This window comes from Lycorma delicatula, chromosome 7 (assembly GCF_047948215.1).
Source record: "Lycorma delicatula isolate Av1 chromosome 7, ASM4794821v1, whole genome shotgun sequence".
Lineage (NCBI taxonomy): Eukaryota > Metazoa > Arthropoda > Insecta > Hemiptera > Fulgoridae > Lycorma > Lycorma delicatula.
The window spans coordinates 67,352,841-67,497,019 of NC_134461.1; the positions used below are offsets into that span (position 1 = coordinate 67,352,841).

Below are 144,179 nucleotides of genomic sequence, written 5' to 3' on the forward strand. Positions count from 1 at the left end.
CCAGTAGAATCGAATAACGGGTAAATGAATGAATTTTTATGATTTGAACAGTAATGCATGATAAAACAAAGTTATGAAACGGTAATTTGAATAATAGTAGATTGCATGCATTGCATAAATAGAAATTCCCAGTTATCCAGTTCCATTGTTTTAATTCAATATAACAAAATTATGTAATTAATTACGGGAATATTTTATAATTATTTCCCTTAGTGTGGTAACACTGTTTTTGAGAGTGAAAGTGAGTGAGTAACTTAACGTTTACAGGCATGGCATATCAACTGTTAGTTTGTGAAAGTGAATGCATCTTTTTCGTTCTCTTCATCCATATTATTACTATATAAATGCATCCCCTTCCACTTTTTACTTACAATTATTTTAAATACTAATGTTCATGCATTTGAAGTGCATGGACTTTCCAAACCGGAAGGAAGTGACGGTTTAGGATTATTAATAATGTTGCTATTTTCACTGTACGTATAGCAGAATCAATGTATTTACATGTTTTCTTGGTCATGGTTAATGTAGAAAGTGGGTTGTTGACTTCGCACGAACATACATATGCAAAGATAGATTTGTACATATTTTATAAACAGATTAACAATAAATAATCTTTGTGTTTTTTTCGTTATAATAAAAAAAGAGTTCATTATTATTATTATTACCTGTATTATTTATTAACTTGACCACCGGCATAACAGCAACATTACTGACTTCTATTTAAACTGGGCGTACGAAGTTCGATTCTCGGATAAAATAATATTTTATCTTCTCAATAGTCATTTTCTGAAAAAGTTATTATCGATAAAGAAAATAATAATCTGCTAAGACCAGAAATTTTTATAATCAACCGTAAATGTTTTGTTTACTACGGAAGAAACCGTCCTAATCATCAATTAAGTCCTAAAAAAAGTCAAGAACAACGAGCAGGCAGATATGGTGATGCACGTTTGATTTTACTGAAAAAAAAATTGTTGGAAAATAGTTAATCGAAACAGTTGGAAATCTTGAAAATTCGACATTCAGAACTTGGAAAACACAATCTTCAATACAACAATTTTCTACAACATGCTTTTCCTATTGGCAGAATAAATTCATTCAGTATTTAAATGTCTTCGGCAGTAACGGACACTTGTCTTTTTAAATGCAACAAGGAGACCCGTACAAAAATTTCACAATTTAAATTTTATAAAAACAAATTACGTTAACTGCAGCAATAATTTATTTCTAAATAGAGTACAATTAAATATAATGATTGTATTGTTACAGTAATAAACTATACAGAACATTAGAAAATATGAAAATACATTTGCTATAAACCATTATTACGTTCTGTGGTAGGTTCATAGGTACATTCATGAACATTAGATAACATGGAAGTTCAACGATTGAAGTATACATATGTACAACGACTAAAATGTTACAGTAACAAACTGTACAGAATATTAGAAAAAATAAGAAATATTTGGACGCATCAATAGGCGAGTGAAAGAAGTTTAAATTTCAACTAACTTTTTTAAGCTTTCAACACTTTTACACTTCCCTTTTCATCATAAATCTGTTTGATACACACCGTTTGTTTGTTTAACCTCCCGGTCCGCATCAAGCAATTCTTTCCGTAGAGGATGCGATGAGTGTTTTGTAGCGTGTGTGAAAAATGTCATGCTTGACCGGGATTCGAACCCAGGACCTCAGGGTGAAAGGCCGAGACGCTACCACTCGCGCCACGGAAGCCGGACGTTTGATACACACCTGGAGGGTAATTCCCTATCCAACAGTACCTCATTTACAGGTGTTGAAGGTGTCTTATAAATAGTACAAAGCCGTCATCTTTCCTTAGCACATTATATATAGAGAGAGATTGTAGAAATAGTTAATACATTAAATAGTAATACATTACCTGATATTATACACAAGTTACCCCTTAAATTGCTGTTGGAATGTTCAAAACAACTAAGAATCTTGAATTAAGTACATTAGTTTCCTCAGAAAACCGAATAATAAATTTAAGCCCATCGATAAGCAGTTGAAATTCACTCCTTAAAATGACAATTTCAGATGTATTCTCCATGAACCGGCCGTATTACAAACCATTACAAACGTAGAAAATAACTTTGGCAACTTTAGGAATTTAAATGCTTTATTTGTTTCACATGTGTAAAGAAGTACAGAGGCAGATGGAATCAAACAAAATTGAAGTGTACTTCTTTCACTTTAAAATAAAATGTCTTGTGTATTCTGCCTGGAATATATAGATTAAATAGTTTTTATATATGACTGATTACAGAGTATTCACTAGAGTATTCTAAGGTTTTCTGCAGTGGCTTAGAATAATTTACACGTAAGCAAAGTTTTCCACCATTAAATCACTGAACTTTAGCACAGGCAAACCTTTTAAGAAAAAACGATCAGTATTAAGAAGAAAATTTATGTCAGCCTTCCAAGAAATGGGGCTTCAATCGTTAAACCATGAAATTTAGTTGTATTTCATGTTTGTATGATAATTGAATCAACGTAAAAATTAAATAGTTAATCCTTCCAACCTCAATGTTAATAAAATTAGATTTACTTTTATTAGTTCTGAAAACGTTTGTGGAGAATTAATTACCTGTAATTTTTAAAGCGTTTGAACTTATTGCAAGCTATAAAATTTTAATTATTTCAACTATCAAGTTATTTCAACTTAGTTATTTCAACTTACTTAGTTATTTCAACTTACTTTTAGTTATTTCAACTATCATCTTGAGGACTGAAAATAATAATTTAAAATCATCTTCAAAGAGGACACTGTTTTCCTGTCTTTGACACTACAAGGACAATCATTAAAAAGATAAGTAAAATCAGAGAGGACATAAAAGAGGCTTTGTGTGGGGTAATACATAACACTCTTCTTATTTCTGATTGAATTGGCCAATTTTTTGATATACAAAGTGTATCATGAAGTTCTCTCGGGACTTTCTTAACCTATTCTACTCGTGAAAATAATGGAAGAAGTTTAAATAACATATGTCCTAAAATGCTTCTTTTGCGAGTTCGGCTAATGAAATATTTCATTCGGATTTCAGATACCCCAATGAAATGAGGTCGTACTAAAATTTTAAGGATTCATTAAGGGGCGGAAATAGAACCTGAAAAATCCAATAAGATGGGTCCCGTATATTGCGGTAAAAAAGCCTGTTTTTTTGTCTGAAGTAAACTTTTAAACCGAATTTAGAGAATTTAATTCTGAACAAAGTAGTGAAAGATAAGTTGAATAAAATCCGGTTTGAGGAGCTTGCATGGGTGTATACCTTGGTGGCATAAAACTTCTCACCGCATTGTTTTATTGATAAGAAGTGATTGCTACAAGTTGTAATTTGTTGTTTATAATGTAGTAATATTTTAATATTGTTTTTTGTTCTGGATTGTATGTGTTACGTTCTTTGGCAAAGGTGCCATCTTTCTTTGTGTGTATAGCGGTCAGATGGCATCTCCTGCCAGGATGGTGTTCCGGCTGTAGCGGAAATGCTGATATATAGATACTAGGAGGAAAAAAAGGGTGAAAAAGATAAGAGCATCCGGGTGCGAAACGTGGAACCGAGTACAGTCAGGGAGCAGCCTCATTACTGAGAGCGCCAGGGCCCAACCCACAAGTAAGGGTGACTTGGATCGGGACGTGCTGATGACGCAATGAGGTCCCCAAGTATGCAGAGCAGGCGCGCTGGACGGGGAGTATGTGTGGGGAGCATACCCCGGACCCTAAGTTGGTATAGGCACGGGAAAGGCTGTCCTCTAAGGGGAGGGACACCCTGGCGTTCCAGAAGCGGAAGGTCAGGGAATTCTGATGAGCCAGGAGTGACCCCGACGGTGGGGGGGGGGGGCAGTAAGGCTGCTATACTAGGGTAGGCTTATTAGCCACCACGGCTCACGGATGCGACTAAGGTGACGTCTATTAGGCGAATGCCGGTCTCCCGTTGTGAGTTTAATAATGGTATAAAAAAATTGAACAAAACAAAGAAAAGTTAGAAAAATTGGATTTTATTTAGAAACAGTACTCTAGACCGAAATACAATATTTGTAATAAATGCTCAAAAATAAGCCCCTCGTTTTCAATACATCTCTTGGCACGGGTCTGTACTGCTTTTGTTGCTCTTTTTAATTCTACAAGGCTGTTTTGATGTTACTTAGCCAAATCCATAATGTAGACCAGTAATTTTTCACGAAAATGTTTTTTTTATCCATCCCAGAAGTAAAAATATAAAAGTGTTAGATGACCTACAGAAAATATTGGTGGCCAGGAATGTGGACCCCCATGTCTGATCTATTTCTCAGGAAAATGATGATTTTGGCAAGTTAAAACAACCCAAGAGATTTGGCGAGATGCGCCATCGTGCTGTAAGTACACTTTGCGTCTCAGCACTAGAAGAACATCTTCAAGCAGTTTCGGCAATTCTTGAAGAATGCGCAAGCAGACCTCGGCATTTAAGATGCCAGGTAATATCAACGGTCCAAACGGCTGATAGTGAAAAAGGCGGCACCATACACTGACGCAAAATTGGAGTTGAAAATTGTCTTCCATTGTTTAAAAAGGATTTTCTTCTGCCCATGTATGCTCATTGCGTAAGTTGACGTCATCTCGCGTGAAATTTGTCTCGTCGGCAAAACAAAGAAATTCTTGTAGAGTTGTCGATTTGTATTCCATCAGTTGTAGAACTCCAAGCGAAACGGACCGTCTCCTGGGTGTAGATGAGTAACTGGCTGTTTATGATAAGTGTGAAACTCTGATGTGCGAAAAATTTACGCGTCAGACGTATACTGACGCCTGGACTGAGCTGAACTGCATCGATAATAATTATTTCATCAGTAACAGCATTGTGTTGGACAGATCGTTTGTAGCTGCTACGAAGGTGGTAGTGAAACTATTTCCCGAAGATTGCGAAAAGTCGCGCTAATTGTTTTAGAATTTAGAATTCTCCAAATTTGTAAAGGTATTTCAAACTGTACTGCAGCACCTTTAGTATTACCATTATACACACCCAAAGTGAATATAATATAAGCGTATCCTTCTGTTGTACATAAATAAATACTTCATTAATTCAATGAACTGATCACTTTCAAAGTAAAATTCACAGAAAACCTTTTCAGCACAGTTTACAGTACCCGATATAGAATGATTTAATTACTAAAACAGTAGTGCGCATTGTTGATCAGCTATGGTTATTTTATTGCCAACTTTGAAAAAATAATTTCCCAAATAATTTGTTACATTTTTGTTATTAAAGTAATTTGTATTTATTTATTTATTTTTTTTAATTTTATAATTTTGTTTTACTTTTCTGACAAATATAGTAAATAACTGTTTCTAAATAAAACTCGAATTTTCTATGTTTTCTTTATTTTATTCAACTTATCTTATAGCGTTTTTTTTAGAATTAAATTCTCCACAAGTTTAATTTAAAAATTTTATGTGTCTACCTACTTAACAAAGTTATTGTATGTCAAACATAAAAAAACAGTGTTTTTTACTGCAATTTATTGGTTTTCACCCTATATTCCACAAAAACTACTGCTGATAAGGTTATAGAACCTCTCTTGTACGATTTTCCAGGTCAAACTACGTCAGAAATCACTAACTTGCTCTTTAATTAACGTCCTAAAAAATTCAGTTCGACCTCATTTCACCGGGACAGCTGAAATCCGAGAGAAATATTTCATTACCGGTAACTCGCAAACGATTTACGGTATGTTTATATGAACTTTTTCCATTATTTTCCCGAGCAGAATAAGTTATGAAAGTCCCAGGAGAACTTTGTTGTACACTGTATAAGGCTGAAACCCGAACTGAGTAGAGAAAAAGCTTTACATTTATTCCCATGTTCCCGTAGGAAGTTACATGGTAATTTCCTTACCTTAGCAAACTCCTTAGAAAATCAACACACATTAACATTTTTGTAGTTTTCATAACAAGCAAAAGATAGGATTTTCACAAATTCTATATACTTTTATATTAACGTGTAATGAATAAATTATGAAGTTGTTTTTATTAATTTACTGAAAGAACCTACATTTAGAATTTGTACATAAAACCTATTTTCCATTATCTCTTGCAGACAGCTCTCGTCTCTACAGAAATGTGCACACGCTCTCAAATATACATATTAAAATTATCTACAGATTAATTTTAAACCAAATATGATTTGACAAGAAATTAAAATTTATTCATTACTGATGCTGGTATTATTTTCCTACAAAATTTCTTCAACATTAAATACTTTTCAGGATTTCTATCGATGATTTTTATTTTCCTACAATTTTTTATTTCTTTCACTAAACTATGAATAATGTATAATTTTGGCTCTTTTTCTGAAATCTCAAAAATATTTCTCATAATGAATTCGATGCATAACATTGGGATCAATGGAAATAAATTTATATTGAGAAAAAAATTAAACTGAAAAAAAATTAAAACTGAAAAAACTGTTAAACTGAAAAAAAATAGTTCCTAAATTTCTTGAAAATTTTTTTAATTATTAGTACCTAATTCTATGTTTATAAAATCTTTTACCAAAAGTTCTTGTTTGTAAATAATTCTCTAAAGATACGCCTCGCATAACCTCAGTAACTTAACAAATCCTCAAATATCCACGTTAAAGTACCTTTGATATAAAAAAGGGGGAGAAATATTTGTCTGCTTATAACTCAAAAACAAAGGGTTTTTCAACTCATACCTATATAATCCTTTTTTTATTACTTTAATCAGAAAAATACACCCGTAAATTGTAGCAGGAATCTTCTAGAACATTCAGTTATTTTCTTTTAAGAATAAAGTAAATACTCGTAGATAAGGAAAAATATTGAATTTACATTTTGCTTTATTTAATGGTATTTTTCTGCAGTAAAATTTTATTATAGTCATTCCTGTTTGTATATGCTTTAGAATATAATGCTACATCATACTTAATACTACATAAAATATAATATGGAATTACTCTTATTTACATAATTACAATAATAATACAAACTTGTAAATAGTATATAAATGCTGATCTATCACAAAAATAATTTCTTAAAATAATTAAGAAACACTAATAAAATTTTTTCCTCCCAATGACTTACTAAAACATTGTCTGTCTCAATATCATTTATAAAGCATTTGTAGAACAGGTAATTTTTAAAAAAATAATATATGAATTCATTGCTAGGAAACAAATGCATTTTGAAAATATTTTTTAAGAATGACAAGAAGAATATTATTGAATTGTTAATAAGATTAAAGAGAAATAATTTACCAGCAGTTTTATAAATTTTGTATTAGGTAATACATATCTGATACATTTATTATATATTTTGTATATAATAAATATCTAAATTAATATGAAGAAAGTTTATTTAAATATTCTAATTTGAATACGAGTATAAGGCTATAAAAATATGGTGTTAATTAAAATTTACGTCGATTAACTACTAATTAAGACGTTGAAGTTTTGAATGGAATTACAAAAGAAAGGTAAATTATAGGTAATTATATCGTTCAACACGCGGACTGGCACGCGCGTACACACAATCACAAACACACAAATGTTGTGGATATTAGAAGTTAGTTAATTTTGTAGAAGTAAATGCAGATGTTAAAATCAGTATTGGGAAGCAAATAGGATAGATAAAGTATACGTTCCTATATTTTCTATATATTACCCTTCTGTAACATACCTCTCTATAGCAGTTATGTAAATAGATAAATGTATGTAAAAGGTTAGATAAATAGCTAAGAGATTTTGCTAAAAGTTCCTAAATTTCTTGAAAATTAAAAAAATTATTAGTACGCAATTGTATGTTTTTAAAACCTTTTACAAAAATATCTTGTTTGTAAATAATATTACAAGCTAAATCTAAAGAAATTTTCTAAAGATACGCCTCACATAACCTCAATAACTTAAAAAATCCTCAAATATCCATGTTGTAACTTTAAAGTAAAATTTAAAATGCTTTGGAGGGAAAATATTGTTAGAAAACTTTACCAAATGTATTTAAAATAAATTTTTATTTTTCTTGGGAGTAATACAATTAAATCAATCATAAGAAACTGGATAATTAAAGAGAAATAGTTTCTTCATGCTGTAAATCTGATGGTAGTTTGTTAATAACGTAATTTGTTATTAACTGAAACTGAATGAAGTGGGGATTCTTCACACATATACACGTCTACCTGTATAAATAATACCAAAATGATTTATAAATAAACCGGTCCTCTACTCTAGAAAAAAAAATAACAGTATGGTAATACTTTATACCTTACTACCGTATTACGTAACACGTAGTAAACTTTAAGAAATATGTAAAAAATAAAATTAATATTCAAGTTGATACTATAATTTTAAAATTAATAATTCTAGCTACTATTTTCGATAGCTTATATTCATCAATATTAATCTTATTCGTATAATTCCTCCTAACTCTGTAAAAGAAAATAGTATTTTATAAAATAAAAGCAGCTTACAACTTAGACGAAAAAAGTGTTTTCTTCACTAGAAAAATCTATAAAATAGAAATGATGTTGTTATCATTATTGAATTCTAATTTGATTTATTTCTTATAATTTCAATAACCTGGGATTTGCAACTACCGATTTTCTTAGAGCTGAGTGACAACGTCTTAGCCTATCATGTTAAAGATCGAGATTTTGATCACGGTCAGGCATCCCATTTTTCATACTCTAAAAAAATTTCAATTTCCTATTCCTACGCCAGACGTTTCAAGCATATGTGGTGTATTAGTCATTAAACAGAGAATCGGGTGTTAAGTAGATTGCGTAATGTCCAACAAGGTGTATATAAATGAATGATCCAGATTAGCTTCAGATAGTAAAAGTTGTTCTGTGAATGTAGAAAAATTCTAATTACTTCTATGTATTAGTAGCAGTGTATATTTAATTTTAATTGAAGAATATATTTTTTCAATTTTAATAATTGCTTACCTTTTATTCTTATTTAATCATAATATGAATTTTTATACGGAAATATATCGTATTTAAAAATCGCAAAAATGAAAGCCACGGTAATAAAAAATTATACAGAGTGGTGCACGAAATGATTCAACATTTGGGTTTATTAAAAAAATATTTATTTCAATCGCAATATAGAAAAGTAAAATACAACGTGTTTACTATATACCTGGAAATTATGTTCTGCTTATCACGTGTTCAATATGACCAACATCACGTCTAGCAACTTCTTCAATACGAACTGCTACGTTGTTAATAACTCGATGACACACATCTTCCGTTATCTCTTACACGCCGCAATGATCAGCTGTCGCAGTTGCACCACTGTAGGCGGATAAGGAAAATCTTTTCCTTAAGAAAATAATCACACGGATTCAAATCAGGACTGTTCGGGCCAGTTCTGTCCTCGTTCAAAACGATTAGGAAATCGGTTTGAAATGACATTTGTGTTAAAAGTTTCATCTAAAACGACATTAGCTGTATGCGGTCTGGCTCCATCCTGAGTGGACCACTAGTTTTCTAATCTAAACCGTTTTGCAAGAAGCTGAGGAATAGAATTATTACCCAGCATGTTTCGATAATGTTCACTGTTCACTGTCCAAAGAAGAATGGCCCTATTAACCCGTGACTTGATGTAGCAGTCTGTAGCGCAATTCTTGGAGCGTATACACCTTTTCATGAAGCACGTGTATATTTTCGGAAGCCCAAAAACGCATATTTTGTTTATTAACAACCTCGTGTAGGTGAAAATGTGCCTCATCTGAAAACCAAACATTGTTCAACAGTACATCTTCGTTCAGCGAATATCACTCATGATATTCGCGATATTCATCCGTTAATTTTTTACGGCCCAAGTCGTACTGCTACTTTTCTTGTTCATTTGTCCGGGCTTCTCAGTAACGCTGTTCTGACAGCTTCGACATTCTGTGGAGAATGTACATCGGCACGCCGTTAGCGCTTACTGTCAAATACTAAACCATCAATATTAAATTTTTCGTAAAGTCTACGTATTGTTTTAAGTGAAGAAGATCACCAAGTTGGAAAAAAGGAACGGAACCGTCTTTGTGTAAGCATTACACTTTTCGTTTCATTTAAAAACACAGTCTTTACGCGCTGTTCAACAGTCAGTCTTCTTTTATCAGCCATCTTGTGCGATATACAAACACCGCAATAGGAAAGAGAATAACTAATATTCATGAACTATTGTCACTTCTGCTAACATAAAACACATAATTAATATAAACAATTATTGCCAAAACAAATGTTTGATCAGTTTGTGCACCACTCTGTAATTTAATAACCAATATCAATATTGAAAGATTTTCTTTTCCTTTTGCTGATGCTCTAAGAATTTTCAGTTTTATACATACCATTTTTAAAATTATTTTAAAATACTTTATCACATTTTTAACATCAGTATTAACTACTGTAAAATTAATTCTTAAATTTTGTTTTCTTTTTGTATAGAAATATTGTTTCTATTACATAAACAAACGTTTATGTAATTTAATCTGTACTACTAATAACAAGAGAATTTGATATTGTTTTAAAAACTTAATGTTGTAATTCATTGTTAACTAATAATGCATTTTATGCAATGCAATAACGTAATTGTTTAGAAAAAATGAAACAGTTTGATAACAAACACTGTTATTTACATGAAATTTTCGTAAACTGTTCACATCTATTTGTATATATGAATTTAATTGTTTTCGAATATTACCACGTTTATATTTGTTACGTGTACATCGGTAAAGATAATTCTTTTCTTAACGTGCGGTTAGTAAGTACGTGGTTCCAGACCTTGCCGAATCGGTTATAGTTTAACATGATGAACATTTCCTTGACCCTGCCCCACGGCTTCTATTGTGATGTTAGTTTCTAATTAATAACACATTCAGGTCTAGATATCCAGTGATATTACAAACTTTAATTACAACTTCGACATGAAAAAGGGTTGCAGCTGCCTACGGGTTCCTAACGAACAAAGTTACATTAAACTTTAGGATTTTATATAAATTTATATAAATTTCCTCAAAAACTCATTGATCTAAATTGTTCGTGGCATCAACGCGGCATTAACGTGGCATCATCGCGGATCAACATTTTATTTTTAATGATTAAGAGTGAATTGCGAGTAATTCACATTTGGTATATTCTTTCCAGCATATCCATAAGCCAAAAATTAATTAGGTATCAAAATTTGTAAGTTCAATGGAAATAGCAAAAAATCTATTTATTTACTCTGTAAATGCCGCTGAAAAAAACAATCGCTGGATGTTTTCGAGGCTGCCTCAATATTTTCTTTGAGAAAATTATCATCTAACTTTCAGCTTTCCCCGTCCACCAACAAACACAAAACAAAATTAAAAAATCTGATGACATAACTTTCTTGTACGCTTATTAAATTATATATACAAATTTTTGTTGCACTTAATTTAAACTTATTTCATTTGATAGTCAGATACGGTACTCCAATTCTTTAATAAAAGTGGACACTACACAATTACTAAAATATTAGGTTTTATTAATATAAAATATTTATACAATTATTAATTCAACAATCTTACCTGAAACATTAGGATAGAGTAAAAGTCCCTTTATTACTCTTTAAATAAATGTGTCTTATATGTACCTAATACTATTTTTTTAAATTATTATGATGTAACCATCAACAAAATGAAAACAGAAGGTTACTAAATTTTATAGCGATATTTATTATCAAGTAGACTGAAACAATGCATAAATAAAAATAATGCGATTCTAAATTATAATTTTCAATTAATATTAAATAATCAGATGTTTCACCAAATCTGATGTAGACACCACATGACTTCCTTGTACGGCTATTGAATTACATATACATATATTTAAAAGAACATAAAATTTTATTTCACTAATAACTTCTGATTTTTTTCATCTTTTTTTTATTGCTGTTATTAAATTATGTATTGTAATTTTTTTTACAATCATAGGCTAATAATTATTAATAAATCAATATATTTAAATTAAAAAAAAGAAAGTCGGAAATGAAGTCGGATTCAAACCGATGTGTCTTCCCCTTGTAAGATCCATATATTTCACTAATTAAAATTTTATTTGGCTATAACTCTGGAACCAATGAAAATAAGTACCACTTCTAATATATCGTTATAAGCTCTCAAAAAGGGCTTATTACTGAAATTAAGAAAAAAACAAAAAGCCAATTTTCTTTTTTGATTTTGAGCTATTTGGGATACAGATGTCACGCCGAAACTAGTCAAAATGGACTCAGGGATGTCAAAATGGATATTTCCGTTGAAATCTGAAAACCCAAATTTTTCCGATCACAAAACTTCCTTTACATCGTAAAAGGAAGTAAAAACGTTAACTTATTGATTTAGTTTGATAATTGCTAAATAAGTTTATTTTTCATTTATGAATCTCTTTCTTCTGGCGTAATAATTTTAAACTTCTTTTACTTATGATGTTCCATAGCAATATAATAACCCTATTACAATTATTTTTGAAGTATGGAGTCTTTGTGCAAAAAACCTATAATTGCTGTTAAAACTTTAATAATACAACAGAATTTAGAGTAATGGAAAATAACGCAGAGTTAAGTATTAAGATAAACGATGACAATATATAAAAAGTTGCCGGCCTCCGTGGCACGAGTGGTAGCGTCTCGGCCTGAAGAAAGTAGTCCCGGGTTCGAATCCTGGTTAGGAATGACATTTTCACACGTTACATGTCATTCGTCTCATCCTCTGACGGTATACCTAACGGTGGTTCCAGAGGTTAAAAAAAACAAAAGTGTAAAAAGTTGCGAGGTGTAATGTGGGTAGTACAACTGTTAATAAAGCAGATATCAGAACCAGACTGACACAAAAAAGAAGAGGTTTCATGCAAGAGGGATGTGTTTTAGTATCAAATATGGATGTAAGAATTAGATAGAAATTCTTAAAAGATGTTTGTGGAGAGAGAAATCCTTTGATTGTAAAACGTGGGAAAATGATAGGAAAAGTAGAAAAGAATTCAGATTTTGGAAAAGTGACGTAAGAAAATGTTAAAAGTTAGGAGGGTAATAATAAACTTAGTAAAGTTGTTAAATACATATAGAAAAAAAAAGAAAGAGAGAATCTCATATAGAGTCGAAATAAGTTGTTGGACCATTTATCAAAACATCTAACTTTAGTTAATTTGTTTACAGAAGGTTGTAAAGGTTAAAATATTGGAATATAAAATACAGATAATTGAAATAAAATAGTTAAATGCACATGAAAACAGATATGTAAAAGCAATAAAAATATTCAATCAAAATCAATTATGAAAGGAAAAAAATTATTATTTTAATAATATATCAGAACATAATTATTTTTTCTCAATCAATATGAAATTTCTTAGTTCGTAAAAAACAATAGTTGTAGAAATGAAAACGTACTTCATTTATCTTTAGAAAAAAATATAATAAAATGTTTCAATACTATACTGTACTACTTTTATAGAGGATAATATACATTATATCGTGGCGCACTCTAACAGAATTGCATAAAAGTCTAATGAACTTTCGCTAATATTTATTTTACGATGTTTATTCCTCTTTTTAACATATACAGATTATATACATTAAACAGGTGTACAGCTGTACTTATTTTTGCAATTATTATCCTTTTGGGATGGTCACTGATTTTTTCCGCAAATTAAGTTTTATATAAGAAATTCTGTTTTACAGAAATGCACATTAAATAAGGAATGAAAGTTTATTAATGTACTTCAATTTAATTCTAAATTTATCATTAATCAATAATAAAATAAAAATAAAATATTTATTACAAAAATTAACTTTCAATGTGATGAATGACTGGGTTCAGTTTGATTTTATTCGATTGAATTGATTTGTAGCTTCATTTATATCCAATAATCTCAAGTTAATTTATTACTGTTAGAAAATTCCTTTAAAATAATTACGTATAATTTTTTTATTCTTAGGGTAACCATTATCATTAAACAAACGCATAAACCACAACTTTTATCTAATGTTAATAAATCTGTTCTTACAGGAAATAAGATATTTATTACAAAATAAATTGGAAGTAGTGAATTAATTACATGATATTATGGTGAAAATAGCTATGGAGGTTTCATTAATACTAAATATTATTTTAAAATATTTATGATACTTTGGTATGCGTAAAGGAAGTCCTGTTTTAATTCAACATTTTTTGATTTTGTCTATTTTTCACACAGTTATGATCAAATGCGTTTTCCAATTTTTAACAATATTTTTATCATATCATTATTCTGGAAGTCTCTAGATATCCCTATACTTTTTTTTGGATGCCCGGGCCCATAGGCAACCGCATCCCTTGTTCGTGACATGCGAGTAAGTGTAGTCTTGTACAGACTCAGACCGATCATACCTGAGACGTGTGATTAACTATAAAATAAAATTTTACGTTTCAAAATTACAGTTGATATTTTCTTAGACAAAAAGATATCATAGAAAGGAGCCTTTAATTGTGGAATGTATCTTACTATTTCCAGTTCTATCACCATCTACTGCTGATGTCATTTTCTTCTGCAGGTTTATCGTTAAGCGGTTATGAATTGGGTACTTCAATGCTTTATTCCCTTTTTTAAATTTAACATTACTGTGTAATATCATCATTGTACATTTATCACATTTCTCAGTGCAAATTAAATATAACTATAAAAATAACTTCATTGGAAATCTTATGTTGATTTCCAATGAAGTTATTTTTATTGTTTTCTCATATTATGAATACAGTTTTTTTTTCTGAATTTTTATTTATTTTTTCATATTATATTCTGTTTTTGGATGGCTTATTTATAGAATATTATATAAGAATAGTTATCGGTGTTTACTGTCTCTAGAAACAATACTTACAATATTTCTAGAAAGTAAGATTATCTTTGGTTCAGGCTAAAGTGTTCAGTCAATTTCGACTGATAATTTCGTATTTATTTCGACTTTAATTCAACAAAGCTTAGTTTGCAAATTTTATTATAAATTGAGTCAGGCTTGCTGTTCACAGAACTACACCAGCTTTTCGACGGTTTGCCAGATGATATATTTGGATCGTTATATTAGTTAATTCGTTTGTGGCTTATTTTATTAGCCCATAATTATCACATTTATTTAATAAATTACTTTGTTTAGTTAATTATTAAATTTATTTATACTTCTGTGGAGATGGTTTTCCCCGAAGTTTATATCCATTTTTAGTCCAGAGAATCTCGACTTCAACTAAGTTATATGCTGTTTCACAATAATATTTTATTCAAATAATGTTCCTTAAACGACGTTTATCTGTTTTTTCCTTTTTTATTTTAAATTTCTAAAATATTTTTAAAGAATTTTTCAGTTATTTAGTCTTAATTTACCTTATACTTCGTTATTCTTACTTCCTAGACAGTTTCAAGTAAATAATTTCATAATTTTCTTTACGCGTACTCTACGTTTCAATCATACAATAAATTCCTAGTCACTTACGATATAGTGTTCATATTTTCACTTCATCTTAATATATATTTTTAACAATTTTTTATTCCGAATCGGAACCGAGAAGTGTAAAAAAGAACACCGCGAAATGCACTCTCGTCTTTGCTCTTAAACGTGTAATTAAATTTTGTTCACGGATCAAATTAACTATCCTCTCATATACGTTAACATCCTTCGAGATCACATGTAGTAGTTTAGGACTAATTATCTTTATACTGTAGTCACATTTACCAATGTTTCAAGCAACTTACAGAGTCTCATAACATCGGTAATGCCGTATAGAACTATCAGCGTAGGCCTAATGGCGTTCTTTCGAGAAGCTTCAACAACGTTATCATCCTCCATCGTCATAATTCAGTAGTGGCAGTAGCAGGAGTTCGCGACTGTTTAGGGATACACAAGATTGGTACAGTCTTCCGTGGTATAGGAGTTGTTTGTGAATCTACGATGTCAGTCTCGCTTCCAAAAGAGTCATCCAGATCGACTACAATGTTATCTCTAATTAGTTTACGACTAAAGTGGTTCCTGGAATCCCTGTTTGACGGGGCCAAGGGTCTATGTTTTCTAGAAAATAGTAAACAACCACTATTGCTTTCATTTTTAACATTTCCTGATCTATAATTCGATTAAAAACTGGAATAAACAGAAACTAAATATATAAGAAGGAGTTTTGTATTACAATATTAACAGCAAAATAAATAAAAACCAAACAAATATTTTTACTTATATAGCAAATTAGAATTTTTAAATAGAAATTTATATTTTTTTTTTGTTGATTTAATTAGAAACACTAACCTCTACATATTTTTATTTATTATAAGAATAATTACAGTTTTATTGTTTGCTTTGAGAAGTATATTAGATTATAAAAAATAAGATTTCCATTTGCTTTTACTAAAATAAAAATAGCACAGTAAAACATCATATCAGAATTGTGGTTAACCAATTCTGTACATCCTAGGTAATAAAATAATTTTAAAAGGAATACCTATAAGGTACCACTTTAAATAATTTTTTTTAACACTCATTTCAACTATCTGATTATTTATTTACGATTTAATTACAATACTATTCAGTGTTTGTGAGTTTAAGGGTTAAAATTTAAAAGGAAGTGGATGAAGTGATACATAAAACTAATAACTCGCTCCGTGGCGCGAGTGGTAGCGTCTCAGCCTTTCATCCGAAGGTCCGGTCAGGGATGGCATTTTCACACGCTGCAAATCATTCGTCTCATCCTCTGAAGCAATACATAACGGTAGTCCCGCAGATTAAAAAAAATTGTTTTAAAAATATTTTTAAAGCACAAATATTTTTAATAATGATTTGGAATATTACGAATTTTTTATTTGTCTGGCATCATAGTCATAGAACTATGCTGCAATTCCGAAAGTATGGTAATCTGTCAAAAAATGGGGTACGGTATTTTTGCTTTTCTCGACGTTTTATGATCCAGGGACCTCAAAAAACAAAACAATATCGGGTTCGCTACTCGAAAAAAGATATCGTTTTGTTTATTTATCGTGCAAGTGGCGCAAAGAAATACTTCGAAATACTTCAGGACCAATATTGGGAGTGAGGGAGTGAGTACTATTTTCATGAATCATTATATTTTCGCTATATAAGAATAAATAACCAATGCTAAGAAAATATAACAACTTTGTTGTCAGCTTTTTTTAATGATACGTAATTGTTACACTTATATAATTATTAGATATATATTACAAAGAAGTGCAAAACAAGTAACAAAGAATGGGTTTGTGCATATGAATGAACGACAGAGTGTGTAAAATGCACATCGTCTGACCTTACCGCATGAATCGTCTGACCTGATTCACAAATTTCTTACTTAAGACCTATTTATTAATGTACAGATGTTATATTTTCCTTATAGCTGTGAACTTTAGTAACTCATATCAAATTTTTCTGTTAACTTATCCAATCTCATTACGTCAATAAGATTTATCTTCTAAAAACAAAAATTAATAATTTATTGTTACCCACTGATGGGCTGGTCTTCAGAATAAAGCATTTTTTCCTTTAAGCAACAGTCTTACTTAAAAAGTGCTCTATTTCAGAGTGATGATTCTTTTCTGTGCGGGAGTGAACTGTTCGGTAACAGATAGGATAAATCATATTTTCATAGAAGCCGTTCATCGATACGGATGAAAAAAAAAAAATATATATATATATATATATATTTATTGAGTTTTAATAACCTGTATGGTTCACTTACTATGTGGACATGAATGAAGGTCACATCAAGGTCAAAGAATGGTCTAATCTAAATCAAAAGTTGTAGAAGAAACCCAACAACAATACAATTCGATTAATTAATTAGTCATTGCCACAAAAACCAGTTCAAATTGTTGTTTTGGTCAGAAGAATGTGGTTATAAATTAAGGAAAAATGAATAACAAAAATACACATAACCTTTAAAAAATGTATTATACATATTCTTTTTTACAATAAATCAGTAAATTTATACACTCAAAATTATCTTAAACTAAGTATTTATTTACAAAATATTTTTTTAATCGTAAAATTTACGATTGATTTGATTGTATATAAAATTTATTGTTTTCTATTTTAATTTTCTATCAATTTATATGTGATTATAAAAAAAACAAACATTTAAATAATTATTTATAATCAGGATCCATCAGTCTTTCTTTAGGTACCAGTAATAAATCATTTTTATTTTGTTAATTTACTTTTAATAAAAAAAAAAAATTGATAATATTTTTATATCAGCATAGTTACTTCATAATTAACTTCATTGTATTAGAAATTAAAGTTATTACTTATAATAAAATTACTTATAATGTTTAATGAACTGAATGAACTGATACCGATAATTTCAATAAATTTTACTACCTGATAGAGCACTCTAGAATGTCTGGGCTCTGGTACATGGCTTTCTTGCTTTTCTATAAACGCTACTTTTAATAACGAAGTACTATTTATAAGACAAGGATAACGCATTTGACTAGTAAACAAATTAAGTTGGTGTAGAATTTATGAAACACTGTTATTTTTGAAAATTGTGATTTCTACCGTTTCATTCAACTATATTAATTCTATCAAAAAACAATCTGTGTTGTTAACGGATAGGGTTTATTATACCATATTATTTTATGCTCTATATACTAATACCTGAATTAAAGAAATTTCATATAAAAATTTAATTAAATGTAACAATTAATAATAATTACATGATCAATTAATTGCTCATAGAATATGATAAAAAAATAACAGCAGAAACTTTTTTAACTTTCATTTCTTTTTTCAAATTAACTTACTAAAAGTAAAAAGTAGCCTGTTCACGCGATTTTTTACTACTGATTACAACATTATCTCAAAAATTACATATTTTTAGAAAAATTCATAAATAACATTTAAAAAAAACAAAAGAAAAATGTTAATTTTCATTTGAACGCCCTCCAAATTTCTGTTGCTCAGTTTACAGTAAAGAAGTAGTGCTAATTTTAATTACTACCGATTATTTTGACTTAAAATATGAATCTAACGCATATTCGATGATTGAAAATCATCGAATACGGCTAAACGTTTTTCTTTATCTCAATGAAAATATATCAATGTATATATATATATATATATATATATATATATATAAAATTATATTAAATTGTATTAAAATTATATATCATTATTACTTTCTTGATTATATAAAAATAATATAGCTTATATATATATCATTAAAAAATAGTGTTAACAAATAATTAAAATTATTAAATAAATAATAATTTAATAATTTAAATATTAAGTAAATATTTTTACATATAACAATTAAAAAAATATCCATAAATCTTATAACTATAGTAAAGCGGGTATTAAATGTATGCTGTACACAGAAATTAATTTTCCTAATAATGTACAACATAATAATCATTAATTTAATTAGTACATATTCTTATTTAATATTAATACCCATAATAAAATAGGGCTAGTACAATAAAACTTCAGTAATTCGAATTATCTGAGAATATAAGTAATTTGAATAGTTGTAAAATCTAAAAAAAGCATAAAAATGCTAAAAATCTTTTCTAAAAATCTTTTAGAAAACATATAGATATAATCATTATAATTTAAGCTAAAGTATATTCATAAATGTACACTATGTTTTAATATTTCTGATTCCTATTTTAAATAATAATTTAATAATTTAAATATTAAGTAAATATTTTTACATATAACAATTAAAAAAATATCCATAAATCTTATAACTATAGTAAAGCGGGTATTAAATGTATGCTGTACACAGAAATTAATTTTCCTAATAATGTACAACATAATAATCATTAATTTAATTAGTACATATTCTTATTTAATATTAATACCCATAATAAAATAGGGCTAGTACAATAAAACTTCAGTAATTCGAATTATCTGAGAATATAAGTAATTTGAATAGTTGTAAAATCTAAAAAAAGCATAAAAATGCTAAAAATCTTTTCTAAAAATCTTTTAGAAAACATATAGATATAATCATTATAATTTAAGCTAAAGTATATTCATAAATGTACACTATGTTTTAATATTTCTGATTCCTTATTCTTACAATTTCAAAATTTACGGAAAAAATTCTTTATAAACATATAAATAATAAACTCTAAATTATAGTAAAAAAATAAAAGTATAGAGGTAGATAAATCGGGAATAAATGGAGTTAGAATAGGGCGGTTTTATTTGCTTTAATTCTAATTCTATTATCTTATTGAAATGCTGAGAAAACTTATTTTTGAGCCACATAGATATTATTTTCTTAGATAATTAGAATTATCCCATTTAACTAATTCAGCAAGTCTTTGTAATCAATTTTTTTAAATGATTAGAAATGTTTTTTTTTCTGAAAACTGAGAAACTAATTGGAAAATTGAAATGTGATACGGGGTTAATTCAATAAATTAAAGACACAAATAACCCTATGATGACTTTTGATAAGCTGCTTGAGCAAAACTGTTTTGTTTATAAGCTGAAGATATCATTTTACGATGGCGAGTCCTCTTGGAGTTTGTGAATTAGTTGAACAGCGTCCAGTGATCTTTATTTTGCTTTTCGAAGGTGAAAAATAGTACAAACAATACGGACAAAGTTTTATGAACGCAGACATTTTTACAAGTGTGTAGAAAAAGTTAAAGACAGTCGAATTTCAGTGAGTGACAAGCATCGTTCTGGACGTTCAATTTAAGTTCAACTAATGAGCTTGAAGTTCGCTTAGACTCTGTCATCCAAGAAGACACGAAAGACTGAAACTATGGCTGAAAATTATAAGTAATTGTTATTACAGTTCATAACATTATCCTTCAATTACCGTAAAACAAATGCAAGATGGGTTTCAAAATAGTTGACAGATCTCATAAATAGACAAGACATTTCATTTACACAGAACTGAAAAATGAAATCAGTAGGAAGGTAATGTTTTTTGCACAGTAGTATAACATATGATGAGATATGGATTTACCATTACGAACCAGAATAAAAAGACAGTGCGTGTTTTGGAGTCACAGGAATTAACCAGTCAATTTCTAAAACCCAATCATCAGCGGGATTTTTGTAGATTTTCTAGAACATCATAAAACAAACAGTACATATTAATGTGACATGCTTATTAATCAAGTGTTGCCAGCAGAGTTGAAAAAATTCACTGTATCTCAGCACAAAGGCATCATTCTGGTTCACGGCAACGGCCGGCCTCAACTTTCCATAAATGGTTATGATTTGGCCCATCAGATTTCCACTTGTTTGGTATACTCAAGGAGGCGCTAGATGTTAAGAAGTTTAATAGCAATGACGACGTCAAAGAAAATATAATAAATTGGCTCAATCATCAGACAAAGATTTTTTTTTAAAGCAGACAGACATAAATAAACTGATTGAAATGAGAAAAGTGTACTAATGTTGGAGTTTATGTGGAAAAGTGGTAAAAAAAGTCACGATAATTAAATAAATCGTCTTTAATTATTGAATGACCTTCGTTTAATGAATCATGAAATTACTCGTACTTATCCGGACAGGTAGAATAGTTAAATTTATAAGTCGAGAAAACCAGTTTTCTGTAATTTTTAATTATTTCTTATTTTTTTCCTTAATGTGATTCTATTTCTAATTAAATAATTATAAACATATTAGTAGTATGATTATTAAAAATTACTGACTACTGAACATTATTAATTATTAAATTATGATAAAGTAATCTTTAAAGCTAAGTCATTATGTAAAACAACCATAGAGTAAATAGGTGTCCTTCAATTTTTTAATTATTGGATTTAAGTTTACGTGTAATTAGGATAAATAGTACATTATTTTTATTTTTTATTATGTGTTAATAATTATTATTTTTCTTTTGTAAAAAAAATTACCGGAGCTGCATGTCTGTTGAGAAATAAGTTGTTTAATTTGAAAAAAGGAAACAATACATTAAATACTGTTTTAATCATTCTGTAAAAATGTTATGCTCTTTTATGAATCAAAAATAATTTATTAAACCAAGCTGGGATTATATATATATATATATATATATATATATATATATATATATTTATATATTACAAGCAGTTTTAAAACTCTTCAGTTAACACATCTTTTAGAAATAGAAAAAGATGTAAACTTGATCTCGTCGCAAAATATCATGCGCAGATCATAAAAATTAATTCAATAGTTTTTATATGTAACAAGAATAACTTAGTTCCAGAAAAAAAATTTAGGAGAGACTTGAAAGGAATCTGTGGTAATTTCCACCACTAAAATTACTTCGAAAATTTTATTTAATCTGTTACAAATTTTATTATTAACATTTATGTAAAAGTTAATAATAATTATTTATTTACTTTATAACAATCCTGATATCATTCTTTTTTAAAAGATAAAAGAATATACATATAACTTAAATTATATTTTAAAAAATAGGAAATAAATAATATTTTATTTCCTAAATAATATTTTGGTAACTTATATTTGGTAACAAAAATAAAAACACATATCTTAAATTTTATATATATGTATATATAATTTGAATTTTTTATTTTTAAAATCTCATCCAGTTGAGATTTTTTCAATTTATACCTTTCTTAATTTTCTAAATCTGTATTGAATTCATAGATTATTTTAAACGTAAAATTACAAGATAATATGCTGTAACCTATTCTGCCTTAAATAAGTAAAAAATTTAGCAAATAAAAATATTTGGTTTATAGTTATTTTAAACTTTCATTTTATGATGAAAGCTTAATTATACTTCAATAGTTTGCCTTGGTCCATTTAAGGTCAGTAACCATATGACTGTCATTAATTCAATCCCAAAGATTAACGACATCAGTAACGTAGGAGTAGGGTTTAAATCTAGTTAAATTGAGCTAACTTTAACTGTACTTGAACCAAGTTTTTACAGCATCATTGGATAGCTGTGGTATGCAGGAAATATTCACTTACATATTATCTACAGGCACATTCTAAATAATATAAATTACTAATATCGTATGATCACATTTTTAAACATTTATTACTCAATATCACAAACCCATATTTATTTACATCTAAATTCATTTTAGCAAAGTATCACCCTTTTTTAATTTTGTGAATTTTTATACTTTCTTTTTCATTAAAACTAACACAAGTAAAAGAATTAACTCACAAAATTTAACATACCACGGTAACTTTTTTTAGATGAAAATATTATACACATTAATTACATGCCAACATTTTTCATTCACACATTTCACATAACATTTTCATTCACCATCTGACTTTTTTAAGTATACTTAAAACTTGAAGTCCTGGAAATGGGCAAGATGGATAAAAATTATGGCAACCATTACTGTCAACACCAGCTATAAGTTGTCCCATATGTGCTGCAAAATGATACCTTGATGTTACTTCAGCTGTTGTACTGATTGTTGTATCACTGAAATCAAAATAAAATAAAAAATTAAAAACTATCAATATTATTCACAAATTTTTATACACACACACACACACACACACACACACACACACACACACACACACACACACACACACACACACACACACACACACACACACACACACACACACACACACACACACACACACACACACACACACACACACACACACACACACACACACACACACACACACACACACACAAATGTTTCAAATGTTTACGTTAATCTAGACCAAAAAACCGTATGTATGTACGTATGTCTGTCGCTCTGCTTTTGACCTTATATGTCAGGACTGATCTAACCGATTTTCTTCAAATTTTTTTCTATAAAATTTTTTTGATACAGGTGGGTAAGTTTCAATTATTTTTTAATTTGTCACCCAACAAGTGATCATTTGACGTGAAAATCCGTTTGAAGTGACCCAAGTCATTTCAAATGGATTGACATATATATATATAAAGATACGAAAAACGTTTGATGTAATAACATCTGTAAAGGTGTTAAGGTAATAAATACAATTCTATAAATATTCTGTGATGATTACAAATGCTGATTTGTGTGTACGCTTGGAATAATTGTTTAAACCATAATAATTGTTCTCCAAAAGTAATTGTTGTGCTTGGAGGATTGATACTGCATTACTTCATACAGTTACCTGCATTCATAGTTATACGAAAAATATTCATAGTTATTTATGAATCCCCAAAACAGATGCCACCTTAAAATATTTTGCATTATTTTACAAATCATTCCCATATTTTGAATTTAGAAGGTGCAACTAAATCTCTGGGAGGGTTAATTTTGATTATTTTCTGTTCTTTCTAATTATACTTATAAAAAAGTATACCTTTTTACTGCAGAAATAATCAAAATCAACGAATACAGCAGAGATTTAGTTGCACTTCTAAATTCAAAATATGGGTGTGATTTGTAAAACGTGTCAAAAATTATCTTGATGTGCTGCAGTATTTTCGTACGTTATCAAAACTAAAGAAACATATGCCTTATTATGCCTTATTGTCAACGTAATCACAATGCACCGATTCTAGATTTCGAACTGTTGCCCATCTCTGGCCTGCGGAGGAGACTTTACAGACTCGCGATAGAAGCATGGTAGCAAGAATGGCACGCCACAACTAAGGGTAGGTCTCTATAAATTTATACAGGACGGGGGGAATGGTACTTCTCTAGTTCGTTTTAAGGGCAACGGGAGGCCAAGTGCTTTCCAACCACGTGAATTTGAACCAATATTTGTTTCGGTTCTACCTGGCAGCTGATGAGCTGTGTGTCTGCGGGGAGGTCCAATCGAACGAATACATAATGTTCGACTGCCTAGCTCTTGGAGGGGCCAGAACTCAGGCCACCCTAGAACTTAGATGTCAAGGGTTGTATACATACAAAATCGGGTTGTATGAATTGGCCACTCATAAACGGCGATTCAATGTGGCGTGAGCCGCATTGTCGGACCGTGTGGAAGTTCCTTGATGCCGTTGTTTTGTACAACCGGCATCAGTAGTTTAAGGGATATAAGACTCCTTACCGCTTGCTGCAGGAAGCTACCCTCGAGAAATGGCTGGCCATCGGTCAAATACAGCTCCAAGCGCTATAATATGGTGGACAGGTACTTGCTGGCATTCAGCGAACTAGGCGTGGCAGCAAATTGCTGTCCTTGACGGAATAAATTTTAATTTATTGACAAAACATTTATTTTAGTATGTTGATGGGGTGCGCCTACCCATTTTAGTAATATATGACAAGTGAGCGGTGGCTTATTCCGCTCACGCAGTTAGGTAAGCTGTAGGAGCTAATTAGGATATTGGTCGCTAAACGGTTTTGAGGCACAGTAGCCGTTTGTGGCACGGATATTCGGTCTTATGCTTTAGAGCGACCTAGAGCGACCGAATGGGATGATGGTGGGAGAAATGCCAGACAAACCAAATCATATAAACGAGAATTTCATGAAAAATTGAGTATAAATTTTTAAATTGAGTATAAAAATTTCATCAAATTGAGTATTTTTTTGAAAAAAAAGTTGGAAAAAACTTGATTTTGTGGCCTGTTTTAATTTCAAATTGAGTAATGTATATTATTTGTAATTTTCGACTACTATCTAAAAGCTCAAGAACTGTTCAGAGGTTATTAAATAAGGCAAGATGATAAATTATCACACTATTTATGATCGGGAATAGTAATTAGTAATAAGATATATAAAAACAAAAAGTAAATAAACCGCAGCAATAAAAAGATCTTGAATTTAAATATATATACCGGTTGTCCGAGATTTATCTGAACAACTTTGATATTGTGTAAATAATTTATTTATTAACATACAAAATCGGGTTGTATGAATTTAGAAACATTAAAATTGACATTTTTTTTGGCTGTAATCAAAGACATTAATTAATTTGCCAACCCGTAATCAATTTCATGTCATGTTCGGTGTAACATATCCACATCTATGAGTTCGAATACGTAAACAATCCTCTCCTTGAAGTCATCAAAGTGGTCCTGAAGTTATTTTGGAACTCAGATGGGTCCAACCTTGTAATGTTTGGTCAATTGGTTGTATTTTCTTTGAGGTTTATTTTGATATTACTCTGTTCCAAAGCCACGTTAACAGGGAACACCTTACTATGATGGAACGAATCCTTAGCATTATTCCATGAGATGAGAAGAGTTCAACTGGACGATATGTCAGAGAGAACTTCAAACCCCTCTACAGGTATCAAACAGTTGATGATGAGGATCACCGTCAGTTATTTGATTTAATATTAAGAATGTTGGAATATGAACCACCACAAAGGATCACATTGGGAGAGGTCCAATGTTTTTTCGACAAGATTACAAAGATGAAATTATTTGTTATCAAGCTCATTTACTGGATTACGGATCACATTGGGAGAGGTCCAATGTTTTTTCGACAAGATTACAAAGATGAAATTATTTGTTATCAAGCTCATTTACTGGATTACGGATCACATTGGGAGAGGTCCAATGTTTTTTCGACAAGATTACAAAGATGAAATTATTTGTTATCAACCTCATTTACTGGATTACGGTATTATTTTCATAATATTTTCAGTCCAGCTGCCACATTAGAAACCATTAGAGCTCTGTTGGGTATCGCTATTCAGTATGATTGGAGTATTAAACAATTTGATGCGAAAACAGCTTTCTTGAATGGTACTTTAGAAGAAAATACAATACATATACTGCAACCATAGGGATATTATGACAATGCAAGTAGAGGCACTATGTTTTTTTGTTTCCAGCTTTTTAAATTTGGATTATTTTCACTTTGAGTGTTTATACAATCCATTTTTTTGTATTCATTATCCTTGATTAAACCCAATAGGTAAAGATCACATGGAGCTATATCCGGTGATCGAGATGGCCAAGCAATCGGTCCACCTCGTCTTATCCAACGATTTGGTAATGTGTTGTTGAGGGATTCACGCACTAAGAAACTCCAATGTGGCGGCACTCCACCTCGTTGGAGTGCCGCCAGGGTAAAAAACTCTTCTAACAAATCCAAATTCGCACTAAATGCCGTTTCCGCAAATAAAAAAGGTCCATTCACACGATCGTGAAGCAGTCCGCAAAAAAACATTAGTTTTTGAGCTATCTCTAATACGGTTAAGTGTAACTTGTTGGTTCTCTGATTCCAAAGGAAATCAGTATCTACAGTCTAGCATTCAAATTCATATAAAAGCAACTGCCTTTACAAGTACTCGAACTTTAAAACTCTTTGAAAATCAGCTGATTTTGCAACGACGAGTGTAACCACTAGAATAACTCTGTAATTTAAGCTTTAAAACAAAAAAAAAGAAAGCTAAAATAATGAAATGTCAGAATATGAGTAGTTCAAGATGAAAAAAGTATTCTATACTATATATACTATACTATTACTATACTATTATAGTATATAATATATAATGATATTTACTATTTTAATTCCGTTCAGTGAAACATAATTTTTGTATTTAATCTACAGCATAGTTTATTTAGTTTGTATTTCTATAAAAATTATATTAGTTTAAAATTAAATATTTTTTTCTGTAATTATAAGTAATGAACAAAATTTTTTCCAAACCTACAGCATTTAAACTCTTGTATATTTTACTCGAATTTCTGTGGAAGCGGCAAATTACTGGTTGAAATAAATCTTTAAACATTAGAGGATTTTTTTTTTTGTCTTCAGTCATTTGACTGGCTTGATGCAGCTCTCCAAATTCCCTATCTAGTGCTAGTCGTTTCATTTCAGTATACCCTCTACATCCTACATCCCTAACAATTTGTTTTACATATTCCAAACGTGGCCTACCTACACAATTTTTCCCTTCCAATATTTTTGTCCTTCCAATATTAAAGCGACTATTCCAGGATGCCTTAGTATGTGGCCTATAAGTCTGTCTCTTCTTTTAACTATATTTTTCCAAATGCTTCTTTCTTCATCTATTTGCCGCAATACTTCTTCATTTGTCACTTTATCCACCCATCTGATTTTTAACATTCTTCTATAGCACCACATTTCAAAAGTTTTTAATCTTTTCTTCTCAGATACTCCGATTGTCCAAGTTTCACTTCCATATAAAGCGACACTCCAAACATACACTTTCAAAAATCTTTTCCTGACATTTAAATTAATTTTTGATGTAAACAAATTATATTTCTTACTGAAGGCTCGTTTCGCTTGTGGTATTCGGCATTTTATATCGCTCCTGCTTCGTCCATCTTTAGTAATTCTATTAGAGGATTATAAAACAGATAACATAAAACTCAATCGGTTACATGCCAATGCATAAAAGTTGTCATTAGAAAGCCTTTTAGTCATAATTTCATTGCGTAGCTGATAAGTCCCTTGAAATAAATTTAAATAACCATGACAACAGTAATTTTTTAATAGTAAACGCATGGTAGAATGTGTTAAATGCTATGACAATTTACGTGTAAAAATTGAATAACTTTGTATTTAACCAATTGGAAGAGTTCATAAAATTAGTAAAAATACAAGTCAAGAGGGGCTCTCTCCGGTCCCATTATTATTTTTTTAGTTGGTTGTATATACACATTATTGGTCTCATTTAAAGATTTTATTCTTAATAAAAAGATGGGGATATCTTCCCTTCCATTACTATTCATTTTTCCTTTGATCGGATATTATTTCATAGTTGGATTAAGTAAAGTTTAAGATCGTTTTGTTTCCTGCTTACTAATCAATCAAGTGTCTATAAAAATTTACTTACAGGTACAAATGAAAAAATAAAGTAAGAATATATTAAATATTATAGAGTTTTATTTGCACCACAAAATATAAGTAAGTGTATTTTATGGTTGATAATTTATTAAGTAACTTTTAACAGTTCCTGTTAAAATGTTATTAATTGTAAAAAAGGTAAAATTATACTACTGACCTAATCAGGGATAACAATGCTTTTTCTGATTCTGATAGTTGTTCTTTGTGCGGTGCTGCATTTAATTCGCATATGAGCTTAGGCAAACATGAATTCTTCATTGTAGCAACTAGCTGATTCTTGCTTTTTCGACCTTTAACAAAAAAAATAAAAACAATATAAATCATACGAAAAATAATGTATTGAACGATTTTTTTAATTTTATGAAATATATAACAGAAAATCTCTTATGTTAAAAAAAAATTGACTGGGGAAGTCAGAATTCGAGTATAAGGAACCTAGTTAGTATAAATGATAGTATTTTTTAATTATTATTATTACCGCTTTACTAAAAATTTATGCAAGAATTTTATTATATTAGTAGGAAAGAATTTAATTCCATACATATTTTTAATACTGAAATTACAGTTTATTTTGTTTACATACTAGGTTATTTCACGTTTCATTCTTGTATGTTAATATTGTTACAACTATTATATTATTATTGTTTACATTTCGTTATTTGGTTTTACTAATTTGTGTTGGTAATAGATAAGAAAAACAATGGAAAAAATCATAAGCAATGTAAATTATTCTTGACTTAGTAAGTCGGCATATTTGTTACATAAGGTAAATAAAAAACATGTTTTGGTAATAAAATATGTTGTTAAACTTTCCTTATATAATGATTTCCTTAGTACGCGTAACTAGTATTAAAGCTAAGCTCATTTTTTTTAGCGATAAGACAAAACGTTTAAAATAAAAATTATTTTGAAAATCCACGTTATATAAAGAAAAAAATTACGTAAACTGTTGGAGACAACATTGTATGTAATTTTATTTTATGAAGAAAAGAAAGTTATTTCATAGAAAACAGTGTTTTCATCCATTTTTGTTTATTGAAATTAGAAGTAGATTTTCTAACGAAAAATTAGAAGTAGATTTTATAGAATGTCACACAACACATTACAGTAAAAATTTTAAAAGATTTTCATAACTCTCAATATATGGGCAATTTGAGATAGATTATTATATTATTTTCATCGTAACTTGACGAGTAATTCTATTAACGAGCATATCGATTAATTTCATAATGAAAAACTTGATGAAAAACTCTTTTTTCACAGCTATTTCGAAACTGCATCGCACATCATGTGCGTGGATGTCACAGTGGGAGTTTTGTCACAATAAAATAATGACATGGCCATCTCCACTAATATACCAGTAATTTTAAAAATAAAGAATTCTTACTAATTAATTATATTTATTTAAAATTGTAATAATACGACATGAGTCTTTAAATAAAAACAAAAATATATATATATTTCCAATCTATCTTTATTATTACGTATTACCAATAAGCGGATTAATAGTTTACGATTTAAAAGGAAATTTTTATTTTCTTTCTTTTAGGGAAACAATAAAATATTTTTTTTTTTTTGTTTCTTCATACGAAATACAGAATTAAATTCATAAAAGTTATAGGGAACAAAAGTTCCGCATATTTAATAAAAATTAATTAAAAATATTATATTAAATTCAGAAGTATCAACTATTTTAATTATATACCTATAAAAATCCTTTTCTTGGCATCATTGTTCTAGAACTATGCTGAGAGTAGCATAGTAAGCAGTCAAAATATGGGTTATGGGTTTTTTTTTCATTTCTTGACATTTACCTATACTTGTATGCATCTATCCCCCTATATATATATATATATATATATATATATATATATATACCACCTTTGCCAAGGCACGTGAGTGTTTAAAGCTTAATAACCTTTCACCAGATGAACCGATTTGATGAAAATTTGTACAGAGGATCGTGTATATGGGTAATTTTTTGGTTAAAATTTGGGAGTTAATATCTCCAGGGTTTTGTTTCGGGGGATCAATTTAATTAAAATTTTGCAAAAATAACCCCGCTATACATTAGGCTCAGTACATGCTTGTCCCTAAAATTATTGTCCCCGAAATTATCTCTTTCACCAAAAACAACTTTTTATTTATTGCATAATTTCTTACCAAATTTTTTTTTAATAACTTCCCAGGTATAGTAAAGCAAGTGATCAAAAAAAAAATCTATATTTTTAAACTTTGATCGGCTCCCACATCCCCAAATATTGCCTCCAAAGTATTTTAATTTTTTTTTTTTTTTTTGATCACTTGCTTTACTGCTTTACTATACCTGGGAAGTTATTACAAAACAAATTCGGCAAGAAATTATGCAATAAATAAAACATACTTTGAGGCAATATTGGGGATGTGGGAGCCGATCAAAGTAAAAAATATAGATTTTTTGAATTTAAATTTTTTTGGGTTTATCAAAAAAAAATTCTTGTACGGTGATTTTAGGGGTGGGGACCAGATTTTTTAATTCTTTTTTTAAACATAATGCTAATTTTACAAAAAAAATTAATCATAAATTATGGTGAAAAAAAGAAATATTCCTCACACCTAAAAAGAAACTTAGGTAACCTTTTGTGTAAGAATAAATATAACCAATGTGAGGAAAGTATTAAAATTTAATAGTCAGATTTTTTAAGTTTAACATTAATGCGTTTTTTATTTTAAAAAACGAATACCGATTCAAAAACTTAGGAAAACTTTAAAAATTTGATTAATAGGTAAACTTTTCATCGATAAAGATTCTGCCATCAAAATAATAATTAAAATTAAAAATAACATAATGCTATGTATATATATATTTTTAATTTAATTTCTTCTATTCTAAGATATTCACCAAAAATTGAGAACTGTCAATAAGAGCAACCCCTATTTTTTGGGTAATATCTTTAAAAATTATTTTTTAACGAGTGTATAGACATAAGTTAAACCCCTCTGAAAAATTTCAAATATTTTCAACCGTACTTTCAGGAGGACAATGTTTCTGCCACTACGTGTGAATGAAACGTTTATTAAAATGTATTATTAAATCGTGTATTTTTCTAACGGATAATAGCTTCATAATATTAAATTTTTATCTAAAAATTAATTTTTGGAAAGCAAACACGGTATTACTTACAGAAGCTAAATTCTACAGATAATTAAGCCATTACACGTTGTAGGATTACATTAATTTTATGGCTTGAATCGCTGCTTTAAAAATCCGTTCCGTTTATTTTAACAGCCACTGTTAATTATTAATCTGTTTAAACTCTGTATAGTTTCTTAATGGTCGTTTACTATCACTGAACATGATCACGTTATTAATTGCTAGACCAAACAGAATTTACTGATATTCACTGAAGATAAAATAAATGAATGTTACCCTAGAACAACGGAAGCCTTGATGTAATTATCACAGCTTGAAGCCAATTTGTCGTTCTTGTTTGACCAGTCACTGATATATGTTCATAGATAATAAATATCTGGTAGTAATAGTAATGTTTATTACTTTTTTATTTTGATACGGAAAACTAGTTTTAAGTTTTATGTATTGATAGATACTGAAAATAATACCTCTAAAGGAATGTTTTTTTACTAATAACTTAACTGAGCTAATTAAAAGCTAAATAAAAAGATACCACTTTTCTTGAAACTAATTTTTTGGTTTTTTAAAAATATATCATTTTTTAAAAACATTTCATTATACATTATGATGGAAAAAAAGAAATCTTCCCCACTCCTAAAAAGATAGTTACGTAACTTAGCCTAATTATAAGCCTATTTATAATTAAAAAATTTATAAACTTATACGTATAAAATTTATATACGTATTTAATTTATAAAAAAAATTAAATACGTATTTATGCCAATGATACATCACGTTATTAGGAAGATTACATTTTTTAACACTGCGCTATTTTTCAAATTTTCTATAAAAAATTCCCTTCTTCAAATCCCATGCGTTTTATTTTATAGTAAATATCTATACTTCTGAATCTTTAGTTCTAGCTGTTGTAGAATATAACGTAGGGAAAATAAAATAGATTAAAAAAATAAGGCCCTCCCGAAGATCCAAATTTGTGTTTCTTTAATGTTTTTAGGATTCTTGATTTCAAACATACAAAAATTTTGTATTTTTCGTTTTTATAAGTTGGCGCCTGTTTGTTTTTATACCTTTGGAAACAATTTCATTCAACATTGTTAAATTTTATTTGATAAGCTTCTTATAACGAAATAATATTATTTATTATTTAATAAAAAAATATCTAATGATAGGAAAATAAAATACTGAGGGAATGCTTATCATGAAATAGGTTAGAGATTAGTGTCAGATAGTAGATTAGTGTTTTTTAGTTTATCAATACATTAAAGTAGAAATTAGGAAATGTTTGATATATTTAACAAAAAAAATTTAACAACACTTTAAACAGGTTGTACTGTTATTGTACTTGAAATTTAAATTACTGTACAATTTATAAGACTCTTTTTATTACCCACTTATCATTTGTAATAAGTATTATACATAACTTATTATTTTTAAATTAATTATACATATATACATAAGCGTAGTCATTTAATAAAGTTATTGTAAAAAATGAGGCTTAGAAGGTAGCTAGAAACATAGAAACGATAGTGATCTTAGCAAAAAACGTAATAGTAATTACTTTTTTTTATTTTTTCTCTTTTATGTTGAATATTATGAAAATTATTGAAGATATTATTCTGAGACTTGTTTTATTAGATTTTTTAGGTCAAAAAACATAAGAAATACTAAGTTTATCCCTTATATAACGCCTTGAAAATTTCAGTATTAGCTCATTTCACCTGGGGAACTGAAATTCGGGCAAAATTTTTCTCTAGCTAAAACTCGATTACAAAGCGTTTTCGGACATATATTTGTATAATCGATTTTCGTTTTTAAAGCGCAAGAATCAGTTCCCAAATTATTTCCCTTACTCCTGAATCGTTCTATATAACTTAATATTCGTCACACATATATTTTTTCCCGTATGAGTACGTTGCAATCTGTTCAACCGGTGAACAAATAGGCTACTCTCCCCAACAACCAAAGAGGTATTTTACAGACCCAGGCCGACCATTCCTGAGACGTGTGGTTATTGAAACCAAACCACCAAAGTATTGGGCCAAGTATCTGGGCCACTTACGGTGGCGAGTATAGTGGGCCGTATGTTGGTGAATGAGATACAATTCCGTGCTATATCTGATTTTATTACACGGGTCCTTCAACAGAAGGATAGGACTGCTAGGGCAATGACGGGATGAGGGACAGCTCTCTGCTGAGCTGGTATTCATTTGTGCATGTACAGATGTGTAGCAGTGATGAGGCACGGGGACTCTCTCGTCCTCTTGTAGAAAAGACCTAGTCCCGGTGAAAATGCTCCTTTGGGTGTTCTCGTTTCAGGCAAAAAAGCATAAAGACCGAGTCCCGGCTCCTAGGGTGGGGGAACAGGAACCCTTTTCCTGGGAGTTAGAAGCAAGCATTAGTAGATAAGTTCCAGCCGGCTTTTAAAAGGACACTTCCCCGGATTGTGTTATGCTTCACTGTGGAATCCGATACGGGGAAGAGGGGGGAAGAAAAAAAAATCACCAAAGTACACCGATATCCACTGTCTAGTATTCAAATCCGAATAAAAGCAACTAGCTTTTATTAGGATTCAAATCTCGAACCTTTAACTTCGAAAATCAGCTGTTAAACAAGTGATTTTCGTTGATGAGTAAACCACTTTACCGGCCCGGTAGGCTACAAATAAGTTATCGTAAGATTTCTATTTTTACAATTTCCACTTTTTATTTAATATACGTATAACGGGAACACATTAATTTGTATTGTTTATTATTTAATATTAAAAAAAATTGTTCCCTAATTATGTTATTCCGTAACCTTTATTTGACTTCTTTTTTTTTATTCATAAAAGATACCGACTTTCTACATTTATTACATGGTTTCAGACCTGTAACAGTTAGTAAGTTATAAAATTATAATTATCTAATCATAATTTTAAATACGATAAAATGAAACAAAGTTTCTAAAGAATTATTTTTACTCTAATAGCACTTATCAATTAATACTTTAAGAAAATTCATTATTTTACTAAAAATATAGCATTGCATAACATCAAAGAAGGGAAACCTTGACTTATCTACATAATTATGCATGCAGTTTTAAATCTACAAATGACCTGCAGAACAATAAAATTATTACTATGAGTTCTACAGCCATATAATTAAGTATGTTTACATATTTAATATATTAATTGCATATAATTATATGTACTATATATTTCACTGACTTTAGTATATTTATTTTATTTTGATAACAAATGCAATAAACAAAATCAGGTTATGATTTTACACACACACACACACACCTATATTTTCAAATATAGGTGGCGCGTGTATAATTTTTTCTCTCTTTTCCTCATAGTTTTTGAGAAGGTCCAAATAATTTTGAATCTATTCGCAAAATAAAAAAGTAATTCACTCCAGCATTTGCCAGAACGGATCATAGGAAACAATGGTAAACGCTTAGTCAGAGCTGTCTTAGTACGAAACGATTATAATAAAAGCTGGCAACGAAGTTATAATAATTTCCTGCCATTGATTATTTATTCGTAGTTTTAGTAGAAAAATAAAGATACATGAAAATAAATGAAAAAAGTTTTAAAAGACTTAAAAATCGATATTTTTAAACTTTGATTGGTTGTTCCACCCCCAATATTTCCTCAAAGTTTTTTTGGTCACACTACTACTATGCCTAGGAAGACATAAATTCTGTTAAAAAATATTAAATAAATAAAAAGTTTTTTTTTTTTGATTTTTGAGAAAGGAGGAATTTTGACGTAAATTCTTTTAAAAAAGGATAAGATAAGCTGAAATGGTGAGATAATGTGCTTAATATAAATGTTTACAAAATTTTGAAAAAATTAACCCCAAAAACTATCCATCATATTCCTTTTAGATAATGACCCTAAAATTTTACCAAAAAATTGTCCTATAAACAAGATTTCTGTATAAAATTTCATAAAAATTTGTTTATCCAATTAAAAGTTTAATAGTTTCAAATTAAAGTTTAATAATTAATAGTTTCAACACGCCAACACACATACATACATATTTACGAACATTACCCCCCCCACTTTTTTCTTTTTTTTTAGAGATCCTAGGTCATGAAAAGTCGAGAAATGAAAAACCATAACAATAACCATTTTTTGGCTTATTACCATTCTTTGCTTCTGAGATATGCTGCAAGGAGGATATACTGTAACATTCCCTACAGATTTTAATTATTTTTGACTACCTGAACTTTTATTAACAATATTTTTTTAAAAACTGTCAGGATATGTCACCGTTTAGATTAGATTTACATGCCTTTAGATTAGAAACGATGTATTTCTCATTTACTCGATTGAAGGTATACGTTCAATGAGATATATCTTTAAAAATAGGTGTCGACATAATATCAGCTTTGGTGAGTAGCTGGGCTAGGGTACTAGAGTAATTACTATATGTGTTTACCGCTGGTTCAAATAATAAATAAATATAGACATTTATTACTTCGTAATTAGAAATGATCCTTTAGTAGTTGAATGAATAATACAATATTATGTATAAGTGTATATAAATACTTTTAATGAATATATATTATATTTTGTAAGTTTGTACGTTGATTCCATGAAGTATGATAAGAAGGCGGGTGAAAGAAGACTGCCTGAATGTAGTAAGGAGCCGCTGAATCGTCAGGAGCTAGTATGAAGTGATACAAATACTTTTTAAGTTTTTCTTAAATAAATTTTTAATAACATGCACTGAATCTGAATAACAGGAAACGGTCTAAAGAAAATAAAAAAAAACTACTCGCTATAAGAAAAATATCTTCATTTTTTTTTGTCCTACGTAGTGGTTAATTCAATGACGCAAATCAGTTTCTTAACAGCTGACTTTCTAAATCGAAGGGTCCGAGGTTCTAATGCTAGTAAACGTTACTTGCTTTTATACGGATTTGAATAATAGACGATGGATACCAGTGCACTTGTGGAAGTTGAAATTCAAAAACTTTTTTAAATGTAATTTTTAAAATATAGTATTTCTTTTTAGCGAGGATATAACGACAGAATGATAGAATTAGTAGCAGATAGATTATCACAAAAAGGGATATATTACACAGTTACTTTACATTATACATTATTTTATATTATAATTATACTTTTCCCTACGGTTATGATTCATGTGTGTTTTCTCTGTGTAAAATGATGTCACTGTGTAATCAACCCCGGTTTTAGAGTACAGGAGTAAACTTGTTAGGCTGAACATCACCAGCAACTCAGTGCAGTTGACATGTTAATATCCAACGTGTACTTATTTGGCTGAGTCAAGAAGGCAACATGAAACTACCACTAATTAGTTTCCTTAATAAGCATGACTGGAATATTATTCTTGAAATAACATGGCTAAATCATTTTCGGTTTTCACTTGTGATGATTCATGTCAAGATTGCTTAAAATCATTACGATTATATAACGTATGAGGTTACACCATTAATTTTGTCTCCCAATAGATTTTTTTCTTAGCCACAAGAAAAATTAATTGTTTATTTTCAAATTATCCCTTTATAATTATTAATAAGTAATACAATTTGATATTTGAAAATTCTGTCAAAGTTCAGATGGTTGTGCGAGTAAATAAATTATTTCAATATTACTTTAATAACTGATATCTCTTTATATATTAATTTATAAAATGACTTTTCTTAGATTTGTACTCATTTATCATACTTAGTTAACGTATTCTTTTTTTTTCAAATCTGATTACGTATAAATTATTTATGTAAATATTCTTTTAACATATATACATAGTAAGATAGGTTGTATAAGTTAGTCATACCTTGTTAACAAATGCTCTTTAATGTGAATAAAAATTAATTTTGAAAATAGTAATTATTATTATTAATAGTGATTAATGATTTAAAATCAACCATTCATGTCAGTTTAATTTCATTTACTGTTCTACCATTAATCGTTACTATTACGGTTGTCTACAATTTCCTTTTCATTTTGTTGTCGTTATAATACCTGGGATTTTATTTTATCTCTGTAACGAATTGTGTGAAGGAAAAGGGTTATTCTTTTTTGTATTAATTATCCCGTTCGGTTATTCATTATTAAAGGATTTATAATCTTATTTCAATTATTTTAATAAACTTTTATGAATAGTAATATGGAAAAGAATTATTTAATTTTTTCTTTAAATTTAAATTTTTTTTACGTGGACAACAATTTTCGAGTAAAATGTGGTTACTTCTTTAATTTAAAATCACATCTAAAATTCGTAATTTAAAAGATGAATCTAAAACTTATAGTTTAAAATTTATTTATTTAACATTTTTCTTTACACTCTATCATCACAAAAAAACGCATCTGTACGGGAAGAAGTCGTTAAAAAAACCCCGTAACAAACCTGTTTCTTGATACAAATTAATGTAGGGAAAATTTCTTGATAAAAAAGTAATGTAGGGAAATGATACAGAGTGGAGTTAAGGTTCTTTGAAATTCTGAAATATAAATTTCTACCTACGTTTTCAAATTATTTTCTAGAACTCTTGCGCGATTATTCTTTAAATATTAAAATGATATCAGACATATAATATTCTACTATCCCAACCCCAAAATAAAACGTTTATACCGAAGAAAAATTCTCAAATCTTCTTTATAAACAATGCTGTTTATTTTTTTTTAATTGTTTAAAATATCTCACAGTTATTTAACGGGAAAAAAACGTTCGACATGACAACCTCAGGAAATTCTGCAAGTATGCAAAATTTAAAAATACGCGAGAAATCTCAAACAAATACGATGAGAAATTTCAAAAAAAGGAAAAATCATCAGATCACGACTAATATTACAACTAGAGCTTACATAAAAAAAAAAATTTGGAACCTATTCATCCAATTTTGTTTTCTTTTTCCAAGTCGCATAAAAAAATACTAATATTCTTTTGTTAATTATTCAATCGTTGTACTGGTAAAGAAATAATTCTTTAAAAAAGAAATTTAAGTCTTGCAAGTTTAAGAGATCTCTTGTATGTTACGCAAAAAAAATAATATAATTATTAAAAATTACATGTTATTAATATTCAAAACCGCATAAAAGTTTGAATTGTAATTTTATTATGTTACATAAGAAATTTTTATATCAATATGTAATTTAATATTCAAATTGAAACTTTGCTGTACTAAAAAATATCTTTCAACAATCTTAAAGTCGTGGTTGATTTTTTATTTCTATTTAAAAAAAAAACAGTCATGATTATTAAATAATAAATATTATTAAACTCTTAAAAGGATGTCAAAACGTGTTATAACCAAAAGTGGTTTACTCTTAACATTAGTGACCTTTTAAAGAGAAATTCTACAACACTTCTCCTCGAACTGGATACTTGTTTGTATTGACCAATAATATTATACAATGAATCGTCGTTGAATATTGCGTTTATGCCAAACCTTTTTTTAATTTTTCTTTATGTCGACCATGAGCGTGTAATGAATAAATAATAATAATATAAAAAATATTTATTTTTATTCTATATTTATTTATAATACGTTTATCTTCAATTTAATCAAATTTAAATATGTTTTTTTTATATATCTAAAATTTATTTTTACTTAAATCGACTTACGCTCTTAATTTTTAATATAATTTTACTAACTGTAAACTGATTAATGAAGTAGAATAATGATACGAAAATTCATGTAATTAAAAGTGATTAATTGTATATTTAATTGATATAAAAAAGAGTGCTCCAGAACCCTAATATTCAAATTGGTCTTCCCAATCAAGGTCCGTTAAACATTAGTCGCTGTAGTCTTTCCTCTGATTACAACCAAAAAAATTAACATTTTTTTTTTAATGATAAGGAACGGGTTTTGTTACACTCCCATTTGTGCACCTACATATCTGTAGTTAATTTTTTAAAATAAAAACTGCTACTTATCTCTATCTAATAAAATACAGGTCTCCTGTTGAATAGCTGATTTAATTAGATATTTCCCGCCATTCTTATGTGGTTGTTGATGTTGTTTTGGTTAGTTCTTTATATTGTTTCGTCAGAGTTTGGTAAAATAACTGTATTTGTGTAGCTATTATGTCGCCCCACCCACAGCCTGTCCCAAGAGAGTAAGAATAACATTGAATGAAATTCATCTGGGTTAATTTTTTAGTTCAATCTAATCTTCCGTTTATGAGTTATCAAATGGAAATGTAATTAAGCGAGCTCTCAGTTGTTATAATGAAAAATTTTTCAAAAAGGAAAAGAATCACAACTTGAAGTTTATATGGTATGGGTTTTCGTGCTATAACGTTTTATTTATTTTAAGTTATTTATTTTATTCCTAAACTAACCATAATTTGTGCAATAAAAAATACTTAAGTCTAATACGTGTTTCAAAAAGTATTTTACAGTTTTAAATTACTAAATACTTAATTCCAAAGTAAAATTTAATCCAAGATGGATAAGACTAGCGTCTAAAAAAATATTTGTTCGTTTAGTCATAATTAACTCATTCCGTTTAATATTTCATATTATGTAACAAGAGTAATTTGTTTTACATTACGGAAAAGTGGTATATTGTAATGAAAAGTTTTGTTAATAGTTGTAAGTGATACTCTACTTTAAATGATAGTAGTTCAATAAAAAAATCAGAGATTGTCAAGACATTAAAAAAGAACACACTCACATACACCCGCACACACACACACACACACACACACACACACACACACACACACACACACACACACATATATTATATATATATATATATATATATATATATATATATTGCAATACATGTAAAATATACGTAATAATACAATACAATCTAATAACATAATATATACATATATGTGTGTGTGCGCGCGCGCGCGCGCGTACATACAACCAGCACTAATTAACTACGTATTCTTAATCAATTAGTAAAAAAAAACTTTCTCTTACTTTATGACGTAACCTGTACTTTTTGGTGAATTGTCTTAACATAAATTGTTATTAATTATTAAAATCTAGATTATGATACTCTTTTATACACTAATATACTAATATATATATATATATATATATATATTATCAAAAAACAATTTTAACTATTCAACAAGTATAAAAAATAGGATACGATGTTACTGAAGTTGTATGATTTTATTTTAGCCCTCCTGATTAATTGAAATTAATAGAAATTATATTTATATAAATATATTTCGGAATAATTAAATATCATTTCATCATAAAATATTAGTTGTATAAAATCAAGTTTATTATAAAGAAATCTTATCGTAAAATCTTTCTATTTATTTAGATATACACTTGAAAATGTTTTACTACGGTAACAATGTTTAGAATTTAATTAAGCATTAACAGATTAAAGACAAAACTTCAAAGGTTATAACAAACTATGTTATTATAATATTAACATGCTAATTATTATTAATGAATTGCAAAATCAAATCATTAAGCATTAGCACGCTTTTAAATGTAAATTATAAGAAAAATTAAGAAGATATAAGTGAAAACATAAATTATTTATTAAGGTAATCTTTCTTTTTAAAAAAGTCCATATTTTAATACCATTTAATTTTTCTTTTAATGTTGTGCCGGAGTAAGAGTGTAAATTAATTCTATAACTATCGACTTCTGAGGAGGCATAAAGATAAGGAATAAATATTAAGTTATCAGATCATCTGATCATATGTAAATATACTTTTGTTAAACAATATTAATTTAAATTCGATATCAGTTCCTTATAAGCTCATAAATACAGACTAACTGTGGCATGTAAATATTACATATCTGTAATTTTTCGGTATTTTTCTTCTATTCGGTATTTTTGTTTTATACAAGAAAGAATGTACTTTTCGATGAACTAAAAATTTATGGAATGATGATAATTTGTATATCCAGATCCATTTACGAAAATATTCAAAGAAAAGATTTAATAAAATCAATCTTTGAAATTTAAATTTGTAATTAATTTTGGTATAAATTTTCGTACCAAACTCATATCACGATTTTTTTTTTTACAGAATTTAAATTAAATGCCCTATTAAAACAAAATTTGAAATAGAAGTATATTTCTATTAAAATAGATTATTTTAAAAAAAAATTATCTTGGTTTTGGAATTCACCGTTAAATTTTCACGGTGGGTCTTTTACTTTTGATTCTCTATTGCAATTAAAAAAAAACATTAGAGTTTTCTCTTATGGTATGATTTAGTATGAAGCTTTTAAAAAAGGTAGTACTGGAAAAACGAGGTTTATTCTGGCAGTACCAGAAGTCTGTTTTATAAAATATAAGTGGTAATTCCAAGGAATGTTAGTATTATCAGGAAGCGGCAAAATACTCATTTTATAAATAAGGAATTTTTAACTGAATTTTTAAAATAAGCTTAGAGTTAATTTCAACCATTCTTTTTCAATTTAATGAAACAAATTATTTGCTGTATTATTATTATTATAAAAAAAGATAATGTTGTAAAAGTTTATTAAGTTCGAGAAATTTTTTTTTGCGGTGTTGTGTTCAACTACATCTAATTTTTGGATGAACAATAGCCCAATAGATATATATATATATATTAAAAGAGTACATAAGAGTTTTTTAAACAAATTCACTATTTATTTATTAATAATTCACTATTTAGTAGGAATTTCATCTATTTAATAAACATATTGTTTATTTAATTTTGTGTTTTTATTTAATGTAAAAACCCGAATAAATAGACAGTTGTAGGTAAATCAAATTTTGGTCCTTTATCCATATATGCGATAAACTTTAGTTCGTTAATAGATGTCATAAGTCTCAAATTATAAGATTCCGGGTTTGTTACCTACTTTCCTTAGTAAAAATGTTTGTCGAGTTCATTTTAGAACTACGTATAACATTTCCCTTTTTTTACTAGATGGATTACATAAATATATTTATGATTTAACTATAAATAATTTATGTTAATGATCAAATATTCTCTTTCATGTATAATAAAAACCTATCTTATTTCAGAAATGTATCTTTAATTGATTAATACTTATTGAGTTTCAAATAGTATAACTTGGTATTGTATTACTTCTCAAGTGTTGGTCACTGCATGACATAACAGTTATTCTATATACCATGTACATATATCTAAGTATGTATTTGTCTGTGTATTGTATGGAGGTATAATATTAATGTAGTGTGAACTTTTTTTTACATAGAATTTGTGCTCCACTTATTCATGGCCACTTCAACAGACACGCGCGCGCGCGCGCGCACAAATATATATATTTTTTTTACTGTGTGTGTGTATATATACAGACTTTTTTTGTCTAGTATTAGAAAGGGTTACAAAAAAAAAACAACAGTATTACGAAGTTAGGTGTTTAATTTCAAGGAAATTACACACCATTTTACTACTGTTACAAAATATAATGCAATATGTAATCTCGATATTTGTTAGACGATAAGGTAAATACACTATGCAGAGCTATGTGTCCTACATAAGAGGTTCCGAGACATAATTTCTTAAAAATGTTTAACGATGAAAACAAAATATACTCGGAATAAAATTCTCTAAAAGTGTTTTTTGAGTTTTATTAACGAATTAACAAAGGTATTTTACGCCAAATGTGTGTTTTCCACTCCAATTCTTTTGTATTTACCTCAGATTTCTTGATAACTACCAAAAATATAGTTCTGGCACCTATTTTTTATTATCATTTTCCAGTTCAGATTTCATATAAAATCTTTAGATTTTCTCCTAATTTGAGTTCCAAGAATTACACTCTTGCTTCAATTTTAAATTTTCTATGTAACGTAGTTTTACCAATATGGCGCAGAGATCAAGGCGAAATCTTTCGCTAGCCGCTAATCACTAAAGACGAGTTACCGAACTTTTGTCTATTGATTTTTCTTCTTTAGTTTCACCATTAGAACACGTCATTTACTTTTAAGGAATAACTTTTTCCCATCAGTAACAAGGATACGAAAAAACAATCACAATGAAAATAGATTAGTATTAATCTAATCTATATTTTTTTATAAATATGTAATTTTAAACAATATTTTCTACGAACTACAAATGAGGAAAACGTTCAAACACTAAACTATATATTTTTGTTCCCATTTTTTTTCTTGTTGTTTAACCTACGAGACCACCGTTGGGTATGAGATTTGTATCGTGTGCGAAAATGCCATACCTGACCGGGATTCAAAACCGGAACCCCTCCAGATGAAAAGTTGAGATGCTACCACTCGCGTCACGGCGGTCGAATTTAGTTTCTATTTGCCATGTGTATATTCTTGGGAATACAACACTTTCGGGAAGAGTGAGGAAAAATTTTAAGAGATTATTAAACAACGAGTAGGAAGTGGGAATTCATAGGAAGTTTGTTTGTTTATCAATTTTATTATATTGAAGTACAAGTTTATTTAAAGTATTAACTTAATACTTTCGGTAAAATTTATACGTGGATGTTATTTATATACATAGACGTAACCGTTGATCTAATATTTTATGATCTATTATTTTTATTATGTATGGTTATTTTGTATAAAAATTAAAATAGTTCATCGTAATGTAGCACTGCAAAAACGTTATATTTTTAAATATAATTTTTACAAATCTAATTTTATTTTTTAACAGATGTGTAAAGGTCTGGACAGCTGAATATAAATACTTTATTACTGGAAAATTGTCGGCATAAATATTTAAGTTGGTAATCTTTTTCCGTTTTTTTAAATTTATTTTATTTTAAATAAAATATTTTAAAAATTATTAATACGTGAACAGAAGTATAGTAATAAATTAAATAATTTAAAAATAGTTAGTTAGAGAGTATTAAATTAAATACACTCGCATTAAATTTGAAAGTTTCTAAGAAATAATGCTACACATTTTTTGTTAAAAATGTTTTGCATAAAAGAACATTTCTTCTAGTACGATAGGAATTTTTTATCGGTAAACAGCAATTAATATGACTGTTAATAATTAACAATTATGTCAGGATCCGAGGTGAAACGCTAGTTCGGTTAAACTCGGCTCTCCCGAGTTTAGCCGAGCGAGAGAAGCGGTCAGCTAGGTGTTAAAGGTATGATTGCTAAGGGTTTGTTGTGATGTCCTCATTCGGGCAAATTGCCCGAATAACTACATCTAGCCGAGTTAGACCGTGCGAGAAAGAAGCAGTCTGTTAATGCATAGCTTATATTCTTGGTTGTGTTTTCGTTCTACATTAAATACATTTATAAATGTTGTTCGGTGTATGTGTATTCTGTGTGTGTGTATGTGTATTGAAAAATACTGTTGAGTAATTCAGTCATTATTGTGTTCCAAATATTATATGTGCCTAAAATATTTCTGCTGAACGCACGCATTGTTTGTGTAAGTCTGTTTATGTATTTCTTATAAATATTTACTACTATAGATATTATTAGCGAATAGGTTAGTTTTGTATAATTAAGTTTAATGATATATAGTCTATACATTTTAAAGTAACTTGAAGGAACTTTCAATAATTAATATATCAGCATCGATTTTTATTTTACTTTTAAAATGTAATAAAAAAAAAAAAAAAATAACTTTCTAACAGAATATATTATTTTAGTATAAAACACTAAGAAAGACTTAATAGTTGTAGCTCTGAAAACAAATTACCATTTTTATAGTTGAGGACATAGAATTGTATACAACTAAATTAACGAGTTTAATTTAGCATTAACAAGCATTTAACATTAATTTAGCATTTAAATTAGCATTATTATTTTTTTAAGGTTAAACTCTCGTTTTATTTGTAGTAATTAAAAAATTTAATCATTTTTTTTGAAACGAGTATATAAAAATACGTTATATATATATATATAGTATTTATTTTTGTATTTTAAATTGTTATTTGGATAATTTCCATTTTATTCATGTGAAGTTACATAGTTTCTAAATATTAATATTTTTAATTTATAATAAACTTTCATTTATTCGCTTTCTATTTCTTCACTCAATATTTTATTTTTAATTGGTAATGTGGGAAAATTTATACAAACATTATTATAATGCTAGTCAAAACATGCAGTTACATTCGATATTCCTGGCTGTTACAATGTTTTTATTGCTAATATACATAATATTTTGTCAAATAATTACGAAACTAATTTTTTTTGTAACTAATAATTTTTCAGTATGTAAATAAATCACTTTTACCTTATTTATCTACATTACAATTAACCTTATCTTCTAATCGTTACAAATTACCCATACTTACCCCATATTTTTTTCTTCAAGAAGAGTAATAACGTTTAATTTATTCTATATTAGCTAATCTCTGTTTTAACTATTAACTTTTTATACAATCAATATTTCACTTCCATAGGTACTAAGAACAAAGGAATAGAAATGGTGTCGCTTAAAAAATTATCTATCTCCTCTTTTTTTGTGAATTTCGTTATGTTGATGTTCTTTTAGGTAGAAACTATTTCTATATTAGGAGCAAACTTTACTATCTGATGTGTTAATTTGGTTGTTACATTTTTGTGTTTTCTCTTTAATTCAATGAAAAAAAAAAATTTGACGAGAATTTCGTAAGGTATTAAAAATATATATTTCCACAGGGGTTGCATTCCATTATAATTTTGTTTTTTCATTTTGGGGTAACAAAAATAGTATCTTCAAAATATTTATGAAAATAATGCCGTAAAATTTTTTTGCCTCTCATTTCAAAAGTTTTTTCTAATTTTTTCTAACTTTACAATAATAACGATACACTTTAAATTATTAATTTAAAAAAAATTATTGAAATGAATCACAAGTTAGGGGTAATAAAATTTATACTCCTAAATACAGGAGTTCTATGAAATTTTCTTAATTTTTTCTTAATGTTTTAACCAAAACTACTTTTATAATTTAGATTTCATCAGGATGGATATAGTTTTAAAAATATATCAAAAAGTTGGAATGAATTTTTAAATAAACATATTTTTTTATAAATATTAAATTTGAAGATTGGCCTATTTTTAACTGGCAATATATATTTATTTATTAAAAAGTGAAAAATATTAATACAAGATCATAAATGTAAATTAACAATTCAACAATAAAAGAAATTAGTAAAATTCATATTATTAAAAAAAAGTTGGTTTTTAATCTTACTTTCTCGGAGAATATAGCCAGACTAACTGCATTAAAAGGGAAAATATAGTAATCATGTCAAAAATGGGAATGTTGAGTTTTATTGCATTCTTTTAAGTTTTAAGGCCCAACTAGTTCATCTTGACAAAAAAATAACATATAATGTAACACGTAACATATAATGTAAAATAATATATAATGTTTATATATAATAATATATATAACATTATATCTCATGACTGACAAATCTGATTTTAATCAAATTCGGCTCATTATTTCTCTATGTATGAAGCAATGATCAAAATATTTTTTTCGAAATTCGTTAAGGGGGTGGCGGATATTGAGAAAAAAATTCTATTTTTTTTTCATAGGTGTAAAAAAATGTTTATTAAAGCAAATTTATTACCTCCAGTGCATATATAGGTAATTTAAAAACATTTAATGGATAAAATCAAGCCTCTCCTCTTAAAATTGAAATAGCTTATTTTTTTTATTACTTCGCTCTATCTCACTTTAGTTTAAATATGTTACAGAAATTGTTTGAAAGTTTATATAATACCCTACGAATGAATATCTAACTTCTAGCTATATACGAATTCCAGGAAAGCTACTTTCTGTCGTATTTTTTTTTTGTAGTGGTAATAAACTAATAAAAACTAAATACGGAAATCTGTATAAATAAAAATGTAAATGTTCGTTTGCTCAAAATCTTAAATCACCTAATGTTTTTCACCGATTGCTTTAATACAACGTTGCATTCGAATACGCGCACGTTTCTACTATTATACCTACTATTTATATACCTAGTATGTCACACCTGTGACAGGTAAAAACAGTACTATATGTTGGACGTATAAGCAATACACGCTGTACTAAATATTTTACGATTCCATTTCAATGTTTCCCGTATGTGTTCACTGTAGACTAAAAAACTATTGGAAAGTTTTACGCGCGGGGAAAAAGGGAGAGAGGGATAAATCGGAAAAGGGAAAAGGAAAGAAGGGGAAAATGGAAAAAGAGGAAAACAGGGAAAAGGAAAAACAGGAAAAGGAAATGGAAAGGGGTAAAGGGGAAAAGATAAGGGAAAAGGGGGAGAGAGGAAGAAGAAAGGGACATAACGGAAAGAGTGATGGGAAAATGAGAGAAAAAAGGGGGGAAATTAGGGAAAGAGAAAGGAGGACTGAGGAAAAAGGAGAGGGATTATGTAAAAATGAAAATGGGAATAGGAAAAAATATAAATGGGCAAAGGAGAATGTAGAAAAGGAGGAATGGAAAGGGGGAAATGGATAAATGGAAAAAGGGAAAGGTTAAATTTAGTGAAGTTCCGGTAATGTTTATAAATTTTAAATTGTTTTCATTTAATCTATATATATACTAGCGGACAGACATTTTTGTCCTGACGCGGCATTATTCTGTAATAAATGCACACACATAAATATAAGTAACTTAATTTAAGTTAAAATTAGCAGGAATATGTTCTAAATTTCATTAAAATGACTATTTTAATGAATAGTATTTTAATACAACAATCAGTTTGTGATTGTTGTATTATTATTATGGGTTTATTGATTAATTATGTGTAGTATGGTTAATATTTATTTTTACTAAATATTGAGATGTCCGATGAAATTGAATTAAAAAATCGAAACGTCGTAAAATTAATAATTAGTGTAATTAATAAATTTTCATCCACATAACTACTAATTTTCACTTAACATCATTCTAAAAAAGTACCTCCTACTTTTTTTTTTTATTTAATATTTTGATGTTAATAATTTTTATTTTCAAAGAGCCGTTCAATACTTCATATGTTTCATAGAATCAAATGAGAACTGACAATTTAAATTTGTAGGTTAGGTTGATTGTTATTGAATGCACGTGTATACATCATTAAAATTCATGAAAAATCATGTAAAATACTCACTTCAATACTGCACCTTACAAATTTGCACAATGTACATTTTTTAATTAAACTTTAAAACGTTATTTCAATAATAATAATATAATATAATATTCTCAATAAGCGCGCAATTCTAACAGACTCGGCAATGCTTCGCTATTGCTAGATCTGAGTATACATACAGATTAAATTACAACAATTGACAGTTTCATAAAACCTTAAAAAACTGAACATTAGCAATTTAACAAAATTTAACCTTTTAGTTTATAAAAGTCAGAATGTAAATAAATCCAAATGGCAAAACAACAAGGACTACCTATCGGATTTAATTCACACCACACTCTAATCACAGTATTCGGTGGAAAAGTAATTTTTTAACGAAAAGTGTTGTGGCTGCAAAATCATTACAATTAATACTGAACATTAAGAAACTTACAAAACATCACGGAACCTTATAAAATTTCACCTTTTAACTTTATAAAATTCAGAATGTAAATAAATCCAATTGTCAGAACAACACTACCTATCGGATTTAATTCAAACTATTCTCTAAACACAGTAGTTAGTTAAAAATACGAATATTAATATAAGAACAACACTAAGCTACGAAGCAAGTAACTGATATGCGAAAAAGCAACAAAATAAAAAAATTCCTAGAATTCCGATCGCAGCATCAACTACCGGGTTTCACTGATAAACCAAAAATTAAAAAAAAACTTCTAAAACGCGATCGCAGCTCTGCCTACCGGACCCACACACTGCCTACCGGACCCAATTGTGAACCTTAACCATCCCAAGATCAAAAACACATAAATAAATTAAATAAAACATTTTCACTTCAATACTGTACCTTACAAATTTGCACAATGTATATTTTTTAATTACAATTTAAAACGTTATTTCAATAAATAATAATATAATATTTCTCAATACACGCACAATTCTAAACGCGATCGCAGTGCTGCCTACTTGTTAATTAATCAATTGTGATTTTGTTTACATTGGCAACGGCCATACGGGCTCTTTGTGATTGGTCGTTGTTTGACAGCGGCCATCTTGCATTGATCTGATTGGTTTTCCTTTGTTTACATTTCCATATGATTAGCCTCTTATTTATTAAAAAACTGTTTTCTCGCGATTTTTTGTAACACAACAATAACACAAAATTACAAAATATTTCTCAATTTGATCGCAGCACCAACTGTCGGGACAAACTAAAATTGAAATAGAATATTATTGAATATTTGATACTGCGATGGTAGTGCAGTCTGCCGGATCCAATGTAAAATATCAACAACTACTTATAAATAAAAAATTAATTAAAAAAACATTTTCCAGTGGACCAAATTGTGAATCTTAATCATTTTCGTATCCCCTTGAACACACACAAAAAATTTCATCAAAATCAGTCCAGCCGTTTAGGAGGAGTTCACTTTCATACACACGCACACAAGAAATATATATATATGTGTGTACATATATATACTCAAATCTAGCAATAGCGTAGCATCATTGCCGGGTCTGCTAGTAAGGTAATAAATTTGGTAATATTACTTTTGTTAGTACAATTAAGAGAATAATTACTTGAACTCTTTTTATTATAGTATTTAAAAAGTCTAATTATTTCTTAAAAAATAGTCATAAAAGCACATTAATTAAGTCTCGTTTCACTGACATTACTTTTTTGGGTGTACAGACTACTCATAAAAATTATTACTTTTTCTTAATAAGAAATATGCAAAATTAACTCGTAAATAAACTTTTATAGAGGAAGTTATAAGTTAAACTGAAGTAAATACATTATTAATTTTGAAAGTATTGTTAAATCTTTTAGGTAAAATCTATTTTTACGTAATGAACTAATAATTTTATTTTATAATTATAAGCAGATAGGTGTAAGTCAACTAAAATACAGATTTAAAGCACGAAATGGATTATAATGAACTCTCAACTTAACTGTTATGATACAAAACTCAATTTGAGTAAATACACCTAGCAGTATTATCTTTAGTATGAAACTAACTACTCCCATATAAACAACAACAAATGATGAACTTAATTACGGGTTAATTTACATGGATATTACATGGGTGGTGTTTTCATGTTTATGTATTTGCTTAACTCATCATAAGGTTATGTGTTAATATCCAATGTAATATACGTAAGCTTTTAACATAAATATTAAAATATAATAAATATTCTTTTTATTGCTTTATAATGAAGGTTATTTTTAATAGTTTTTTCTTTTACTGAGAATACAGTTTTCTTTTTCTGACTTTTTTTATATTATTATGCTTTGGCTAAAGTAATTTAGTTTTTTTTTCTGTTTGTTTGAACACCTCGTTCTTATTGTTGTTATTCTCTCCCACTATAAACAAATAATTAGTTACGCTTTGTCAAACACTTCACAAATGTAATGAGATTCCTGTATTGTATGCTCAATATCTAATTATTAATAAGAGAAGAAACGGTTTTTAGACTGTAGCACGTGTATAAAATTAATTTTTATTTTCACATTAAAAAGCAAAGGATCGTTTTTTGGGCTTAATATCGCCACATAAGCTTGTAGCTTGTCCGTGGGATTTGGAAATGGAATTTTGTAGCGTATGAAAAATGCCTCTCTGATGGGGATTCGAAAAAGGTCTGAAAGGCTTGGACTCTACCACTCCGCTACTGAGATCGATGGAGTTACTGGTTAGGATATTTTTATGAAACGAGATTGAATTAGATCTTTGATTTGGACACGAATATTAATAGAAAAAAAGTAAAAAAATAAAAATAATTTAAATACAGTGCATTTGAAAAATTAAACACGATTATATATTAGGAGATTGTGTTCCGTGCTCTATGAGTAATATTTTCTGCAAACGGTTGGCAATGCTGCGTTGTATGCAGTTTGCTTCCGCGAACCAATCAGGCTGTTGACGAAAGAAAAGGTGTGTCTGTTTCTTTGCTGTTCATTGTGTGTTCGTCGCCTTTTTCCATGTGCGTTTAGAATGGTGTTAAATTTAGAACAGCGAATATTTCTCGTTATAGTCTTGCCTTGATTATGATGAATACACACCGATTGTGAAAAACCAGTTTTCCGTTAATTTCCAGATACACCACTAATCGACATTGTATAAGAGCACAAATTAAAAAGTTTAGGGAATCTGGATCGGTGAAGGACTATGAGCGAAGTGGTGGACCATCAGTACCCGAGAAAGAAAAATTGCTACGTATGCAACTACTCCCAACAATTCCACGCGAATGTTGGCTCGACAAAAACATCGGTGTTACAACTGCACAAAAACAGTTTGTATGTAACTCAATCTCGTCCCCACATTAAGTGAAAGCGGTTCATAAGTTATTGGTCACAAACTGTGGAAATACTTTGGTTTCAACAGTTCTAATGGACAATTCTGACGATGTGTTGAATTATGTTTTCTTTACCGATGAGGTATGGTTCCATTTATTAAGGTATGTGCCCGTACAGATTTCACGTTTATGGTCGCCCAATATATCACATACCGTATATAAAATTCCTTTACATAACCAGAAGATTGGGGTCTGGATTGCAAATTGTCCATGAACATGTAATGACTTTTTAAGAATATTTTATTTTACAATTTCGTAGAATTTGTTACGGTTTTATTTTTTTACAACTTTGTTTTAGTTTTTAGATTTTTAATATTTTTTTTTATTACAATTTTTTATTTAACAATTTTTTCCTTTGTAATAAAAGAGTATAAAATGTCAATACAAAATGTATTCTTATTTACTAAGTATTTAATATTAAAAAAATGTTTTTACAAATCATATGAAAGCGATGAAAAATATCTGCAAAATATTACATGACTTGATCGGTGTAACCGGGAAAGCAATTTTAATTTTAATATCGAATGTATTATTTATTACATTATTGGCATTATAACTCTACAGCTATGTTGCAAGAAGAAAAGTTTGATGATCAGTCAATAAATTGAGGTATGTTTTTTTTTATAATTTCTCAGTGTTTCATAACCCAGGGATTCAAAAAAAAAAGTGAGGGTAATGTTCGAACGTAAATACGTAAGTACTTATGTACGTATGTTTGAAGCTTAATAACCTTTTACTGGATAAACATATTTTGATAAAATTTAACGTTTTTTTACAGTGACTCGTGCATATGGGGTAATTTATTGGTAAATGTTTGAGATTAATATCTACAAGTGGTGGGGGTAGAAAGTTTTTTCGGGTCAATTTTCTCAAGATTTTACCAATATAACCCCACTTTATTAATATAAAGCATATAAGGTTATACTACATGCGTACATGTATTTAAATTTTATCTTAAATATTTTTAAAAAAGCTTTCCCCCAAAGTTCTCCCCCTTCTCACAGAATTGTAAAAAGCTCTACTTTTATTGAATATTTTTAACCGAATTTTTTTTTGTCTTCAAGGCGCAGTAGTAGTGCAGATGATCCCAATAAAAAATACTTTGGGGGAAATATTAGGGGTAGGGGAGACGATCAAAGTTTAAACATATCGATTTTTTGAATTTTCTAAAAAGTTGTTTGGTTTAAACTTTTAATAATATTACAATAAAATTTCACCTCCAACACAAAAAAATCTTAGGTAACTTTTTATTGGTTGTAAATTTTCCATTGGATTTTTAAAAAAATCTCTACCATTTATCATAATAAAATAAAAAAATAATAAAAAGAAACAGATTTTTTAATTTTTGAAACTTTTTCATGAACATATTTTTTCCTATACAGAAGAATAAATAATTGACAGTATAACAACTTCTAAGATTTTTTTGTATTTCTAAAGTGATTTTCAAATTTTATGAAAATTGTTTTAAATATTAAGCGTTGCAAATGATTGCATTTATTGTAAAGTACAGATATTTAGTCAATGTATCTATTAATAGCTTTATTTTTATTGAAAATAGTTTTTTAAACATTGAAAACTTTTTATGTAATGTCTTTTATGTAAAGTCTTTTATGTAATGGTAACTTCTAAATTCAGATAAAACAAAATGATATTAATAGCCCTTAATAGGAGATCTGTAACAATTTTCTGCTTGGGTGTTGCATGGATATAATCCCCAGCGAAGTGATTATTTTAAAAACATATAATAGGAAAGTGATTGGAGATTAAAGAAAGATCACTTAAGTTTCTTTGTGTGTTAGTATGAAGCAAGTAATTAAAACTACTAAATACATTGGCAAAGACATACTGCGATTAGTATGGTGATTTTACAATACTCCACTTCCTTATGGAAAAAATAATAAATCGTTTAATTTTTTAAATAATGGTTATTATTTTAAACTAAACGATTTTTATTTGTGAACATAAAAGAAACGCGTTGGTATTTCTAAATGAGTTTTTAATTACTTATTTTATCATATCGTTTGTTAAATTCATTTTATATTAAATTTTTAAAATTTTCCTGTTATTTTCATTACCAAATTTTAAAGGCGATATTTTTATATCATTTTTTTTTCGTTTGTATTCAATTGATAGAAAAAACGTAATCAACCGAAACATGATGATCCAACCATAATAAATCAAAAATATATGAACAAAATGAAGAAAAAGAATTGGCTACACTTTCTTCCAATTTGATCAGCAGTAGTACTTTCCCTTAGTTCAAAACACATTCAATCATTTAGTCGGTGAAATATGTACTTTCCTTTTCTTTTCACTATTCAACAGATAAATATATGTAAGTAAAAATAAAAACGTAAAAACATTTTAAATTGTGTTCACTGATTTAGCAGTTTTGATTAAAAAATAAAAATATTCTTATTTTGATGAAGATAGTGTGAATCTACCTTTATAAAGTATAATCTTCGTAAACTACTTATAATATAAATATTGATATATTTAACAAGTTATATTTTTATTTTATAAAATTTTGCTTACCATTTTAAAAAACGTAGAAAGTATTACAACACTTATAAATGTCACCCTTTTTATTTTTATTAACTTAATGTATTTCTTCTGTATAAAATAATTATTATGAATTTATAAACCCTTGTTTTACCAGAGAAAGTTATATTGTAATGAAAGTAACGTCAAGTTAGTTTATTTAATCGCAAAGACAATTTATTAAATAGTAATTGGTCTAATCTAAAAAAAATTAATTTATGTAAAATCAGCAAATAGGTTTTTAATTATATTTTTTCTTTCTAACAGAGGTTGGAAAAAACTTTTGAGAAACCGACTATAAAAATTAGCTACCTATCACTCCCTAGCGAAAAATAAACATTACTACTTGTAATATATTACTAAGGTTAAGTTCCTAGAATCATTAGGTTAATCTGGAATGTGTTTATTATCAAATAGAAAAAAAGGAGGTTATATGAATGTATAGATTTAGTTATGTCCCTCATTCTTTCCATTTTAAAATAATATAAAATATTTTTGAAGCCAGAACTTAACATTAAATTACTTAACCTATGTATGTGAAAGTTAAATACAAAAAATGTATAATTTAGGTTGGACAATCGAGTTTATTTAATTTAAGCTCAATTTCTTCTTCTTTTTAGTGTGTGCGAGCGCGCGGGTATGTGTAGAATGATTCACGAAGAATTATCAAACTTTCAGGACGTATTCTACTGGTGAAATTAAGATTCATATAAATAACGTCGGAGATGCTTCGTTAGCAAGTATTTATGGTTTTTACTCATACCATTTTACTCTAGTTAAATTCTCTATAAGTTTTATAAAACTATTTGCTTATTATCCATTTAACAAGCTATTTTACGCCAAACATAAAATATTTTTTTCGACCCCAATCTTAATACAATTATGGGTTCTACTTTTTTTCAATTTTCCATGGAAAATTTCATATAAAATCAATAAATTTACCTTTTACTTTTTGTCCCAGAATCTGGCTTAATTTTAACGATGGCGCAGAAATTAGGGCGAAATCTTTGGCTAGCTGAAAGAATTCGTATTCTTCGTGAATCATTCTGTATATATACATGTATTTAAAAAGATTTGGAAGCCCATCTTTATGGGGAGGGCTTCCCATAAAGGAAAGAAAACAACGATTCAACGAATTTCCAGAAAGAAAATTTGAACAAGGTTGGGGTTTACTACAGACAATGAATAAGAGACACAGAGTTCCGAGCGAGACATACTGAGAAAGTCACTAACTAAAAAAAATTAGCAGGGATGCTGTATCTCTAAAATCTTCGTGATCGTAGCAGGATCCATTCATCCTAATGGAGGTGTTGTAAATCCTTTGAAAATTTAGGCTGAATGTATCCCTGCCACGAAACACCTCCAAGAAGGAAAAGAAGACGTAAAAAGGAATAAAATAAGGAGTAGAAACTGTATCTATCCACAGAAATTTTACGAAAGTTGAAAAAATATTCGCTAAAAGGAATGCTTAAGAGCCCGTTTAGGTTATAAGCATATAGCTGGAACAAAATTCCTGGTAAGATCAATATATTCCTGTATCCAGATAGGAGCAGTACATACTAATCAAAGATTTTAAGCTGATCAAATCTTCGCCAACAAACAACAAACAACAGAACTGCGATGTGTATGCGTATGGTGTGGATGGTATGGCCTGATAGTAACAAAGTGATAAAAATAGTAACAAAACTATATACAACAAAAGTTTATACAAAATGGAATTAATCTTTTCGTATTTGCAATTAATTTCTCACTAAGTGAAAATTAATAAAGCAAAATATTTTTATTACATTTAATTTCGCCAGTAAAATTTATATAGCCTAAAATTATCGATAGTATAATTTTTATTATTAACATTTATAAAGAATTTAAAACAAACTTTTTTTTGCTTCCCGTTCTTAAGATTTATTCATTTTATGCTATCAACAATCTGTCTGTGGTATTTGGGGAAAATAAAACAGCCATTTGGTATCCGCGTTATAATCTGATTACAAAATACCGGTAACTATCCTTATGAAATAACAACGTGTTTAATAATAACACGCCTAGAGAGTTCTAGGTTTTATTATGTGACCATACCACTTCTCGCATAGTACTGTTTCATCGTTAACAGTGACCTACATACGAGTGAACCTAGTGCCGAGTCGATATACTCGGTAAAAATATAATACTTGAATCTTGATAATACTTTCCCTTTCTTTTTTATACGAACACGATGTCACACGCGCGCGTACTCACGAACACGTACCGACAAACACCAACATTCAGCGCACGTACGCATATGGTTTTTTAATCTATGTATTTTTATTAGTTATTCAACTGCTTTTTAGATTTTTTATGTAGATTATTGTTTGCCACTGTTTGTTTATGCTATAATAATATCAAGTATTGGATAAGAGTTATTTTCTGTTTAGGTCATGTATTTTCACAGAACATAAATTTTTACAGTAGAAATGTTTAAAAAGTAACCAGAAGCCTTTATATTTACCAGTGGTGCGCGTGCGCACATACGAATTCTTTTCATTCAATGGGCATATCCAGTATGTATGTACTTTTTTTAATTATTAATGGCTTTTCACAAATTTTTAATTGTAAACCAAAAAAAAAAAAAATTTATATAACTTATAAATAACCTACACATTGATTACGACTATACCTCTACATTTTGAATAAATTTTGTACAAATTGAACATGATTTTCAATTTATTTATATACAATGTGTTCAATGTTTTTTTGTGAACATGATACTTTCAGTATATAATTACGATAATTTATGTACTGCAGAAAAGTGAACGGAATTCGAAGCTGGGATCTCCCGAGATGAAAGGCCGAGAATCTTACAGTCCTCTACGGAGATTTTTAGATACTTTAACAGATATTAGATTTTTTAATACATGAAATCCGGGAATTTTGTCTAGTAGTGGTTTAAAAGACGCAGTATTGATTAAATTTCCAAATTTTTTTGCTTAAACAACAGGAGAACCCTAAGATCTCTTTCTAAGAACAAAATGAATAGAAAGAGATCTATTAGGAAGAGATCTCTTCTGTTAGAAAGAGATCAAGAAACTTTAGTTATTTTCTTTTTAAGTAAAGGTTTTCAAAATAATAGACAAAATTTTATTTCTTTGAATGATACATAGATAAACAAACACCTTAATTAAATTTTAATAAAAATAGTAATCAACAAAAATGGAATATTTCAGAAACAATACAAATCTGCGCATATAAATTCAGGATTATAATGAAAGGTATGGAATGTGTTATTACCAGGTATTACGTAATAAATAACTACAGAGTTAGGCCTCCAACTTTAATAAACAGGCTAATACAATATAACTCCATTAAAAAAAAAATATAGAAAAATTCTTATATAATGTTTTTAACTTGGCAGTAAATCATTCTTCCTTAAATTATACAATCTATTTTTAACAAACAGAATAAATGTTAAGTAAGTATAATAGATTTGTGCTTAGTAATGAAATAAGAAAATAATAAACAAACTGAAATGATAAATAAGTTTGTTTTTTGTCAACAATGCATGAATAAATCATAGTTAAAAGAAGAAAAATAATTAACTGAACAAAAATTATTACAAAATCACAAGTCACCTTGATAATATCATGTGCTATTTATTAAACATAATTATGAAATTTAGATCACAGAAAGATGGTAGGATGTACTCTTAAATCATTGAATTGTAATTATGAATAGTTAATGTTTGTAACAACGCTGAAATGTATTTTTAAAAACACTATCTGAATTTTTTTGAGTGTTCATTGTTTTACATGATAAATTTTTTTTAGATACTTTAATTAATTCCGTAAATTCAAAGGAAGAAGTATTTAAATATGAAATGGTTATTTAAATGCAATAAAACGCTCAAAACTGTTTACAAATATGTTTTAAATATAACACTAGGCTATTTCCACTGTTGTACAATCATTATCAAACAGTTTCATTATTATTATTAAAAAGTTAGTCAATTAAAAGAAAATATAAAAAAAAAATTCTACAATTTGGATCACCGACCTCAGTGGCTCAGCCTTTCATCCGGGATCGAAACTCGGTCAGGCGTGACATTTTTCGCATGCTACAAAATTAATTATCATCCATCAGTAACTATAAATGAGCGCAAGCCTATTATTGCTGCTGTATAAATAAATAAAAAAAATTGCTTTTAATAATTAAATAAAAGTAGTTATGAAATACTACAAAACGAAACATGAAACATGTTTTCTTATTAATTAGTGTTACAAAATTATAGATTCTTTTACTTTTAAAAGAATCTAAATCTTTATTAAACACTTATTTACCAAGTAGCATAATATAAAGTTATAAGAAAAATTCAGATTTTTATAAAATAAAGCTATTTAGAAAAGAAAATACATATTGACATATATGTAGAAAAGAGTGATTTTTTAAATAAAAAAAAGAAAAACTGTCTTGTATTAAAACTGTCTTCATTTTAAATTTTAAACTCATATTTATCAACAAAATTGTTAAAAAAAAACAAGTTAAATGACTTACGTATCCGTTATTAAAAAATAAAAAGTAATAAAAAATTAATTTGTTTTTAAAATAATGTTATATATAATCTGATGATTTTTGTGAATTGATGAACATAGAAGAAATTACACTACAATTTGTGTAAATTTCTTTAGGAAATTATTTTGAAATTTAGGTAATCTTTATACGAGGGTTATTTTTTTTCAAGGTCCGATCGGACACGAAATTAAAACCACAGTGAAAATATAAACATTTTTATTTTTAACAAGTACTTACATAGTTACGCAATTTCCGTACATACTCGCCACTTCGATTTAGACATTTGTCGTAGCGCGCGGTACGAACTTTCCAATACCCTCGTCATAGAACGCAGCCGCCTGTTTTTTCAGCCATGTTTCTATGCTGATCTGCAGCTCGATGTCTGTGCCAAAATGTTGTCCTAGCATCGTTTCATGTGAGCAAAGAGGTGAAAATCGGATCTGATTCCGATCTGTATGGTGGATAAGAATAAGCCGGTAGAAATGTTGTCATCGGGCCTTTTCTATGACAATCGTCGGCCGCACACTGCAGCTGTAACAAAGAAGCTCCTTCAGCGTTTTCGTTGGGAACTGCTTGACCCACCATACAGCCCGGACTTGGCTCCATCCGATTTTCACCTCTTTGATCACATGAAACGCTATTTCCATTTTAATATTTTTTGTAATTTAGACACCGTAAATTTGAAAGAAAGTCATTACTGATTTGTATTGGTACGATTTATCGTTAATACCCCGGTTTAACACTAAACTATAAGATCACTTTATCTTCATTCTCTTATTACGATCTTCATTGTACGTATATGGTGTTTATGATGGACTAGTCGCTTTAACATGACTAACAATTATTTTAATGGCTAAGGTGAGTGGCTATTATTTTAGTGGCTCTTTTATGAGTACGGTGTAAATAATATAAGGTATGTACAATCTTATGAAAAGGTTTCTCTTTTATAGTGATCCAATTTTTTTTTCGAAAAATTTAATTAAAAGATTTTTTCAATATTAAAACAGAATTTTAAGTATACAATCATTTGCCAGAAAACCAGAAATAAATCTGAAAATGTTGAACTGTAGTTGTTTAACACAATAGTATTAGAAATTTTGCGGAATAATTACGAAAAATATACATGTAATTTTGTTTATGACAACCGTTGAAATTTAAAAAAAAAGATAAATCTCAAAATCAAGCCGTACTGATAAGTGTTGTAAAAATTACATAACTAACTAGTTCAGTTCGTTTACTTGACACTTTCTCTCAATAAAATAAGAATTTTAATAAACAAATAAAAGATATTTTTTCCTTAAAAAAAAAAAAATTCTAATATATCGGATTAATTTTTAATACTCAAGTTTAATAATTAATTATTAGAGGATTAAATTATAATTCTGTAATATAATAAAGGATAAATTATAATTTTAATTTACGGGTAATTAAATTCTTTGTAGTTATATGCTATATTTTTAGAATACAATAGCCTATAACTGTCGTTATAATTATCTCTAATTTTTATGGTAATTTTTTAAGTCATTTTTAATTAATGTTTACATTATGTACACGATAGGCTACATAAACAACATAGCACATTAAGATATGCAGCCAATAATGTTCTTAATAATAAAATTTTATTAATTTTATTTAAAATTTTAATTAGTAAATAAGATTTGTCAATAGAAATTAGAACGTTAATACTACAATTGGCCCTGGAAAAGTAACATAATTGATAATGCTTGGTACGGTATTATAGAAAACTAAGCATGCGTCGAACAGTTTACTAATGATTGGAACAACGTTCTAACAATAAGAGCAAGAGTTTTGCCAGTTTACTTGTGTGATATTTTATGATACAATCTTACATAATAAGTTTATCTGCCCCGAGACAGATTTAATTGTACACTGTCCATTACCATTGTCTTCAATGTGTATTCTTGTATCAGTAAGTACAAGAATACACATATTCTTTTTACGATAAGGAATACCTGATTAAAAGAGAGATTGAAAGGCCATTGTATTTAAACTTCCCTTGGAACAACTACATTAAAAATAATAAATTATAATTTTTTAAATAAAAATATTATACGAACATTTAGGTTATTAGATTTCAAATTTCCATAGATTTGTATATATTCATGGAATCCAGAATAAGGTTGTTTAAGTATTTACTCCGCGCTTGATTTTTTTTTTACCGTTATGAAACGAATTTCAAACTTAAATTCATCGAAAAAGATAAAATTTTTGTTTTTATAAATTGTTCATATAAATGCAACAACGGGTCTCTCGTTCATCTGGTGATTGTTATACAGTATTTGCTTCGGTAATTTTTTATTTTTTGTACTTTAATTTTCTCTCATATGGCACTGAATATAATCACAAATAATAGTGAAAAAATTCTGTAGAATCAAAAATACTATATTCTTATCCTCTTTTTCCCAGAATTTTAAAAATTAAAAACAAATTTTGATGTATTTGTTTTGATAAATGGACAAGAAATTTTTCCATTAAATATATATAACATAAAATATTCCTTACAGAAATAAATATTTACTTAAAATACTGTCAACAACTGAACAACTTGTTTGTAAAAGCTGACCAAATTTGGCGAGATCAACGGGAAAAGTTTGATTTTCAACCAATAAATGTGGTATATGTTTATATTGAAAAAAGTCAAAACCTTTTCCTGTTTTTATTTTTGAGTTCTTTGTTTTCGAAGAAAAATTTCAGTGAACTGTAATTTCGTGTGTAAACAAAAAGTAATTTCAGGGATAAAATTCGATCACAGTAGACTTTTTGAAACTCATCGGGAAACATTTATGTGCAGCTTTTTCTGATTCATATTATAGAAATTATAGAAATTATAATTTTATTAATGGAATACACGTTTTTTTACATGTTTTTTTTCAAGCCTTGACCTTCTTAATAGCCTATATAGACTATAATATTAATAAATATATATGTATTTATAAATTATATCTAGGTTAAATCAATTACTTAAGTAGTTAAGCCGACTCTTACAACTTATAAGCAATACGTACACAGTTGAAAGCATGTATGGTATTCACCTTGCAATATTATAATTAAACCCCCAACAACTTAGCTTGTTGGAACGAGTGTAAACAAATTTCTTTAACTACATTTGTAATCTGTCGCTTATTTTTATTCTCCTACAACCGGACATTCATGGAAAAAAATACAAAGTTTTACTGAATAAGATAACGGATGCCGATCTACATGGTGAAGCGGTAGCGTCTCGGATTTTCTTCCGGAGATCCCGGGTTCGAATCCCGTGTCAGGCGTGGCGTTTTTCGTACGATAAAAAATTCCATTTATATTAGGTAAACTGAAAAGTAGATTCGTTTCAGTTGTGTATCAATAAATAAATAATTAATTGACCTAGAATAGTAAGAGAAGGTTGCTGATTTTCCCCAATACGTTGAATATAGTAATAAAAATGCGTAGAATTAGAAACAAAAGTAAATTGTATAAGATTCGAAGATGACAGGGCTTTTTTTTAAGAAACGAACAAAATATTCAAAAAATAATTTCATTATATTCAAATGACACATTGTGGAAAATAAAAATAATAACAGAAACGTTTACATACAGAAATGAAGAATAAACAGCTAAACCAGTACATTTATTTTTTAGTTACGATGTAACAGCAGATTGCGATTTAAATGAAGACCAATAAAGCAATGGATAAGGAAGCGTTTAATAGAAATAAACGGTTATTACATAATAAGGTTGAGTTGTACTTAAAGAGGAAATGTCTTAGGAAGTTTTATCATTTGCAATAAGTATACTTTTTGATGGAATTGAAAAATAATCACCACGAATAAAAAAATAAGAGAAATAAAGGAAATAAAAGAAAATTAAATGAACATGTAAAGTAAAAAATGTAAAAAAAACCTAACTGGAGAGTGGGAAGAATAGAATATAAAGGGAAGAATGGAGGCAAATACGATGCAAAGGACATATCTAAGGGCATATAATCATAATTATAAACATGTTTTTCAATAATAATTAACTACAAAAATACTATTACTCTAATTTTTAAAACTTTCTAACGAATTATTACAGTTATTAGAACGTACAAGAATATTAATTCATTATGCAAAGATTTTTGTTAATTTTTTTACTACTATTAGTATTACATAAATGCATAATCAAAATTATAATATTGCCTGTATGTATTACAAATAAAAGCCTATTAATTTATAATTTAACGTACATATTTTTTGTGACGTCTAGATTTCTTATTGTAGTTAATTGTGCTGGAAAGATCAGCGGAAGGTGAAATAGTTTTTAAAAAAGAAAATGGGAGTTATAAAATTCAAAACATTGGCTAATAAAGGCAAGAATGCTGGCAAATACGATGCAAAGGACTTACCTAAGGGCATAAAATCATAATTATAATTATAAACATCCTTTTTAATAATAATTAAGGACTACAAAAATACTGTAACTCTAATTTTTTAAACTTGCTAACCAATTATTTCAGTTATTAGAACGTAAAAGAATATTAATACATTACGCAAAAGATTTTTGTAATTTTTTTTTGTTACTATTATTAGTATTGCATAAATGCATAATCAAAATTATAATATTGCGTATATGCATTACAGATAAAAGCCTATTTATAATTTAGCGTACATATTTTTTGTAACGGTCTAGATTTCTTATTGTAGTTAATTTTATTTCAAGGTAATCCAGTTTTATTTAAAATTATAATAATTGTTATTTAATAATAATAATTTATAATTATAACGTTTCATTTAGTTCATGGCCTTATAATAAACATATAGTTCTTATTTTAAATCATCAAATTTTTAATAATAATTATAGCTTTGAATGGATGAATAAAATGAAACATCAATTTGTTCCTAATCACAAAATGAAGTTGATTAAAGTCTAATATTAATATAATAACATACATGATCTCTCTACCCTTATAAATGTTAAAGATTTTGTTTGAAATCACGAATACACATATAATATAAGATAAGTATCTTATAAAAACATAATAAAACGTTTTATCATTTTCTATTATTAATAATATTATTATTATTATTGTGTGCTAATTATTTAAAAAATTAAAATTATTTAAAAGCAATTTATTGGTTAGAATATCTAGTTATATTTTATTTTAATTCTTAGCTCATTTTCTTAGAGCTGAAATTCTGAAATATTACGTGACTTCATTAATCAGCAATCAAGTTATATTAATAAATATTAAATAATAGAGGAACTTAAATAAAGAAGTGAAAAAAGATTAAAACAGAAAAAAATTTTTAAATCTATTAAAAAAAACACAAATGTATAAACAGGTTTACCAAAAAATACAAAGTGTGAGAAATCGTTAATTTCCAGTACCATGTTGGATCTGGATGCACCATGACGAATCGAACGTTTTACGCGTCAAAATTTGGAAAGCTCATTTGGGAAGCAGAGTGGGAAGCATCTTGCTTTACCTATGACGTTTTGTCACTGTATAAGACTATCCCTTCCACTGTACTTATTAGCAGTACCAATACTACTTCAGAACCGTCAGGTAAAAATACTGCGCGTCTAAGTTTTATTTTTTATAAACTTTGTAAAATTTACTACAAATTTTATGAACCACTAATTCGATTTGGAATACCAGTTATGTCAATCAATTTCCTCAGTTTCTAATTAAAATAAATAATAAAATAATTATTACATATTTTTAATTCACATCAGACGATATATCTGAAATGTTGTCTTTTTGGATTTGAAGTAAATATCATATTTACGTAGGGGTCATTCGTTTGTTCTTAGGAGTCATACCCACTTGAAGAAACGTTTGAATGACGTAGTTTCTAACTGGAAGAGTGCATTAAGCTCTTTTTTCACACTGGGCTGTAATACGCAAAGAAATTTGTTTTCCGAGCAGAAATTCATTAAATTATTGTTTATTATGTTTTCTTCTAATTTATCAATGATAAATTATAAATGAAAAATTATCAATGATTATTTATTTATCTATTGATTGAAAGTCATTTCTTAAGTATAAATCATCAGAGTTCACATAAGTGTTTCAGAGTAAAAAACTATGAATACGTAATAATTGGTTTTTAAATGAAGATACGAATTATTTGAAAACTTGAATATAAAGAGATGTAGTAAACACTTATTAACAATAAAAATAAATACTTTCAAAAAACTCATTAAAAGTTTAACTACCTACACCTTTAACATATGGCTTATTAAACAACTTTATGGCGTTAACTAAGCCAAATTATAAAAATAATTGTAGAAAAATGTTAGTTATGTAATTATGTTGTTAATTGTTTATTTATTTCAGTATAATTAGATTAATTTAATTATTTTCTGTGATAATAATGAAGCAAATTAATTTTATTACGATATAAAACTTGTGTTTTGATGAGCTAAAATCTATATAAATAATAATGTAAATATTAGTTCAAAATCTTAAATCTCTGAAAATTCTACAACGTTGCATTCGAATACGCGAGTGTGTTTATATACCTAAGATGTCACACAACTTAAGATGTGACAGGTAAAAACATGTTTTTTTAAAAAAAAACAGCGCTATCTGTTGGACGTAAAAGCAACACACATTATACTAAATATTTTACGATTCCATTTAAATGTTTTTGATATGTCTGTCCGCTATAGACTAAAAAAATACTGAACCGATTTATGTGTGGAGAAAAAGGGAGAAAGGGAAAATCGAAAAGGAATGTACAAAGGGAAAATGGAAAAAAGAAAAAAGGGAAAAAGAGAAAAAATAAAATTGGAAGGGGGAAAAGAGAAAGTGGGAAGAGGAAACAAGAAAGAGAAATTGGGGAAGGAAGGGGAAGAGGCGAGGAAAGTGAAAGGATACACTGGGGAAAGGGAAAAGGAATATGGTAAAAATTAAAACGGGAAAAAGGAAAGGGGCGAAAGGGTAAAAGGGAAAAAGGGAAAGGTTAAATTTTGTGAAGTTCCGTAATGTTCATTTTGTTAATGTTTTATCAGACTTTCAATTCTCTTCATTATATATATGTAAATATATATAATGAAGCATAATATATAATAATATATTATAAAGCATAATATATAATAAAGCATATATATATATATATATATATATATATATAAATAATATATATAAATGTTTTATTCTCATCGTTGTATAAAAATACAATGATCACCTTTTTGTAAGAAAAATTTACTATAATAAAAATTAATTATAGGACCAAAGAGATGTATTAAAAAATTATAGACCAGGTATCCCAGATCATTGTAATTTTAGTTGGTAGGAAGGTCTGCTAACTGAAAGTTATTAGTTTGGCACATTAAACCCTAAAATTATCGGCATATTATGACATTGAATGTTTAGGAATTGTTAAAGAAGGTTCTCATAGTTTATATAAAAACTTGAAAGGAGATCTGCCTAAGTTACTATCAACATCAATTTTAAGCTTGGGCATTGAATTCTACAGCATTAGAAATTAATTTCTTTTGCGAATGTACGGTAACTTTCAGTTTTATTAATGGTTCAACATGTTTGATAGCTCAGAAATTGCTTCTGAGTTTCAGCAAATGTTCTATAAAATATGTGAAATTTAGTGACTCATTGGAAATAAATATTTTCTGCTTCGGTTTTATCTTGTAACTAGCTTTTCTAATTTGTTATATTACAAGTACACACAGTTATTTTTCTTAGAATTAGAATTTTCATTTAGAGTGGTGAATCAGTTGAAAGTTGACTCTTGTATGTAGTGTCTACTCCTTAATCGAAAATACGAGATGTAGTGCGTTGTACTCTGAAAATCAGAGTAATACTATATAAAGAAAGAGCTATTCTAAACCCAAATAATTTAGAAAAAATCTAAAACCAGAAAATTATTTCGACTTATTATAAACAATAATAATCAGTATATAGAAAGTAGGATTTATTAATTAAAAATATGAATAAGCAAAATAGATACTTCTGTCACACGGTGGGATCGGAGGAGAAATTAAATTATCTTTACGTTTTGAAGTGTGAGGAGTGTACATTGTCATTTACATAAAATGTAAATCTTTTATCTTAAACCTTTTATCTGTACCTATAAAGCAACTCGTCCTGACTGGCTGATTCATCAACGCCCAGCAAAAACTACTGAAGATAAATTAATGAGAATTTCTATACTTCTTCTTTCGGTGTAGGTACACACTAACAAAGGATTTTTAAAAATTCTGAATTAAAATGATGTAACAATGAAATTTAGTAATTTTTTTAATTTATTTGTAAGAAATGAGTTATCAACTTGCTTCTGGGTGTGTTTAAACTTCATGTGAAATTTCGAGTTAAAGGGTTAAAATAGATTTTGAATCTTTTTTGAAACCCGGATTTTTTTAAAATTCTCGGTAACATATGAAAACTTGATTTTTGGTGTGTGTAATCATCTTGTGAATATCTTAAACCTCATTTCTCGATTTTTCGTAATTCTAGTTGAAAGGGGGTGAAGAAAGTTAAAAATCTTTGATCAGTGATGGCAAATTATCTCCATTTCCGACTGTACTAAACGATATATTCAGTAGAGATTTGGGCTTACAAAGCCTTTTTTTTTACAACACACAGTTCCTGCCAGTGTTAAAGTATGTGCAACGCGACTGGCTATTATTGGAAATTCCTCTGGTTACTAGATTAATAAATAAATAATAATTGATAACGACGGGAAAAGAAGTAAACATATAGAGCGGGGGAAGCCGCGACAGGAAAGCTAGTATACAACACATAAATTTATATGTACGAGTATATGTATGTATATTTTTCCCCTGTGTATATAAATTTTTAACTCAAAATCTCCAAAACCATTTAATCAATTTCATTGAGTCGTTCGTCGGTTACGCTCAATTTAATTTCTACAATTTTTGTAATGGTGAATTTTTCATACGCTTCATATGTAGTAAGTCACAGTGGTGAATGAGTTGAAAGTTGACTCTTGTAGTCTACTCTAATGTGTACCAGACATTAAAGTTTTGTGTATTTTAGTGTAAATTAAAAATTACGTTCAACAACGGTGGAAAATGAATTACATTTTTCATAACTGTTTGGTCCTCATTCTCTGCTTTTTTCTATTCCATAGTAAAATGTTAATTTCAACAGATTTGTTACTATGTTTTGTTGGTTCTCAATTATCATCTCAATTTTTTTCCTACTATTACTTGACTAATTAACGTATTTACTTAATGAATTAACCTATTTGGCTTAATCGTAATGACTTATTAACCTAGTTCTTCTTACAAACATTTCTGATATGTAAATTAATTTACATTCATCTCTTCAACTCATTTAAAAACCTCCTCAATTAGTTTTCATCAACTCAAATAACGTTAATTTCTACTGTACTACGTCTTTACTGTTGACCATGCTTTTTAACAAGAAATGTAGTTTTCAACAAAAAAAATGTTAAAGAATTTTGCAGATCTAAAAACTGTTTTTCCTACAGAATTTTTTTTTTTTAAATATAAACGTAGCTGAAATTTAATAATAGTTTTTCTTTCATTGGCAGAAATTTTTAATTCTCAAAATATAAAATAATCATCATATCTCTCCTTTCTGGAATATTTCATCATAATAATTTTTCATTATAAAAAGACAAAAAGAATATTTTACTTGTTTTTTTTTTTGGTCTTCAGTCATTTGACTGGTTTGATGCAACTCCCCAAGAACCTCTATCTAGTGCCAGTCGTTTCATTTCGGTATACTCCCTACATCCTACATTCCCTAACAATTTGTTTTACGTATTCCAAACGTTACCTGCCTGCACAATTTTTCCCTTTTACCTGTCCTTACAATATTAAAGCGACTATTCCAGGATGCCTTAATATGTGGCCTAAAATTCTGTCTCTTTTAACTATATTTTCTCAAAAGCTTTTTTTTCATCAATTTGCCTCAACACCTCTTTATTTACCATTTTATCCACGCACTTGATCTTTAACATTCTCCTACACCACCATATTTCAAAAGCTTCTAATTTTTCTTTTCAGGTACTCCGATCGTCCAAGTATCACTTCCATATAATGCTGCGCTCCAAACATATCCTTTCAAAAATCTTTTCCTGACGTTTAAGTTAATTTTTGATGTAAACAAATTATATTTCTGACTGAAGGCTTGTTTCGCCTGTGCTATTCGGCATTTTATATCGCTCCTGCTTCGTCCATCTTTAGTAATTCTACTTCCCAAATAACATAATTCTTCTACCATCATAATCTTTTCTCTTCCTATTCGGTGGTAAATCTTCGTTATTTCTACTACATTTCCTAACTTTGGTTTTGTTCTTGTTTATTTTCATACAGTAGTTCTTGCGTAGGACTTCATCCATGCCGTTCATTTTTTTGTTATTTTACTTGTAGCTTTTCAAAAACCATTTTTTCATCCCTCTATGAAAAAAATAAACTATAAAACAGCCATTTATATTCTCAAACGAATCTTTGAGTTGATTTCTTTATAGTTGATTTCACTCAACATGAATTGAAAAATTCATTTATTTATTGTTTTTTCATTTATTTATTTTATTATTTTTTTATTTATATTTTACTTATAAATTTATTTATTTTTATTAAACATTTAGCATGGACAATATAAAATAATATTCTACAGAGTTGAGTTGTTTCATTGACGTCATTGTTTTCTTAAAGTAGGAAATAACCAGATCTTTATACAGTGAAGATAATTAATCATATTTATATTTAATTCTTTCCCATATAATTTACAGAATAATTGGCTACAGTTTTAGATTGTTTCAGTTGATAATTTATACTAACAAAGACTATGTATAACAAACTCTAAAAAAATATATTTTAAAAATTTAATTTAACGTATAAAATATTGTGAATTTATCATTATTATGTATGAAAATTGTTGAAATTAAAAAATAAAACACATAATTATAGTTAATACATAAAGAAACACTTCGTCGATGTATATGATGGAGTGGTCGATATCAGCCTTTCATTCAGAAATTATAGGGTTTAAATTCCATAGTTTTTTTTTTTTTTACAATATTTTTACATAATTTTCCTATGATTAATAATAAAATAAATTGAAAAAAGTGGTTAAATTATTTTCCCACAAAATTTAGCTCACAATTTATCTCAGACGTAAATACATTTACGTCATACGAAAATTATTCAACCTTCAGTTTTAGGAAAAAAGATTCCATTGATTTATATTTTATGTAAATTAGTTAAAAACTGGGATAATCATTTCGATTATCCCATATTTTAAGGGATTCTGTTTGCCGCTAGTCGAATTAATACCTGTTTAAACAGAATATAATTTTCACTCAAAATTTTCGTGATAATTCATATTAATAATATGAATTATTTTAGATTTGCATTTGTTTTCGTTAACGAAGATACTAAGAAACGGATTACAAAAAACGGAACAGAATATAATAAAAATATATTTTATCAAGGTCAGCTGGTCGTATAAAAAAAAATGTTATTACCTTGAATTAAATCAAGGTATAACGTTCAGACATCTATAGAATTTTATCGAATTCCCCTTTTTAAAATGTATTACCTGGCTGATATAATTTAAAATTTAGATATTTGAAAAAGAAATATTGACATATAGTCAGACTAGATTGTGGCATAAAAGTAATGAAAATTATATTTTAAGTTCCTTTTATTTTTACAAAAAAAAAGTTATACTTTAAAGATAAATTTATGAGAAAAAATGTTACTTTAATAAAACTTATTACATAATTTATAATTTATGTTTTATAATTTATATATATATTTTTTTGTTTAATATCCCTCTTTATTTTTTTAATAGATTTATTTTACACAATCATTAGTTTCATAAAAAGAAAGAAAAAGTATAAACTATAGGTTCTACAGAATAACATTTTTTTTATCAATTTAGGAAAAATTAAAAGTAAAACTGCCTTTTTTAAAACATAAAACACAATTTTTAAATAATTAGTAATAAAAATGAATATATAAAAATACTAACGGACCCGACAGACGTTGTTCTGTTCAAACGTGATAAATCCAAAAATTAAAAAAAATTCAAACAAACTATAAATTGTTTGGAACGTTTTAATGAAAAAATACGTAAAAAAATGTTTTTTTTTTTTTTTTTAAAATACCTGACGCCACCATGCATACAGTTATCACAACTTGACTTATGAGATCTTTCAGCGTTCTATCGAGAGCTTCAAGTGAATGCTTGTGAGCCATAGTGCATTAGTCCCAGATAATAATTTTACATTTTCTCAAAACTTCAGCCTTGCCTGAATGCTTATTTATATTACACATTACGTCTGGATTTGTGTGAATGTTCAGTGGCAACTTGAGTGCTGAACGTGCAGTCCACCCACCATCAAGCAAGGTCGCTGCAATGCCTGATGAAGCAATTGCCAACGCAAAAAGTTTCCAAAGTTGCCACTATTTCTCGCTCCTCCATCTGCTCCATATGGTTGTATTGGCAGCATGTGTTAATTTGTTGCTCCTCATTGTCCATGAAGTAGATTTGCAAAGATTTTGGATCGGCATCAGGCATTGAGAACAAAGAACCAATTTGATGATACACTTGGCCCTGAATTTTAAATGTTGATTCAAAATTACGACCATCCTCATTCTGAACAATTTCTGTCATTTGGAAACGAGAATTGAATTTACAAATTTTACGTAAAAACAATTTCCATTGAGATGTGGTTCCAGCCAATAGTGTTTTCAATGGTTCTGGCGGCGAATTTAATGGTGTAAGTGAAACTTTTCCTGATGCGCAGCAAAGACCGGCCGATTCACCTTTGTATTTAAGTGCATGAAAGTGTTGGCATTCATTGTCCATATTGCCGATGACAATTAGTGCATGTGACGAATAGTCTATTTTCGGCTCATATTCGAACGCAAGGCGGTGAAGTGATGCACGTGTCAGTGCGCGACGTTCTTGCACGCGCTGTCGTGCATGTGCTCTGTGTGCGTCGGTGACTCGTTGACGTGCCTCTCTTTATCTTAATGCAGTAGCTCGAAGACGTTCATTGTGATGCTCTCGAATTTCATTTGCACGTGAATTTGCAATCTGGTCTCTTAAATTTACGTTGTCCGTCAATTGATCTTCTGCCGTTCTATTTAACCGATGGTTATGGACTACTTGTGCATGCCGTGTACGTCGTAAAATTAATAATTAGCGTATTTTATAAATGTTATAATTTATTTTACAAACTTTGCCGTTCAATACTTCATAAGTTGTATAGAATCAAATGAGAACTGACAATTTAAATTTGTAGGTTAAGTTGATTGTTATTGAATGCACGTGAATACATCATTAAAATTCATGTAAAATACTTACGTCAATACTGCACTTTACAAATTTGCACAAGTATATTTTTTAATTACACTTTAAAAAGTTATTTCAATAAATAATAATATAATATAATATTCTCAATAAGTGCGCAATTATAAACGCGATCGCAGTGCTGCCTACTGGATCAAATTGTGAACCTTAACCATACCATGATCAACAACACATACATAAATAAATTAAAAAAACATTTTCTATCGGATCAAATTGTGAATGTAATCCATTCTGGAATCAACTTAATCACACACACAAAATTTCATCAAATATCAGTCCAGCCGTTTAGGAGGAGTTCAGTCACATACACACAGACAGAAGAAATATATATATACATATATCAAGCCAATATTTTAGGCTTAAAAATAGTAGTAAATGCTAAAAAAGAGTTATTCAATCTGAGAACGAACAATTTTCCACATCAAATCTTACAGCAGATGTTACATTTTCAAGTATTTATTTACTAGTAGTTAAGTAGTATTTATTAGTAGTATATTTTTAACGTATAGAAAACCTACAGTTTAGATGGAATAATTTAAGCGAGAATCAGGTTGTGGATGTAATTATTTTTATACAAACGTACGTGTCTAGGCAGCTGGTGAGACGACGCCAAGAGTTTCCGTAGAAACGATTTACTCTCCTACATATTCGCTGTTTGTGATTTATCCAACTGAGATATTTAGATACTTATACTTTATCTTTACGGTGGAATAATCGATTCCATCGATTCTGAGGGAATAATTGAAGCAACAATAAGGTTATGGATGTAGTTTTGAAAAAAACGTCCATAACTACCCAATAGGCGAGATATCTACTTATTCGCTATTGATGATTTAACCAATTGAGTGAATCACTATAAATAAACTTCTATACATAAAGGTATAATGAAAAATATCTATTGTATAATCTTTTGTGTTTGGTATTGTAAAATAATTAATTATGAAAATTAGCACAATATATATATATATATATATATATATATATATATATATATAGAATTTCAATTAATTCCTAAAAATAAACTGTACATTTATAATAAAATATCTATTATACACAACTAAAATTAGAATTAATATCCTTGTTATACTGATAACTTATAAAACGTACACAGTATTTTTTTTTCTTTAATCCATTATAATGTGAGGTGAAATGTATTTTAATGCATTATTATAGTTAATTGTCTATGATACAGAAGTTAATTATATTTCTTTTTAATTTATTTAGAACAATAGGTAATAATATTACAAGTTTATGGTTGCGGAAATGTGGAACTGATATCTAAACTTTGATTATTTCTTAAACGAACAATAGTCCTGATTTTTAATATTGTATAGTATGTGTATAATTCATGGTTTAATTCTAAAAAAATAATTTTAATTTAAATTCAACTAAAAGAAATATTAATGATTGTTTAGATTACTATACAAATTTCTTTATTTATTTTAAAAAAGTTTTTAAACAAACGTCATTAACATATAAAATCTGCGCTTGTTGTTTTATTTGTAAATTATATTAAATAAAACAAAAGGTTTTTTTAGTACAGTCAAAAAAGAATTTCGATTTATGAAAGAATAATTTTGATACTTACTGATAGTCTAGTAATTTTATATTTGTACTACATGAAGTTATTTATTGGCAGCCAAACATGAACTATTACACCACGCAAATGTTCACAGGCCATGACAATTTTGGCAGTTATGTTCATCATATTGGGAGGCGTGATACCCCAAATTGTATGTACTGCACGGAATGTGACACCGTCGAACACATCCTTTTTCAGTGTCCTGAATGGGAGGAACAAAGGGCTTACTGGCCTTACGGGCTTACAAAGGGAGATTACTGACTTGCCACCTGCGTTCTTACTACCTTACATCATCGCTTCTGCAGCTTGCTGGGATGCGTTCAGCCTCTTTTCTCGTACGGTGCTTCAAGATAAAAATTATGAGGAACGGTGGAGGGTTTCTAGCGGAGGTGTTGGACAGACCCAGCTGCGAGGGCCGGTATGCCCTGTTGTGCTGGCTCCGAATCTTATACATTTAAGTACGAGGTTAGTAGGACATGATTAAGGCATCTGAAATAAGCTCATTTATTATTAGTAGGAGGTTTTTAATATAAAATCTGCTTAGAATATTAGTAAGAGTAAAAAATAATGAAAAGAATAAGAAGATAAGAGTTAAAATTTATTCTACTCCAGAAATATCTTAGCTAATTAGTATGAAACTTACTAAAACTGCATACTGCTAACCTTAAAAAAAGAACAATTAAAATTTCAATTTCAATTAAACTGTTCAAATTAAAAAAATAATCTTCCAAACAATGAATAAAGACTAGATCAAAATAGCCTAAACATAACCAATTGGTTATAATAATTTAAAATTACTAAATCAGGCATAAACTACTAGGAAAATGGCGAATAATTAAAGAAATATTCGTTAATAAAACGTTCGTATTTGGCGAAGTTGTTAAGAAAATAGAAGTAAGGTAAATAGGCATTTAAAATCACATTTAAAAAAATTTAAATTCGTATTTACTTAAAAATTTCCAGAAGAGGATTTTTTTAAAGCAAATTATAGGTACTTAATTGGTCAGTAAAAATAAAGATGACATAAAATTCATAATTTCAAGTTATATGTTTACAAAAAAGTGGGCAGAAACCGAAGAATTACATCATAAAATTAAAAGGAATCTTGAAAAGGAAACATGTACGCTTTATTACGTTCAGTAGATTATTACATCGAAATATGTTTGTAAAATATTTACTATATTTACTAATTAAAAAAAAATTAATTACTTAAAACTCTTTTGTTGAGTACTACACAATTTAAAAAAAAAATTGTTTTTTTTTTGGCTGATAATTTTTCTACTTGATCGCCTCGAAAATATTTATTATTAGGATTTGTTTTATGAAATAATATTATTTATAATAAAAAAAAAATATTTTCAACAAGTTTGACCTTAATGACAAGTATAATTTAAAAAAAATAATTACTAATAATTATGTAACATGTTAAATATGATAACCGAGTTGTATTTTTGAACTAAATTTTAACTAATTAATGCAACTAATATTTCCATTTTTCCTTGTATGTTCATTCAGAAAAAAACAATTCAAATAGGAATAATATTATTATTAGCTGTCAAAAGATTGACCTTTTCACAATTTTTTTTCGAAAAAATGTATTGTTACGTCATTTTTATCTCATCTTATTACCGGAAATAGTACGATTTTGCTTCTTTGAATCGTAACATGGAGAGCCATGGGTACATCTGAATTTTATAATTGAGCTTATCTAAAAGCGCATAATTTATTTACCACAGGACGATCTTTCACACAGTTATGCAGTTCCAACCTTTTCTTCCTGTTTTGCCCATGCGTGCGCGAAAATACACATTCAGTAACACAGTAATTTTTCTCTTCCATGGCTCTGAATAACTGCAATGTATAAATATTGTAGTTACTTATGAAAAAGTGAAATTTTACTGTAAAGACCTGTACATAAAATTAATGTGCGTGAGGTGAAATAAAATCTCAATTCCGTTACATTTTGAAGGAAGTTTATTTGAGAATACGAGTAATATAAATAACTTCATAGTAAAATATTATTAAAAATAAAAATAATAATTTTTGTTATTTATAACACAATAATTTTCTGTATTTTTATTTAAATACTTATATAATAAAATTTATTACGTAAAGTTTTATATTTCATTCAAACCACGCTAATATACTTTTGCATATAGGATAATAAGTAGTAAATATATTTTCTCCAGTTTCCGAAAAAAGATTTTATTTCAAATAAGTAACATGCAATACATTTTATTACCTATCATTTTTGTGTAAAATTGTTCTTAAAATGAGACAGCAATTTTGATCGTAGTAATGTAAAAAAAGCTGATAATAACACAGCTATAACTTTTCCGTACGTGGCTGAAGCCGCGTTCCGGGAAAGTCCTGCAACTGTGGATTGCTTCTGATGCACGGCTAACACACATATACACACACACACACACACACACACACACACACACACACACACACACACAACTAAATATAATTATCATTCTATTTTACAATATTTTTTCGTTTATTCAACGATTCTAACTAATGCGCGCGGGTGCGCATACCGTACTTAATTCCAGCGGGTGTGGTGGTACTAGCAGCGACGGTCGGCACTAATTCAAATAATGTAATTTCACAACTTACATAAAACAAATTCTGCTTGCACGGTCGGGAGACTGATATAGCCGCGAGGCTTAACCCACCGAGTCAACCGGGAGAGCGAATTCGAGATGATGAAGATGCCGATCAACTTACGGTCTTCGTGATTGTGGCAGACGATGGTGACGAGGACTTACTGAAGCATGTCGTTCAGGTTTAACAAGGGTTCGACAGGCAGATGGAGGCAGGCTATTGCTTTCAACGCCGAATGATAGTACCGAGGTCCTCTTCAGCAAGGTCATTGAGTTTTGAGCACTGAGGGACGTGCTATGCCGTTACATCTGGTTTATGTGGGGGAGAACAAAGATGCTACCCCGGGGATCTGCCTCTAAAGGTCGTTACAATCAGTGTCGTCAAAATCCAGTGAAAACTTCATATGCCCAAATTGGACTGATTACTATTCTTTTTCTTTTAGAGCTATACCTCTGCTATAGCGCTATGTAGACGGGAAAGTAAAAGTATATAAGTGTATGGTTTTTAATTTATTACAATAACTCAGAAAAATAATTTTTGAAGATTTCAAGTTAGATATGAAAAGAAGCATTTATATATATTTTTAGTAGATCTCGATTAATTTTCTTTCTCTGCTTATCCATTTGTTTATTAAAAATAATAATTATAAATAATTATTATTTTTTAAAAACAATTAATTATTAATATTAAAATTCCGATTTCCGTTGCAGAGTGATAGCAAAGGTTTTATTCGCTTTTATTCGGAGGTCCCGGGTTCGAATTCCGATCAAGCATGGAATTTGCATACGCTACAAAATTCCATTTCTATACCTTGGTACCCAGCTTCTCTTTAAACTTTTGTGGTGAATTAATTCATCAAACAAAAATGTGCAGGCTTCAAACAATTAAATCTTTTTACGACCAGGCTCTTAAATTTCACCTCCCTTTGAAATTTCAACTTCAGTTACAGAAACTGATATTTCATTTCAAGACTGACAAATAGGATAACTTATCTGGAGGCCAAAACGTTACAGTTTACTTTTCTTAAATTCTTTAACAGTGTTGAATCTTCTCAAGGCTTAATTTTGGTACATATTAATTTTTGGTTATTTTTGGTAAATAATGTAACAAGTGTTTTAAAAATACGCCTGAATAGATTTCATTTTGCGAAATATTATAATCGTCTCGTTACTGTACCCAAGTCCAGTTCACTTACTTCATATTTCACTTCCAAACTGAAAAATATACCATCAAAAGAAGACTTATTTCTTTTTCTTCCCTTTTGCAGAAAAATTTTGCAATTATTTTTTTCATTTATAGACAATATGCAAATGTTCTTTATGTATTACTAATTATATTAAATATTAATGCTCAAACTAATTTCGTCTCTCACTTAAAGAGTATAAAAATATTAGATTAGGAGATAACCGCTTTATTACATACGTATTTCAGCAAATACGCTTACAATAAGGGCATATGGTAGAAAGGGAGTCTTCGGTTCAGTCCATAGTAAGCATAACACTAAAGTAAGCATAAGATTAAACTGGCAGGACAATTACCCAACATAAAACCGACATAAAGATTCAGGTTTGTTTAGACCTACAACCGCAGGATTGATAACGGAAAATAAGAGAAATTAAGAACAAAGTTCTCTGGGTTGTGTTGTTCATCTCTGAGGAAAGGTTCATTCTTTCCTCAGAGATGAACAACACAACCCAGAGAAAAGCATAAGATTAAGATAGGATTTAGATAGATTTTTAATAATATTTAAAAATATAATTACATTATACCGAGTGAGCAACATAAAAAATGAAACCGCTATTCAACTCTATTTATGAAAGACTCTCACACAACTAGCGCGACTAGTGGATGTATATGTTACTACTCATTGTTTCTGCCGTTTGTCAGGTGGTTACGCGTCAGTACAGTACACGTTTTGTTGCAGGGCAGTATTGTGTGAGTGCAGTTGTGTTTGTGTAAAATGCATCATTCAATCCAGGAGAGATAGCTATAGTTGAGGCCTATATTCGTTCTGTATCGTTTGAAGAATCACGTTAAGTATTCATAGAAAAATTTCCAGATGCGTGTATCCCTGCAAAGAGAAGCATACACGATTTAATTTAAAAAAATGGCGTACAACAGGTTGTTTTACAAATGCACAACAAAATAGGCAACCTTTCGTTAGGATTCCACAAGCCACTGCTGATATTGAAAGGAGAATTAGTGCCAGTCCAAAAAAAAATCAAGTTATCCCAACAGTCTGGTGTTAAGTACACAATCCCAACAGTCTGGTGTTAAGTACACATCTTGTCGTAAAATTCTTTGTGAATTAAAATTGAAACCATACCGCCTTACAACTGTGCAGCAACTAAAGGAAACGGACAAACCGAAACGACTTCATTACTGCAACTGGCTTCTCGAAAACATTGTTGGTGGACAGATAGACCCGATGGTCGTATTTCATGTCAGACGAGGCATGGTTTCATTTATTCGGCCATGTTAATTCGCAGAACACCAGGTATTGGATTGCGAGGAATCCTCAGAAGATATTCAAGAGTCCAGTTCACGATAAGAAAATTAGTGTTTGGTGTGCCATTTCCGGTAATCGTATAGTAGTGGGTTCAATATTTTTTGACCGGCTGTCAATACACCAGTCTACCTCACAATTGTTGAAGAATTCTATGGGAAATTAACTGATGACAGGAATACAGCTTCTTCCAACAAGACGGAGCACATCAAACGTTTCAAAATGCAGCTTTTACAAATGAACAAGCTGTCAGGAGAGGAGGGTGGCCTTCACGTTCCCCAGAATTGTTACTTGCGATTTTTTCCTTTGGGGCTATTTAAAGGAGAGAGTTTATGCACCTAATCTCTACAATATTTGATGAACTGAAGGTGAACCATCAACGAGAAATCAACGCAACTGACAACACCGATTTGCATCAGACGACAGTCAATATGATCAGTCGATCACAAAATTGCACCGATGCCCAGAATGCCCATTTTGAACATCTTTTGTAACAATAAGATAATAAATGAAGCATTTAAATTACGTTTTATGTTTTCTTTTTATTTAATTTATCCGTCATTCATAAAATTTCATTCCAACATAACCTACTGATTCTGCAGCGGTTACGTGTTTTGGGTTCGGTTTTATGTTACTCATTGTAATTCAAATAACAGAAAAAGTTGTTTTTAACTGGAAATTTAATCTGATTTTAATGAATGAAGATTATAATACTACTTAATACTACTTTCTATATAAAATTATTATCTATTGATAATAATTTAAATATACTGTCTTTTTACTTTAATTTATGTCAGCCAAACCATATATTAATGATAACATGTCACCTTTTAATCCCGTAGTGGGAGCCTATCTATTATATCTTTGTGAAACAATTATCAAATTAAATTATAATTCAAAATTATATTGAAATTCCGTGTATATAACAGTACTTTTTTTAACTTTCGTTATTCGAGAAAAGATAGTAGTGATATTTTAACTTGTAGATATTACATACGATCCTGGAAATTCTAATTAAAAAATTGATGGTGTTAGGTTTATAACCTATAAGTAATAATTCCGAATAATTATGTTAAAATTATTGTTTTACTAATTAGCCTTTTAAAAATTTATTCTATTTACAGTCTTGTGGTTTGAAAAAAATCATACTATTACTGACATCTTAAAAAAATTGTAATTCGATCATATTTGACTCCACTAAACATTTTTCTATTAACTTTTTCCTTTTGTTTTCCATTAATATACAATATGATCCATTTAATGAAACGAAAAAACGCAAACTCTTATCACAGCTCTTATCTGTGGTTATCTACAATGTTAGTTTTTCAATTTCCTTTAAATTTTTCTTATTGTGTCGGCCAACAATTATTTTTGTCGTGTAAATAAAATAATTTCAAATATTTTTAAGTTGATGAACGTAGGTGAGGAACGTTGATGATGTATGAAAATTAAATAAAAATGGATGATTGAATATTATATATATCGAAATGTATAATTTATAAATCGAAATAAGTTAATACTTGTAAAAAAGATTTTAATGTACAGCTGTTCAATTGTTTATACAATGAACCATTGCTGTTACCAACCTGAATGACAAAAATTATTGTTGATTGACCTTGAGATAGTTGTCACATGTAATCTACATATCGGATCATAAAAAAAATCCGTTGGTCCAACACTGACAATTTAAAAAAAATTATTGTGTTTTGTATTCATTCAGTAACGTTTTTTCACTGAAAAACCGAGCAGTTTTAATCAAATAATTCATATCCTCTATAATATAAACTTCATAAATATTCATTACTATTGTTTTTATTACCTAATAATTTTTTTTTTTATTTTCATAAAACTACTTTTATTCTTAATAATTTTAAATTTCTCAACAGCCAATATATTAGTTTTTTAAAAGTAAAATCGTTAGAGATGAACAAAATGAAATCTCATGCAACTAAAATAAAGATTAATAGAAATTCCATTCACTGTTATTCTAAAATAATTAACTTTTACTAGCTTAAAAAAATTAAATAACAAATATACAGCAGATGAAAAATGTACTATTTGTAATTAACTAACCAGAAAGGTATAATAATAAAAGTAATCATGGAAAAAGAAGGTTAGATTTAATAGAAGGGTATAGATTTGAGATTCAAAAATAACCTTCACAAATTTTTTTATATTTTTTATTTTTATAAAAAGGCTACAAGTAAAAAAATTGGTGTGGGATTTGACAAAGTTGGTCTATAGCATATAGCAATTTACCTTTTTGATATCTTTCCAAGAATTATAAACAAAAAGTTTTAATTATGATTCCAAAAAAAATTCCTTCCTGCTGTATACTCTACGTGTTCATAATTTTACTAGTAACATTGCTCATTTAATCATTTTTTCTTTTTTACGGAAAAATGCTAATTTATATTCTTGTTCAAATGATAATTATACTTTTTATTTATTATTTTAGAAGTTGGTTGAGAAATTCCTTAATATACTCAAAAAATAGTTCTTCTCTTACCGTATTTACAGAAAAACAATATTCTGTGTGACTGTAAACACGTATTTTTTCAAAAATTCTACTCTAAAATTATGAAAATTGAGGTTGAATTTAAGAGAATCCAAACTTTGTTAGAGGAGAAACTATTTTGTAGTTGAAATGTGATATTTGTTATTATTTATTTGTTACTACTCTAAAATTATGAAAATTGAGGTTGAATTTAAGAGAATCCAAACTTTGTTAGAGGAGAAACTATTTTGTAGTTGAAATGTGATATTTGTTATTATTTATTTGTTACAAATTTTGAAGTATTAAATTATCCATTGAGACATTAGATGTTGTACTAATTTTAGGATAATACCATAAAAAAATATTTTTAATATTTGCAATAATCAGTCTCGGATTTATAGCTGAGTAAAGTAGTTTAGTTCTAAGAAATATATAAAACAGTTCTAACTTGAAATTTAACAAGCAACTAAAAATTTAATTTTGATATAAACAGGAATTGAGTGTTTAATAATTATTAATTAGAGAATAACTTATTACCCGAATATTTAACAAAATTGAATGTCCCACACAATTATTTTTGTTTAAACATCTAATTATTTTTAAAAAAGCGAAATAGTTATATTAACAAATTTTAAAGTAGTTAAACACAAGTGCAAATAATGAACTAATATTTAAAGTTATAAAAAGTCATATATATTTAAAACAATCATGATATTTGTACAAAAGAAATTATTAGAAAATTGATATAAGAAAAAAAAAACAGGAAACATCGAGGTTGTTTTTAAACAAAATCTTGGTTGAAATAATATTGCAAAAAAAAAAACTACAGCTTAGATGGTAATCATACAAGCAGCTTTCAAATAAATAATCAGATTATGCTTAACCACATCATCATCTTAGATTCTATGATTAATTCTATATGATAATTTGAATTTACATCACCATGTCGTATAATGAAAGAAAATAAAAGAACCGTTATCATAGCAGTTATCTCTGTATATGAAAGCAAATATATTAAAGCATACAAGAACTAGGTTACGTAATAAATCCATGCATTTGTACTTTTTCGTTTAAAAACATCTATAATAATTTAACTTATTTAGTTTAGATATATGTTTTAAAAATATAAATGTAGTGTCTTTTTGAAATATATTTTTTTTTAAATTCCGTGAAGGCAAAAAAAAATAAAAAATTATAATAAAATAACCAAGCTTCATTTTAATGAATTACAAAATAAAATGCGGAATCCATGCTTTAATATAATTATAAATAAACTTACCAATACTTGGTGTTTGTTCATTGTGTTTGATATCTGATGTTTCCGTTGCTAATGCTTCTCTAGCTTGTCGTAAAATATCACTATATTCAGTTGCTAAAAGAACAAGTAGAGCAACTAAGATAAGAACACGAACTAATCCAGAACCCATGATTATTGATTATATTCTTTGCCGAATATTATAATTGTACTACCACTAACCGGTGTTAAATTATTTATCGTAATTCAAATAAAAAGGAAGCGAAAAACAATTATAAATAAATAATAAAAACCGGTCGACAAAATTTGATTAATCTAACGATAGGTGTTTACAATTAAAATATTTCATTAATCCATACGCGAGACGGATAGGTACACAACAGTAAACGTGTAATAGTCAACTGAAGTGAAAGTGAATCTTACGAACTAAAGAGAGGAGAGGAGAACCTTGCTTACTACTTCTACTCTTGATTCCCTTTAGTCTCCACTTTTTGTTGTCGGCTGTAGTTTGTAGACGTTGCGGCAGTGGTGGTACTGAGAAGTAGTAGTAATAGTAGGAGGTAATTGAATGGAATACCACGCTGAAACAAAATATAAATTTATTTTATTAATAAATAACGCTAAAACTATATAAATCTGATAACTAAATTAATTAATTATAAGTAAAATAATTACATTTTTAATTGCAACAATTCAGAACTTCTTTTTTCATTTGGTGAACATTTGAATTTATTAATAAACTATGAAATATTCTTACATTTTAACCAGGTTTTATCTTTATTATGTCATAAAGCTGATACTGTTATTACCTAATTATTTATTATTATTATATAATTAATTACATGTGAAAAAGAATTTATTTTCTTGCAACAAACATAATTATTTAAAAAAAATGATGTTTAGAACAAAATAACAAATTTTCTAAGCTTGTAGAATTTATTGTTAGATTTTTCAAGTAAGTTTTTTTAAGAAAAACACTGGATTGGTTGTTTTTTTTTTTAAAGTCGTCATATAGTTTCCGATAAGCACAAGTTCTTCATGTTTTGTTCCACTATTGATTTTCTGTCATAAATATATAATTTCATTTTTAAATAAGCTTTGTATTTAAAAAAAAAACAATTTATGAAAAAATACTTATGAAATCATATAAAAAAATAACAGAACAAATTGAGTTAATTTGAAATATGTGAGCCAGTGCGAGCGATGTTAAGGAATTCTGGAAAGAAATAATTTGCTGATATTTCGGGGGATCACCGTTATGAATTCCTTAAGAGGATGAGATGAATGATTTGGAGCGTGTGTGAAAATGCCATGCAATTATATGACCGTTATAGTATTTTTTCCTCTCCTCAAAATCCGATGTAGGAGTTGTTTTAAAATAATTATGTATTAATTATTACCCGGGTAATAATAATCACGTTTGTACATATTTTCATATAAATAAGCACTCGAGAACACTGCGTTCATAGCTTTCAGGCAGATATCGATGCTTTTTCAAAATGAATGAATAATTCAGATTATAATCAAAAACGTAAAATATTAAAACATTTTGCATTGATTTTTTAATTTTTTGAGTGAAATTTTAATATCTATCCTTAGATTCTGACAAAGACACTCTCTACGCTTAACGTATAGGAAGATAAAAACAATAATAAACAGTATTAAAAGAAAAAAAAAATTAACAAAGAATTTTTTTTTACAAAATGAAGGCTGGTGTGTTTTTAACTTTTCTTTTTCTGTTTAGCCTCCGGAACTGCCGTAAGGTATTACTTTACAGTCTCAGATCGAAATGTGTGGCTAAAAGAAACCCAACCACCAAAAAACACCGGAACCTATGAAGTAGTATTCAAATCCGTATAAAAATAACTGGCTTTTGGCAAACTTTCTATTATTTTTCAACCTAACTCGAATTTATAATAGATCGGTGTTCTTTGGTGGTTGGGTTTCAATTAACCACACATCTCAGAAATGCTCGACCTGAGAATGTACAAGACCATACTTCACTAGTGAAGGATACTTAACATTTTAACGTTAAAAACACACCAGCCTTCATTTTGTAAAAAAATAAAGTAATACCTTACGGCAGTTCCGGAGGCTAAACAGAAAAAGAAAAGTTTATAAAGAAAGTTATATTGACGAAAATTTCAGTAATCCAATTGATATTATATAGAATCACAAAAAAATGTTTGAAATGAAATATAATTTTTTTAGATTTTCTTACCGTTATTATGAAGCATCAAACGCCAATGGTAAACCATTAATATTATTATTTATGTACTCATTATGTTTATTTGTTTACTAACGGCCTTTGACATGAATTTAGACATGTATTTTAACGAGGAAGATGAAAAGATTGTACGAATATCAAAGATGTACGAATCAAAATAATTAAGTATAAAGTTTTGAAAAATATTTTTGAAGGACTGTAGTTTCTTGATATAACAGTGGGAGATTCAGATGGAAATAACAAGATCGTGTACCGAGTTATTTAGCTTCCCAAAGGTAAATCCTGTGGAAAAATGTTCTTCTGCTGATTTAAAGAGAAATAAATAAAAATAGTTTCGAACCTTTTTTTTCAGAAAGTGACCTTTTCTCGATGAATGTCAATACTTATAAAATTGCTATACCCTAATAATGATTTCAGCTCTAAGTGGTTTGTAGAGAAAGACGGCATTAATTCATTTTTTCTTTACCTGCTTTTCGCCTCTTATAGTTTTATAATTATATGCTGATTTTGCTAAATCTTACTCTTATTAACGTTATCAGTAAATTTTATAAATCGAGACTAGACAATTATAAATTAATCATAATGTGATAATTTAAATTATTTTTTAGAAAATAATATTTGTAATTGATTTTTTAATGAACAATTGGAAATGCAGTAATAGCCCACAAAAGGTGTAAACTGATTGAATTCTGTATTCAATGGTGTAATGAAATACTACTTATATTTTTATTTTTCTATAACTACGAATCTAGATTACCATAACTCCATATTTACGAAAAAATCAGATAACACTAATCAAGTTATGTTTGGCAATTAATTAAATCCTTTAGCGTTTCTTAAATATTAAATAAACCGTCTTGACCAGAGTCGCATTATTAAACCTTCATTAAAAATAAAATAGCCCAAAATCCCAATAAAAAAATTAATAACTAATGAATTTTCACTTACACCTTTTACTTTATTCTTTTTTTTTTGATTAAGTCTATATTTATCTATTTACAGTTGGATATTATGTTTTTAGGTATAGTATTCATGTCTCCTTCCCAGTAATTCTAAGAAGTCAAAACGATTAAAATACAATTTTCTACAAACAGTAGAAATAAACTTTCTATTTTTTTTTAATAGGTACGACCATGTTGTTATCCGCAATTACGCTCCATTGGTCTTGAAACTGAATAATTGATAATTGATTTAATAGAAAGTTTTTTCATTTCTTTTTTAATTGTGGTTCAACAATGGTTTTCTTGTAAATAAAGGAAATTATGATTAAAATTTTCTTTTCTATTTCATTGTTTATATATATATATTTAAAAAAAGTTCTTTTGTATTTATCCTGTTTGCGAATATATTATTTTAAGTGGGGTGTGTCGTAATAATGAAGTCTGGTAATATCTTATAGAAGGTTCTAAAACGAAAAATGGTTGTATGAATAGTTTATGTTCTTTAAGTAATATTTAGCAAATCCACTCCTGAGCGTCATATAAAGTAGTCAAATGAAGAAAAAAGATTGCTGGACAAACACTCGCGCGCGAACGCAAGTGTTTTGTTTCGTAAAATAGAGAGTATAGCCTGCTATAATTTTAGAACTTACTTAGAGAGATTTAATAAAAAAATTAAATTTACAACTACTGCTATATATCTTTAAAAAAAATATTTTTATGTAGGGATGCAGCAAATTATTCGTTTAGAAAAGATGTGAAAATGAATTGTAGAGAAGAGATATTTTCAGCAGGATCCTGTAAAAACTGAACTTGGTTGGAATGGCTTCTATGAATTAAAAAATCCAGATTTAGTTAATTTTGTAATGGAGAATATGTAAAAGGTAAAATCATTGATAAAAACTGTAAAAATAAAGATTGGTCTTCACTTAAAGAAGTCAACTGACTGATATCTTAAAAAAAAGTCTTACTCGTATACTTTTATACAAACTTCATGAAGCCAAAAAAATACCTTTCAGTTTTAAAGAGTTCCTGATATCATTATCAACTACCATTTAGAAATAAGATCGGAGATTCTTATTATCTACCCATTGCTAGGGTTTACAGTAGTTCATTAAAACAAAAGTCAAAACCAGTTCTATATAAGAGGATACATACACAAGAAATCTCAATAGGATTCCCAAGAAGGATTCCAGGTCTACTTTGAACCATTTTTTTAAAAAAATATTATATTTAAAAACAGTTCCAACTGTGGTGACACAAGAATTCATTTATCATAAAGACAGTGCTCGTATCCAAAATTTATTCTAATAGTTTTATTAGCGCTTGTTCTTGAATTCTCTACACCGATGAACGTATATTTGAATTTGGTCGTGAAAATAGTTTATCTGTGATTCTTAAAACATAGGAACTAAATATTTTACCAAAATATTTAATAAGGACATCTAAATTTCTGTAAAGGTTACTGTCTAGTTTTTTTTTTTATAATAAAGAAAGAAATGTAGTAGGCAGTTGATATGTCAGAGCATCATTTAACCCAATGAGCTTACATATACATACATAGCTTACGCATAGAATAATTATCTATTTTTTTATCTATAACTTTCAAACCGTATAATGTAAGCTGAGTTCTCGAAATTTATAATTTTTTATTTATGATGTTCACATAAGTAGTTCATCGTATTAATTTTGCTAATATGAATTTGCTAACTTGGGTAGAGGTACAACATCAAATCTCCCGATAAATTAAATACAGAATGAAACCACTGCTTAGTGGGTTATTTTGAATGAGTTTATTTGTCTTGTTCTTTGGTCCTTTCTCGGGTTAATTGTCGCTTGATTACATTTCACATTTTTTTCTCGTCACTTAACTCCTCAACCGTGGGTTCTATCGGTTTACATCAGATCCGTATTTTTTTTTTGTATAGTATTCTGTGTGGCATTTAGTATCTTAATTATTGAACGATATGACGAGGGATTGTATTTTTCATCCTGTGGCAGAACAAAACCTGGAACTTGCGTCTTAAGAACTAACGCTGCCTCCAGATCTTCCTAAAATATATAAAATAAATTTTTGGTCTTGCAATAATTGGGACTTGCCCAATTTCATTATGAGTTTTATCTTCTCATAAATCATGTATTTTTTAAATTGTTAAAAATTCTTAAAGTATTTGTTTTGATGTCCTATTTGTTGGATATTTCAAAGTTATTACAGTATAAATACACTGTCTGTTCAACTGTTATATCTAATATCTAAGTTGTCACTGCTTATTTAAATTGCACCATAAATTTTATTTTTGTTATTCTTTTAACGAGTTAGAATATGTCGTTACAAACTATTATACCAGATTTTGTCAATATAAAATTATTTTTTTTGGATGAAAATAGGTTCTGTTTTATAATAATTTGCGTGATCCTTTCATCAGGATCTTATTTTGATAATTTTTAGATTTAATGCAGCTCAACTTAGATTTCCTGTAATTCTAATGTACAAGATAGTAGTTTGAAACAATATATTTTATTGCATAACTAACGATTAAGCGTAAACTGTTTAAAGTTAAAAATAAATTACTTTGTTTTTATTTAGTAGGATTTTTATTACTAGATTAAAATTTACGATATAAAATTTTAAATGGACGTAAGTAAATTGTTAGGATTCCGTTTAGATGGGCAATAATATTTAGATAGATAAGGTTTCGTAATACGAACGTAACAATATTTATTAGATGTCGAATACAGTTTATATTTTATAAGCTGGATATTACATTATTAAACAAAAGAACGAAAAAATAAACTAAAAATAAAACTATAGTAATTTTAAAACTAGGATAAATAAATAGATTTGTTCATTTAATGCAGATAGTATAATTTAAATATAATTACTTTGTTTTTGTTCACAAGTAAAGTAAAAAGAGTTAAGTTTTACTGTATAATTTGATGAAATAGGTTGCTTGCTTTTGTTATTTTAATGGTGTAAATGTTCCCATTAATAGACCTATGAAAAAATGTATTAACCTTTAATTTATTGATTTACTTTTAATGACCGTTTAATGTTTCCATTATCTCAGACTAGAATTAACATTATTATAAGATAACTTATCGGAAGTACAACAAAACTATGGAAATAACAACTTGTTTGAAAAATACATTCTCTTAGTAACTGCGTTAAAAAAACTTTGATGTGGATACCACATGATTTCCTTGTACGCCTATTAAATTACATATACACAGTTTTGTTGAACTTCATTTAAACATTTCATTTGAAAGTGAGATACGATCCTCCAATTCTTTAATAAATTGTACAGTTACACAATTGTTAAAATATGAGTTTTATTAACATCAAATATTTATACAATTATTAATTCAACAATCCTACGTGTAATATTAGGATTGAGCAAAAGTCCCCATATTACTCGTATTACTAGATCATATTATTCGTATCTTCGTGAGTTGCTGATTAACAAAAGTTTCAGATTTCTGGTGTCGTATAAATAATAGTTAATTAAAATATTTCGATTAGTGAACTCCTGTATATACAAATGTTAATTTCAACCTTACAGTGTAAAATAACATAAAGACCAAGGAAAGAATTAAAGAGCGATTAAATGATTGCCAACAAAAAACAAATAAACTAAATGAGAACAACTCCATATTAGAGAGAATATTGTCCGACAATATCAGAAGAGTAATGAACTAAAAAAGATAAGAATTTTTTGGAATTTATTATAGATCGGGCATGTATGCCTCAGGGTATATGTTCCTGTGAGTGTCTATTCTTTAGTCACTCTGTAGTTAACTTCAATGTAGATAAAATTCTCAATGAGGACTTATTATTGCAGTTTAGAAAAAATCCAAAATCCAATTTTTTGGGGATTTTGGAATTTTTTTGGACACTTTTGTTTCAGTCGATTGCAATAAAAAAAGGAGGTGCATAACTAGCTTTCAACATCCTATGGCTAATCGTTTGTAAGTTATGCGAGATACGTACATACGTACGTATGTACAGACGTCACGCTGAAACTAGTCAAAATGGATTCAGGGATGGTCAAAATGAATATTTCCGTTGAAATCTGAAAATCAAAATTTTGTGCGATCACAATATTTTCTTTACTTCGTACAAGGAAGTAAAAACAGTAAGTTCTCATTTGCGTTCTGTGTATTTAAAAAAAAAGTATATTCAGATTAGATAGTCACACTTCAATAATTTGTTTTTATATGATGTTTATCAGGTTTACTCTCTATTCCCTTGTAAACTTTTCAAATTATTCTGTTATTATCGTCGCCTAAGTGGATCACATAATCGTATTTTCTATGCTATTATCAGATTATAAAAGGTAAAGTTCTAATTGTTTTACCTTTATATAGATCTAGAAAAAAAATTAAATTGAGACAGATAATTTTTTTAAATTTTCTTTCTCAAATTCACTTAAACGATACCAAGAGTATATCTTTACATCATACTTATTTCTCAATGAATACTGAGAAAAATCTAATGTAATAATTTCAGGAAAAAACGTAAAGAAATATTTTACTACAATCTAATTTTGTCCTGCACTGTTTAAAGATTTATCAGGGTTTTCATTTTTTTAAATTAGTCTTCTACTTCCTTTTGACTAATGATCCCTCAATTTTTTTCTGATTTAAAATTACAATACTTTATTAAAAATGCTAACTGTATCCTAAATACCAAAGGAAAGCGTATCTATGGAAACAAACATTTTTTAATTGTTTGTAACTGAGTTGTAAACTTTCGAGTACCTTTTACGCATTTTTCAAGGATAGTTTGTGATAAATCAACATGGATGTTTTATATAAGTCATTGTCTTACTTTTGGTAAATAAAAGTGCTCATTACTGTTATAGAAATTTGCAATTATTTCAAATAATTGCACCATGAAGAATTACAAAATTGATGAAGTGTATTATTAGATGATCTAATGTGCTTAAATAGATACACCAGCCCATACTCAGTACTACAGGTGAGTAGCCGAGTGCAGAACAGTTACACTTTTCGTCGGACAGCTTGGTGTTGATAATATTATTAGTAAAATACTCAGAACGAGATTATAACACGATCTTAGCTTATGTTACTAAAGTCATCAGGAATAAGGATGAGGAGACCAGAAGGCTGAATCTTCCGTAGAAAATCCTGATTATCATGAAGAATTTGTGAAGGATTGTGAAGATCTGGGTAATGAAAAACGGTGTCCTGGGACCGATGGACCCGGGGTGAGGTCAGCCTGACAGCGAACCGTAATCTGTCTGCACAAGTGTGGATGGACAGCGGTAATGACGCTCCTGTGACAACAGACCCTCGTGCGAGTCAAGAGTTGCATCATACACTTACTAATCTATTAGCTCTAGGTGAACACAGACGCCTGAAGTCGAGATCCGTTTGGGAGAACACGCATGCCCTTCTTAGGACATGATGACTGGATTGAGAGGTTTTTGGTGAGTTCAATCCCCACACGTCGGCAGTTTCACAGTGCTTTGCCGGCTTATTTAAAGTTTTCCTCCACTTTGTCCAGAAAAAAGTGCTTAAATTCGGTCCAGGTGGCGTTTCTTATTCCGATACTTTTCGCGTTTTATCTACAAACTTGATTCCAAATTATATTCATCAACAAAATATCAAAAATCGATAACTTCTACCGCAAGTAAATTCTTTAGTACTGAAGTGATGGTACTGTCGCCTGGTATTATTTTGGTAAAGTGTTTTCTTGCTAATATTTAAGAAAATTTGTTGAAAAAAGTACAGATTCCTACATTCCCGATAGACTTTCCTCACAATTGGCAGGATTTGTTGTTTTCTACAATTTTAAAATAAATGCTTTTGAATCTGCTTTTGAGCTTTCTTCAGAAAGCTCTTTTTTCCTGTTTAGCCTCCGGTAATTACCGTTCAGATAATACTTCAGAGAGGATGATATGTATGAGTGTAAATGAAGTGTAGTCTGATACAGTCTCAGTTCGACCATTCCTGAGATCTCTGGTTAATTGAAACCTAACCACCAAAGAACACCGGTATCCAAGATGTAGTATTAAAATCCGTATAAAATTACTGTCTTTACTAGGAATTGAGCACTGGAACTCTCGACTTTCAAATCAGCTGATTTGGGAAGACGCGCGTTCACCACTAGACCAACCCGGTGGGTTATTTATGCACTATCTAATCGCCTCTCATACTCTTGTTTTACCGTCTACCGTTTTTTCATGTTTATCACGAAACACAAAGGTAAAATGCCAGAATGTTATGCTACTGGGAAGTTTTTATGCCACCTTTGGTGTCATTTTAATTTAATATTTCTTATTTACGTTTACTAATTCATCAGTAATCGCCAATTTATAATTTTAATTTAATAAAAAAAGTATCATTTGGATCAAAATTAAATTTTTGCAAATGATTTAAAATGGATAATTTGCGATTAAAATCATTATATATACTTTGCAAACCTAAAGCGTCATTTAATTTTTTTTGAATGGCCCATTAACTAAAAAATGAAGGTAAATCCGGTCAAATCTTTCCAAATGAAATTTAGCATTTAACGAAAATTTTTCCTTGAGTAGTATACACATTAACAATTAATTTCCTGTTACAAAATCTTCCGCTGCTAAGTACTTACTGAGGAATAATGCTCAACAAACGACTCTTATTTAATATATTTCACGCCAAAATATAAAAAAAAATAATGGAATTATGGGATGATATTCTTCTGTTACATTTTCGCAAATATTTACAATTATTATCTATTCTCCTTATTGGGTTGCCAAATTTACAGCTCCATTAGTAAAAGTAACATTTTTTTTACTAGCATCTGTATTCAAACTTCTTCACATAATTTTTTTCGTCGAGATATGAACGATATGAAACTGCTCACTTAGAATCCAAAGTTACTAACGTACTAAATACTATTTAGTAATTCCATATAAAACTACCTAAACGTTAAACAACCAACAATCTACTAAAGAACCTATAGTAAAAATCGATTAAATAACTTTTAGACATACTGTAAGTAAATGAAAAATGTAAATGAGGCTCCATTTGTGGACAGTCTGCTTCAACAAATGAATCGTGCTCATTAACCAATCGATTTTATAAATATGTGTAATATAATTTCTATTAAAAAAGCAAAAAAGGGAGACAGAATTATTAAATAAGCGTTTTGAAATATTACGTATATACAGACGTTTTTTAATTATTCATCAAACAATTTTAAATACCTTTTTAATACACAATGCTTCAGAAAAATGTATGTTTCGATACTAAGAGAATACATAATGATTTTTTAAAAAATTTATTTAATATTTCTTAAACAAACATTTAGTTCAAATAAAGAATATGAATGTACGTTACTTTCCTTGAATATTGTTATCTTTATTAATTTTTAAACCGGAAATTTAAACAACTTTAAGGAAAAGATAAAATACAGATAAGTTATATTTTAAAAGAAATATTACTTCTTTTATTCAAACAGAAATATTGTTACTTTTTGTATTACTTTTGAACTTAAACTGGTTAACGATTTCTAGTATTTGGAACTATGTAAATTCAACTCGCTCATTGAAGTTACACAGTTTTCCTTCACATTATGTTAAACGTAAAACTTATAAATTTGTGGACTTTGAATAATTAGATATGTCAATCGCATGTTAAATCAACAACTTTTGGTTTTAATAAAAACCAAAAAATATAAAATATTTACAAGGTTGTAAACATAAAAAAATTCTGCTAACAAAAACAAGACTAGTTTGGTTTGTTATGTAATTAGTTTTTATTTTTTCTACTTGTATTTCAGCGGTAAACAATTATAAATACAAGCTTTATAAGGCGTGTACCATTAACAAAACAGTGCGACATACAGTAAGGCAATTATATTACTTTTCTGTGAAATATCCATAAAAAGAAAACAGAGTATTCTTTCTAATAACGGCAAAGATATGCATAATGAAACAATATCAATAATTAGAAACCTAGCCAGAACGAAAAATAAAAATGTAGGTAAGTGTAAAAATCCATCAAATGGAAAATTCAAATTAGAAAAAGTAATTAAGAAAGAAGGGATATAAAGAAAAATTTCAATTAAAAACAGTGAGGTCAAAAATGATTGGCTATTATATAAGCAGAAAATTCCATGTAAATGATTATTAAGTGGTGTTTGTTACAACAATATCAGTTCATTGTCGTTTTGGTGTATAAGTATTAACGTAACTTTTTTATTTGCTACGTTACCTAATGTTAACATTATTTTTTTTGATTATGTATATTACGTAGCAGTGCAACAATATTTAGAATCATGCATCGTCAAATATTACGAATAATATAATGGCCGAAATAGAAAATACGATTGTTTTTCTAAATAATATACAGTTCATCACGATTCGACAAAAACATTATTTGTACACGAAATCAAGTTTACTGCTCGCTCACCAACAATCGGGCAAGTTTTTTCGGAAAACGATCTTTGTTGTCGAATTTCCAGTGGCACAACAGCTGATAATTCTTTCAAACTGCAAAAACAAATTCCTCGAAGGGGATCTTTCAGCTTTGAAAGATATCGAAGTCCGTCTGAATCAAATCAGGACCAATAGCATAGGGTTTCCCAAGCATAATCAACGATATCAACGACAGAACTCGCAATGTCTGAGTGCGCAATATCAATAGCAATTATTCGATTCAAGAACTGCTCGTCTTCCATTTTATAAGGTGTAAGCCGTTCTTAAGCATTTTAGAGACTCATTGATTTTCTGCTCATTTAATCTGTATGGTACCTATCGCGCTGCGAAATTTTTTTTGTAAATATTCCGTTAAAATGGAATATTCCGGTTTCATTCTCGATTTCTCTTAGTGTCATGCGTCGATCTTTGTTGATCGTGGTAGCAACAACAGCGTTGCTTGTAAGTCCTATAGAAGTAGTGTCGGTCGTCAAAACTACGTTTTGGCGCCAAAACATGGCAAGAGTACTGCAGTACTCTTGCCATGTTTTGGTGTGTTGCCACTGAGATCGTGGCAACACACTGTCGGTCGCCGTGCGTGTCTTCGTTTTTTTCCGCATGAGCACAGTCATTATTATTGTAATAACTCTCGTACTTTTAAAAATGAAATTAATTTCTAATTTAATTTCTTTTAGGTTAAACATCTTTTTTTATTTTAATTTTATTTTCTCTAAGGTTTAATTACAATAAGATTGATTAACGTGGAATGAAAAAATAAAATGGTAATAGGAAAGAACGTTATTTCGTAAGAATGTTAAAAACGAAAAATGTATCATTGAACTTGAGAAAAGGATTTAAAAAAAATATATTTGTTCAGACTGTGATTTATACACGACGTAGATCAACAGAAAATAAAGGAAATATCGCTAAAGCATTTTAAAATTTAGTGGTGTAGAAAAACGGAATAATAGAGTTAGGGTTGCACTGTTGTTCCTTCTTTTGTTATATTAAAATATACAAAAATGTATATTATAAGCAATATACAAAAATGAAGGATTATCACATGTAAAGCAAAAAAATAGTGTTTTAAAATAAGTTATGAATAGAACGTGTAGCAGAAACATGTGGAAAGTCTTTCTTAACAAAATTTCACACAAGTTTTTTTTTTACAGATGATTACTTATTTACTTTTAGACGTAAAGTAGAAAATAGCTGGTTTGAAGATTTTATCCAATTTTACATACCTGTGCATATATTTTGTAATCATATAATTATATATTCGTGATCATACAATTTACAGATAACCGTTAATATTGCTGGATGAAGTTAGATATCTAAACGTTCTTATTTTTTATTCTGTTGGTTACTATTTGTAAGAAGTTAAGCTATTCATATTATTCCTTTTTACAGAAACATTTTGTATTGAAAATTCTTGTTTGGCTTATTATCTATATCCAACATAGATTGATTTATCAAATTGATCTTTGGTGTACCTGAGTCTTTGAAGTTATGGTTAAATAGACACAGACTCTGTGTCAAACTGAAGATGGCTTGTTACAAAGGTCGTGTGATGGATTATAGCTAATGTAGTTAGTCCGATTATTTATGATTAAAACATTTCTGCATATACAGAGTGTTTGAGGAATTTTCTTCACATTTTATAAGTGTATTTCTCTCATCAAAATAATGAAAAATATTCATGTAAACATAAGCTTGAAAATGTTGAGTTTTCGAGTATGACTTAGGAAAGATTTCTCTCAAATTTCTGCTCTAAATCCAAAAAGTGTTACATTAATTCTTAGATATAAATTGTTGTTCAAAGTTAATGTAATTTTACATAAAAAAGTTAAAAAACAAGGTTTACAGAATACTGTTGTTTAGTTTCCAATTAAAAATGGTTTTTTAAAAATTTATTCCGTGATAATTGACTTAAATTATATCACTATTCTCGAATTAGGTTCTGTATAAAATTAATAAACATGTTAAAAGTAATATTTTTTCTATTGAAATTAAAAAAAGAATACCTTACATCGAGTATATATATATATTCAAACATTAAACAGATGTTCGAAACAACTGATATTACGCCATATAATACTAGGAGGACGTTTGTCTTGACGTCATTATACAAGGAATTTCAGTAAGTTTTTTATCCTTACTAAGAAAATAATTTTTACTGTAATTATTACATTTTAATTTAACCGAATTGTTACGTGTTTATATTTGATTTTTTCCTTACGTAGTAGCGTTGTAAATTACAGCTCTGATATTCAAGAAATCAGTTATTAAGTTTATCACGTTTTTTTTAAGAAATATTCTTTTAGTGAGGTTATGAACTTGAATTGCAAGGTTTTTATTTATTTAATCGTATTTTTACATTACGTAGACGTGAAGAAAGGTTAAATAATAAATTACTTCTGCACGTGTGTTTAGATTAGCAAGCCTAACAAAAAAATATTTCCAATTGAATATCAAATTGCTTCAAACAATGAAAAAGCTATTAAAGTTCATTAAAAAACTCAAAATATAGTAAAAAATTAAATTAATAAATAAATTTGGGAATATACCGGGTGATTCAAAAAGGACTTCACAGCTATAAAGGCAAATACAAATTTTTTGAGATAACTTGCAGATTCAGTTGAGGTCTCATTTCATACTATCAAGTTTGTCAACCAACATTCAATTTGGTTCAATATAGCTTCCATTTGTAATACCTACCTAAAGTGGATTATATTCCAAATTGTAGTCAAGTCGGGCGTTACCTACTGCGGCGTTAATTCAAAGTCTTAGCTCAACAAGATCAGCAGGCAATCGTGGTTCATAAACTCGATCTTTAATGATATCTTTCAAGAAAAAATCTAGCGTGATCAAATCTGGAAGCGAGGGGGCCTTGAAATTGGATTATTACGACCAATCCACCGATCTGGGATTCTAGGGTAGTGAGGTGGTGCTCCGTCTTCCTAATAGAAATGGCGTCCGTCTTGCTCATCATCATCAACAGAGGAATTAGCAAATTTTGAAGCATGTCCAGATAAACAATACCAATTATATACAAAAAAACAATACGGCTATCGGCTATCATGAGTGTGTTCCAAAGCTTCATCAGGGTTTTCGGTACCCCATATTTGTGCAATTATGGGCGTACACGTTATCACTAAAAACTACATTGTCTAAACTGTATCTGTTTATCTCCAATTCATTTCCGCACAAAACTGAGCAACTTTATAGTCATCTATAATGTGTTGAACCACGGTTAGTTTGTATGAATTCAAGTGCAATCGTTTATGTAATACGTGCCAAGTAATCGTTTATGGAATACCAGTCTCACGTAACGCACATAGAGTTGATTTCTTTGGACTATGTGCAAAACTTTCTCTGAGTTATTCCACAGCAGCTTAAGGAACGCGTGAGTGTTCCTTAACACTCACGTTACAGAACAACGTATCTCAACGAAAGTTTGGTGTCAAGAGTAAATTGTATACGTAGTAGGAGGCTCCTTACCGTACTTTCTAAGAGAATTACATTGAACTGAAGTTGCTGACTGCAAATCGTCAAACCAAAACACACAGCGAGTACGTTCTGCACCAGTAAATATATCCAGTTTTAATAACACTAGCGACAGTGCTGTAGGTCAAATTCGGTATTAATTAATTAACTACGCGAGTCAAAACTCCATGTGTTTTGCTATGAAATGAGGCCTCAACCGAACCTAAAGTTATTTAAATAGATTTTATATGCTTTTAAAATTGTAAAGTCCTTTTTGAATCACCCGGTATTTTAAACAGGGAAGTGGATTGCATAAAAAAATAAATATACATAGATGGATTGAAGATATGTAGGAAGGAGAAAGTTTATAAAACACGATTTTTCGTCAGCTTGTGTTTTAAAAATTAAAACTATTACTATAAAAATTTTAATATAACCTATTATTGCTCAAAATATTTTTGAGATAAGTGGAATACACTTATTTTGAATACACTGTGGAAGATAAATTAGTTAATAAAGAAAAAAATACACGTTCCTATAATTAGTCTGTATTATATAACAATATAAATAATATTAAATTTTAAACAATTTACAATAGAAAAATCTGATTTTGCTTAAACACGCGGTGTATAAAAGTTACACATTAGAAACTTAATGAACAAATATCTTGAAAGCTTTTTAAAAAAAAGAAAAAGATTATTCTGCTATCTTGACAACACCATGCAATATAAGAAAAGTTGTTTACCTCGAAGACTGACGAGTGTAGACTCCAGGATAAACAAATAACCTTTTGTTACTTCAAGGTACGTAATAAAATATTCATAGTTGGGCCGTATTATATTATAAAGATTATTTTCATTTGGTTAATTATTGTTTTGTACAAATAAATTATTATTTTGCTAAAATATTAAAACAAAAAAAAAAGAAAACAAAAAGAAAAAAAATATAATACCTAATGCATTTATGTAATATAACAATATTAATTTCGTGATTAATGCTGGAATGCATTAGTAAGCATTAATATTTATAATATGCGGAATAGCTGAATAAATAATTACATCACGATTAAATAAATAATACATTTTTTAATAAGAGAATTCAGAGTATCCAACATTTTTAATATTGCTATTTTTATTATATTAATTATCTGTAAATTCATTTAGCTTATTCAAATTATAACGGTTTAATTTGTAGCAAATTATTCAACTAAACTTGAGAGAATAAAAGCAATTTTTTTTTTTTAATTTAAAGGTCGTTTGTTTTATAAAGAACCATTAGACTTATTGTTAAAATAGTAAATTACCAGTAGGAGAATGAATTACTTAAATATCCACAAAATTTTCTTTCTTTTTTATAAAGAATAGAAAAAGTACAGTAACATCCCCGCTGTAACACGTTTCAAAATAACGCTGGTTTTAACATGGGCACAAGTATTTTTCCCCCCAAAGAAACTCTTATAAGATATAATTTAGTAGATTTATTTAAAATTATTTTTAGTACGCATTTTAACTGCATATACGTATTTAGCAATAAATTGAACAGAATAAATAAATACGCTAATATTCATTTTTTGTAGCCGGGACCATTCAGAGGATGAGATGAATGATTTTTAGTGTGCTTGAAATGCCATGCCTGGCCAGGATTCAAACCCGGAACCTCCGGATGAAAGGCCGAAGCGAGTGGTAGCATCTCGGCCTTTCATCCGGAGGTCCCAGGGTCGTATCCCGATCAGGTATGGCATTTTCACACGCTACAAATGATTCATTTCTGATTCAAGCTAATTCATTTGGCTCTGTGAAACTACACGTACGTGTAAAAAAAAAAATGATCTTCAAGCAAAGCAAACAGAAATAATTTCCTATATTTCAGTAGATTATATTCATTTATACTTCTTCTTTCTTGTATACATTCAGATTTTTTGTATTAAAGTCAGTGTTTTTGTTGCGGAGCTGTATACTATTAATAAGGCCTTAAATATAATTAGCCCAAATTTCTACATGTACTTTACTATTCAGACTCCATGAGTGCCTTACAGGCGTTTAGAGTATTCCAGACACCCTGTTATCTGTTAGACACACTGTATCTAACAGATAACAGGGTGTCTGGTGTCTAGAAGTGTGTTATTTCTCAAATGACTCAACATAATTGTGAGCTTTTGTGGATCTCCAGCCATATTGGAATTTCAGGCAATGAGCGCACTAATAGTGCAGCAAAAGAGCCTTCCTTCACTAATCGTATTGTTTCTGATGATCTTGTCTGTTTTCTGAATAAGGTGGCCCGTGAGGAGTGGCAAAGTGAATTGCTACCTCAAAATAGTGAATGGCTACCGTTAAAAATATTTACCGTCACCGTGGTCACCGTTAGCGGTCACCTGTCACCGTGGAAACCCTCATACAGGAATAACCATCGAGAGGAGGTTATTTTCCCGTTTGGGAATAAATCACTCTAGGTTCACTCATGAGTATCTCATGACTTAGATGATCACTCATTTGTGTTCTTTACGACTGCCTAGTATCTGTACACCGCATCCTTCTGGATTGGTTCTGTTATGCGGCATTGCGTCAGAAAATTAAACTATAGGCTAACTTTTCGAAATATCTTAAGAAACAATGAGACATCGAATGTTTTACTATTTCTTAAGGCCAACCGTTTGTATTCAAATATTTAATTTTTACTATAGTATGTTTCAGCTATTTATGCCACTTGGCGTATGGAAGATGGAAATTTTACTGTTTTAATTTAGATTGTTAATGTAACATTTCATTTTGGTTTTATTTTGTTTTTAGCATACGTTATAGGCATGTTTTTGTATATTACTGGGGCTTAGTTTTTAATCTAATTTTTATTGTTAATTTTTAATATTTATTATTTACTATCTGAATATCGTGTTCGGGCGAAATTATGACTATATTTTGTTGTATTAATGTGTTTTAATAAAGTAAAGCTGTATTTTACTTTTACGTATTTTGGATGCAAATCATTTACTACAGTAGCGTATTTTCAGTTACGATATTAGAGAAAGTGTTTACTTGAAAGATACACTTAAATGATTATCATTCATGAATATTGTAACACGTTTATACATATTTATATCGGTATTACATTTTTTTTTTAATCTCTTCATTTATTTCTTCATCTACTTCAACTTTATTATATTCAATTGTACGCCTTTACAAGAATAAAAATAATTATTTAAATATTCCATTGCTGAAACCTCGTTATAATAATCATACATCAAAATTTTATATTTTTCTTCGGATTTCCCCTTCTCCATAAAGAAAACAAAAATCCGACCAAATATGTAAATTTAATAAATAGTTTTTTTTTCACATATAGATGTGTTGTAAGTTAAACTTTTCATATTTTCATGATAAACTATAAGTGAATAACCTCGAAAATGATCAAATATAAATTTTAATTACTCATTTATTTTTAATTACAAATAAATATTTATTTATAGATTAGATCCAATTGCAACACTTTATTAATGTAATTAATAAAAACACTTTATATATAGATTAAATCATCAATCCATTTATCTAATTTTATCAAAGAGCCAAAAAATGTCTTTTGGAATCATTATTGATTATTTTTACGCATATTTACATTTACGAAAATTATAGGCTATTCAGTAAATTATGTATAAATTTATCATTTTACACATTTCACTTTATAAGCAGCAGAAGAATAAAAAACTCCCACAGTTCTGCAGTGGGTAATAGACGAGTGAATAGCATATCAAGGCATGCACGGTTTACCGCGAGGAACTATAAGTTAATAAATGCACACCAATTGGTTGAAGTTCAAAAATTAAAAACTCAATTTTAATAAATGTTCTAAAAATCAAAACACTAATTTATCGATACCGAAGCACGTGTATCCAAAAAATATACAAATACAAAACCAGTTTCTTCAATTCAAAGTCTGATTAGCAATGAAAATACATAAAAATACATCTTAAAACAAAGTATTCAGTATTGTATATCTTTTGTAATCAGTCGGCACACGTGTGCAAACAGCTGGCGCGAGAGGCAGATCGAGCGCAGCCGCCCGCACTACGTACGATGATACTTTAAATTTTCATAATTTTTTTCTATGGCAAAGAGCTGTCACAGTATCGGTTAAAGGTGAAAATTCAAAACTCGTCACTCAATTTTTGCAACTAAATATGCTATATTGTGAAAATAAATCTAAAGTTTTCAAAAATCAGTCGGAAATTATTTTGGAAAATTCCATCTAGTCTTGTTTTTTGAAGAATCACTTTAAGAAATACTGCTAAAACCTCGTTAAGAAATAATATCCGGCTGAGATAGCTAAAATGTCAATTTTGACAATGTTCGGCCAATTATAGATGAAAATAAACTTCATATTCAGATTTAGCACACTCAAAAACATAAGGTAAGACTTAAATTAGTGATTAGAACTATGCTGATTGGTTTTTCATGTTTCTAAGCCATTTTTTGTTCGGGTCCCGCTCGTCTATTATGGTCATCGTGTTAACTATCAATAAAGAAGGAAAAAGTGTCACTCTCCGTATCATTTAAACTGTAGGTTTTTTGTACTTTTTCTTAACGTAAAAGAAGGGAATAAAAGTCATATACTATCCCAGTGATTCTCATCCTTTTTATCTCTACCACCCACAAAAAAAATTATATAATGAATATTTTGCGACCCTCTAACACCAACTCAATGAAACCTAATTAAAACTATTTAGCTGCGTTGATAGTGACAATGAATGCATGAAGTGCACAAACATGAGCAATTTACAGGTTCCAACTTAATATGTACGTGCTCCTTGTAATTTGGTCTGTTTACATAATATTCGCTGTGACAGCATCATGATCGTACATTACATATGATACATTTACAATATAAATGATGCGTGATGGATTGCAGAACGTCAGTTTAATTTCGGATGCGACCCTTTTCGCCACGCCTTACCTCTGTGAAGAAGTTTTTCGTTAATAAGTGATAAAAGAATCATGTTTTTGTCACCTAAAAACGACTTGCATTTGTCTGTTTCTAACATAGAATCAGATATGAAGAAACATTAAATGAAAAACAAACGCAACTAACTCATTTTCTTTACACGTGTACTTATAAATATGAGGAAATAAATATTTTTTCTGATAAAATGATTTCATTATTGTTTACGTGTATAGTAGCTTAATTTTGCAACCCCTTTTTAATATCTCCGTGACCTCCCAAGCTGACAAAAGCTGTTGTATTCTGATGGAAATGACTCCGATAGAGCATAAAAAAGCGTCAATACGACGCCTTTCATTCGAATTACGTTCTTTGTAAGTTACACATTACTCTCATCTAAAATTTCATAATTCAGTACTGTACAAGTATACATATTTTCGGAATAAATAATTGTTTATTGCATGCAATTATTGACTTAGCCTATCAATCGCATAATTTAATATTTAAGGTTAACGTTTCATTAAAATCTATCCGTAGCTGAAATCATTCGACACAAATTTCAATTAAATATATTTAAGTACTAATAATAAACATTAGATATGGATTATACTAAAAAGAAAAAAATTAAACACCAGAATATTGTTAAAACATTGCCCTCGCTGCCTTATTGTAGTTTTTGTCTTATATAATGAAAAAATTACTTAAAGACAAAAACTACAATAAGGTACACTTTTTTTGTGTATTTACAATTAGCGTACTGAATACAACCACAATGCCGAAAACATTGACTTTTGAATGCGCGTCATCTTTCAAAAAAAAATATTAACTAAATAAATAATTTGATTAATATTAAAAATAACCCCAATTCATTTTTATATAAAAGAGTCCAATCTTTGATAATATAAGATTTACTCTCAATTCATTATTTGATAATTAATCCTTTCAAAATGTCAATCGACACGTTTTCCCAGGCAGAACGTGTCGATTAACAGTTGTAAAGTACCGATTAATATGATAAATAATGACGAATTTTAAATGATAAATTTGCATTTTTATTGCTTATTGAATATTGCATTTTATATTTTAGTTTTAAGTAAACTATTGCACAAGAAAATTAAAAATTGATTCTGCTTAAATTCATTTTGGACAGATATATAACGTTTTGTTGTTAGAAGTATTTAATACAATTATTACACAGCTGAGAATTTTAGTGATAATTTATTTCTTTTCTATGTTATTATCATATGTTATAAAATATTATTTTCCCCAACAATAGTAATTTTATTATTATTCATTTTAACAAAAAACTTAATTAACTTTTAATTAACAAAAAACTGTATCAAAATTCTATTTGACTTTATTTAATTAAATAAATAAATTTTATTAAAAATAAAATAATATTGATTTATATTTATTAAAAAAGAGAAAAAACATATGTTTAATAACAAACACGTTAGGTTAAAAATGTCAATCAATAAAAATTGATTACGTTTAAAACTCTGAAACTGTATTGCAAACAAAAAAATATTGTTAACTACTCATTAATTAATCACTATAAAATTAATTGTAATGTATTTATATAATTAAAATTTTATAAACTCATGTATGTATTATAAGAACACATGACGTATATGTTATTGTGTATGCGTTACATCTCAGTTGTGCATTTTTTTTCTATAACATTTATACTTTAATATAAATAGCAATGAATGTGTATAGTTGTGCGAGGTAATTAAAAACGATATTAGTTTTACAAATTAACACAATAGAAATTGTGTTTTTATGAAATAGATCTTACATAAAACATGATCTATCATTAAAATTTATTTTATAACTGAATTTATTAAATTACATTTTTTTAAAGTAATTCAGTATATTTATAACGAAATTTAACAATTATTAATAAAAAAAAAATATAAATAATTTATTTGATAATAAAACATGATTTTCTGTACTAACCTTTCACTAACGGGATTTTAACATCTGCTATGTTTTAAATATATAAGACATACACACTGGGTTAACCACAACAGTCAACTGCAATAGAAAACAACCGACACAACTACCTTCCTGCCTCAAGCTTGCGGTCTGTCTAGTTATACTTACTTCACTTTCACCACTACGCAACATTCGTGCATGATCAGCTGTTTAAAATGTTACAAATGTTATATGAATTAAATTTTATCTGTATAACCTAGCAACGAATGATTAATGCGTAAAATTATTCAAAGATTTTATTCATTGTTGCCCGTAGGCAGATCGATGTTCCTTTTTTTACTTAATTAAATAATTTATGTGTTCTCTTTTTTGTTTACCAGTTATACCTCATTATCTTTCTTCTATTGTTTTCTATTTTAATAATTTTATTTTATATTCCTAATGCGTACGTTGCGATCTGTTTAAATTGCTAACAATAAAGCAACACCGTTACCCAATGAGATGAAGATGATTGTGTGACATGTATATAAAATAAAAATCCTGTACAGACTCTGGCCGATTATTACTAAGATATGTGGTTAACTAAACTGCACTCATCAAAGTATACTGATTTCCACTACCTAGTACTCAAATTATTTTAAAAGTACCTTACATTTAACTAGGATTTTAAAATAATAATGATAAAGAGATTTTTATACAATTATATTGTGTATTTGTGGTATTCTTGGATTTTTTCTTTTATGCAGAACTAGTATAAAAGAAAAAAACTACTACCATATATTCTTCGCAGGTTTGTCCACGCTATGTGGATGTAGAACTTCAAAAACTGAAAACTTGTTAGTAATTATGTGTAGGCTCTTACTATCACAGTAATTGCTATTCATAACGTATTTATGAAAGGATAACTAGAGCCTTTGAACATTGAGCCGAGCGTATACGTTGCTCTTCAATTCTTTTGCGAACGCTGGTACAGATTCACGTTGTCTAAGATCATAGATTCTAGTTGTTCTAGGAGGTTCATCTTACTATCTTTGATCTCGCCGAGCTAAATATTATTTAAATATTATATTATGTAATATCAAATTGAAAGTAGAATCTGTGCCCATTACGTGTATCGTAACCCGGATGGAACCTCTTAGTTCACTGTATAAAAATCCAAGTGCTACTTTACTCGCGGGTCGGCGCCAGATTAGAAGATGACGTCTAATTTAATAAAACATATACAAATTGTTTGAGGAAGTCGATATTGACATAGAGAATGATCGACATAGGCAATGTTATTAAATTTAGTAAATCAAGTTTAGCTTACTTGTTTTTGCATTTTTTTTATTTATGATTAATAAAATAGTAAGACTGGTAAGCTTTGAACTGGGTTTATACCGGGGAAACTGCGGTTTAACATTCCGGGAGTTCTAAGAAGCTCACAGATAAAATTTCATAATGATTGGTTTAGTATTTCTTGCGGTTATCGGGAAAAACGAAAAAGACGTCGTCTCTTATTTAAGTACTGAGATGAAATTTGTTATCTCCATACCTCAAACATATTTCGTATGTTAATATGGATTTTCACACAGTTCGCTGGATATTTTCAAAGAATTTCTATTTATACTACAATGTCATATCTATTGTAAATCACATTTATGTAACTAAGTAAAATTTACCTGCTACATTCTTTGAAAGAAAAAACTGAATTATAAGCAGGAACTTAAATCTGACAATAGCCAGATTTTTATAAGAAAATATTTGAAATTATGTTCATACCTATATAACATTGATTATTGTACTAAATTTTCATCCTAATATGTGTAGATTTCTGTACTACATTAATTTATGGCTCAAAGATATTTCTCGCCTATTTTTTCCATCGTAAACAATTTTTTCTTCATTAAACTGCTTTTATATACATCGGTCTTTGAGCCAGCCGCTTTAAACCGAGATGGTAACCGATGAACTAAATGCGATCACTAGACAGAGTGTCGGAAATAAAATAAAAATTAGTGTCATTATTTGTAAATTGTTACTAGTCTGCTGGGGAGATGGAACGAGAGAGAAATTATTGATTTATTGTTGTTACTTCATCACCGTAAAAGGATACGTAACAGAATTCTGTGGCTTCATCAATTGCAAGAAAGGCAAAGAAGTTTTGTATACTTTTATTCAGCTGGATCAAATAGTATAAACTGATTATACTTCAATTATTTTCCAATGATATTTAGATTATTTGGCCTGTTACATGTTCCAATGAATGATTGCTTGCAGTAGATTGTAGACGAAGACAGCTGGAAGTTTGATCTACTACAAAATTCAACTTGAAACACAATTTAATCCATTTGTGTTAAGGAATGTTTTTTTGGGGAGACAATAGACCGGCCCCAAGTTTGACAAGTCCTTGGGCTGGTCCCAAGTTTCTTTGACGAGTGGCAAACCTCCGGTAAGAAAACACATTTAAGCTGCTTATACACTGTAAGGTTTTCAAGTCGTATATCTAACAGAAAGAACCCGATATGGAGCATTGATGTAAGTGGGATCTACGCACCTTCAGTTTAAAGCCCACTACCTGGTTTTATCCCGACAAGAAGACTGGGTCATAAGGTTCCCCATTTCCCGATAGAAATATTGCGGCACTTTGATAGAAATGTTTGTTAACACATTGTCAGGTCTTTTTCGTTTACCGGTTGTTCATAGGTTATTACTCTCGACTCTGCAGAACACATCATTCGTATTGGTACGTTTGTTGAAAATACAATCATAATAACAGTAAATGAATTGACGCTGAGTTTTTAATTGCTTCGGTTGGCAGCCGAATTTGGCTTGGAACAAATCCAGTGATGACTACAAAGAGAGAGAGCGAGAGTAAAAACAAGAAAATATTAGAAGGAGGTTCGCACTGTATTGAAAGAAAGTTTGTCAAGTTCTATCCATCACAGGTACTCAAATAAAGTATATAGACTCCAGATTCGTATCGCTTTTGAATTACTAGGTACACTCAGGCAATCTGTTCAGTTTACGTTTACTTTTCCGATGCAGACACCTTGTAGCAATAACTGTATTAGATTATAATCTAAGATATCCAGATCTTAGATTAAATCCACGGATTTTGAGACGTGGAGAAAGTTACATAATGCTTAAATTTCACTTCTGTAGTAACAATGTAACGTTCCAGTTTTATAAGACTGCAACAGAAAATATCTTGGAAAATTTTAGAGGATCATAGGCTGACATATTGACTCATTCATATATTTTGCTTTTGTATTCACAGTTTATTACAGCGCTATCATACGATAAACATTAATATTAATGTTCCTATAGATGTCATACATAAAGTGGTATGTACCCAGTTTCCACGTTGTTGAGGCAAGACGTGGTTACAGAAAATTTATTCAGTTAATCATATATTTTATTACTTTTCCATTCAAAGAACACTAATAAGCAAATTATGAATGTAAAAATCAAAATAGCTAAATGTTTACATAAATTAAGAATTAATATTCTTGTTCTATCGAATAAATATAAGTGCTTGTTAATGTATATATGTGGAAATTATATACTTATGATACATAAAATCAACATTTAAAGAATTACTATCGGTGTCATATATAATCTCGTTATGTTACTTATATATTTAAATTACGAAAAAAACAATTTATTAAATAGTACGAATTTTCCTGAAATTCGTACTGTTTTATTTTTTTAAATAAGTAATTTTTATAAATACTATGGAAATCTAGGAAGGTTTTACTCATCGGATATCCAATTTCATCCAGAATTGAATCTAATGGTATAAAACCATTAGATTCATAGATACTAGTGTATGTGATGAAAATCGGGCAACCGTTTTTGAGTTAAACGAGTAGAACTAATACAAATAATATACTATATATATGCAAGTAGGTATTAGCCCGTTTAATACATGAATTCTATATATCCAATACATTTCCGTCTATATGCAATTACTCACAATGAGAATTTTATAGCCTAACTGTGTTACATTAGCTTCTTAATAATAAAAATAGGCTCCCTATCCCCTGTTTAATATAATTAAAATAAATCTGGAATTTCATCAACCTACTTTCATATCATTATGAAAAACTAATGTTTGTTCAAGTTCTTTTATTTTTAATTTATAAGATTACAATGATTATAATTTTAGTATTATATGGGTTATTAAATATACACAATGAAATTAATAACGCGAACACTTCATTTATACTTTATCATATTCATCAAAACACAATTTTATTTGCGATTTTTTTTTTGTAACTAACTTAAGAAATAGAATGAATGAAAGTATTAAGATAAGATCAAAACAAACACTAAATTTAATTTTTGTCATCTTTTATTATAATATTGCTGTGAAATTGTTGCACCATGTAATCATTGGCAGTTTAATATTGTTTGTTTTCTCAGACTAGTTTTCCAGATAATACTAGGTCTGGGTGTTTGAGTATAGACAAATGCATTTACCGCTACCGGCTCACCAAACCTGACGAAGCTGTTGATGTAGGACAACATAAGTGTACATGTACCGGCAAACACGTGGTTTGGAACAGACTCAGGTTGGCCAATTCTGAGATGTATGGTTAATCGAACCCAATCACCAAAGAATCACTCTCCTGGGCCGAGCTTTACTTAATTATATGTCCGGCCCAAGGGAGTAGGCAAAAAACACCAAAATGTACCGGTATCCACATTTTAGCTTTCAAATCCATATAAATAAACAATAATAGCAACTGGCTTTACAAGGACTCAAACCTTAGAACTTACATATTTTATCTTTTGAAATATTATTCTCAGACTGTAAAGTAATAAATGAAGAATAAAAATTAGGTTAATTTTAATTGAACTAAACTGTAGTTTAAATCATTTTTAAATCTATAATTTCGTATTGAATACAGGAAATGAAAAGTTATGTAAATATATTTTCTTTTATTATGAATTTTTACATGCAAGTACTATCTTAAAAAATTATTTTTGTTTTCAAACTATTTAAATTTGTTTTTTATTTTTCCACCTACTTTCCCATCTATTTTTCACTCAAATCTGTTATTATTATTATTATTATATGTTAGGATATTTAAGGGCGCCAAAAGAGGCGCTGGAGAAAAGAGGATTTACCTTATGAAACTTGAGAATGGTGTGTGGTGGCGATGTAACAATAGAAGAAATATAAAACTGAATTGCTTAACGTTAATCATTAAAGCATTATTTTAACCTAAGTTCAAGAGTAAAGTTTTCTTAACTTTCTGGAAATTTTATTATGAGTGAGTATCTAGTAGTTAAACCTTAAGCACAACTTTGGGTAAGATTATTGACTCTTTAAGCAATATCTCTTTGAGTAGATCGTCATTAACTTGCTAGCCACCCTTTTCTTGTCCTACGACAATTTTCTGTGTGATAATCTGAAGGTTTTTCAGGAAGTCCATTGGATCCATCCTAAGTATGTGGAACAGTACAGCAACGACATCCAACATATTTAAGAGGGTTGATGGTAATTGTGCCTGTAGACCGGACCGAGGACTATTTTTTGCTACTCTATCACAAATCAAATCATAGCCTGATCAGTTGCTAGGACGTTTATTGGTTAAATTTGTTTTTTTTATCTCTTCTAATACACGGAACTTATCTTAAAATGGTTTTCCGTTAAAGTTTCATCCATTTTTTCAGGGTAAATGTATAATATATCCGGTCAGATCAATATATTTTTGTAATTTTTACTTTAATTCTTAATTTATTCCTTTTTTATTAAAAATAAAAAAGGAATTTTTTTGATTTTTAATATATCTGTTTAAAATGATTTATTAAAGTCATCGTTCCTAAATTGTATCATTTCTGTATATCTGTATTACCCTGTGGGTAATAAATAGATTTCATGGTATCAATTCTCCCGCTACCAGCTTTAATTTGGTTAATAATTAACGTATTTCTAATATACGTAATACCTCTACATGGAACATCATTCATATTTTACGTCTTCTTGTTTTTTGGTTACTGTAGCGAGACTCCTTCAGTATAATCTTCAATAAATTATGTAGCTGTAAATTTTTTCTCTTAACACAGGAATATTAAATGTTATTATAGTATTTTAATTGATGTTTCTGGCATCTTTAGAGACAAAAGATGTATTTAAACACTCAGTATGCAGAGCGTACCATAACTCTCATCCGGGACTTTCATAACCTATTTTACTCGTAAAAAAATTGTAAAAAGTTCGCATAAACGTATGTCCTAATATGCTTTGTTTGCGAGTTACGGCTAGTGAAAACTTTCGCTTGGATTTTAGCTACCCCGGTGAAAGGAGGCTACCCTGTGATGCTATGAGGTCGGCACAAGAAAATTGGGGAGGCCCACCATCGTGCTGGAAATGTACATTGCGTCTCAACACTAGAGGAACATCTCCTAGCAGTTTCGGCAATTCTTCTTCAGGAATGTGCAAGCAGACCTCAGTATTTAAGCGGCCAGAAAATACAAACGGATCAAACAGCTGATTGTACTCCATACATTGACGCTAAATCGGTGTTGAAAATTGCCTTCCAGTATTCCATGAGAATTTACTTCTGCCCATGTATGAACATTGCGTAAGTTGTTGACGCCATCTAGAGTGAAATTTGGTTCGTCGGTAAACAAATCGTACTTGTAGAGTTGTCGATTTCTACCACTAGTTGTAGAACTGCAAGCGAAGCGGGCCGTATCCTGGGTGTAGATGTTGAACTGGCTGTATACGATAAGGCTAAAACTTGTTTTGTTTAAGTGTCCTCCAAACTGTAGAAGGCGAAACTACGATCTGCTTAGAAAGATGTCGTGTACTGACGCCTGGACGGCCCTAAATTTCATCGATATTAATTTAATCAATAACAGCGTCGCGTTTGACCGATCGTTCTTAGCTGGTAAGAATGGTAGTGAACCTGTTTACCGAACATTGCGAAAAGTTTCGCTAATTGCTTTGGGATCTGGAATCCTGTGATTCGGAAAACGTATTTCATATTCTACTGCAGCAGCTGTATCATTACTATTACAGTAATATTACTATATCAGCAAATTGTAAATAAGTACGGTATTACTTCATTGGCCAACCGATTACGTTCAAACTAAAATTGACAGAAAACGTTCGCTAACGACGGTAGTGTTCACAGTACCCGATGTACTTCATATACCTTACAGAATGATTTAAACAATAATACAATATTACGAATTGTTGATCAGGTGCTGTTATTTTATTGGTAAATTTGAAATAATAATTTTTCAAATAATTAATGAATTTCTGTCATTAATAAAATAAATATGTTAGTAATTTTTATTTTACAATTTTTGTGTAATTTCTAGTTTTTTTTAAAAAATATTTTAACAGCAATTTTTAACAATAAATTTTATTTTTACAAATTTTTCATATCACAATAAAAAATTTGGTTTTTATTTACTTTAAACAAGTACTTTTCTGATAAATGTAGTGAAGTACTCTTTCTAAATAAAGTTAAATTTTTTCCAACTTTTATTTGTTTTATTCAATTTATATTTCCTCATTTTATTCAGAATTAAATACTGTACAAGTTTTCTTTAAATACTTTATGTGTTTAATACCTTGTTAACAAAGTTATTGTACGTCAAACATAAAAAACGGGGATTTTTATCCCAGTTTATAGATTTTTCCCTCAAATTTCTCAAAATGTTTTGCAGATAGGTTCTGGGACCTATTGTACTCGATTTTTCAGTTCAGAAACCATTTTAACCATCTCTAATTCTGCTCTTTCATTAACGTTGTATAAGTTTTAGTACGAACAAATTTGACCTGGATAGCTGAAATCCGAACGAAATTTTTCACTAGCCGTAACTCACAAACGAAGCATTTTAGGACATATGTTTATTATGGACTTTTTTCATTGTTTTCACGAATAGAATAGATTATGAATTACCCGGGAGACTTTGGTGATACACTCTGGTTATTTAAATATAAAAGTAGGTTTCTTATGGACATTTTTCATTATTTTCGCGTGTAGAATAATTTCTGAAAGTCCCGGGAGAATTTCGTGATACACTCTGCATATTTAAATATAAAAGTATGTATATAGTATACTTTGTAAGCAGTAATTCCACACGTGCAAAAATCCTTTGGAAATAATTTCATTAAAAGTTTTTTACACATCAGTATGGTAATTAGGCCATTACATGAACTGTAAAATTAAATCTATGAAACTTTCCCTATCTTAGTAAATATGTGTAAAAGTTCAATATCTTCATAAAAAACGAAATATGATACAATTTTGACACGAAGTAAAACTACTGTTTTGTTTCAGATTTTGTTTATTATAAATGAACGCTACAAATGTAGGTCTTCTACCCTTTTATTTATCTTATCTATACTGCTTACTTATTTTTATTGCTAACTGTTTCTTTCCTCATCTATTTCATAAATTTTTTATTTTTTCATATCAAAAGGTTACATAAGAGTGCTTGCATAATATTTCGCTTAATTTGGCTAGCATAATACATTAATAATCTAATGGAATTTGGATGGAATAATTAATTTAATGTCAGAGAAATATTTTATTGATAAAATATTTACGAACTAAATTGAAATTTTCACTTTAAAGTATTTTATATTATAACGTTCTTGGAATACTATTGTGATTTGTAGAAATTTACTTTATTAAGTCCAGTACTTCCTTTCTTTGTCATAAAAACCTCATTTAATTTTACTGTTTGATTTTTTGTACATTGTTTTCTTTAACTTGAGAAACTTCTACCAATATAAAATTTTCCTGATTACGTGTTAATAATAAATACTGTGTCGTGTTTACTGAACATTCATTATCAGTTGATTTCTCTTTTCTCTATAACTGTACTTATTGCTTAAGCATAACAGGAAATTTGATTATCTGTTTTTTTAACGTGTTTATTAACACTGAGAATTTTCTCATGGTTTTCTGTTTGATTGTTTCACTTTGAATTTGATTATTATGTTTTATACAGACATACGTGCATGATATCAGATAAAAAATCGTGTACAAATTTTATTAAAACTTTAGATATCTACTTGGTGTTCTTGTTTTATTTAAAAATTAGCAAATTTTAAACTATCTTTCTAAAAGTAACTGAAATCTGATATTTGTTTTCAACAAGTGACCGACCAATGCGAGTTGGAATTTTGTCTCCTTTTGTGGTTTATTTAACAGTTGAAGCCAAACGTATTTTACAAATTTTTTTATGAAGTTTTTTGATGTAAGATTTATAAGAAAATTCTTTTAACTGTTGTACATTTTTAATTGAATATCAATAATCGTCTAATTTAACAAATGTCAGCTAAAACTGAAAAAGGCAAAATTTCAAACTATAAGTGCCTTTGGCCTGTATGATATGAACTTCTTTTGTTACGTATCAAAAAATGTCATTTTCATAGAGAGAGGGAGGTGTATAGTATTCATTTAAAATGTTAAAAAAGGATGGTCTTGAAAGACAATGAATAAAATAATTACGTGGAATATTAATAAACAGCAAGTTATTATTTTCATAAACCCGTTTGTATGGTTATATATTATTATTTCAACCAAAAAAAAGATAATTATTTATTTTTTGGTTATTTTATGAGATTTTATTATAAATTTATAAGCTTTTTTTATTATTGTCATTTAGTTTGGGAATTTTTTTCAATTATAATTCTTGTAACATTTTTTTTTTTATTTACTTATTTAGTATTTAGTGTTTGTAATGGTGTTTTGGTTTTATCATGGTTGGTAATTTTAACTGTTAAGTCTAGAAGAGATTATCTGAATTCTTTATCTTCATATCAGAATTTATTGTCTACTTGTTTTCTTTCAACCTTTTTTTTTTTAAGTAATTGATTCATTTATATAATTAACAGATCCAGGCCGACTATTTCTGAGTCGTCGCAAATTACTTGTTTAACAGCTAAGTTTTGAAGTTGAAGGTTCTCAGGTTCAAATCCTAGTAAACGATAGTTGCTTTTGTTTGAATTTGAATACTAGACAGTGGATATCGGTGTACTTTGGTGGTTGAAGTTTAATTAACTACACTCCTCAGGAATGGTTGGCCTTTTCTTTTCCTGTTTAGCCTCCGGTAACTACCGTTTAGATAATTCTTCAGAGGATGAATGAGGATGATATGTATCAGTGTAAATGAAGTGTAGTCTTGTACATTCTCAGTTCGACCATTCCTGAGATGTGTGGTTAATTGAAACCCAACCACCAAAGAACACCGGTATCCACGATCTAGTATTCCAATTCGTGTAAAAATAACTGGTTTTACTAGGACTTGAACGCTGCAACTCTTGACTTCCAAATCAGCTGATTTGGGAAGACGCGTTAACCACTACACCAACCCGGTGGGTTGGGAATGGTTGGCCTGAATATATATAAGACTACATAATTTGGTTGAGGGGGGTTACTTAGTGTTCACTAGTTTAACAGATTGCAACGTACACATTAGGATTATATATATACTAGCGTTCTGCCGCCGCGGCTTCGCCCACGCTATGTGGTTACTTGCGTTTCCCGTTGTGGTCAGGGGATATTTAGCAGGTCATGACTCGCTTCGTTCGCCCTTCCCTTCTAGCCAGAGGGCTCTGCCTCTTGGACCCCTCTGTGTGCATTACTCATGCTTTTGAGACTAATAATAACAAATAAAAATTTAAGCCTGTTGAATTTATAAAGAATATCAGTGTACTGTAATTTCTTCAGAGCAACTCTTTGGTCAGTACAGGACCCGAATTTTGAGTGATCTAGTAAAATGTGTTGTTAAAACAATCGGTCTCCATCCTAAAAATATTAGTTATAATCGGTAGGAAATTAACGGGAGGCGGGTGCAGCCAGTCGCTTCGCACATACAGTAACAATGGCTGTGTTGATTAAGTGCTGCGCCGTACAACTTTGCACTGCTTAAAAAATCGAAATTCAAAAAAAAAAGAAAAATATTTATTTGAAGAGTATTTTCAAGCTCCAATCTAGTGAATATTTCGTTTAGTACAGTTGGAAATAGGGAAATATTTGGAATCATAATTTTTTTAAAACTTTTCTTCACTCCTTTCAAGGTCGAATTTCGAGAAATCAAAAAATTACATATTGCTTTTTAGATATTCACATGAAGATTACCTACACGAAAAATCAAGTTGATACCTTAATTTGTTACCGAGAAATTAAAAAGTTATTCATTGTTGCTATATTTTAATCCTTCAAACATGAAATTTAAAAAAAAAATCTTTTCTTAGTGTACATCACACCGTACGAAGAACATGTATAATAAGTTTTCATCAATTTATCTTCAGTAGTTTTTGCTGGTCGCTGATGAATCAGTCAATCAGGACAAGTTGCTTTTTTAGGTACAGATATATAATTGAGTGCCTGTATGACACCTATTTTTTTTTATTAATAATTTTAATGAATTATATATAAAATTTATTCTATGTTTATATAAATTAAATATATGTAATTGTTATTTAAGTCAAAAGTTATTTAAAAATAAGCATCTAATTTAATAATTTTAAAATTCAATAAAATATTTTTCATGTTTCAACTATTCAATTTTCTTGGTTTGGATTTTTGAAATCCTGTCGGAAATCTCAATAACAAAACTTCTAGTAGGGATTTATTTTTAATCTATTGTAACTTTGCTACAACATTAAATACGAGCGCTCTGATTTGCGGAAGTATAATAAATACTTTTAAATATTAATCTTATATTATTATGAATTGAATTTAGATAATATTTTTTTTTTAACTTTCAGCATTTATTTGTTAATTACAAGTAGATAAACAGCCTTTTTTTTTTTTTTTAGAAAGCAAGAAGTCTATCTTATGTAATTTGTCAGCTCTTAAGTATTAGTTAATTCTCTTTTATTCAATACAAGTTGAGCCATAAAATATCATTCAAAGAAAAAAACCATTAACCTACAAATAAAACTAATTTTATTGTTAAATATTGCATAATATACTTTACTTTTTAATCGATTTATAAGAAACGGTTTTCATTTCAAGCTATTTATTAAAGCTATCATAACCTCTAGTGCACAGAATTTCGTAACTTTGAGTCAACCCAGTTTTCCTTCCTCACCTCCTCACTAAATACTATCTCTGTAGATATGAAAGAAAAAGTACATTTAATATACGTACTGCTTGAATTTAGTAAGTGATTAAACAATTTTTTTTTCTAATTAATTCCTAGTACGAAATTAAATAATTGTTGAAATTTAGAATAAATTAAAATTTTTATTAACTAATATAATAAATACATGTGCTTGTAACACTTATATTAAACTTTGTCAAATATCGCAAGATACAAAATGGTGCAATGTAAAATAATAGTAATTAACAAAAAAAATATGAGTCATATACAGATATATATTTAATGAATATAAAAAAAGGTTTATCTAATTAGTATCATCATCATTTGCTTACTTACTTGCTTCCTTTGTACCATTCTCCACTACGCCCAACTAAAATTATAAGACCCTGAAAGCTTGCATTCTATTTTAGATAGATTATAATTTTTATTCTTTTCCTATAAAAAAACCAACTAATATTGACTCTGAAACATCCGGCAAAGGATTACATAACTATCCCGCCCTGAAGCTGGATTTACATACGTAGTACTATGCGCGAACTGTACCGCTTGCGTGTCGTTACTGTTGCAAATGAAAAATGGTCTAACCCATCTGAAATCCTTAGATAGGCTGTTTTTAGTTTACAGTTTACACGTGTAGGACTGTACTCATACTGTGCTCAGACCGTACGCTCTTCGGCTGCTTCGAAGAGGATTCATCAAGTTTATGGTAGACGACAGTCCGACATTTAATCATTTTTCATGTTAATTTGTAACATTTTCGTTGCATTAGGGTCTCTTTGCATCTTAGCTTGCATTATGGCTTGTTCTTACCGCATTAACTTGCCACGGGACCGTTCCTGGTCCTTCAAAATAATCATAGAATTTTCTACAAACTTCCATGGCTTCTGTGGTACCACAGGCTCCGATATTTAGAATGGAAGTAGGTCGGATTCAGAATTGTCAAACGAAAATTCAAATTTGGAGGAAATTATACAGAACGCAAGCAGCGAGTGTAACTTTTTTCGCGTTTTCAGGCTCTGAAAACGCCCGTAGAATACTCGGAATCTTTGCACCGGTTGAAGCATTTTCCGATGTATACTGGGCTCTTGAAAGACGATTATTAAATATTTTTTGACTTTCATTATTCTGCAAAGATTTTGGGTACGATCCCAGTAAATATTTCTTAAGAGGAAATCATTCATCTCCCACCAGCATAAAAGGCTATGTATCTGAAGTTTCAGGTAGTGATTTTGGTGGAAGTATATACAGTAGCCCTTGTTCCAGATGCTGAACGAGATTCAAGGTTCTCAGAACACCACCATCACTAGATTTCCCGTACAAACTTGTAATTCGTATCAACTATAGCCAATAACACTATTGAAAATGAAACTTTGTAATTAAAATACAGAGAACCCCTACTTGAAGATGCTTGTATTACTACGTTTCAGTCAATCACACAATGCAATTTGGGAATGGCCAATAATAGTTAAATTCTTCTGTAATTTTCTGTATAAATTATGAACCAATTAGGTTTTTTTTTTGTTTTATTCCGTTGTTCTTCTTATACGAACTCATATAAGCATTGGACCCCTTTCCGTCTACGAACAAGAGAGTACTAAATTAAGATGGAAGCAATATGCGCACAGTGTTTCAAAAACCAAATCGGAGTTTGGTACGAGCATAGTACCACATGTGTAAACTGAGGCGGTCAAAGACAGCTATGACACAGTAGCGGTTAGAGTACGTGGACAGTACTACATGTGTAAATCTACCTTAACAGATCTTTATTTCAAATATGACATTGGGTATTTATAAGTGTATTATTGACTTTATTTTATTAGTTAAAACCAATCAAATCAATTATGAAATGCAGATATAAAATTATTTTGGAAACCCATTTTAAGCTTCGTTTCTGTAGAATGAACGAAAGGTTCGAGCAGTCTGTAACTAGGTGATAGAGAGCTTCAAATGTAGCAAGGTGTACATCATGTAATAATTAATAATCCGTTGTATGATTCCCTTACAAGAAAACATTTTAATAAAACTTCGCACTTTTACATAAAATAATGGTATTAGAATAAAACTCTAAAATGTGAAATGTGCTGTCTGACAATTCTGTCTTGTTTACACGCATAATTTCCCCGATCCATTTTTATAAGTTTAGCTTGATCTCAACTGTTTATCAATAAATTTAAACAAATGATTGTATCATTTTGTCCACAACAAAGACTTTAACATAATAAAACATATTTTGATAAACCTAATATTTAGGTTTATCAAACCTAAAAAAATTAATTAATTTAATTAATCATTAAATAATTAAAAAAGACAATTTTTTGATTTTTCAAAGTTAAAATTTTCTAACCTATTTATTTTGTAAGTAATGTTGTTGGATGCATGTGCCCAAAGTTTAGTAAAATTTCTAAATTTGTTCTTAAAATATAAATTTTTTATTGAAAAAACACCAAATGGTGATCAAAGGGTAAATAAAGCAAAATAGAGGATTATTTTCTGATGTACTAATTCACCACAGAAGTTTACAAAGAAGCTTGTACTTGGAAATGTGAAAATGAAAATTTATAGCATATAAAAAATGCCATGCTTGACTGGGAGGTATTGATTTGAATCCCGGTCTTAACGCTTCTGTGTGAATTAATTTATCAATTAAAAAAAGAATTCCTTATTTTGTTTTATTACTATCTGACCTCAAATTTGTGTTTTTTCAATAAAAATCTCGTCCAGCACGAATCTTTTTTCTTTATTATGATGTCCTGGATCAGTCCCAAAAATTTAGTTTATACCTTTCAGTATATATTGTCGAAAAAGGAAAACAAAAATATAGGTACCGTCATCCTTCTTGTCCTATAGGATCGAAAATAAGGCCAAAGCTGGGATGTATGACTTAATTAATTGACGCCCTCAGAAAAAATAAATTTAAGACATCAGGAAACGTTTTAAAGATATTTTATACCAAAACATTAAGGATTGAACGATTACAAAAAACTAAATGAATTTCATTACATTATTTCAGAATAGATTAAAAAAAATGTCAAAAAAATATTCGTCATCCCATGTAATAATTGTTAAAAAAATATATATGTTGATTTACGTGCATAATTTCTATTTATATCTGTTACGCAAACAATGTAGAAATATAAGGTCGACGCCAATTTTAATAAGATTTGTTATCGTTGTAGGAAGGACAAGTTGTCTACAACCGTCATGCGAATCTTGTTTCTAACAGTTATTACACTGCTTTTTTTTAGTAATGATCATTTTATTATTCAAAATAATGATAAATGTAGCTTAAAGGATTATTTTTATTTCTCATTTTATATTCTCAAATTATCTTAAGAGTTTACTTATCTTAGAACTACTTAATGCATTAAAAATTAATATTAACAGCGATGTTGCGATTGCTGATGAAATTTTTAAGGTGAATTTTAATTCAGCATATTGTATGAAAAAACAAAATTTTAAATGAAAAATATTTTTAAAATTTAACTCTTCATGACCATCACTTCTGAATGTAGAAATTTTGAGGGAAAATATAAATTAAGAAACTACTTTGTAATTTCGAGAGCTTATTTCTAAAGTAAAGACAGAAAATTTATAAGTATTTTTTATTTCGCTTAAACTACATATCTTATACTACTTCTCTATATAATTACAATATTAATTAAGATATTTATCGTAGCGATACACCAGCTTCAATATACCCTCGTCGTATTATTTTTCCGCCAGTCCATTTAGCCACTGATTAACAGCATTTTTTATTTCATCGCCACCCGCGAATTGCTTACCACTCAAAAATTCATTCAATTTCGTAAACAAATGATAATCAGAAGGAGTTAAGTCCGGACTATAGTGTGGGTAATCGTAAATTTCCCATCCAAATGTTCTCAGTAAGTCACATGTCAGACCCACAATATGTAAACGTGCATTATTAAACAATATATATATATTGTATACGTATTATATATTGTTTTTCGTACAGATGTTCTGGTTTCGATTGCGGACAATTCCCTGATCAATAGTGTTTTAAAAATCCTATTTTTATCTTTAAATTATTTGATATACAAAAGGAAAGGAAACTAAGTGGTACAGTTATCCCAGGAAGGTATTCAACGTTTAAAGAACTTTACAACAAAAATAACCAAACCAAAGCAATCTGATTTAGATGTCATAACCTGATTTATGATTTCTCCACCACCAAATTTGTCTTCAAATTATATTTTTTGTGATACTCGTACTACTACTACTACTAGTACTATATTTAGGAAAACATAAAAAATACGATTAACAAAAATGCAATAAATAAATAAAAATATTGCTTTTTGATTTTTAGAGTAGAAGATAAATTTGGGGAGAAACTTTTGAAAATGGTAATATAAGCTTGTACGCATGTATTGAGCTAAATTTGAAGTGGGGGTTATGTTTGCAAAATTTTGAGAAAATTGATTCCAAAAATGAATCTACCCTTAACTCCTAGAGATATTGACCCCATATTTTTAGCAACAAATTGCCCAATATATACGAGTCTATGTGCTAAATTTTATCAAAGTAGGTTTATTCAGTAAAAAGTTATTAAAATTCAAACACGCGAACACACGCAAATACGTACATATGTGCGAACATTACACCCACTTTTTTTTGTTTTTTGAGGTTCCTGGGTTATGATAAGTCGGAAATGCAAAAAGTCTATACCCAATTTGTTGACTGATGACCATAGTTTCTTTCTTGCAACATAGCAATGATTGAAGGTTTAATATGCAACATAGGAATATTGCAGGATATTCTCTAGAGCTATGATGCCAGGAAAGCAACAGTATCACCATTAGATATTGAGTATAATTAATTAATTCGTTTTTAAATAATTATATTAAAATTTAAAAGAGAAGCAATTTTCATAGATACCAAATATGTTTAATTTAGAAATTTACATTTCCATAGAAACGTCTTTTTGCCTACTTTTAGGCCACTCATCCATTGTTAAAGAGACGACGAACGACTACAAGATCAAGCGGTCACGTTTATAGTAATGCGTCTGATCCCAATACAGAGTATAACGGCACCGCATACGTTGAATTCAACCTTGAGCGGCCGACTACGTGCGACAACTAGATACAACAGGCAACAAGCGATAAATACCTTTGGATTGGGATTTGCCTCTCGTAGTCACTAGTACACAACGGATTGGGACTTTTTGCCTGCTTGCTTGTTGTCATAAAAACATTTTACTATTTAATCCATATTGTTATATTATTTTTTTTATTTATTTACATGGATATTGATAATAGAAAATTGATTAGTGCAAGTCATAAAGAAATCACCTCTATGGAACCTGCGTTGTGTATTTTGAAAATGATAACGTATATCTGTCAACACTTTATCGTTCTCGAAATACACAACACAAGTTAAGGGAGAAAGTTGCGGAGGAAATGGGTGTTAATAAGTGTAAGTAGTCAATATCTAAATTACTGCATTATTAATAATTTAAAATGTATTTTATATTTATTTGTATTGTATTTATAATTTCAATAACATGTGAAATTTTTTTTGGTGATAAAAACTGAATTATGAAAAGAACAAAAAAAAGTGTTGTAAAATTAATGAAAAGAATAACACCTACGAGAGGTTATTTCTAAAAGACCATATAATTGAAAAAATATTTATCCTGAAAACTTTATATTTTTTATTTCTCTTAAACTACATGCCTTATACTACTTTTCTGTATAATCGCCACATGAATTAAGACAGATACATTAACTTCAATATACCCTTGTCCTATTCTTCTGCCGCCAGTCCATTTAACTAGTGATATTTTAAGTTAGTCATCCGCGAATTGCTTACCACAAAAAATTTTTTCATCCCAAAAAAATGGTAATCAGAAGGAGCTATCCCATCCAAAAGACGGAGATTTACCATCCAAATGTTCTTAGTAAATCACGTGTCGGTCCTGCAACATGTGGACGTGTATTATCTTGCAGCTAGATGGATCCGTTTGTCAGCCGCCCACGTCGCTGATTATGAATGGTGCGTAGTAATTTACCTAGAGTTTTGCAGTAGGCTTCTGCAGTTTTAGTCGTTCCACTTGGCATGAAATCAATCAGCTGTATGCTAAACCGATCCCAAAAGACTGTGGCCATCAGCTTGCGTCAAAATGGCTGGACTTTTCTTGATCTGATTTGTGATTGAGGATGACACCATTCATTTGACTGTTATTTTCTCTCTGCCGTGTAATTCGAAATCCAGGTTTCATCGCCGATAAAATTGAATTAAGCAACTCATTACCTTTTTCTGTGCAGCGCATCAAAAGTTCCAAAATATTTTTCTGACACAAGTAACGTTATGAAATAAAATCGGAACATTTTAAAAAAATTTTTCTTTGTTTTATTCAACTTATCTACACCATTGTTTAAGTTTTTGTGTGCTTATTATCCATTTAACAAAGTTATTGTTCGTTAAAACACATTTGAGGGTTTTTACCTCAATTTATTGGTTTTCACCCCAAATTTCTCAAAAGCTACTGAAAATATAGTTCCGGGACCTATATTATTCGATTTATTATGTCAAATACCATTCGAAATCATTAATTCTCTTCCATAATTAACGTCCTAAAATTTCCGGTGAAATGACGTCGGTACGATGTCATTTCACCGGGGTATTTCAAATATCGAAATCTTTCATTTGTAAACGAAGCATTTTAGCACATATAGCCTTTTTCCGTTATTTTCAAAAGTAGAGTAGGTTATGAAATTCCCTGGAGAATTTCATGATACAATCTGTATATACAAAAAAAAACACACAACGATATACTGAATGATTAGATACGATTCAAATCCAATACAATTTTTTACCGCATTATTAATACAAGTCAGTCTAATTAAAAGAAACCGTTAGCGGTAACTGATGCTAATTTGAGAACTTAAACACCAATGGACGGTGCAAAGATGACAAATTTTTTTTTAATGTTCTATTATACAATTTGGATCGATTTTTTACTGTAAAATTTTAATTAGGTACATTTCATAAGGAAGCTACCTATTGTAATGGGTACCATGATTCGAAATCTCCATCAGTTCAAAAGTTTATATGTACATATATATATTTCACTTTCTTGTGGACACGATAACTGCCGTAATTTTGCGCCAACCACAACCCAAACCCTCGGTCGAGTTCTTGATAAGGGCCTAAAACTTATCTAAATAAAGATTTTTGATATCACCAACCATTGGCCCAGGAAGTGGAGAAAATTGGGTTTCGAAGGCAAAAAAAACATACCTCCCTTAATAAGCACAGAAAATTGGGTTTCGAAGGCAAAAAAAAAACATACCTCCCTTAATAAGCACAGTATTGAATCGGTCTAGAGCAGTAATTATTCCTCTAAGCATTACTTAAAACTTTTGTCTGAAATAATGTTTGATATGACCAACCCTTACCGCAAGAGGTGACCAAAATGTTGCTGGAATTGTAAGAAGATGGGGCTTGTCGTATGATAAATATGTGAAACTTTTTTGCATATACAACCATTGTCGTATTGAGTAAATTTGAAGTTTTTCTTAACTTTAAGATGGAAATATTTTTTATTCCCTACTTAACACCGGTGAACTCTAACTCCGTCTTCCGGTGAGCCGAAAAGAATTTTGTTTTTAATTAACAACTTCCGTTTCCAGTACGTCGCAGCATATATATTCATTTTAAATAGTTAAAGAAACAGTCATTAAATATCGGAATATGTAATTTAATTTATTTTCAAAATAGTGGTGAACAGATAATTATTTAAATTAAAGAAAGGTATTACTGGATTAATCTGGTTCCGATCAACATAAACATATGATTTTCTCGAAAAAAATGCCTCCAAAAGTCAATATTGGTGTAAATAATGTTAAAATTGTAAAAAAGAAGATTTTCGATAATTTATGCACACTTTTGCAGCTTAAAATTACTATATAAAGTAAAAAATGTTGAATATGATTATTACATTTATTTATATACATGCTTCTTGTTTTTTTAAAGGTAAAATATTTTTCATCGGATTTAGGGGGAAAAATAATTTTTTTAAGAGATAATCTTTTTGAAGTGTGTTTTCAACTTGACATCGTGTTTAGTTAAAGGGATGAATTATTTTTGTTGATGTTTAGAACTGAAATGCTAACTATAGGGTTTAGGAATAAGAAATTAAGAAACTATAAGAGATGAACACAGTATGTGTGTGTGTGAGTGTAAGTGAAAGAGAGATACGTTATAAACGTGAGGGGTATGGAATCATGTAGAGTGAATAAGGGAGAACTCTAATCGTCATCCGAGTTCCACACACAAACGTTATTATACAAACATACAAAACTGTGACGCACACATGTCGTTCTTCTGACTGTTGGGGTATGGGATTACTGACGTTGAATTGGCATTGAATAACGAAGGACATCTGTAGAATCAACATTAAGATATTGTCTGTCACTGAGGTAAAACTAGGGTTTAAATAAGAGACTATAGATTTAAAAAGAAAAAAAAACGTAAAAAAAACACGTGTTTATTCAGTGGATGGATTGATACATTGTCACATTGTCACTTCTGCCAACTGCAGGCATTTAAATTAAACTAAGTGTAGCTGTCTATTGTCTTTTAACCAACCTTTGTATGCGAGAATAATATTATTAATCAAGCTTTACTAATGCGGTTATTATTAAGCATGAAACAAATTTCTCTTATTGAATATGATATAAATATTTTGCGATACACGTTTACAAATTATACTCAGCAATTTAAATACTAAAAGTTAGATTATGATTGTAACATGAAAAAGCTACAAAAAATATTTACTCATTTCTTTTAGCATGTAAGTAAAATCAAACTCAAAAACAGGGAATTAAATCTAGTTGCAAATAAAAAAAAAACATTTATTTTCACTAATACAAGAAAAAAAAAGGAAAAGTATTGCATGAATTTCCCGGCTATTAATAACAAAAATCGAAAGAGTAAGAGACAAAAAATAAATACATATTTTTTAGAGAAGGGAATAAATTTTAAGAAAAATCTTTCTCCTTTCTAGAACCGGCGTGTATAATTTAAAAAAACTTTCAAAAGTATAAACTTTCAAAAATTTGTTGAAAAATATTCACCACCGTAAAGAAGTAGGACAAAAGAACAAAAAAAAATCAATTTTAAAGAGGTAGAGGTTGATTATTTGAATTTTTTTATTATTATTTATATATATATATATGCATTGTACGTAACAAATTTAGTAGCCTCTAAAGAAAATCAAAACTGGATTTTTCGTGATATTCCCCACCTTCTTAACGAATTTTAGGGCATTTTTTATCTAGATGAACTAAAGCCCATTACGTTCAGAGAATGATTTGTAACATGTGTGAAGATATATTTACCCATACTCTAACTACATATCTATTTAATCTTGCTATATTCGTCAAGAATATAAAATTGTTCCTACGCCTGAATTTTAATATTACATCATTATTGTATATGTTAACGTTTGTATATGATCCCCGTTTCATTTTAGTCATGTTTTTTTTTTAATTTTCGTTGATCTCGTTTCAGTATGTACTGACAAAATATTTTTTAACAATTGGATAAGTCTGACGAGATATTGGTTTCTAAATTTATCTTTAAGATATTAATTTTCAGAATTACGTACATATGAAAATGTTTTGTACAAAAGTTGACATAAAAATAAGTTAACATTTGCGTATTGATGAAGATCTGAATTTAATTTGAAAAGAATTTATCGTTTTACCAGTTCCTTGTTACACCTTAAGAGTTTTTTTTATCCTCTGGATCCACCGTTAGGCATTCTTCAGAGGATGAGATGAATGATTTGTAGGGTGTGCGAAAATGCCATGCCTGACCAGGATTCGAACCCGGGACCTCCGGATTAAAACAAGATTAAGAAGACTGGCTGCTGATAAGCATTTCAGCTCCTGTTTGGTACTAAACAAATTTTGCAGATGTGTTTTTCATATCTCTCAACAGATCTGCTCCTATCAAATTGTGCATATAATTCTTAAAACAAACTTAATAAGAAATTAGTAAAACCTCAGAGATATATATATATATATATATATAATTCTTAAGTACAGAATCATCAAGTGATTGTTGGAAAACCAACATTATCAGGAAAAGGACTGATGTAGCATGGATTAAACATATAAAAAAGCTATATATGAACAGATTTTATTTTATTATTATAAATTTTTCTTTAAGTGTGATCGCAAAAATTTCGGTTTTTAGATTTCAACAAAAATATCAGTTTTGACCATCCCTGCATTCATTTTGAGTTTGTACGTACGTACATATGTATCTCGCATAACTCAAAACGATTAGCCCTAGGATGTTGAAATTTTGGATTTAGGACTGTTGTAACATCTAGTTGCGCACTTCCCTTTTTGAAGTCAAAAGAGCATAAAATAGTGCGTTACGATTGGTCAGTTTCAATTGGTAGATGGAACTGTATTTATGTTATGTATCAGATGGCTTTGAAAGGAAGTATAAGCAGCATTTTGTTTGTAATCTAGTCAAAGCCTGGGGCCTTCTGCAAATCAATCTCTTTCCAGATTACTTTTAGAATGTCTGATTCCTCTGACTCAGAGGAATTGGACATCCCAACCCTGCAGGCAAGACATCCCCCTTGGGACGCTTCCGGTTGCCACACCACCGCCCCCGTTCCTAGCCCTGATGGGCTTTAACGGGAAGAGGAATCAGACAGCTCAAGAATTCAAGAATTTCCTCCTCACCAGCCCCTGTATGTCGAGTGGCTCAAAGATCTTACTCAAGTAGTTAGTTGGTCAGCTTTCTGTCCGTCGCTCTGAGTCCATAACCCCATCCAACTTATTCAAAGAAGAAAATGAGGGTGGTGGCCGTTGAAGATTCTTGATAGCTCTCTATAGAGAGTAGCTGTCTCTACAATGAATTAGTATATTTGCTTGGGTAAATATATCCTTAGAATTAATAATTTTAAGCAAATGAAGTTGAAAGTAGAATGGTTTTCCTTTGACGGTTTAGATATAGTTTTTGTTTTAACCAGCTTTTGACTAGGATCATCTACAACAGCGCTAGTATATATTCCTCCAGTTATAAGAAACGCTTAATGCCAAGACTCAATATCTAACAAAAATAGCATATTTCAAATTATACTATCAATATGTTGGAAATATATTTCATTAAAAACCTTATTCAAAATGGGTTTGACATTTTTTAATAAAACCTGAACGTACGAACTATTGGGTAAGTTTGGAACGTTTCGTTTAATATTAATTGTACATAATTGTCATTTTCAGAAAAAAATCGAATTTACTAAGCTATTATTGAGACGTTATTATTATTTCTACTATTAAAAATATATTTTTGTTATCAAGATTATCTTCATAAAAATGGTTTTTTATGTGAAATTATAAAATATTCCTCTATCGAGTAATATTACGATAACGCACTCTAATGGGAAACAAATTGATCATTAAATATATTACAGAGGATATAAATATAAAGAGCAGGTATTAGAACAGATGATCCCATTCTTATCTGTTATTTTTATTTTATTTACACGACAATATGTGCTAACGCGTTTCTTGCCTGTCGAAACATATAATTGAATGCTCAAAATAATAGAAAAATAATTCACTACCAAAAAAACCTATCCTCTCACATTCACACACATGTGTACATGAACACATACAAATATAAAATTCACATCAAGAGACATTACGAGTGTAACATATTGCTGATGACACACCTGCTTGAAAATTTTTCTTTTTTTATTTCACCTGCCGTAACTGTTTTTTTATATATAAACATTATATATATAAACGAAAATTTATATTAAACATGAAAATATTACCGTACATTACATTTATATTAATATTACATTTATTACTTTACAAAATTTTACTAAATTATGGCACTAGCGCCTATATATGTAATTGGTGTAATGTGTTTCAAAAAGTATTAAAAAGCACATTTTTATTTTTATTTGGATTATGTATGTTGCTTTAATTAATAGTTTGTTACCGTGAAAGAAATTTCTAGTCCAATTTCACAAAAGTTTTTCATTAAAAACCCATTTTAAAAAGCTGGTTTTTTTATTTATTACGTATATTTTCAATTTTTTAAATTATTTTATTGTTCACCATATATTATTTATTTTATTTGTTAATTTAATGAAATCAGTTACAAGCATGTAAATCACAAATATAACGTGTAAAGGAACAGAGGCTCATTTAACATTTTTGAAAAAAATTATATCCAAATATTAGCCAGATTTTATAAATTGTCGATTTTCTCCTAACCTGAACATATACATTTTATAAAATCTTCTAGTGAGGAACTTCTAGTTAAAGTAAGTGTTTTTTTAAATAATAAAATAAAATTATAAACAAATAAACGAATTTGGATTTTGTATCTAATTTTTTATGAAATCCAAGTCTATATATTTTCAGCAGATGTAATTATTCTGCTTCTTAAAAAAATTGTTTTTTAATAAAAAAAAATATTTTTTCTGTTTATATTTTTAAAAAATTATATTTTATAATTGAAATAAATTAATTCATGTAAAATAATGTTTTTGTCGATGAATTGCCGTAAACGAAATACTTTTAGGCGATCCATCGCGTGTTATTACGCTCCCAAAATCAAGAATAACAAATGAGCTTACCATTTTAAAGTGTAAACTGACCGGGTTCGAATCCTGGTCAGAGATGGTATTTTTCTTACACTACAAAATTCCATTTCATATCTCCATGCACAAGCTTTGAGCTTATATGATGAAGAACTCATGATGAAATAAAATTAAGTTAATAATAATGGTACAGTTTTCCGATAGGAAGGATATAGGGCATAAAATCCCCTTTAATCTCGAAAAAACTGAGAAAAATTGATATCAGTTATAAAATTGTGTATTTATTTACTTACCGGAATGAAATTAACTTTTCATCATACTTTACAAAGGCTAAGAGGATTTTAAATTCAGTTTATGCTATTTATAAAGTTTGTTTTTAGTATAACTTTTTAATTCCGAAATGAAATCGATTTAAATAGTTAAATTATAAATTAGATTACTCCAAAAGGTAAATATTAAAATTATTTAAAATTCTATTAATACTCACTTGGAAGATTTTTTTTTAATGTGTGGAGAAGTAAATAATAATGAAGGAATTACTATTCCTTCAACTTTGTAATTTTACTCTTAATGTGCATATCCTTAAAATTCAGCAGATTTTAATATTTATCAAAATTTATACTTTTAATTTCGTTTTTATTGTAATTGAAATTTTGAAATATTATAGCTTTTTGTGTAATAAAAAATGCATTTAAATTTTACTGCATTTTGTATTTATTTGGAAAATTAGAAAAATATTGGCATAATTGAAAAAGAGTGTTTTTTCTACAAAATGATTCCCGAGTATCAAATATGTAAATTTTTTTAATTACTGTAATTGTTATGTATTTCTTATATCACAACAGTCCCCGCATAATGCTCGTGCTGTGTCAGTGAAAATTCAGTAAGCTATTCATACTCATCAGTATATCTACAGTGAAATATTAAACAAGTTTGGTCCAAGATGGCGAAAAATGTTTGATAAGGCCGTATTCTGAGTAGCATTTAGACTAGAATAATAAGTGCACATTTAATTATCGATTATGCCACCTCAGAAGAATCGTTGAAAATCTTTTTTTGTGTACTAAATTAATTTAAAAGCGCAGAATACAATCAAATCTAGAAAATATGAAGAATAAAATTTTGGCAACTTAAAAAAATAATGATACTAAAGAAAAAGTAACGTATCAAACATTTTCCGTTGCAGGGGCAAAATCTTCTCGAGATGCTTCTGGTGTAAGAGAACAATTATTAAAATTACTTTACTTCCCACGTTGGATAAACCGTGGTAATGTAACCGTATTTAAAAATCAGTTATTTATTAGCGACTGTAAATAAATTTGCTTTGCGATATAATCTTAATCTGTATTAGTCTAAATTAATTACTATAAAAAGTAAATACTACATGTACTTACCGCCGGTTCTAATCTCATCTCATTCTATTTTTTCTCTTTTATCAAATATTTGATAAATCAAATATTCGTCTTTTAGATGTAGTAAATAATGTAATCTATATAAATAAAAATGTAAACTTTTTTTGTTCAAAATCTTAAATCTCTGAAAGTTCTTCACCGATTACTTTGAAATTTTGACGTAACGTTGCATACGAATACGTGCGTGTTTTTATATACCTACATTTATACTTAAGATGTCACACCTGTGACATTTTTTTTGTTGAAAACTGCCCTATCTGTTGGACGTAAAAGTAACACCCGCTATACTAAATATTTTACGATTCCATTTCAACGTTTCCGATATGTATGTCCGCTATAGACTAAAAAAATACCGGACTAATTTACGCACGGGGAAAAGGGTTTAAGGGAAAAATCGGAAAGGTAAAAGGAAGAAGGGAAGAAGGAGAAAATGGAAAAAAATAAAAAAGGGGAAAACGGGGGAAAAGAAAAAGGAAAAATGAAATGGAAAGGAGAAAAAGAAAAGGGAAAGGTGGAAAGATGAAAAGGGGAAGGGAAATAAGGGAATGAGAAAGGAAAGGGAACGTGGGAGGAAAGGGGAAATAGAAGAAGGAAATGGGAGAATGGAATGGTAAAAATTAAAATGGAAAATGTAAACCGGTGAAAATGTGAAAGGGGGAAAGGGAAAGGTAAAAGGGAGAAAGGGAAAATGAAGAAAGGAAAAGAAAAAGGGATGAAATGGAAAGGGGATAGAAGAAAAAGAAAAGGAAAATGTGGAAAGATGAAGGGGGAAGGGGGAAGGGAAATAAGGGAATGAGTAACGGAGGAAGGAAAGCGAATGTGGGAGGATAGGGGGAATGTGGGGAAAGGGAAGAAGGAAATGGGAGAATGGAATATGGTAAAAATTAAAATGGGAAAAGGGAAAATGTGTTCACCTTTTCAGCGGTGAAAAGGTGAAAGGGGGAAAAGGAAGAAGGGAAATGTTAAATTTTGTGAAGATCCGTAATGTTCATTTTGTTAATATTTTATTAACTTTCAGTTGTGTACATTTAATCTATATATATATATATATATATAAAACAATAGCGAAGAATTGCCGGGTCTGCTAGTATAATAAATATGTGCTTAAAGAAATATACAATCTTGGAGAGTATATACAATTAAAAAAAATAATAATGTCAATAAAAATAAAATTAATTTCAAAAATATTTTTGGTTTTCACTGACGAATGTGTGTATTGACATTATTATTTTTTTTAATTGTATATACTCTCCAAGATTGTATATTTCTTTAAGCACATATTTATTATTATTTATACTAGCAGACCCGGCAATATTCGTCAGTGAAAACCGAAAAATATTTTTGAAATTAATTTTATTTTTATTGTCTGGACAAGTTCTGCGCCGTACTGGTACGATACTGACTAGGGTCATAGACCGAGTCCCGGCTCCTAGGGTGGGGAAATTGGAACATAGTCGGGCCTGGTAACGGCATTAATAGTTAAGATCCAGCCGGCTTATAAAAGGACACTCCCCCGGATTGTGTTATTCTTCATGTGGAATCTGATTCGGGGGGGAGAGGAAATAAAAAGAAAAAAATAATTTTTTTCTCGCGAAAATTTAAGGAAATTATTGGAAAAATTAAACTTACTTCAACATTTTATAGAACTTAATTTCACTCTCTGTAGCAATGATTACAAGCGCACAGTATTTTTTGACTAATGGATTTATCGCTTTCGGTTAAAAATAAAATATTTTCTTAATCTTAGTTCGTTTTTTTTCATCTCATTTAATTAAAAAAAGAATAATTTTATTCGGTTAGATTAGTAAAAATAAAATTGAAACTAAATTTTGTTGTTCTTTAATGTTCTATTTGTTCTGAGTATTCGTTTGGAATTCACTTTTATTAATTTTTTTTATATATATGAGAATGCAGACTGATTTATTCAGATAAAACAAAATACAAGTCATGTAGATTAATTGTTATATATATTTTTTTTAATAAATAAACGTTACTGTGTTACTCTAATCACAGTAAATTTATCACACGGACAATATCTTTATTTAATCTTGTAAATTTAAAATATCGATGACTATTCTTTTGCTAAGATAAATTTAAATCTTTAAAATAGTTCTGTTTAAAACATTAAGCTATCCAAATAAGACTTTTAAAGCAAATAGGATTAAATTCAGTTGTCAGAAACATGAAAACTTCGACATTTAAAAACGTTGCGACCTTGTCCTTACTAAAACTTAATACAACTAAAAATTCGAATGTTGTGTTTTGTTTTTATTAGGTGGACTTGTTAGAATACATTAGAGGAAATGAGGAAGTTAGTTATTTTACTTCCCGTCGGCATTCTGACGTCGGTCTGGGAGATATTTTGTTGTTTGACCTTCATCATTTTTTAATGTTGTTCTCGGAAATGGTTAACACAACAATACGTGTTTATTTTGCTATAAAATCTTCATGAATTCTTTTTACATAATAAAAATAATGTTTTGGTATTGTATAATTTATCCCTTCAAAATCAATTGTAATATAAAGCAATATGCTTATTAAAGGACTGGAAACAACTGCGTTTCAAATTCAAAGTTATTTAAACTGTAATGTTATGGAATGAAGTGGTAATTTAAGGATATTTTAATATATATTTTTTATTCTGATTTATAATATACTTGTAGGCTACGTTATAACATACGTTGTTTAAGGACGTAATAAAACTATTTACCTTTATGTTCTTTACTTCCTGATAAATTATAAGTATCAGTATGGAACGTACATTTTGCTTTATAAACACGCAATAAAACTAAACTTTTATGTTTATTTATAAATTTATACACGGATGTTACTCTACGCTGACACAAATTTACATACGGTTTATTGTATAAAACACTAGTTTTATTGCATATAAGATTTCGAAAACAAAACTATCTACATAAGAAGCAAAGACGCCACCACACTACCGTGGAGATCGGTGAACTTTATATTATATTACAAATTCCAATAATAAAATTAAAAAAGTATAATCTTTTAAGTTCCCTTTTGAAATGTATTTCATCGCAGTAAGAACCAGTTTGTTCGATTATATGAAAGAAACTTATTAATAAAATTCAATAAAATAATTTAATTAATTATTAAAATTATATGCGATGAACATAGAATTCTTGGTTATATAACTTAAAAATATATTTTCTGAAAGGATATGTATTTTTCATAAAATTACATTTATAAGATTCTTTTATCTTGGCCACAATCAGCCCCACGTTCCTGTTGTGACTAGGGAAAATCACCAGTAAATAATTGAAAACGCTGTAGTTGTTCTGCTTACGTAACAAATCTGATTGAAAATCCTATACGAATGAGACGAGTGAGGGTGACTATCCAGCTTTTTGAGTTTTTTTTTGGGTATGGAAAGAAATAACTGAGTTTGGATTTGCTTAAAATATCAATAGCTTTTTAGAACCATTATGGAACCTAAAAATGGAACCTAAAAAACAACTTGCAGGAATTTCTGACAAAGAATCTGAAAGTCTGTGAAGAAAGCCAAGCTCACAATGGACTGTAGCGCCAAAAAAAAGAAAAACGCATCGTTTACTGAAGCATAGCGTCAATGGTTGGTGGGAACACTAAAATATTTTAAAATAAGTAGTAGGATAAACAGGAAATAATAAATACAGTAAAACTTAAAAAAGATAGCTTCTCGCCAAAAAAATATTGAGCCTTCTAAAAACTTTGCTACTCCACAACGATGACTGGGGGAAGTTTTGTCATCGTTGTGGAGTAGCAAAGTTTTTACCTTTAATCCGGAGGTCAAGGTTTGAGTCCCAGTCAGGGATACCATATTATATAAATAAATTGTCAATTTGCATATCTTGATAATTTTGCCTTATCCAATTGGATTTATATGGTATTGAATATGCCGAATAATCTACCAATTCAGTTCAGGTGAATCCAGAATATAGGCACTCCGGGTTTTGAGACCTGATTCTGGTTTTACATAAAAAACTTAGGAGAGATATCTACCAGAAAATTTCGTTTGAAACATCAGGGGCTCTCCAAAGGGGGGACCCCTCTTTTTGCAGATTTATTCCTCAGTCATCTCTCGTGTTGCAACTGCTAAAGAAGTAGATAAAATATGATCAGGTTATTGCAGTCAAGTAAAGCAGTGAATAATGTTGTTTAACGTCTAAATCATTATTTAAATAACTTAATCCGAAAAAAATGACTATATGTCTTAGCCAATTTCCGTGATGGAGGAATAGCGTCTCGCCCTTTCAACCGGAGGTCTCGGATTCTAATCCCCGTCACCCATGGTATGACATGTTTCATACACTATAAAACCTAATTTCGATATTCTACGTACAAGCTTCAAAACTTATGAGTAACTTTATTTACTAAAAAATCAAATAAATGTAGATATTATTAATTATTTCAGATTATCTTTCTTTTCTTTCTTTTTCCTGTTTAGCCTCCGGTAATTACCTTTCAGATAATACTTCAGAGGATAAATGAGGATGATTGTATGAGCGTAAATGATGGGTAGTCTTGTACAGTCTCAGTTCGACCATTCCTGAGATATGTGGTTAATTGAAAAAAACCAACCACCAAAGAACACAGGTATCCACGATCTAGTATTCAAATCCGTGAAAAAATAACTGACTTTACTAGGACTTGAGTGCTGGAACTCTCGACTTCCAAATCAGCTGATTTGGGAAGACGCGTTCACCACTAGACCAGGCCGGTGGGTATTTCAGATTATCAGTTCAAATGTAAGATTCTTCAGGAACGATGTAAATATAATACGTATCACATGTAGAAAATTTCACATTACATGTAGATGTAGCAATCAATCAATCATTTACTTTTAATTCAAGTTTTGCGTGACCGGATACCAACTCTTACAAAATTATATAAAAATAATCGCGCGCACTCCCGTGTGCACAACATAAACTCACATATTCATCTTTTTGATCGTTAATTCAATTTTTTTTCTCTTGCTCATATTACTATCAAAAATGATAAATATTGTTTTAAATAAAAGTAGGTTGATGTTTTATTATTTAATTCTACAACTTCCAATTTTTACAATGTGCAAAATCTTACGTCAGTCTTACCATCATTAACGTATAATAAAAATCTCTTCCAGTAATTGCTTTAGAAATAGGCTAACAGATATTTTAAAATTAATTTCTTATTGTTATTATCTTTTTATATCTTTTGATGTTCTTAACATTCATTCACATACCTCATCTTACTTGCACACGCTTTTACACATACTTTGGTTAATAATTTTGTTTCAGACACTCAATTATGAATAATCATGCATAAGTTATGAATTGTATAAAATCACGCATAGTTTTTTTTAGATTTATTGCCACAATATTGTAATTAAATTACGTATTGATTGATTGATCCATATAAATTTTTGTTTATACAGTTTCATAATGATTTATTTTTTTCAAATTGTTCTGTTATTTTTCACTTTGCATCTAGTTTTTTTATTGGTAATTGTAAATTATAAATTTTATTTTATTTCACATATTTTTTAAGCTAAGCTTATTCGTCAAATCATACGTAATAACAATACATGTTAATCAAGTTATAAGGAACTTTTTTTTTAATTTCCCATCGACTCGACTACGAACTGAAATTGAAATCTTATATTATGTAATTCAAAATATTTGTTCCTTTTTTATGAATTTATTTATACTTAAAATTTATATATGTCCGATTTATAATAAACAATTTAATTCTTTTGTTTTTAAAGTAAATGGAATTCTACCATCTTTTTTTTTTTATTAAACAATGATCAATTACGTTTTAAAAAGTTAAAATTATAAACTGTCTTTCAACAAGCTCGACTTTCCTTGGAAGTTGTACCTCTATTGACATGCTTAATATCAAATATTGTTTCAAAAGAGGTTGATGTTTAGTATTTTTTCCTTTTAAACTAACACATACATAACTCTGTACAAAAAACTAACTCTGATTCCTTTGTGAATTTAGTAGCGTATATTAGAACTGCATGGCAATTAATGTCAACATTAGTGATCGAAAGTACACGTCGTGATGACTAAGTTAAAATTTTTAAAGGCAATTACTAGCTGCCGGTCCATGTTGAGTGCGATCTGATTTTCCCTAACAATATTTCACCCTAAGCCGAATGATTACGCGTAGTTGGAAAGGGTGATGCTCTCATGATAGGTAATTTCTCATATCCCCCAAGTAAATTAGATCTTAACCTACTGTACATAATAAGGAATTGGATGTAGTTATACACGTTATATTTATAAAAATTACTGTAGAATTATTGAAATTGTTGTTTTAGAATATTTTATTAGCGACCTAGATTTGTGAAGTTAAAATTTTTACTCAGTAATAACACTGCATAAAAATAGATTAAAATTTTTTGTACAGAAATTTAAATATATGTAATGGGTGATTCAAAAAGAACATTACAAATGTAATAGCATATAAAAATTTGTTAATAAAACTTACAGATTCGCTTGAGGATTCATTTCAAGAAAAATAGATAATATTTCTCACCCAATATTTACTTCGGTTCGATTTACTTCGGTTCGATAAGGCTGAACACTATATTTACTAATAAAAGTATACTAATTTTAATATAAATTTCATACGATAAAGATTAAACACAATTTTATTATTTAAACAATCATAGTACAAATTTGCCATGCGGAGAGTGACTGTCCCGGTGTATACTTTGATGGTGTCTTGATCCCGCAATCAGAGATGTACGGTACCTGCGAATTCACCTGGATCGGCGTTTGACCTGGAAGTGTCATGTGAGGATGAAGCGCAAACACCTGAACGCAAGGTATACAGGGAACTTCATAGGCTGCTACGGAGGAACTCAGGCCTCACGTTATCCAACAAGATCTTAATTTATAAGGCTATCCTGCGCCCAATCTGGACGTACGGTGTAGAATTGTGGGGAACGGCTAGTACTAGTAGTGTGGAAATTATACAACGATTACAGAACAAAGTAGCGAGGGTAATTGCCAAAGTTCCGTGGTTCACGCGTAAAAATGAGATACGATTATCTGGAGCTCCCGTAGGTACGTGAGATTTCACAACAGCGTAGTGTCAAATATCTGCAGAGGCTTGAGAATCATGTAAACCATTTCACACTTAATCTACTCGATAACAGCAGGGACATCTGACGGTTGAGATGTTTCTGTGTACTCGACTTAAGGTCTGCGTAACACCATCAAGTTTAGTGGTGTCGTATCTTTTTAAACTCCGGGTCCGCAGTCAAGCAATTCTTTCCGCAGAGGATGAGATAAGTGTTTTGTAGCGTGTATGAAAAATGCCAGGTCTGACTGGGATTCGAACCTAGGACCTCCGGATGAAAGACCGAGACGCTACCAATCGCGCCACGGAGGCCGGCAGTGGTGTCGTATCTAATTTCTTTGTTACTTCTCTTTCTTTTTGTTCTTGTTTTTTTTTCTTCTTTTTATTCTTTTTTATTAATGTTTGTTCTTTTGGACTATATGGTGCTGAAAATAATGTTTTGTGATTTATGGTTGAGCTTTAAGTTTACTTACAACTATTGATTGTGTATTACTTAACAATCATAGTACGCGTTGAAAAATAAAATTTATTTTTACATTTCTTTTTATTGCTAAATAAAAAGTAGGTAATTATTTCTTTCACCTTTTTATTCATATATTAATAAGGCATCTGGCTATAAAGTGTACACATTTTAAAAACAATTAATGATAAAAAAAAAAATAATATGCGGTAAAATAATTAGGATATTAAAATAACTTAACATGTGGGTAACTTACAAAGGATAGATATATATATATTAGTAAGTCTGTTCATTAAAATTATTTATGAACATAACTTCCGTTAAATGATTATAAATTAAAATAATAAAAGGAAATAATAAAAATAAGTTATTTTTACTTATTTATTGTTTTTCAGATTTAAAATTAGATAGTAATAGAAATGTTTATTTTTGATAGTCATTATTTCGTGTTGTATGCCATATAAATAAAGACAATATAAAGTAATAGTATAACATTTATTTATATGTTGAAGTAAACATTTCATGCTCACAAGTTCATTGATATAGATACTCACTGTTATCACCTAACGTGAATAAGAAATTAAATAATCCTGTTACTTTTTTCGTTTAAATTATTTTCATTTTTGTGTTAACCACCGTTCTTTTGTTTTACACAGACCACGATTTTTACACGCAAACACAAACTATAACTACATCCTTACTGATATGATCATTTTTAATGGATATTTGACCATTTTTCATGTGACGTCATGTGGTGTAATACATACGGCGTCCAGACGCCTCCCTTACTGATAAAATCTATTTCTTGACATGTTTAGTTTGTAACAATTGCAACCAATAGTTTTTATTTTTTAATTTTTTATTGTTATTACCTCCTTTTCTTTTTATTATGATATTCAATAATATTACTATAAAGCATGACCTTTTTTAGATTAAAATCATTTTTACTTTTCATTAAGCGCTTTTTTTTAAAATAAAAGATAAATTTTAAACTTACATATACAGTATGTAATTTAAAAAAAAAAATTATTGGCGTCAAATGATGTAATTGTTTTTATGGGGTCATAAAGGGGAAAATATAAATGTCAAGTGACAGTGGTTTTTTTCTTATAATAGGAAAAAAATATTATTGGCAATTTTTAATAATATATATAAGTTTACAAGTTACGTTATAAAATTATCTTTAAAATCTCATAGTATTTTTTATTTCTTTACAAAAATCAGAAATCGTTGTTAATAATAGGGTAATTTCTACAATCAATTTAATCTACAAGTACTTTGAAAGGGTAAAGGTGGGGTAAGCTCGTGTAGTAAAATAAGTTTCATATTATTGATAGATATAATTTTTGATTTTCGTCGTTATAATTTTGATAATTATCAAAAATTGTAGAAAAAGGGTAGAGAAGTTTTTTGGGAACTTTATACACATTTTTAAAAATATTTTACGAAATGCAGAATAAGGAAAAGTTTTTTAATATTATTACCATTTATTTACTTATTTATACAGCAAAAACAGGCTTACGCCTACTTACTTATGAAATGCCATACCTGACTGGGATCCGAACACGGTATTTCCGTTGAAAGGCCGAGACGGGGCAAGTTCATCACGCCATTTTCAAGTATTATGAACGATCATTTAATACAACACATCGATTTCATTATTTATGTTTGTATTTTTTTGACGAAGTTTCGCAGATAATGGAATGCGAAGAATTACGTAATTTATATTATTTGAAGATTTTGTTTCTACACATCTTCAGGGTTTTTGTATTCGAATTTTGTTAGTGTAATCATATCATTCTGATATTCATATTAATTTTATGCAAATATTCAAGAAAATTATGAACAATTTTGTATTAACTATTTTTTTTTTGGATCAAATCTTTTTTTTTTTTTAATTTTTGATTAGAATGAGTTGATACATTTTCAAAAGGAAACAAAATAACGAATATTTGAAAACGATAATGGAAAAGTAAAACTAAATATTTGGAAAAAACAAAATTAAACAACTAATTATAGTTTTTTAAGGGATTAGGTGATGCTACTTTTAATCTGTTTTCTTTAATTAAAGAAATACATATAAATTTATTATATTTAACAAAATTAGATATTTCTTTAACTATCTTGGGTCATAGTAAAATTTTACAAAGTTTATTTTTAAACCTTTTTTCTTTCGTGGATTTCAATGTTTAAAAAAATACCCTTGTACATAAAATAAATTTGAAACGCAATAATAAATAAGATTTTATCGTAACATCGGAATTTTAATTTTTTGTTGAGATCGCAATATTAAATCTCAATTTTCTAAATAAAAATAAATTTTTATAGCCGCATTGCATCCAACAAAAATTGTTAATAATTAAATGTGTTGGAATCATCATATTATTATAATTAGGAGACTTTAAAATTAATGTCCTTTGTTTACAGATGGTATTTGGTTAGGTTATTCCTATACTTTTTCAGAGTTAAGTTACTTTATTTTCTCCGCTGTTGTATCACTTCTATTACATGTTTTGTTATAAGTAAAAGTAAAATCTTCTTGATTTCCTTACGTCTCAATGTTTAATAGTATTCCAAAAAATTTAAAGTCTTGGTTACAAAATTACGCATACGTATGTTTATTGACTTCTATTTGAATTATATATCTGTTTAAAAATTCTAAACTGTATGAAAAATCATTTTATTTGGTTTTAAGCGATATACTGAAATTTACGTAAAAAGGAAACTGATTTTAAATAAAAAGAGCAATACAAAAAATATTAAATAAGCGGTTATATTCAGAAAGAAGATAATCTTAATGGAAAAAATTACGACTGCGTATTGGTTTAGTTATAAAAAAAGAATACTCTTTGAAATATGATTTGATTTAAAAACGTTTAAAAATAATTTAAGAAAAAAATAATAAAATCACCCTAAAAAATTTAATTTAATTTTATTAATTTTTTTAACCGTTTGTAAGATTAGAATAATCTGTCGAATTTTTACTGAATTATAGCATTTATTTGCATGACATGTAAGAGTAAGGTGAGGACAGCACACATCAGTGGTACTACAAAGGGAGTGATAAAAATAGCAATGGAATAATTAAATTGAAAAAAAAGAAAACAAAATATATAAAAAGAGAATTAAGAATAACATTATGAAAAGAACTTTTGTTTATGCAGTGAACTTGTATAAGCTTTTTTTTCTATTTTATCATTTTTTTTATATCATATGATGATAGTATGGTAAAATACTATCATATAATAAATATCTACCACTGTATCTACAACTTTCTTTTCATAATTTATATATTTTAGTCATATAAATTTAATGATTATAAAATAATGTAAGTCTATTTTCCTTTATCTTTCATATTTTGCAATTCTAGATTAAGCACAATAGACATGTTTTCCTTGAATATCCAAACGTATCTTTCTTTTCCAGTGTTGAAAAACTATATTTAATATCTTGCGTCATGCTGAATCATTGATTTGTAATGTGAGCATCCTTGTGTTTTAATATGGTATTGCTTTGTTTTTTAAAGGTAAATTAAAAATAAATATAAATCATTTTTTTAAAGTAATTTGAAAAAAAAAATAATGATAGATTGTCTTCCAAATAATTTTTTTAAAATTTTATTATTTGATTATTTCTTGCTATATTGCGTTAAAATACGGTGTTCATTATTCTTTGTTCTGTTGATAAAACAGTGTGTATAAGTATTGTTTCACAACAAAAAGTAATACATTAATCTGTTTTTCCTTATATCATTTGTCACAGTATTATATGGTTATGATGCACGTAAAGGATTTAATGTATAAGAAGCATAAATAAGAGAAAGTTTCTTTCTTTGTTAGTAATGATGTTTATTTATCTGTCCCTGTGGTAAAGAGTAAACGTATCACTTACATATTACCTGCATTTCCTTGGGCCTAGCGTATTGAAAATATACAATATATTTTATGTAAAGAAGAAGAATATTCCAAGGCAATGGGAAATCACTTATTTTTCTTAGTAAGCCTGTATTGGGATGCTTGTTATGTTTTGAGAACGGTAATTTTTGAGAGAAATTTGTCCCAAATTTCGGTGAATCATGTAATTTCACCTACAATGATACCGGCTATGGTACGTACATCCCATTTACCTGCCTTATTCTCTTATGATCCTATAATAATTTTGTTAGCCATTCATTTCACTTATTTTTTTTTAAATTATTTTTATGGAGGATATTCCAAAAAATAGTGGATTGTGGATTAAGATAAAATTTTACCAGGGCCTACCATGCTTTGGTTTTCAGCTATTAGAGATTAATTTTTTAATTTATTTTTAGTGCGGTTTCTCTAATAAACGGCATTTTTTATTTTTAGCACTAATCAAAAAATCTTAAGAACGTAGGTATTATTAAAAAGAAAAAACACTAACTTACTTTCTATCTTTATAGTTGCATATTTTATATACTGTTTTAAAATGTGATAAAACAATACAATTTTTTCAAATAAATACAGAGCGAAACATGAAGAATAAAACAAACTTTCAGGAAATGATGAAAATAAAGAAAAATTCATTTAAATTTAGGTTCGGAAACGAACCTGGTGAAAGATGTTGTTCTTATTTCTGCGCCTTCGGTAAAATGAAGCTCAACTAATCTTCGGACCTAAATTAAGAGGTAAATTTAGTGGTGTTATACATGAAATTTGCTTATAGGTTTCAGAACTGTATTTTTGGTAGTTTTTGATAAAACTGGGGAAAAAGACAAAAGACTGGTTTCGAAAAACTCACGATTTTATGTTTAACGTAAAATAAATTTGTTAAATTTTTATAAACATGTAAAAGTTTCAAAGAAAACTTGTAGAAAATTTGATTCTGATTAAAATAGTTTGAATATAAAGTCCGGAGAAAGAAAATATAAAGTAAACATTTTTGAAGTTCATTAAAAATAAAACATATCAAACTCTGGCATTTTTTCAATTTATCTTGTCAGATTTCATATAAAAACTAAATTTATCCCTTAATTTGAGATTCAAGAATTACAGTCTATCTATTTTACCAAAGACGCAGAAATCAGGGTGAAATCTTTTGCTAACTATCACTCTTTCTATATTTTTGTTTAACCTCCGGAAACACTGTAACAGTACTTCAGATAATGAATGAGGATGATATGAATGTAAATGAAGTGTAGCCTTGTAAAATCTCAGATTGACCATTACTGAGATGCCGCGTTAATTGAAACCCAACCAACACAGAACACCTCGATCTAGTATTCAAATCCGTATACAAGTTACTGCCTTTACTAGGATTTAAATCTTAGAACTCCCAACTTCAAAATCGCGATAAGTTCACCACTAGACCAAACCGATTGGGTAGCCGACACTCTAACGAAGTTTTTCCAAACTTATGTTTATATGAACTTTCCTTCTTTATTTTCACCAGTAAAACATATGCTGAAAGTTTGTTACATTCCTCGTGAGTCACTGTGTAATCACTCTTATTTATTTTACAATAAAAATTACTATCAAAAAATCGAAAGTATTTAAATTATCTGGAATAATGAAGTAGGCAAAATATTTCTGCAAAAACTTATTAGGTACTAGGACATTTATTATTATTATTTTATTTTTGAAATTAATATTGTTTAAAATTACAATTATAGTTTCATAGT

General features: G+C 28.8%; 1 protein-coding gene across 1 annotated transcript; it reads right to left on the minus strand.

The window, feature by feature from the left end:
- Window positions 1–22,980: 22,980 nt before the first annotated feature.
- On the minus strand, window positions 22,981–105,059 carry geko. Its single transcript, XM_075371410.1, has 4 exons — window positions 104,935–105,059; window positions 82,997–83,553; window positions 28,846–28,978; window positions 22,981–23,406 (listed from the first exon to the last, which is right to left on the minus strand). The coding sequence occupies exons 2-4, from the start codon at window positions 83,142–83,144 to the stop codon at window positions 23,238–23,240; spliced, it is 450 nt and encodes a 149-aa protein (XP_075227525.1). The 5' UTR covers window positions 83,145–83,553; window positions 104,935–105,059; the 3' UTR covers window positions 22,981–23,237.
- Window positions 105,060–144,179: the final 39,120 nt, after the last annotated feature.

Excerpts from the sequence above, each read along its gene's own strand:
- geko (XM_075371410.1), bottom strand. The coding sequence starts at position 83,144 with ATGGGTTCTGGATTAGTTCGTGTTCTTATCTTAGTTGCTCTACTTGTT. Across the intron at positions 28,979-82,996 it reads TGAACAAACACCAAGTATTG|GTCGAAAAAGCAAGAATCAG; the intron begins GTAAGTTTATTT and ends TTTTTGTTAAAG. Across the intron at positions 23,407-28,845 it reads GCATTGTTATCCCTGATTAG|TGATACAACAATCAGTACAA; the intron begins GTCAGTAGTATA and ends TTTTGATTTCAG.